This window comes from Nelumbo lutea, chromosome 2, assembly GCF_056320005.1.
Source record: "Nelumbo lutea isolate HS-2025 chromosome 2, American lotus-T2T, whole genome shotgun sequence".
NCBI lineage: Eukaryota > Viridiplantae > Streptophyta > Magnoliopsida > Proteales > Nelumbonaceae > Nelumbo > Nelumbo lutea.
This window is the reverse complement of record NC_142685.1, coordinates 47,835,320-47,979,498: the sequence shown is the minus strand read 5'-3', so window position 1 is coordinate 47,979,498 and position 144,179 is coordinate 47,835,320. Positions and strand designations below refer to the sequence as shown.

At 40.1% G+C, this 144,179-nt stretch overlaps 6 protein-coding genes, 1 long non-coding RNA gene and 2 pseudogenes across 10 annotated transcripts; 6 read left to right on the top strand and 3 right to left on the bottom strand.

Annotated features, from left to right (window-relative positions):
• Positions 1-11,717: 11,717 nt before the first annotated feature.
• EMB3147 (Acyl-carrier-protein S-malonyltransferase) lies at positions 11,718-29,334 on the top strand. Its single transcript, XM_088970209.1, has 10 exons — positions 11,718-12,398; positions 26,570-26,655; positions 26,808-26,874; positions 27,191-27,333; positions 27,718-27,766; positions 27,853-27,990; positions 28,091-28,171; positions 28,411-28,587; positions 28,668-28,754; positions 28,872-29,334. Exons 1-10 carry the CDS (start codon positions 12,075-12,077, stop codon positions 28,932-28,934), a joined length of 1,215 nt encoding a protein of 404 aa, XP_088826335.1. The 5' UTR covers positions 11,718-12,074; the 3' UTR covers positions 28,935-29,334.
• Positions 29,335-31,543: 2,209 nt separating this feature from the next.
• On the top strand, positions 31,544-41,693 carry LOC148870460 (uncharacterized protein At5g01610-like). The gene is made up of 3 exons (XM_088970673.1): positions 31,544-32,017; positions 37,258-37,312; positions 41,160-41,693. Exons 1-3 carry the CDS (start codon positions 31,931-31,933, stop codon positions 41,528-41,530), a joined length of 513 nt encoding a protein of 170 aa, XP_088826799.1. The 5' UTR covers positions 31,544-31,930; the 3' UTR covers positions 41,531-41,693.
• A 2,140-nt stretch (positions 41,694-43,833) lies between these two features.
• On the top strand, positions 43,834-48,370 carry PBCP (Protein phosphatase 2C family protein). The gene is made up of 11 exons (XM_088970672.1): positions 43,834-44,096; positions 45,383-45,434; positions 45,596-45,675; positions 45,762-45,843; positions 45,957-46,027; positions 46,194-46,273; positions 46,381-46,478; positions 47,499-47,622; positions 47,715-47,797; positions 47,946-47,995; positions 48,080-48,370. The coding sequence occupies exons 1-11, from the start codon at positions 43,951-43,953 to the stop codon at positions 48,147-48,149; spliced, it is 936 nt and encodes a 311-aa protein (XP_088826798.1). The 5' UTR covers positions 43,834-43,950; the 3' UTR covers positions 48,150-48,370.
• A 3,064-nt stretch (positions 48,371-51,434) lies between these two features.
• Positions 51,435-56,208, bottom strand: LOC148870458 (uncharacterized). 4 transcript variants are annotated; one of them, XM_088972772.1, is made up of 2 exons: positions 54,570-56,208; positions 51,435-51,965 (listed from the first exon to the last, which is right to left on the bottom strand). In XM_088972772.1, the coding sequence occupies exons 1-2, from the start codon at positions 55,344-55,346 to the stop codon at positions 51,756-51,758; spliced, it is 987 nt and encodes a 328-aa protein (XP_088828898.1). In that variant the 5' UTR covers positions 55,347-56,208; the 3' UTR covers positions 51,435-51,755. The 4 variants fall into 4 exon arrangements, with proteins under 4 accessions (XP_088828898.1, XP_088828901.1, XP_088828899.1 ...); XM_088972775.1 differs by lacking the exon at positions 51,435-51,965 and adding an exon at positions 52,085-52,422; XM_088972773.1 differs by lacking the exon at positions 51,435-51,965 and adding an exon at positions 52,085-52,414.
• An 11,663-nt stretch (positions 56,209-67,871) lies between these two features.
• LOC148870457 (uncharacterized) lies at positions 67,872-69,111 on the bottom strand (annotated as a pseudogene).
• A 5,705-nt stretch (positions 69,112-74,816) lies between these two features.
• Positions 74,817-76,070, top strand: LOC148870456 (F-box protein AUF2-like; annotated as a pseudogene).
• Positions 76,071-79,838: 3,768 nt separating this feature from the next.
• LOC148870455 (F-box/kelch-repeat protein At1g57790-like) lies at positions 79,839-81,332 on the top strand. The gene is made up of 2 exons (XM_088970556.1): positions 79,839-80,096; positions 80,170-81,332. Exons 1-2 carry the CDS (start codon positions 80,071-80,073, stop codon positions 81,263-81,265), a joined length of 1,122 nt encoding a protein of 373 aa, XP_088826682.1. The 5' UTR covers positions 79,839-80,070; the 3' UTR covers positions 81,266-81,332.
• Positions 81,333-81,960: 628 nt separating this feature from the next.
• Positions 81,961-126,467, bottom strand: LOC148870454 (autophagy-like protein). Its single transcript, XM_088970557.1, has 11 exons — positions 126,169-126,467; positions 125,020-125,062; positions 124,520-124,573; positions 121,400-121,463; positions 99,111-99,167; positions 97,158-97,264; positions 97,006-97,044; positions 89,401-89,489; positions 89,221-89,299; positions 88,429-88,476; positions 81,961-82,406 (listed from the first exon to the last, which is right to left on the bottom strand). Exons 1-11 carry the CDS (start codon positions 126,348-126,350, stop codon positions 82,326-82,328), a joined length of 843 nt encoding a protein of 280 aa, XP_088826683.1. The 5' UTR covers positions 126,351-126,467; the 3' UTR covers positions 81,961-82,325.
• Positions 126,468-127,219: 752 nt separating this feature from the next.
• On the top strand, positions 127,220-128,454 carry LOC148870453 (uncharacterized). The gene is made up of 2 exons (XR_016107387.1): positions 127,220-128,087; positions 128,181-128,454. It is a non-coding gene; the product is annotated as an uncharacterized LOC148870453 (long non-coding RNA).
• Positions 128,455-144,179: the final 15,725 nt, after the last annotated feature.

The following is a 144,179-nucleotide window of genomic DNA, read 5'->3' as shown; positions in this document are numbered from 1 at the left end:
AAATTGGTGTCCAAATTAATCAAATGGCCAATATGCAGAGAGAACTTCTTTCAATATCCAAAAAAAGAATAAAAAATACAAAATAAGGCTAAACTTAATGAAAATAATGGCTACCATATTACAAGTTGAAACAAAGTTGATACCAAATGGGCAGAACCACAACATGTCCATTACGGAGGGAGATTTGAGAAGGTAAAGTACTATGGTTCTCACCGCCTACACCGATCTCTGATTAGAGTAGGTCTAATCATCCTTTAGTCAAGACGTGAGACCTAAGAACTCTAAAGAACAAAACAAAAAAAAATATATATCAATACGGCTAGATCGAAGGGAAAACATCAACATGTCTAAGATGGCACTCGAAACTCGAAACAGAGTTCCGTCAATGCACAGTTGCTTTATCCTTGGAAGAGGGTGTTTGAGACCCCTTGCAAGTTGCAACTCTCAAACTGCATTTGTCATCCCCATCAGTTGTTTTATTGTTGACTGGTTCCATTGTTGGTCGAATGCCTCCACTGGTGGCTCTCATGGCCTCATGCTACAATTGATCAATTGTCTTTAGGGATATCAAAGATTGTTATTACTAACGCCACAGCTTACGAAGCTGAAAAAAAAAACAAACAAACAAACAAACTTCCACTTGGACAGGAGACACAGCTGTACAAGGGCCAAGCAACAAGGAGTTCACAAGCATCTAGATCCAAAGTTAGCGCTTCACAGATGCATTCAGGAGTCGTCCAATGCAATGAGTCTTGACCCGTCAAACCCAAATTAGCTAGAAGATGAGCTGGCTTGTTAGCCTCTCTTACAAACTGAAAAGTGATAGAGTTTCCACATAAGCTATAAATATCTTTTAAAATAGGGATTATAGCTGATAAGGGCAAATTTTATGTCCTAATATCAATAAAAATAATTTTTTTAATATAACTTCTAAAATAGGTTAATTTTTTTAAAAATATATCAAATAAGGGTAAAAATACTTTTCATCTTCTTCTTCTGGTTCTTCAACATCTTGCTTCCGCCCCAGCCCCACAAACCTCAATGACCACCATCCACCAGTGTTGCCACTGTCACTCTGCCTACCTCCGACAATGCCAATTCGACGAAGAAGAAGAAGAAGAAGGTTGAAATCTATTGGGATCTCACCATAGCCAAGTTCGTCACCTCCAGCCCTGAACCCCAATATGGGTTCTAAGTCACCGCCGTCGTTGACGGTGTGATGACCCTTCTTGTCGGAAATTCTCAGAGGGAAGCATACAGAAGAACCAAAACAGGGAAGCCCAACCAGGTGTTGTCGGCGATTGCAGCGTGAGTGGCGATGAACCCAAGCTTTGTTTCAGTGTCGATCAGAAAAGGGTATTGCAGATTAAGCGATTGAAGTGGAAGTTCAGAGGAAATGAGAGGATTGAAGCGGATGGGGTCCCGATTCAGGTGTCCTGGAATGCATATATTGGTTGAGAGAAATTTATTCGGTGATTTGGAGACGAAGAAGATGAACAATGTTTTTGCCTTTATTTGATATATTTAAAAAAAAAAACTAACCTATTTTAAAAATTATATTAAAAAGATTATTTTTATTGATATTAGGGCACAAAAGTTGTCTTTATCAACTATAATCCCTTCAAAATATGCCAAACATCAACAAAGACAATCAAAAGAACGAGAAGAGACATTTCTGAATTGAAATCACTTTCAATAATTACGTTTGGCATACACAACATAGGAATAAAGGAACAACATTCACGGATTGCATACAGAGGAGAAATAGCTTTGCAGGGCGTCTATCATTGCTCTAAAGTTAGGCATGTCAAAAGCCTATAACCACCTTAAATGGAATTTTCTTTTAAAAATCCTTTCTCTTTTAGGTTTTTCAGAGGATTTTTCTTGGTGTCCTATTCAGTACTAATTAATAGTACCCCAAAATGATACTTTTGCCCCTCTAGAGGTCTAAGGCAAGGAGATCCTTTATCGCCTTATTTATTTTTCCTAGAAATGGAAGGTTTAAGTCGTCTCCTTTCTCAAGCTGAACATGAAGGAAATGTACAAGGTATATCTTTAACTTCTACTTCCCCAAAATTTTCTCATTTGTTCTTTGCTGATGATGTTATGCTGTTCCTGAAAGCCCACAGGGAAGACTTAGATAATTTACTCCAAATTCTTACTAAGTTTCAACAAGCTTTTGGTCAAATGATTAATTTTGAAAAATCTATAGTTTTTTTTGCAGCAAAAATATACACCCACGACACCAACATATGATTAAAAGGCAATTACATATAGTCCCTCTAAACAAAATTCCAAATATTTAGGCCTTCCTCTTTTTTGGTCCCATAATAGATATTCTCAACTTAACTTTATTCTAGAAAATATGAAGACAAAATTAAACAATTGGAGAGCCTCTGCAATCAGCCAGGCTGGAAATAAAATTCTGATGTACTTCAAGCCTTACCTATTCATGGTAGGAGTATTATTCAATTTCCCCAAAAAACTATAGATCAAATGAATAAAATAATAAAGAATTTCTGGTGGGATGCTTCGTCTTCTTGTAAATACCCTTATTATTGGTGTTCTTGGAATGTTCTCATGTTACCCAAGGCTTATGGTGGTCTAGGATTTAAGAATCTTAATTTGGTCAATCATGCTCTTCTCAAAAAGTAGCATGAAAATACTTAAATGAACAACACAAATTATGGGCTTAGATTTGGAAATCAAAATATCTTAAAAAGTATAATATTATTCCTTACACCACAACTTCTACTGGTCCTATCTATTGGAAGTTTGTATGTCCAAAAATAATAGAACTAGCTTCTAAAGTGGGCCATCTTGTCAATGAAAATTCGAACTTTCTAGCTCATCAGTTTCCCTGGATTCCTTACACCTTCTACTGATGTAATTCAATTTCTTTTTTCAAGAGAGGAATTAAGAAATATCTTACAAACTCCTATTTTTTCCTCTAACAATGAAATTAACTGGATCTGGACCTCTCATCACTCCGGAAAATATACTGTCAATGAGGAATATAAGATTCAACAAGAGACTACTCTTCCAAATCTTTCAGAAGATTTTAAATTCTGTTTGTCCAAGATTTGGCACCTGACTACTACTCTTCATTATCAACTCTTTTTCTGGAGAATTCTTAACAATTTTATTCTAGTTAAAACTTCTCTTTTGTAGATCCTATAGACAAAATGTGTACTCTGTGCGATAAAACAGAAGAAACGATTACTCACCCTTTTATTAATTGCCAATTCTCTTAAGTTGTTTTATTTGGGAATCCCTGGAATTTAAATTTGCACAATATCTTTCAAGATACTTGTATCTCATGTCTCAAGGATCTTTATAACCAATTAGGAGATAATCATCTTTTCCTCCAATGTTTGAACTGGATAGCTATTGCTTGTTATTACATCTGATATGCCCGGAATGAGAAAATTTTCAAGAAAAATCAACTTTTGCCACATCAGATAATTATTATTGTTAATAAAATCTTCCAACAATCCATGGAATCAAGGCCTGAGTTAAATTTAAATCGCTCCTTGTCTGAAAGTTGAAGGATGTACTTATCTATCTCTAACACTACTGAGTTAATTGTCTTCATTGATGCAGGGAAAATTTCAGACTCTATATAGTTTTGATATACAAATCTACACTATATAAAAATTATTGGGGGAAGAAATCACATCCTACTTCTACCGATCAAACTGAATTATATGCCATCATGCAGGTGATGATAGAATTACAAAATTGGAGTAAAAAAGAAGTATATATTGTTCAAATGCAAAGCAGATAGTCCAAGCATTATAGAAGATATCCACACTTCCTTGGTTCTGCCACTAGTTTTTTTGTGAGAACCAAGAACTTAATTTCTACTTTGAACCTTAATATTTCTTTCAAATTTGTAAATAAAATGTTTAATGTATCAGCACATAAGGTCTCCCAACAGGCAAAAACTCATCTTTTATCTTATTTTGAATATTACGATAACCTGATGGGATTCTTAGACTTAAGAACTTTGTAGAAGTTTATTATATCTAATATATATTTTGTTTATATTCCAAAAAAAAAAAAACTATGTAGGAATTTGCATCATTACTCCATAGGCCCCACATAATAAAATGCTGACATGTCTTCCCACACGAGCTCCACCCTTAACGCATGTGGAGCTAAAGAGACGTTAATTTCAAAATCCACTCAAAAGAAAAGGTCCCTACAACGTTCCATAGCACATCTCCATTGTGTATTGGGAACATCTCCCGATGATGACATCAGCATTTCTAATACTATTATTGGAAGATGTTTCCAAATAGGAAATGTGTTGTGGGACGTTGTGGGGATACACTCCTGTATACCCTGACCCTTGTTCACTCTCCTTCATCCAAGCTCGAAATCCACGAGTTCTTTGATGTTGACGATCGTTCCAGCTGTCCATAGATACTTTCCCTCTCTCTAATCTCATCTTTCTCTCACACATACAAATATCCATTACAGGTGTATTATTTTCTTTTTCAATACAAAACAGACAATGGGAGATTACCCACCACCAGCCATCACCCAACGATCACCGATGACGTTGGGGTTTTCTCTTCCTTCTTCTACGCATCATTGACGTTGTCAGTTGTCACCAATGTAGTACAGGTAGACCTGTTCATGGGTCGGGTAGCCCGATGGCCCGGCCCAGCCTGATCCATTATTTTTTGAGTTTTGACAAAACTTCAGGTCCGTAAGTTTGGGCTTGGGTTTTAAATACTAAGTTCGGTCATTTTTTAGGCTGGGCTCGGGCTTTCTCAAATAAGCCTGGCCTGATACTATTACATATAATAAAAAAACATTTATATTATATATAATATATATTTATTTCTTAAATTATTACTAAATATTAATTTATTATTAAGAAATATAAATTAGTTTATTAATTTATTAAATTATTAGTGAATTAATATAATATTAGTTTATAAAAGTACACTGAAAATAAGACATTTTGTGTACAGGTCAAGCTTCGGCTTCGAGCTTTAACTCAGACTCGGGCCTACACATTTTCTGTTGATAAAGAAGCAAAGCCCGGTCGGCCCATCTTACACATGTTATCAACATAATATATTGAGACCCGGGCACAAGCCTAGTCCAGTCCAACCATTGGGCCTAGATCTAGGGCCTGAACCCAAGCCCGAAGCCCGACATAAATTAGGAATGGAAATGCCAGAGTGTAGCTCTAGTTACCGGAGAGAGAGAGAGATAGAGTTGTTTGTGGTTGTCGTATTGCCGTTGTAGATGCTGTCGGAGCTGTTGCAAGGGAGAAACCTTGAATTGCTTGTGGTTGCCGAAATGTCGTTATAGATGCTGTCGAAGTTGTTGCGAAATGGGGACTAGGGACGCTGCCTTTGATTTGAATAGATAGAGATTAGGGAGAATCAAAGAGACAAAATGAGACCTTGCCATTCACTAGTCACCAGTCACCAGTCGCCGCTTGTGGAAGGAGATGATCCAAAAGGTACCGCTGGCGCTGATAAGAGAATAAACTTCTAAGTTCTTACAGGTTCGAACAAGTTGAGGGAGGGAGATTATTGAAGGAGAAGAATTAGGGTTAGGAAATAATATGTATACTATTATATTTTTGATAATATATATTATTAAATATTATATATATTAATATATATATATAAATATTGTTTGGCCGGGCTTTTATGTAAAATCCCGAGCTGGCCCAAAATTGAATCGAGCTTAGATAATAGAGCTTGGGCCTGGGACCACAGGCCTAGTAATATTGTCCAAGCCGACTGCAGCCATGAATAGGTCTACATACAGGAGCTATGGGTCCGACGGAAAATGCATGTCTATTCCTTTAGGCGGCAACAAGCACCTTCGCTATTTGTGTCAATGGACTCCCGACGAGATTCTTGAGTCGGTAACGTCTAGTACCGCAAAGAAAGATAATGAGGCCCAACAAGGCAACAAGATGGTCGTAGCGTAGATACCGTATCCTCATTGCCTCCCTAAGTTATCTTGTATGTAAACGAGGATGGTCACCGCTGCTAGCGATCCGATGCTTATGAAGAAGAACAACCAATTGAAGAAGTTCGTCATCTCCTTTTTGTCTGATTCGTCGAACTGGTCCAACCCAAACCCCGACATGCTCGATTTCAGACCTCCGTGCCGAGTGCCATTAGGTACAGTGCCAGATATAATACCAGTAGTTATAACCTACTCGTCGAACTAGTCCAACCCAAACCCCGACATGCTCGATTTCAGACCTCCGTGCTGAGTGCCGTTACGTACAATGCCAGATATAATACCAGTAGTTATAACCTGCTTGATGGCATACAGGGTTCTCCAATGGTCGTAGCTCGGAACTACGGTGGATATTGTCAAGAGCGTCACACCCTAACCACAATTCAACAAGTAGAAATTAATTATGTCAAGAAGGAAGGATAAACAGTATATAAACGTTTAACGTGCGTGGCAGAACACCAACGCAAGAATCTTGGCTCCGGGAGATTGGGACTGATCTGTGTCTAGATCTGTTCATGGGTCAGGCGGGGCCGGGTTGGGCCAGGCTTTTGCTCTTCATTAACAAAAATTTTTCAGGCCCGAGCCCGAGCCCAGTCCAACCAACGGGCCTATAACTTGGGCCCAAGCCCAGTCCTCATAAAAAGCCCGAAGCCCAATTTGGAGTCTGAGCACCACCGATGCCCTTTGAGATTGAGAGAATGGTACCTAGGCTGAGTCCGTCAATTCCTGGGAGTTCGAGAATGAGAATAGAAATTAAGAAAGTGAGAAGAAAGATGAAAATAGTGATGGTTAGAGAGAGAGAGAGAGAGAAAGAGAGAGCTCACCGCCGAAGAGAGAGACAACCTAGATTTGGTCGCACTAGCCACCGGTGCTTGAGTTCGTAGAGTGAAAACAGTGCACCTGGGTTCTGGTGGCACCGATTGGAGAGAGAACTGAGAAGATAGAAGACTTAGTTCTAAGAAGAGAGAGAACTGAGAATGAGATGATAGAAGATGAAAATGGTGCCGACTGGGGAGAGAGAGAGAGAGAGAGAGAGAGAGAGAGAGAGAGAGAGAGCGACCTAGTTCTAGTGGCGCTAGTCGCCGGTGCCTAAGTTCGCAGGTGCAACTAGGTTTGCAAGTTGTGAGAGTCTAAGAGGGAGAAATGAGAGCCAATTGAGAGTGTAAGAATGAGAAATGATAATGAAAAGAAAAGACTTAAGAATTTAGGGTTAGGGTTAGACAGTTTGGGAATTTAGGTTAACTTATACAAAGGTCAGGCCGGGCTTTTTTAACAAATCCCGAGCCCGACCCGCAAAATAGTCGGGCTCAGGCTTTTAGGCCTGAGGTCAAGCCCGCGGGCTTAATGCATGCTCAAGCCCATCTGGGGGCCGGGCCAGCCCATCGAGCTACCCAACCCATGAATAGGTCTATCTGTGTCCCAACAAATGATTGACCATATCCCGTTGCTACGTGCATGTTAGGCTTGTTAGCAAACTCAAAACCACAAAGGCTAGGTTTGGTTTGAGGGAAAAGGTGCATGGGAAAGGAAAGGAAAGATAGAGAAACCCATATTGTCATACATGGTTTGTAAAAGACTTCCTACCTTTCTTTTCCTTTTCCTACTATTTTCCTTCAAACCAAACACAACCAAAGGGAAAAGCGTCAAAGACAAAATAGATCATCTTACTGGACCTTGAACTGAGGCAAAAATGATTACGGTAAGGTATCAAGAAAAGAGAAGGAGTAGGTGCAGCTATTTAATGTTGGGAAAAATATAAAAAAAAAAGAACATGTTTAAAATGTTATCGGTGGTGGGTAGACTTGTTCATGGGTCGGGCCGGGCTTTTGCTCTTCATTAATAGAAATTTTTTAGGCCCGAACCCGAGCCAGGCCCTACTAGTGAACCTACAACTTGGGCCTGAGCCCAGCCCTCATAAAAAGCCCGAAGCCCAACCTGAGAGTCTGAGCGGTGCTTGAGTTTGCCTTTGATGAGTTTGCCAGTTCCTAAGAGTCTGAGAGTGAGAATGGAAATTGAGAAAGTGAGAAGATAGAAGATGAAGATGGTGTCGATCGAAGAGAGAGAGAGAGAGAGAGAGAGATACCTATTTCTGGTGGCGCCAACCGCCGATGCCTAAATTCGCAGAGTGAAAACGACGCACTGGGTTCGCCAATTCTGAGAGTCTGAGAGTGAGAAGAAAAGTGAGAACTAAGAAGATAGAAGATGAAAAGGAGAGGGAGGAGAGAGAGAGATGTTAGAAAGTGTATGCCCTTAGTTCCAATCAAAATGATGTACATTATGACATTTATTATAAATGAATAAAGTACATATTTGATTCATGTTATTGTGGTATGTTTCTGTGTAATACTCTTAAACTGGATACATATGTGACTCGTGTTAGTTTAGAATATTCACAGCCGTTTGATAGATCTGGGGAGATTTATCCTACCAAGGCTGACACTGATGTGCCGCCAAGTTGGTTGGGGTAACTTGTCTCAGTTGTCAGGGTGAGACCTAAGGTACATGTAGTGTGGGTTTTCTTGAAACCCTGAACCGGACCAGAATTCCAGTATTGCCCTGGACCTTGGAGATAGATGAGCAAAACTGGAATGTTACACCTGACCCCTAGACTCGATTATGATACTGCACTAGGTGTCAGATTGGGCTGTCTTTGATATGCCAATCAGTGAGATCCTTAGAGGGAGTCAAAACCTGGGTATGTTGGGATAGTCCGAGAATTCATCTGAGTGGGTGATCATAGTGATAGGATCAGCCCCTTTGTCAGACAAAGTGAATGATCAGGGATGCACTCTCTCTGATGGAAACCAAAGCTGTCGGCAACCGATTTCAATCGTTGAAATTTGTTTTGCAATATATATATATATATATATATATTATGGTTTCAAAATGTTTGCAAAAGGTTTTAATTCCTATGATCCATGTGAATAGAGAGTGCAACACTGTTCATTGCAGCTGAGGGAGAGGTCATTTCTTGTCGAGTAGTGTTTGATCATTATGGGCTGAGAGGTTAAGTGTAAGACCATTGAGGGTAATATCTGATAGGCTAATCTTGCATCTGCCCACAGTCCTTGAGTTTTTATAAGGTGGCTTGACCCAGGGACCATTTAGTATAAATGTTGGGCCCATTAAGAGCCCATGGTGATGGACTTAGGGCTTCACTGTCTCCTATAGTGTATTTGGCCAGGCCTTGTAACAGAGGTTGGGCTGAACCCATGTGGTTGATGTGTAGATCAATATTTGGGTCCCACGCCATACAATGATACCTAACTGGGCAACAGTTTGAAGGAAAAGTGAGCACATGGACTTAATAGGCCTAAAGCCCAATTCGAACTAGTATAATATGATTATTTAAAGATGGGCGGTTCTGGGATTTAGATTAGGAGGGTTGATCTTTATCTGTAGATAAGATAAGGATTTATCCTTATCTCTTAAAGAGAGTCCAAATCCAAATAAGATTTGGATTAGGAAACTCCTAATGGGATTAGGAGAAGTTATCTTCAAGGCTATAAATAGAGGAGGAGGGCGAACCCTATTGCACCCAATCAGATTACAGATTCAAGAGAGAAGACAACTCCAGTTAGACTAATGCCATCTTTTGCTCTTGCCTCCTCCTATTACTGCCGCCATTGCCAGTTCGATCTCCACCTGTACGAGTGATCAAGAAGCGTTTTTGATATCAGTTTTGGGTGAAAATTTGATTTGAAGTCGTGCTCACTCACCCTCCATCGAATTCTTGCTGAAGAGTTCGGTTCTTGCTAAAGAACCACTTGCTGATTCTGCTCCAACCTACATTGTGTCATCTTCAGTGGGAGTAGTCTTTGGCGTTTTCCTTGGGCGTGAACACCTTCGTTGGGAGTTACTGTTACTCCGTATCAGGTACATCCCTCTTTTACCTTTTGGTTTCAAATCTGATCCAGTTTAGGTTCAAGATTGATCCTTGAAAATGTAGTTTTCTAAAATAGGGAATATGATTCCCATATGGGAGAGAGATAAATTTTTGAAATTTTGCCCTACCTACTTGCAGGGTTCGGCTATCCATATGATGGATCTCTCATCCCTTCAAGAGAGAGAGAGAGAGAGAGAGAGGAGCTCATAGTTAAAGAGAGACATGACCTAGTTCTAGTGGCACCGACTGCCAGTGCCTGAGTTCGAAGAGTGAAAACGGTGCACCTAGGTTCGTCGGTTTTGAGAGTTTGAGAGTAAGAAACAAGAATGAGAAGAAAAGTGAGAAGAAGTTAGGGTTAGCGTTAGACAGTTTAGGAATTCAGGGTTTAAATTATATAAAAGTTGGGTCTGGTCGGGCTCAGGTCGGGTTTTTTTGACAAATCCCGAGCCCCACCCAGAAAAAATCAAGTCAGGCTTTTAGGCCCTAGGTCAAGCCCATGGGCTAAAATTCATGCTCAAGCTTGTCTAGGGGCCGGGCTAGCCCGTTGAGCTACCCGGCCCATGAACAGGTCTAGTGGCGGGTAGTCTTCCATTGGCTTGACTTTTGGGTAGGGGTGAAACTTGGGCAAGCCCAACCCAAGCCTGAACTGGTCTCAACCAGTAATTTTATATGGGTTGGGCTTGGATTTTCAATCCTCAGGTTGGGCTTAAACCCAAGAAATTGGTTGTTTTATTTTTATTTTTATTTTTTAGGCTAGGCTCGGACCTAGCCCTTAGGTAGCCCAATCGCAGCCCAACTATACACATATGTATAAATATCTTAATTTTGCATACATATTTACACACATTTATATACATATATATTTACTTATTTACATACATATTTGCATAAATACATATATACGTATAATTTTAGAGTGGGATCATTGACCAATTCGAGCTCGACTCGGGCTCGAGCCCAACTCGAGTGCATCAAATTATAGTGTGGGTTGGGCTCAGGTTGGGAAAGTTGGGCTTAACCTTGGGCTCAGTCCAAGCTCAGGCCTTAAGCCCAAATTTTAGGGCCAAGCTAGGGTTGACCATAAACCTGGCCCAACCCACCTGACTTGCACCCATACTTTTGGGTGAATTTTGGATATAATGGGGTGCTCGGCTGTGGGGCACTAATGTGAACTACTATCTAGGAGATGAGATCTTCTGCCAACAAAACATGTTTCAACCCTTTACCAATTTGGAGCCCAAATCTCTTGCCCACGCCTATCATAGCCACACATGGAGAACATCTCATCCTCTGCATAGTATTATGTAGGGAGAGATGTCCCCAATTCACGGGGGGCGGTGTGTTGTGGGTAGGCGTGGGCAGGAGATCCAGAGTCACCAATTTGATCTAACACCGCATATCTCATTATAAGACTGGGACCCACCACAAAAGTGGGACTCGTCATATATGAGATGCATGGTGTTAGATTATGTTGGTAGAGGGTTGGAACATGTTTTGTTGGTAGGTGATCCAAACTCACTCCCTATCTAGGGCCAACAGGTCCCTGAATTTAGCAGTGGAGGGATCTTTAATTTCTGCCCTTTGTTCATAAAGCCCACACAAACTTTGCCTACATTTACTCACATAACATCACAGCCACATATAGAGAACATCTCATCCTCATGCATAATATTATGCTGGGAGAGATATAGAGAACATCTCATCTTCGTGCATAGTATTATGCTGGGAGAGATGTTCCCAATTTCACTGGGTAGTGTATTATGGGTAGACGTGGGCAGGAGATCCGGAGTCGATAAAACCAGTGATGCCCAACTAGCCATACTCATTCGGCCATATCCCTGGGTTTGATCCCGCGTCTCCTAAATGGAACGAGGGCTATTCGCCTATGCGATGCGAGTATGGAACCATCTCGACTCGTCTACAGACTACTGCATAACACTGGGCTGAGTTTAAACCTAGGCCCCGCCAACTTGGCCCTTGGGCCAGGTTGATTCCAGCCTGGTATAGCTCGGTCCGATGTCATCCCCAAACACAGCACAATTAAACCCTACTGGCCGTTGGCCGGTTTCTTTGATTTTCTTTGTATGTAGCTTTGGCCATTGGCCAACTCTAGTCGTCCATCGAACAGCTTCGTTAACTCCGCTGGCGCTAACTGAAGATTTGCCTACACAACAAGCTTAAATGCATGCGTTCTCTCTGTACTAATATTATAACCTGCGCACCCCACCGTTACATCCGCGGTCTTTCACTCTCTCCGATCTCCACAATGTCTTCACTTCTTCTTCCATCGATTTCTCTGCAGAAGCTATCTCTCAATGCTTCGGAATCCTCCAAGAGCTGTAGCTCGTTGGGTTTTTCCTGTTCCAAACATGGAATTCGAAGCTTTAGTCCTAAAAATCTGGAAAAATCTAGAGTCTTCATGAGCGCTTCCGTTGGATCTCAAACGGCTGTTGATGACACCCAGTTTCTGGATTATAAGCCCTTGTGTGCATTTCTATTTCCTGGTCAGGTGGGTGAGATATGATTCTTTATATTTTTTACTTAATTTATTACTTATTGGTGTAATCAAATGTAATTGATAGATTGTGGAGAATCCAATTGCGAGAATTTGAACTGAATGGTTTCTTAATATGAAATGCATACTGTTGCTAATGGGATTTTATGGAGAAAAAACTGTTCTTTTTCTTTCTTCTGGGTTCTTATAAACTTATTGTAACTCAGTTTGATCAGCATTGTTTTTTTCTTTTCCTTTAAACATTGCTCTTCCGAGTTCCGAAGAGGTGTAAACAATTTTCTTGAAAGAAAAAAAAGAATCTATATTTCCTAGGCTAATGGTACTCGAAGCAAATTGTAGCTTTTTACCTTGTTTAGCGCTTTTACTTCTGTAGTTATTATAGAAACACAACAAACAAGCGGGACCATAGAAGAAAAACAAAGCAAATACACTATAACTAAAAATAGCTATGCGCAAAACACACAAAGATACAAACATAAACACACAATATATCTCTTAAACCACACACGCTCTACTTAACTTAGAATTACACACACTGACCTTACTTACGACCGTATACTTGTTTTCCACCGCTTTCAGAGGTGGTTTTAATGTTTTATGGTTTTTATGTGGACCACGTGGGCCCTTTTTAATCCATGAATAAGGTCGGTTTCTAAACCTACTTAAGGAAGTCGGTTGCTGACTTCTTTCATCTGTCCCCTTCAGCAACGACTTCTTTCCTGTTAATCATCCAAAGTCTTCTTTTTGCTTTAAGCCTTGAATCTCTTTTCTTGCCTTTTGCCATCTAAGTTGCTGACTTTTTCAGCAAGTGCAACATTTATATACTTAGGGTTAGGGCGTCTAACCCTAGTTGACCTTTGTAATTCTTGTCTTGGTTGTTCCTATAGCTCCTCCATTTGATTTGGTCTAATATCTTCAGCTGTCTTTTGCTCACGAACACCAATGCTCCATGGTCTTGGAGATTTTTGAGTATCAGTTGAGCTAGGTTGGGGCTCTAGATCTTCTTTCTCATTTATCTTCTCTTGCAAATTCTCTTCTATAATTTCAAAATTGGGTAGTATGATTCTCTCAGATGACCACCAAGACGTAGCTTCATTGAATGCCACATTTCGAAATGTATAGCAACGATTTGTATTTGGATCACAACACCTCCATATCCCTTTCTTTAATTATCATAGCCGATGAATATATACCCAATAGCTTTTATTGAACTTGCTGCATAGATGGTTTGGCACAAATGCATAACATACACAACCAAATACGCAAAAGTCACTTACTATGGGTCAATGATTTCATAACTTCTCATATGGTGAGAGAAAGCCAAGTGATGCTTGCGGTAGTAGATTGATAACATATGCTGCTGTCTTGAGAAATCATCAATAAATGTTATCATATACCACATCCCGATGTTTGATTCTTGCTTCACTCATCCAAGTATATAAGAGTGAATGAGCTCCAAAGGTGGTTTAGCTCGAAACTTTGATTCAGTATATGATAATTGGTGTGCCTTACCATATTTTTGATGAATAATAGTAAGTTTATTGATCCAGAAGCAAATTAGAGTGAATTCATACATCATCCCAGTGAGAGGCGCGAGCTGCAGCCCCTCCTTGAAACTTACAAGTAAACTAGGAAAGAAAAATAAGAATCACAACTGAGCCCAAAATAATTCTTCCCTATTTACCCCTTGCTTAGCTAACACATCTGATAAGGTATTTGCTGATCTCCCCACCCATTGTACAGTGACCAACATATTCCTTGTCAACCAACTAAATTTCTTCATTTCATTCTTGTATTGCCACATAGCCTCTTTAGAAATTTTCAACCAACCCACCACCACTTTGGAATCCCCCTCGATTATTAGTTGTTGTACCCCCAGCTGGTTTGCAAATTGGATCCCTTATGCAACAACTAAAAGTTCTGCCCTAATGGAATTCCCAATTCCCAAAGGACCTAAGTAGAGCAACAAAATCTCTCCCTTCTCATTTCTCAAAGCACCCCCCATTCCGGATAATCCTGGATTATCCATGCTGCTTCCATCAAAGTTCAACTTAATTGAGCCTTCGGGTGGAGGTGACCAACTTGTAATTGATTTGGCATTTAAAGATGAGCACCTTGCCACTGATAACCAATTTCTCCAAATGTCATTAAAGGAGAATTGACGAAAGATTTCCAAGGTCTTCAGCCAATGTATTGCCCTGTTTAACACACAGTCTTTCAAATCTTGGCTGTTCCTTTCCTTATCTTGAAAAATTCTGAGATTCCTTTCTTTCCAAAGAGTCCAAGTCAAGGCAGCACGAGCACATCTCCACATAATTCTCCCTATTTTTGTAGGCCAATAAAAGGTAAAATGGTTGAAGAGCATGTGAACTTCTGCTGGTAGACTCCAATTGCTCCCAAACAACGAAAGTAGTCAAGCCCAAAGGTCTACAGAAAATGGACAAGATACTAATAGATGGTAACAATCCTCACCATGAGCTCTACAGAGGATACACCAATTAGGAGAAATACAGAGAAAAGGTCTTCTTTTTTGTAGGTTGTCTAAAGTGTTTACTTTCCCATGGAAAACTTCCCAACAAAAAGCCATAATTTTTGGGTGGACTGGCCTACACCAAATTTCTTTTGACGGAAAGGGTTGGTGAGTAGAAAGTTGAGAGATGGACTTGAAAAAAGAAGCACAAGTGAAGGTTCCATTGGGTCTAGGAGTCCAAACCCTCTTATCTGGCTTGGAGGGATCCAAACAAACCTGATTAAGACACCCAACAAAAAAGAAAGAGACTCAATTTCAGCATCCCTAAGTCCTCTACGAAAACCAAAATCCCAAGTAGGATCTAAGGGTGTTCCCAAGGGTGAGACAAATTTTGAGACCACCTATTTTTTGTACAAAGAAATAGAAAAAAGCGAGGGGAACAAATCCTTTAACGGTGAGTCTCCTACTCAAATATCCTCCCAAAAAAGGATAGAGTTGCCAGAACAGACTTCATGCCTGATAAAATTGAGGAATTGAGGAAGGGTGTTGTGAATAGCCTTCCAAGGTGCTGCTAGGTTAGCTTGCCTCGATACACCAGCATCCTATCTATTCTCTGACCTCCCATGAATGCTTCCCACCACCTCATGCCACAATCTCTCTCTTTCCAAAGGCCATCTCCACAACCATTTCCCTAACAGAGCTTGATTCTTTCTAATTACCCTCCCAATTTCCAAACCCCCCTCTTCTTTACTTCTGCACACAATTTCCCAATTAACCAAGTGATCATTTTTCTCTTGTCCCGGCTCCCATAAGAAGTCTCTCATCAACTTCTCCAGCTTCCTAGCTTTCCTAGCTTCCTCCTAAAGAGATATAGTTCCTCTTCCAAGAGACTAATCTCTTCTCAAATTTTTCTAACACTGGGGTCCAAAATTTACTCTCCCTAGGATTTGCCCCTAAAGGAAGCCCTAAATATGACATAGGCCAAGCAGAGGTGGAACACTCAAGACACTCCGCAATAGCCTCGACCTTCCCTACCTCCAAATTTATACCTGCTACGCAACTCTTTTTCTAGATTTATTCTCAAATTAGAGACACTTTCAAATCCTTATATTAGCTCCTTTAGGTTTGCTACCTTTTCACTAAGACCTCCTTCACAAAAAATCATTAGGTCGTCTGCAAACTGAAGGTGGGTGACGGGGACTTGGTGTCTCCCTATTCTCCAACCCCTGATGGCATCTTCGCTGTCAGCCTTAGTAATGATCCTACTAATCACATCAGCTACTAAGGTAAAAAGGAATGGTGAAAGTGGATCCCCTTGCCTAACACCTCTGCACGCTAGAAAAAAATCCCTCACCGTACCATTTACCAGAATAGAGTAGTGACAAGTACTGATACACCCAAAGATCCAACTACACCACTTGTCCCCAAAACCACCATTCCGCATAACCTCTAATAGAAACTCCCAATCCACCAAATCATAGGCCTTTTCAAGATCCAATTTACAAATGAATCCTTTCCTACTAGACCTTTTCATTTCCTCCATACACTCATTCGCAATTAAGATTTGATCTGTTATTTGTCGCCCTTGAATGAAAGCCCCCTGAGTTTCACTAATGATGGTAGGGAGGACTGTTTTGATTCTCAATGAGAGCACTTCAGCCAGAATTTTATAGATGCTTGTCACCAGACTAATAGGCCTATAATCTTTTGGGTGATTGGCATCATTCTTCTTAGGTATCAAGGCCAAAAAGGTGGCATTAATTCCAGGGCTTATAGTGTGATTGTCTGCAAATTCCTTAAAGACTTCAGTTAGATCCTCTTTCAACACCTCCCAACAGTCTTGATAAAAACCCATTGTAAAGCCATCTGGACCCGGAGCCTTGGATCTATCCATTAGAAAGACAACTTTCTTAATCTCTTCTTCCTCGAAATCCCTTTCTAGCCACCTTGCCACTCCATCAATCCTTGGCCAATCCACCCTTTCCATGACTGTTCTCTCACTCAAAGGCCTTTTATAAATCGATTTGAAGTGGTCCACAAATTTTCTGGCTATATCATCCTGGTTGGTAATCACCTCCTCTCCTATCTCTAGCTTGGTCACAAAATTCTTTCTTCGTCTCCCATTGGCCAAATCATGGAAGAATCTAGTGTTCCCATCGCCTTCCTTAATCCACTTATGTCTAGATTTTTGTCTCCAATTGATTTCTTCCCTCAATAACACTTCTTCCAACTTCTTTTTTAATTGTCTCCTTAACACTCTGTCATCCTCGGTCAGCCCATTGTGAGATTCCTTTACATCCAAATTCTCTATTCGAGAGATTAGGCCCAATTTTTGCTCCTCAATTCTACCAAACTGATCTCTATTCCACTCTTTTATTTTGGCTCTCAACCTTTTTAATTTCTTGTGGAACTTGATCCCCTTCCATCTTACCCCCCTCTCCTCCTCACCCCACCACTCCTTCACTTTTTTCACAAAATCTTGATGGGTAAGCCACATATTTTCGAATCTAAAAGGTTTGGGTCCTATAGGAAAAGACTCAGTTCCTATTTGGATAGGACAGTGATCGGAGGTGACCCTAGGTAATGCCCTAGCAACCAAGTTTTCCAAACTATTCTCCCAAGCAAGGTTAAAAAGGAATCTATCCAACTTTGAGCACAAAGGGGTTTCCTGAAGGTTGGACCAAGTGTAACTGGCTTGCAGCAGAGGTATTTCCTTCAGTTCACAATCTTCAATAAAACCATTAAATTTCCTCATGCTTGTTGAGATTACCTGTTGGGGATTACTGGTTTCATCAGAGAACCTAATGACGTTAGAATCCCCGTCCAGGCACCAAAGACCATCCCATAGCCCCTTAATTGCATATAGTTCCTCCCACATCTCATTCCTCTCTCTATAGGAATTAGGGCCATAAACATTGGTTAAGACCCATACACACCCATTTTCTACATTCTTGCACTTAATGGAAACTGAGAATCTGCCTATCAATTCTTCCACTACTTCCACCACATCCTCCCTCCATAGTGTTACAATCCCCCCCCGAGGCTCCCCAAGAAGGAGACAAGCTCCAACCTAAACCTCTAGACCTCAAAAAACTCCTCACCCATCTCCCATATAATTCCATCAGTTTGGATTCTTGTAACAACACAATATCAGGTTTTTCCCTTCGGAGTAGGTCTTTGATCGCCCTTCTCTTCCTTGCACTCCCTAACCCTCTTACATTCTAGCTAATAATTTTCATCGATACAAAATAGCAAAGGACCCAATAAGAGGCCATATTCTCCTCATTTTAGGCCCTTCCTCCTATCCCCTCTACCACTGAATTCTAAATCCCCCTCAATGTCTGAGATTAGCCTTTCCACTTCAGATCTTTTTTTCTTATTTGTTCCTCTTTTCCCCCCCTTCCCAATTTCTCCATCATTTCCAGTCAATGTTTGAGAAGGAATTTTACCCTTCTCGCACTTATTTTTGCTACAACATCTTTCTACGAGTCCTTCCTTTTTATTTTGTTCCTCCATCATTGTACAGATCAACTCCCAAATTCTATCCGCCCCCCCCTTACTACTTCCTTCCAACACCCTCTCTCCTCCTTCCACTATCACCCTCTCTCTTGCATCAGAAACTCCTGGATGGGAAGCTGGGATATCTGTTACAGGCATAGCAAACAAGTCAATACCTAAAACAGAATTGACACCCATACCTAATAGGACGGTGGTAGGACTAGAATCACTGAAAATGACTTGCTGACAGGCGGCACATGGTTTTAAGGCCTTTCCCCTTTTTGGACAAGGTTGGGAAGTAGACATGGTAAAAGAATCACTTCCTGACGACCTACCCACTTGGAAAACCTTTCTCTGTGTTTCCGACACTGGAATACCCGCATCCATCCTCACGGCCGATTCTTGTCCCTCTCCACCAACATCCTGTAATTCATTAGACTCAGGGTCAACTCCCTCGACAAAGGGAGGAGGAGTTTTCATAGCTTTAGAACCAATTTCTTCACCATTCCTAGTCTTCCCGCCACCTGCCTCTTCAGTCTCTTCCTCTAAGAACAACTCTGTATGCAAACTTTATGTTTCAAGAAGATCATTGTTGCTTTTCGGAGACAAACTCCCCAGACTTGGCGTTTCGTCTCTATCAGAATCGTCGTTACTGTTTTGTTCACTCAACCAATCTTCAAGCCCTATTATGTTCTCATCACTAGGCTTCATGTATCTCGGGTTGCGCCTATCTGGTGAGAGATGGTCGCCAGGTTGGATGGGACCCAATGTAGAGAGCCTCAAGATTGCGAGTCTTGAGACTTTTTTGCGCCTGAACTGTTCAGTCGAGAGGAAGGGTACGGGGTTGAAGAAGATAAACGCTTTATCTCGTCTATCAGCTCATCCCTCCTCCCAGTCATGTGCTTACTTAACAAGTCCCTCGGCTCACCTGTTTTATAATGGGCCTTGGGCTCAAGACTATAGGAGCCCAACTTTAAGTCCTTTATTTGAAAAGCCTTCTCCGGCCCACCATAATAGGGATCCACTTGATTGGTCCCTTCTTTTCGTCCCACGTGACCAATTAAAGAGTCACGCCCCTGTCTGAGATTGCTGGTTCAGCCTTCTCCCTTTCGACAGTAGAAGCTTTTTGTCTTTTTCCCCTGACACCATGTGTGCAAAGGATCTGCCATTTGTCATACCCTCTTCTTGCTTTCTCCAAGTTTGACCTTCCAACTGCCCCAAAGCTTTTTGGCTTCCCAGAATATGTTGGCCCTTTTTAGTGAAACATCCCTTCCCATTTGAACTACCCATCTCACTAGTCCACGTAGTGCTTCTTCTTCCTCCTTCTCCCCTCCTACCAACCGAGCCTCCTTCCACAGCCCTGCTTCAATGGAGGAAGCTAACCACACAGAGACAAAGCTCCCCTCTGTTTGTACCTCTACCTTTCGTGGAATTTCTTTTGGCTTCACACCACTTAGCAGGATTGCTACTGAATAGAGATCGCCCCAGAAAGCACCTTTCAAGATTCCTCCACACAACACAGCTATAGACTCTGCTATTTCTTGTTTCCATAGATGGAATGGCAAGCCTATTACACGCACCACCACACCATCTTCAACAAAAAAATCCTTGGAGTTGGATGTTGGATTCCATTTGAAGACTGTGAATGATCCGAACTCAGCCTGAACATTGATAGCTAATATTTCCAAATCATTCTCTAATGGATCTAGGATGGCTTTACAGTTATCGAAGGCGGTTACTATGAAGACACTCTTCAACTTCAACCTGGTTGCCAGTAAGTCAGTTACCCTCCTCCAATCAATAACCTTTTCCTTAGCTTGTATCACAAACTTACTATCCCACTCCTCTCTCTCTAGACCTCCCACCATTCTGCAATGGCCTTTTGTTTTTTCCATGACCACTGGCCCTTGTTGTACCCTGCTGTTACTGAAATAAGCCTTCTCCTCTCTTATGGAGGCTTTTTTCTCATTTGCTACTCTTTGAACTAAGAACTCTTTGAGCAGCCAGTCTACTTCCCCCCAGCCTTGGTTCTGTTTTCCTGCTGGTAGACACACCAGTTGCCTCTGTCCCTTCCCAAAAAATTCAGTCAAAGCTATGAAGAACCCCTTTCTATTCCTCTTACATTCAACAACATATCTTCTCCCTTCTAGTGTACTAAAATCCTGCCAGTTTATCTGCTTACCTTTTGAATAGGCTCCAGCTATGAACTTTCTTAGCCACTCGATCACTTCTAATCCTTCCAGCAATATTGTACCTTTTTTCGCTTCCCTTACCTTCCCCTTGATTCTCATCTCTTCGAACAGGAGATTTTTTGCTTCTATCTTCAAGGATCTCCTCCACTGACCTGCCTGCACGAACTCCATCCCCTCCATTTTCCCTCCCATCTTAGTTCCTCACCCTTTGGCTACAGGAGATTGACATCTAGCACATACTGTGTCAATTCGTACTTCCAATCGAGGGAGGCCTTTCAACATTGACTTTGCCATCATTACTTTGAGCCTATTGTATCCAACATGGCCAAGTCTTGCATGTTAGAGACCAGCAGTTTCATTGCGTCGAGTCTTTTCTACATAAGCTGATTCAGCAGACATTACATAGATAGACTCTAATTTTCGTCCTTCCATAAGTGGTGCCTTCGGTCTATGTATTCTCTGATATTCTTTAACATCATTCGGACCAAACACTACAAAATTACCAGATGCAGTTAATTGAGATACTGATAGTAAATTCTTTTTCATACCCAACACATGGTAGACATTTTGGAGTTGTGCTTCTTCTTTGTTGAATCATGAGATGCATAATGCTTGACCAATATGGGTGGTTGGAAGTCTTGAATTATTAGTTGTAACAACAACTCGCTTGCCTTTATATTTTGACGTAGATTGAAACTTCTGTTTATCTCCTGTCATATGATTTGAGCATCTGGAGTCAACAATCCAGTCTCAGCTATAGTCAACTGCTACAGGATTTGGCAAGACAGTAAGTGCTGATACTGTTGAATAATCTTCAACAGAGCAACCATGCTCATCTGGCTCTATAATACAATAGGAAGCTTCAACTTCCCATTCTTCTTCACTTCCTTTATCTTCTTGTTGACTAGTTGACGTTGCTGAATTTCCTTAGACTGGTTTCCTTTTGTTGTACCAGCATTCACGTGCATAATGGCCTTTCTTGAAACAACAGTAACATATTATCTCGTGTTGATAACTCTTATACTGCTGAGTGCTATCAGCACGTGTTTAAGAAGATCCCCTTTGTTGATAACTTTCCTTCTGCTGATAAAACTTAGCAGGCTTCTGCTGCTTAGGCCTTCTACTTGGTCCCTTCTTTCGAGTGAGAAGTGCTTCTTATGTTTCTTTGATTGAGACACTAGCCATCTGCTTATTTAGTGTCTCTTGGTTGGTCAACATGTTTTCTAATTCAACAAGCGATGGTTGTGTTGACCAGCCTCTAATAGTTGTCGTAAACCCGTTATACTCGGGTCTCAACCCTTGTATAATTATTCGTCTCACTTAGGTTTCACTAATTGCAGATTCTTTATCTAAATGAGAGATTTCATCACAAAGGCTCTTTACCTTTGTAAAATACTGGTTAATTGTCATCGATCCTTGACTGATCGATGTAAGCTCATTTTCCAACATCTGAAGCCGAACTTCATTTGTTTTGGAAAATGGTTTAGATAAAATATCCCAGGCTTCACTTGGAGCCTGCCTTTTTTATATGCTCTAAAAATTCTTTCTCAATAGTAATTTCGATAGCGTAAAGAGCCTTACCTGCCTTGCTTTTCCATTTCTTTTTAGCATTCTCGTCAATGGGAGCAGTAGTTTCACCTCCAATTGTTACTTCCAGCAAATCTTCACCTTGTAAATATGACTCTATGCATGTGCACCAACTATCATAGTTATAGTGGTTTAGCTTCTCCATTCCCGCAAGTATGCTGGCTAAACCCGCCATTATGATTGGTGAAATTCTCCTCTGTTGCCCTTCACCAAGAAGCTTAGTCCCAGACTAATCGGCTTCACAACATTACACTGCTCACAGTGGATGGCTCTAATCTGATAGAGTAATGGCTAGATCTTCATTACTCAAACGTCAATGTGACAGAGTGGTGACTTCGGTCAACCTGCTTTGATACCAAATATAGAAACACAACAAACAAGCGGGATCACACAATAAAAGCAAATGCACTATAGCTAAAAATAGCTATGCATATCACTAATGCAAAACACACAAAGATACAAACATAAACACACAATATATCTCTTAAACCACACACACACTGACCTTACAACCGTAGGGGGTTAACCCCTATTTATACTTGTGTTGCACCGCTTTCAAGAGGCAGTTTTAATGTTTTATGGTTTTTATATGGACCACGTGGGTCCATTTTAATCCATGAGTTAGGTCGGTTTCTAAACTGACTTAAAGATGTCGATTACTGACTTCTTTTAGTTATGTCGAATTGAAGGGCTTCTAGTCAATGTTTTGAAAATCATAATGGTATCGTAAATTTTAGAGAAAGTTGAATCGAATCGAATAGAATCGTGAATCTTATCGTAAATCGTAAGATTATTTCTATTTTTTATAAACTTGTCAAAAATTAAATATAGATATATTAAAAGGCTAAATATATATATAGGAAAGTGACTTTACCCAATTTTTAATCTATATATATCATATATGTACCTAAAATAATCAAGTTTGACTTGAAGGTCAAACAAATGCACATACAATGGCTCTTTAATCTACAGATGATGGAAGGTGAACTCAATTTATAGTCTTAATTAATGTAAATAAATCATTTTCTAGTAAGGGCTTAAAAGAAAATCTCCCTTGACAAAACTAAATATAAACAAAAACATAACAAAGTAGATAACTAATTCTTAATTGAATTTATTTGAATCGTAGAAATCGTAAGATTTATGATTCGAATCATGGGATTCTGTTAGAGAATAAAACCTATTCAAGGAATTCACTTGACAGCTTAAGCTTTTAGGTTGAATGGTTCTTTGAGATAGTATTAGAGCCACTTTGACCAAGTGGTCCATTGTTCGATCCTCATTACCCCCATTATAATTAATTAAGTTTCAGCACAATGTATGGGTGGGCCTGTGCTGTCCACACTTCAAGTCCAATGGGCTTTCGTGTGAGGGGGGCATGTTAGAGAATAAAACCTATTCAAGGACTTCGCTCAACAGCTTAAGCTTTTAGGTTGGATGGTTTTTTGAGAGATTCAAACAAAACTCGTAAGATTTTTGCATTAAAGGATTCGGACATAAGATTCAAATCGAAACCCTTTGGGATTCACAATTCAAATCATGAATCGTATCGTAAATCAAGAGATTTTGACAACATTGCTCTAGTGGCAACATTTCAATTATTATGATTGATGTTATTAAACTGATTTTTACTTCAAATTTGTCTTCTTGAACTTTAGTCTGGAGAGTTGGAGATTGTGTTTCTTATATTATAAGAAAATTGTGATTTTGAGTTCAAGAACCGGGAGTTAACTTGTTCGATGAATCTCAATGAGTCAGCTTGGGGAGTGGATATCCCTTTTTTCTTAAATATAGTATCTGAAAAAATGAAAAAAAAAAATTAAAGCAATTAACAATGAATATTTGAAGGTGAAAAAACATGGGGGGCTTCTCCCAGACTAAATGACCCTCTGTACTTACCTTGTATGTGTATGTACCTAAGTGGATTTGTTTTCCCATGGTGGATTATATGGATCAGGCTCACTCTATTGAGAATAGGCTTGATAATATGTACTTTTCACCGCCTCTTTATTTCTATAAAAATGAAGGTTGGAAAATTGTAGTTGGAATCTTTTGGCCTCACCATGTAGCAAATGAAAGCCCTCTTTTATGGGCATTCTTTTCAATTATTATGTCTGAATGATTGAAATTTCAGCTGTTGGTGTTACTTCTGCACAGTCTAATACATGGTGGCTAATTAGCTGATATGGAATAGTAACAAAATGTATTGCCACCAATCCATAGGGTCATTCATATTATAGTGTTCTAACCATTACTAACTAACTTAATAAACCTGTAACAAACTTGGTAATTTATTAACTTGATAGTTCTTTTATTTTTGAGGAACAAAAGAAAAGGACAAAAACAAAACAAGATGTGGAAACAAACTGAATAGACAGTAAATTTGGAAGTTGAGCGAAAGTGCAGAACAAAGGAAAATTGTTGATTAACTTTAGAAACCACGATAGCTTCATTATCATGCATTTATCATGGAAGGTAGGGAAAGGGAACTCTCTAAGAGTGAAGTTCTTAGCCCTCATACAAGTCCTATAATTGGCCTTTTCTTCAGGATGGAATGGCTTTTTATTAGAAGTGGGCTGTAAAGTGGCATATTCAAATAAAAGCCCTTGGTCCCTGATATTCCTTGTTAGAGAGGCAAAAACTCTAACATCCTCCTTGAACACCTTATTCAGTTGGGTGCCTAGATTAGCTAATGTCTTTGCCAACTTACTTGCTAGAGGAGTGGAGTGAAATAATCTTGTATTTTTCTGCATGCACCAGGCCCAGGGGTGGAGGCAGTATATCTGTTTTTTTCCCTATTGTTTATTGTTTTGTCATTAGGTCGGCCTGTGATATACTACATATCTGTATTCTTATGGTTTCGTCACTTGTAGAAGAGTTCATACTTCAGTTTAACTCTTTTTCATCAATGAATTCTTCTCTAATTATTTTTTATAAAAAAAAAGACAGAAAGAAGAAGAAAGAATGGATGGGGAGAAAGAGGTCCTGTAATTGAAAAGTTGAAATCTTGTGAACATTTTGTCATAGGCATTTGGAGGCCATAACTTTTATTGGATTGAAGATCCATAAACTGCATTTGGAAGTTCATTCGCTTTCTGTTCGGTGAACCCCTTTTCACTATTGGGCAAAATTTTAGGGTTGTATAACTGGAGAATCATCATTCTACTGTTCTTTTACTATTGAAGCAGATGAGTTTCGGTTTTGTTTTGGATTTGTGCTGCTTATGGTTGTTCCGAGTATGCTTTAATCATGCAGGTCTGGAGCAGTTTGATCTTAGAGTTGTCCTAACAGATCAAAAAATTTATGATCGTGTAGGAATTTAGAGTTTATTTCACTCTGAGTCTTCTTCTCTTAGGCTATATAGATAATTGGTACAGTGGAAATGTAGAACAGGGTTCACATAGTTCACGTCAAATAGTTTGGTTTGGTCGAGTTGCTAATGGTTTGAGTTTATATACATACATAAATGCATATAATTCAATTCTCATATTTGAAGAATTTACTAGAATGGAATTTTAGTTTCTTCTCTTTTCTCCTTTTCCTTTTCTGAGAAGAGACCAAGAGGGAGTCTTCATACAAAGAAGATATGGTTATAATTTTGGGGCCCACAAGATTTTCAAAGACATTGTATATTTTCTTCATTTTATTTTCCTTTTATTGGTTTCTCTATTTTACATGTCAGTGTTTCTTTCCCTGAAAGAAACCTAAATTTCTCTATTTCCAAATAATGATACAATTATAGAATCATTTACCTATTCCCTAGCACCATGATTGTCCTGAGGGGAGACTCCTCTATTTACTGGGGTGGAAATAATGACTCTGCTCATATCTTTTCCATCTTCTTTTAAGTTCACTTTTGCTCCAACAGGCCAACCAAGAGACAGCCATGTGTTCCCTGTTTCAGAGAATCTTACTTCACTTGATAAAAGTGTGGAAACATGGGTTTTTCAGCTTCTTCAAGTATGCAAATGCAGTACTTCCTTTCCATTTGGAGACTGTCCTGCACCATACATTTTTATTTAATTATATTAGTTGTTTTTCATTGGTTGAACTATGGTGAATTTGGGGTCATATATCAAAAAGAATAAGTTGTAGCAATCCTTTTATCCCAGAAATATTTATTTTCTGGGCAAAAAGGTTTTGATTTTTTGTTTTCATCCTGAGCTCAACTATTCAAGTAAATTCTAGGGGGCGACAAGTAATATGACTTGGATCATCATACCAGTTAGCAATTACATCAGTGGATCAAAAACTAATTCCATGCCTGCTGAAACGTGCAGGACATTTCATCTAGTCAATTCAGCTAGCCTGGGTGAATGGGGCTCATTTGGGAGTCAGTTTTGGATGATTATGTCATGTGATGGTTCTGTTTGCTATTTTAGGGGCCTTTCTGATAATCTATGGTTTTCATGTTTCAGGGTGCACAGGCTGTTGGAATGGGTAAGGAGGCTCAAAATGTACCAGCTGCTGCTAACTTGTACAAGAAAGCAAATGACATACTTGGGTGAAGTGAACCAAAATAAAATATGATCTTTTCGATACTTTTTCTATAACTTGCATTTCTTACTGTTAAATACTTGCTCTTTTGCTTTAGCATGCTCTCTCTATATAAAAATCATTATTATGAGTATTCATGTAGATATTTTTTTAATGCAGTTTTGATCTTCTGGATATCTGCACAAATGGACCAAAGGAAAAGCTGGATTCAACTGTTATAAGCCAGGTCTAATTCTTTTATGTCTTCATACCCACGGTTAATTCAGTGTCGTTTGCAGTGGAAAAGCGATATGTTATTTTAATGCTTTATATTCTACTTCAAATTTTACCATTGTAGCACATGCATGTAAATCGAACTCATGTTCTCCACCTGAATATGCAGTCTTAATGCTTAATGATCTTAAACAATGCCCAATAAGTTATGTATAGAAGAATCACTCTTCCACAATAAATTACATTGAATTGAATTGTTCTATTGCTGGTTCTAAAGAATTTTAGTTTTTCTTAGTTTGTCATGGTTTCACATTTCATTGTCTTTCCAGCCAGCCATCTATGTCACAAGCCTAGCTGCAGTTGAGGTATTGCGTGCTCGTGATGGAGGCCAGCAGATAATTGATTCTATAGATGTCACTTGTGGTCTGAGTTTGGGAGAATACACTGCTCTTGCATTTGCTGGGGCATTCAGGTAAGCACATATATGTCAATTAAGAAATTAAATTGTGAGTGATATTTTCTTTAGATCCACTTCATGCTTCAGAACTTTCATTAGGCAGTTTAGAATAAGGTGTGTTTGTGGCCTTGCATGCAGTTCAAATCAAGAAGCTCTAGGTTGTGAACTGCAAAGAGCCCTCTCTGTCTCTGGCATTAATCACCGCGTCATAATACCCACCCACATACCCACAAAAACCCATTAACAAGTGTGTCTTATCTAATGTTGGTGCATGTTTATATTCTATTGGTCTCCTTTTCTTTTATTTTTTTATTTGATTTTTTTTCCTCTTTTGGTCTCATTTGTTAATGCTGACTCTAATGCTTCTCCCACCCTCCAAAAAAAAAAACCACTTGTAAGCTTTGAGGATGGATTGAAGCTGGTCAAATTACGAGGAGAAGCAATGCAGGTACCTATCTAAAGTTAATGTTTTACTTATTCATAGTGGTTTCAGGAATCCTTTTAGTGATCATGCCTTTAAATGGCTTTTGCTAGGAAGCAGCTGATGCTGCTAAAAGTGCCATGGTCAGTGTCATAGGACTGGATTCAGAAAAGGTGCAACTATTATGTGAAGCAGCCAATGCAGAAGTAGATGAGGAAAACAAAGTTCAGATTGCAAATTTCCTATGTCCTGTAAGACTTATATTTGGTCTTTTCTAATTGATTGACAAACCCTGCTGTTTGACTTGGTTGGACTTTGAGATGGACTAGGCTTCATAAATTATAATTTCAGGGCAATTATGCTGTCTCTGGAGGTGTGAAAGGAGTGGAAGCAGTTGAAGCCAAGGCCAAGTCATTCAAGGCTCGGATGACGGTAAGTTTTCTCAACCAGTTATTTTCTATTTGATTGCTCGTTTCTTTATTGGCATTTTGGTAAAAACTTGAAGGTGTAAACTGCTGCTGTTGCCAAACTTGACGTCTCAACCATGTAGCAGACATGATATGCTAGTGTGGACTAGTTTCAGAAAATTATGCTGGCTTATGCCATCCAAAGCTGAAAGGCTTGCATATTTGAAAGGCAAGTTCCTTATAGCAACTTCTCTCTTATCCCAGGTACGATTATCTGTTGCCGGTGCTTTTCATACTAGTTTTATGGAACCAGCTGTTTCAAGATTGGAAGCTGCTTTGGCAATGACAGAAATCAGAACCCCAAGAATACCAGTCATATCAAATGTAGATGCACAGCCACATGCAAATCCTGATACAATTAAGAGGATATTGGCATGCCAGGTGGACCTCTTCAAATTTGATTATTTCCTCATCTTTTGTTTGTTGTGGCAATTGATTAGACTTCTAACCTTGAAGTGCAGGTTACTTCTCCAGTTCAGTGGGAGACAACAGTGAAGAATCTCTTAGCCAAAGGGCTCAAGAAGAGCTATGAGTTAGGACCAGGAAAAGTAAGCAATCTGACGGGAAACTGTTCCAGTGTTTAGCTTATGGTCAAAGCAGCAATAAATATGCCTCTAATAAAGGCTTTTTGGATAATGATTAATTTTTGCTGAATCATTTATCAGGTTATTGCTGGCATCGTGAAAAGGATGGACAAAGGTGCTGATATTGAGAACATTGGTGCTTGAGGGGCAACAACCTTCCCATCTGATGAGGCTTCAGGCCTTCTTTAGTGAATCATATTCAAATCATTTAGGCCTTGAAGATTTTTGGCACAAAGGTTTCCTGATTTCTCAACTGTTGGGCCTGGGTTTGCATTGCAGATGAAAATACCAAACTAACATAGAGCACATGATGCAAAGACCGAACTTTGATCTTGAACTTTCGGGTTGGATTGCTTGGGATTTGCTTTCCAGTCTTGAGATATTCAGATGTAATGGGTGATTGAACAAAACTTAATGTATATTGGCCATCTGCAGATTATTCACTGTGTGAGTATCAGAAGCCGATTCAGACATTTAACATTTTGAGACTTTAACCTTTGGAATGGTACTTTATTATTTATGTATGTTGCTTATTGACTTTCAATGATCTTTGACATAATTTGCTTGATCACTGGTGGGCTCAATATATGTTACCGCTCACCGCTCGGTGAAAACTAGAAAGCATAAGGCGAAGTTCTACATTGAAGTTCATCCGACACTAGAGATGTCACTTGCATAAATAGATGCTGAGCTTTTGATCGAAAACAATCTGATCATTTTTTCAGTCGGTTCATTCCTGTACGCTTCCCCCTCCCCCCATTTGAAAGAAGATATTTTTGCTTATTAGAAGATTAATCTCTCTCTCTCTCTCTCACACACACACACAGCATTCTATAGGGATAGATCATTATTCAGGTCTTTTACGTTTTTTACCATAAACTAAAGGTTCTTTAGACATTAATGTCACGGCTGAAGTGGTTGGAGTGGATGAGTTACTGTTTTGCCATTTTTGTTATTTAGTGGACAAAAATAATTAAACAATAAACCATTCAAAGATATAACGATCAACCTAAATTCAGCTTCAGCTTGGAAGGAGCTTATAATCTTCTTAATAACTAATTCACTAAAAACAAAATCCTTTTAAGTCGTTTAGGGCCTATTTGTTTTCTCTTAATTTTTATCTCTTAAGAGGAATCTTTTAACTTTAAGAGAAAAATGGTTGTTGGTTTTCTCTTTCAATTTTTTTTTGTTTTTCAATGATACTCTAAAAAAGACAAACAAAAACTCTCATATATAGGGTCAAAACGGATTTTTTTGTTTTTCAATGATACTCTAAAAAAGACAAACAAAAACTCTCATATATAGGGTCAAAACGGATATTTGATCATTTATAGAGTTCAAAATTCAAAACAACATTCTTTACATTCAGAGTTCAAAAGAAAAAAAAGTTCACCAAAACCAATATATTTCTTAATGTAATTATTGTACTTACAGATGTCAGACTTCAAAGCAAATGAATAGGCCCTTGGTTAAGCCACTTAAGCTATTATCAAAGCATCCCTATCCAGCAGCCACAATTGAGCTATGTTGGGATATTATTGGTAGTGTTCGATTTGCAGTAGATCCTTATTCCCTACTTCCCGCAATCTCCCTATGTGTTCCAAAAGACCCCTATGAAACATCTACATTTGCTCCCAACAACATGGTTCCAAACAATGTTGCAACAAGCTATTGCAGCTGTACATTGGGGACATCTTGCCATGAAGGAAAAGAGAGATGTTTACAGCTGCAATGGCTTGTTGGGACTGTGTTAGGAGCAGATCTAAATCCACATGAGACAGCTCTAAAACCCTTGCAAATCGGATTTTGGTCCTCATAAGACCATGGTCACATCATTCATAAAGCATTAGGAATATCTCCTTGTATGGTTTTTTTTAATGGGGGGTGGGGGGGAAATGCAAGGCCGTAATCTCTTTATTCATCTTATAAAAAAAAAAAAAAGAAACAGCACTGCACAAAAATAGGGCTGCAAAAGTATCTAATCAAATCCAAATTTGACTCGTATATATTTGAGTTCCAATAGTATTTTATCTATGGGATTGGAATGCATATGAATTGCAACGAGATATTGAATAGCGTTAATAAATTAAACTAAAAATAATTAGAAGATTATACGTTAATAAAATGGATTAAAAATGACTTCAACATTATATTGCATTAGCGAAATGCATTGAAAATAAACTTAAATTTACGACAATCTTGTAAAAATGAAGAATTTGAACTTATTCCACTGATACAATATAAAATTTAAGTATGTATGAGTGTATATATTTAAATGAAATAGAATTAAATTTGGATATTGTTATATCGGATAAGGGTGGATGCATATTCGATCCAGTTATAAACATATCACTTTTTTTTTATATCTACACAATTGTGGTAGTCCACCCTCCATCCCATAACCCGCAACCCGAATTTAATATAAACATATCAAACTCGGGTCACCCTAATGGGATCGGCTTCAAATCTGAATTTGGATAAAAGGATATCGTTTGCAGCCCTAAACGGAAGGGTCTGGCCTAATTAATTGTTTATTCTGCTACATAGCTCTATTACTTAATACCCAAAAAATAAATAAATTACTAAATGTATATCTACGTAGAAATGTGCTTGATCTAATCATGAAGATATACTGGGTCTGGGCTCCGCTAAATTTGAAAATCATCTACTGGCTCAGTGTCTCTGTCCATGAAAATCAATTGGGCAGTAGTCCATAGATTAACGGCCCGGGGCTCTGTTTGTTCAATCCCGCCAAAGTCTGAAGTCCAAACCACCTTGTAGAGCAGTAGTTGTAGGAATTCCTAAATCCTAAGCAATAGCGGGCAACCAGAAGTTCGTACTTCTAAGTTTTATCATCGCATTCACATTATCTTCCATTTTAAGCATTTAACCGCATTAACAAGAAAATAAGAAATGAATTAAAATAAGAGCGAAGTCAGATGACCGGACCGGACCGGACATGTACAAAGAAAAGTCGCAGGGAAGACCCGACGCCCTTTTTCTCTGCAGATTGCGGGGACGATTTTCGGAGAAAAGGAAACCAGTTTCGGAAGTGATTGCTTCTTTCGCTTCCTGAGAGATAGTCTAGTAATCTATTTAATCCTCTGAGAGAGAGAGAGAGAGAGAGAGAGAGCACGTTAATGGATCAGATCCTGAACAAGGTGGGGTCCTACTGGTTCAGCAGGAGAGCCAGCAAGGAATTCGATTCCGTCGGCGATGATCTCAACGTATGGTCCTCTTTATCTGTATCTTCACCTACAAAACTAGGATTTCAAATATTTTCTGTTCGTGAGCAGTGTTTTTTACTTTTTTATTCTTTTTTTCTTTTTGTTAACTCTATGTTTAATCTCTTAACTCAATTGATTTTGGTTTATCAGATCATTTTGATGTTTCTTTTCTTTTAGTTGTTGGGTAACCTAGAAGAGGACCGGAATTTCAGCTTTCATAGCTAGGTTGTATTTAATTGTCGTTATTTATTCCTTAAACGCATAGTTTAAACCTGGAGATAATTAACGTTTAATGTTAAAAAAAAGTAACTTCTGGTTGAAGCCTCCGTCAATCACTGTGGGAATTCTCTTTTCAGTTTTATAAGGCATGTTGGTTTGCTTCTTGTTAATGCATGTAGTATTTTGTCAGTGGCGAAGGTCATAAACCACTGAATACTGATGATCTGCCTAAGAGGGAGATTTGGAAACCTTATCGATTTAAATGAAATCAATGATGTCTTAAACCGCAAATAGGATTATAGGAAGTGGGTTATTATTACTTTATGCTTTAAATAAAACCGATGTAAAAGTTTCATTAAATCAACATGCTTTACAATCTGAGATATACAATTTGCACTTCGCCACTTTGTACGAAATGGTTAAGGTTGGGAGAAAAGTGACCCATCTGAATTCAAAGACTGGAAATGTGAAGGAGGTTTGGGCCATGTGTCTGTATACCGAATCAAGGGACTGAGATCAATATGAAAATGAGAATTTGCTAATACTGATTGGTGTTGAGAGTTATCCAGAACAGGCTTTGGCTGATTAGCAAGCATAAATAAATACTTTTCCAAATCACTTTATATATAGCCTCCAGTGTCTTCAACTGTCCACAAAAGTGATGGTGATACCTCTCCTGCCACACATTATAAGCAGCACTGCAGAGAACAACATGACCAATATTATCAATGATAAAATCTCCTATGAAGATTCTTTTCATCTATATGATCTCACAGCACCACCTAAGCATTCTTCTTCTATTAGATTAAAGCAACTAAGGTACAAGTCAGATTTTATCTGAAAAGCTGCATCCAAAGAATAAAACGATCCACATTCTTTGTGCTTGTACTACCAAAATAGACACAGTTCAATGAGGGCTCTCCAAGTTGTGAAGCAATGTCTAGGAACATTGGGTAAGAACCAAACTAATTTCCAATCAACTTGTCTGCCATCTTCACAGATCAGGTTCCAAACTGAAGAAATAGTAAAGTCATCTATGACTGTTGAGTCCACACGACAGCATCAGCTTCTTTGTAGTTTATTTAGCAACAGCATTAAGCTGATTCCATGATTCAAGAAGCTGAGGTTAGGAAGAAGGACTATGCACCTAATCCCATTCCATTAGTAATAGTACTAACAATATCCATCCTGTCTAGTTGGCCTATTATTGTTCTTTGGCCTTTCATTATATTATATTATATATTATATATATATATATATATATAAGTGAAGAATTGTATTATTTATTATATTCATCACAAGAGAACAGACCATCACCAATCTGTAGTTGTATATGGTAGGATCTCGTCTTTCTTTGTATTGTCTTGTGCTTTCTGTTAAATGAATATAATTTCAGTTTCTGACTCAAAGAAAGGGTTTCAGTAGGTTCACAATAAGTGCCTATTGTACATATTGATATATGTTAATAATGAGAGCACGTTGTTACAAAACAGCAGATCTTAATTATGATTATGGTATAGTAGGGAAAGTTTTCAAATTTGCTGGTATGTAGTTTTATCTCTTCAACCAGTTAAGTCAATGAACGAAAACATCCCCAAAATTAACATTTGAGAGCCTGCTGCAGTTCATTATTTGACCATAGATGCATTGATAGAACAAACTACTAAGAATGTTGGCTTCCATATTTAGTATTGCAATCATAAAGATATATCATTCATGACATTTGTCCGTCCTTGACAATATTCTAGTGATTCTAAATCATTTCTGTGGTGATTGAACTGAACTTCAACCATAATGAGAAAGTTCTAAATCATTCTAAATCATTTGTTGTGAGCAAGTTCTTTATAAGTTTTACATTCTTTTTAGTCATCCATAGTTGGCATGAAAGGAGTATTTAGATTTTTCAGCTACTAGGAGTGTAGAATCTGTCAGATAATAAGTTTAATTATCACAATCCATCAAAAAGTTTATACTCTGATTAGAAAATCAGGAAGGAAGAACTTTTCCATGAAGGACTCCCTTCATAAATCAATTGTCTATAACTCTAATGGTTTTCCATCCATAGGAATATAGGATTGATATGACAGTTCATCAAGGAAGGAGATGTTCTGGGCAAGGTTCAAAGTATCGATACGCCCGTGTATCGGCAGAGGCGTATTGGTACTAAAAATTATGAGCGTTATGTTTTTTTAGTTTTTTTTTTTCAAAACTTGATTTTTGGGGAGGCTTTTTAGTGTTTTCTTATTAAGATAAGGGGGGGGGGGGGGGTCCCGAAACACCTGTGAACAGGTGTATCAGGACCCAAAAGATACAATAAAATATGCCCGATACAGGGCGTATTGTATCGATACTTTGAACCTTGGTTCTAGGGCATCCATCCATGTGATTTTTTAGTTAAGGAGTATTTCAAAAGGGTGGATCTGTGGATATGCACTTGGGGAAGGGTTATCATACTGAAAACCTTCTATAATGAAGTAGAACCAAGAAACACATCCTCAGATGATTACAGAGGGTGAAACAAGATAAAAAATAACTACATGTTGAAATTCATTATATATTTATAATTAAGGAACCTATACAACATTTTTACTAATGAAACATCATACGACCAAGTTGACATATTGTCTCATATCTATAGTCCTTGTAGATTAAAGAAACTGATTTCATCTTGTATTGGTTTATTAAGTCCAAAGGCAACAATTAATTGTGATTAGCAAGTTACCTTCTAAAGCAATTAATAGAGATACATGATTGTATTGGTTTTTGAACAATATGTGAGGTTTGTAGTCCAGTGGTACTTCCACTATAACGAAATTGTGGCAGAGCTTAAATTCCAGATAATATGTCTTGCCTATTGTGATTTTAAGACATTATTAATCAATCACCCAACAGGTTAAAGAATGGTTCAAGTTGGTGATCAACTCTAAGATGAAATGCTGCATAGATGATCTTGTCAGGTTGCTTCTTTTGTTCTTTTACAGAGATTCTTGGTTGGGTAGGATAAGTGGGGAATGGGTAGAAAGCACATTTAACCATGGTGGGGGTGGGAAATGTTGCATGGAGGGGGATATGGGAACCAGAACCTAAGGCATGTCCACGATTCTGACTCAGCAAGATGAGAAAACATGAACTCATAGACACCTCTGTGGAAAAGCATTATACCATTAAAATAGTTGATGTTTTTTGAAGCTCACATCAAATACCTGCAGAAGGGGGGTCTCAAATGTAGCCTTTGTTATCAATTAACAGTTGATACAAAAAATGACGTTCACCTTGTAAATTAGCTGTTTATTTTAAAAAGGAATGTTATATACACGTCTCCTCAAGAATCCATGGAGTGCTGAACTTTCATGCATGTCTAAAGTGGACGTGTCTATTTAGGAGAGTCCATGCAACATTAGTTCTGACAGCAAACACTGGATTTCCTGGCTTCATTCAAGATAGTTGTCAAGGCGACACCTAGGTGACAAAGGCGCCCTTTGAGGCTCGCCTCGCCTAATCGCCTAGCAATTTTCTACTTCCTACTATAAAATACTTTTTTATTCATTCTTTTTGAGATTATAATTATAAAATAGACATTATTAAACTAAAATAATTATTTTGTGTGTTTATATACTAATTTCTTTTTATGATTTTCTTATTTATTAGGGTTTAATCAACACAAACATTGCTAAATGCTGTATTGAACCCTCAAAGACTTAAAAACCTGAACCAATAAGGAAGAACTAAAAATTTTATCTAATCAGCACATTTTCCTCTTCCATATATTATTCTTCTACTACTACTACTACCAATATTTTTTATTTTTTTCTTTTCCTATAACAAAAATAAGGGTTCAGCCCCTATATTTTTTGAATTTTATTTTCCTTCTTCCTTTTCTTCTCATGAATTTGTTGATTTTCTATATTTTAATATGAAATTTATACTTTTCTTATGAAAATCATGAATAATTATTAAAGAAATATGGTTATGGTACCTAGGGAACTACCCTAGGATTTATGTTTTTAACATAAAAAATCCATCGCCTAGGCGATGCCTAGGTGACTAGGCGACAAGACGCCCCCCAGTCGCTTAGCCTCGCCTTGGCGCCTTGAAAACTATATCAAGTTGTCCTATACAAGATATGTTTTTTTACCAAATTAAATTGGTGAGAAAAATTACCTGCAATCTTTGAGATTCTCTAAAACCTAGAAGGAAAGGCATACACAAACAGGGAAGATAAAGTTCATTCAGATTCTCTTTGATGTTAAACCAGGCCATTCCATTCCACCAAAACTAACTACCATGATTGATATCTTCAGTTCTTCTTCTATGTGCACATTCCATTCATCTAGCATAATTATTCCCTAGGTTGATTGTGGATTTATTTGCATATGGCCTGCTGTTTACCATTGCGGTCTCCTCATAAGGAATTCTCAGCAAGCCAGGCTGCACTGACCTATGCCTGACTCGGTTTGGGTTCATGAATATTGATGTTTATTGTATTTGGTTTATCCATTGCATTAAATAATTAAAAAATATATAATTACTTGTTTAATTGAGTTCTCCTTAACTGACTTAGCTTGGCTTTTGAGATGAAACGATTGAATTCAGGTTTGTTCCATGACTAACCTATCATTTTTCTATATGACTTTCTGCTTTTATTAGGTTAACTTATTGCTTATTTGTGTATTAAGGCAACAACTCCATTCTTTTTTCCTTTTCTTTTTCTTTTTGTTGATCATCTAACTTCATTCATTATTTACCTAAATTTAACAAGGCTGATTGTCATTTATTAGGTTAACTTATTGCTTATTTGTGTGTTAAGGCAACAACTCCATTCTTTTTTCCTTTTCTTTTTCTTTTTGTTGATCATCTAACTTCATTCATTATTTACCTAAATTTAACAAGGCTGATTGTCATTTTCATGCTATAATGTGAGTCATCTTCTGCTTTGTTTTAGATTTTTAATTTTGTCTAGTATTAGCTAATAACTGTAATTGTTTTAGTTCCATACTGACATTAGCTTCTTAAATATTCAGTCATTGTCAAGCAGCATTGAAGGTGGAGCGAAATGGTTAGTTAATAAAATTAAAGGTACATTTCTTTCTCCCTACTTCTGGTTCCTTTCCTCTTTTTGTGTCCATTTTCATGATTCTTAAATGCTTTAATTTGAATTAGTATTTGAAATATTCTGTTTGGTTTGGTTCGGCTTGGTTTCTTGCCTGAAATTCAAATTATTGTGCATATATGCAATATTTGTGAATAGGCTTTGCTTCATTTTTTTTTTGGATCTCCAGAACATCTTACAAAGCTATTGTTGTTGCTCCTGAAATATGCCCTTGAAATAAATGAACTATTTGTAGAAAAATCAGTCCATGGGATGTAATAGTATTGTCGTTATAAATTTATAAAGCCAATAGGCCCAATATGTTGGCACTTTGAATATCTTCTGATGTAACCGTTTCTGGTCACGTACCAATTTTTTGTGATGTATCAATCTTTTTGGCTAAGTATCACGTCATTTGACCTAGTGGTGAAGTGCCTGGTGACGAACTGCCTGGTGGCGAGCTCCCTACTAGGCGGCCTGTGACTCAGAGAATGGTGGAGCTCCTTGGTGCAGTGCAACCCGACTACCCTCTGCATGAGGTGATCTTCTTTCCTTTGTAGGCAGTGGGAGCTGAGGAACCTGCGAGAACTCCATCTTTTCCTCCTCTTTGTAGGTGGTGGGAGCTGAGGGACCTGCGAGAACTCCACATTTTCCTCCTCTTTGTAGGCGGCGGGAGCTGAGGGACCTACGAGAACTGAATCAAAGGACCCGGGGGTATTTTCTTGACGAGGAATCTCCGATGCTTACATTAGCACTCTGATTGTAGAGAGCTTTGAAGATGATATTGGAGAAACGAGAGAGCTAGAGAGTAGGGATTACCTCAATTTTTTCCATCCTCCCCCCCCCCCCCCCTTGGGGGGTGAGGTCTTTACATACCGAAGTCCTCGCGGGTTAAGTGGGTGAAAAGCCTCCAAACGGTAAGACTCATCACATCCTGTCAGAACCGGGGTACGGTGGTGAACTCCTCGAGGTCGTTAGGCTGGCGCTTGTGTCAGGCGGCCAGGTTGGTGCCTGGGTCAGGTTGTCAGGTCGGCGCCTGTGTCAGTCGGCGGGTCGGTGTCTAGGCCAGGTTGTCAGGTAGGAGAACTTCCTGCGATACGCCAAACTACTCCTGTGTCTAGTCCAGGTTGTCAGGTAGGAGATCTTCCTACAAGTGGCGAGCTGCCCAGGGGAGCTATGCCGAGCTGCTTGTGGCGAGCTCCTGCCGAGCTGCCTGGCTCCTTGGCGAGCTCTTTGGTGAGCTACCGAGCTCCTTGGCGAGCTCCTTGGTGAGCTACCGAGCTCGTGGGGTATGGGCGTCTTATGGGTGGCTATGTTGGTCAGGTCGGATCATGTGCCAGGCTGATCTAGGTCGGCTAGGTCACGCAGGCCGTGCCAGGCCACGCTAGGCAGCGCGCAGGCCGCGTGCAGACTGCCCGTAGGCCTCGTGCAGGTCGCGCCAGGCCACGCCAGGCCGGCCAGACCGGTGCCCGGGTGGGACACCAACTTGGTAAGTTGTTGCCTGGGTGTTTTCCTAGTTGTCACGAGGTGCCACGTGTCGTAATTTCACTGGAGGGCCAAATCTGCCCTCATCATCTGCCCCCACACCCGAGCTAAGAGTAACTCAACAAAGGGAGTAGATTTCTTTTGGCCCGTAAGTCGAGCTAGTAAGTGCTGATCCAATTCCTTAGGCTTTGGGAGCTGCCTGTATGTGGCGAGCTGCCAATAAGTCAAGGGGGTCTCCGCCAGTTCAGTAGTGTAGCCCTTAGGCTCTAGGGCGACTTATAGTTCACTTTTGCTGATTTTGCTTCTGTTGAGGAAGAGATTGGATATTTAGCAATAGTGTGGTCCGTAGGCTTTGGGAGTGACTCGTAGCCTACTCTTCTTTGACTTTTGCCCGTGCTGGAGAGGCGACCGAGTCTTAAGTAGTAATGTGGCCCGTAGGCTTTGGGAGTGACTCGTAGTCTACTCTTTTATGACTTTGCCCGTGCCGGAGAGGCGACCAGTTCTTAAGTAGTAATGTGGCCCGTAGGCTTTGGGAGTGACTCGTAGTCTACTCTTTTTTGACTTTGCCTGTGCCGGAGAGGCAACCGGGTCTTAAGCAGTAACGTGGCCCGTAGGCTTTGCCTGTGAGGTGTCGAGCTACGATTGTGCTGCATCAGCTTCGTAATGCCGGTCACCCACTCCTACAAGAAGCTACTAGGAGCTTGACCTTCGGGGGCAGCACTACTAACTTTAGGTCGCCAGCTTACGTGGGAGCCTTGGAAGGCTCAACCGGTAAGGGCGCCTATGTAGTCTATTGGCCACCAACTCCCGCGGAAGCCACAAAGAGCTCATCTTTGTAGGGGGGACCTTGCGGAGAGGACTGATGAGGCATTATCTGAATTGAAAGTAAGGTTGGTAGAGCTATTTAGTCTGTTAGCTTCCTGCATAGTCTTTGAGTTCATAAAAAATGTAAACTATAAAGCAATAGCTTTAATTTCTAAAAAGTGAGGACTTAGCTTTGGTAAGATGAGAACTTAGCTTTTGTAGGATGAGAACTTAGCTTTTTGTAGCGTTTTCCACAGACGACGCCAATTGATGTAACCGTTTCTGGTCACGTACCAATTTTTTGTGATGTGTCAATTTTTTTGGCTAAGTACCTCGTCATTTGACCTAGTGGTGAAGTGCCTGGTGGCGAGCTCCCTACTAGGCGGCCTGTGACTCAGAGAATGGTGGAGCTCCCTGGTGCAGCGCAACCCGATTGCCCTCTGCATGAGGTGATCTTCTTTCCTATGTAGGCAGTGGGAGTTGAAGGACCTGTGAGAACTCCATCTTTTCCTCCTCTTTGTAGGCAGCGAGAGCTGAGGGATCTGCGAGAACTCCACCTTTTCCTCCTCTTTGTAGGCGGCGGGAGCTGAAGGACATGCGAGAACTGAATCAGAGGACCCGGGGGTATTTTCCCGGCGGGGACTCTCTAACGCTTAAGTTAGCACTCTGATTGTAGAGAGCTTTGAAGATGATATTGGAGAAACAAGAGAGTTAGAAAGCAGGGATTACCTCCATTTTTTCCATCCTCCGCCCCTTTGGGGGGTGAGATCTTTATATACCGGAGTCCTTGCGGATTAGGTGGGTGAAAAGCCTCCAAACGGTAAGACTCGTCACATTTCGTCAGAACCGGGGTACGGTGGTGAATTCCTCGAGGTCGTCAGGCTGGCGCTTGTGTCAGGCGGCCAGGTCGGCACCTGGGCCAGGTTGTTAGGGCGGCACCTACGTCAGTCGGCAGGTTGGTGTCTGGGCCAGGTTGTCAGGTCGGCAGGTCGGTGTCTAGGCTAGGTTGTACCGAGCTACCCTACAAGTGGCGAGCTGCCCGGGGGAGCTATGCCGAGCTGCCTGGCTCCTTGGCGAGCTCTTTGGTGAGCTACCGAGCTCTTTGGCGAGCTCCTTGGTGAGCTATCGAGCTTGTGGGGTATGGGCGTCTTATGGGCGGCTAGGTTGGCCAGGTCAAATCATGTGCCAAGCTGATCCAGGCCGGCCAAGTCCCGTAGGCCGCACCAGGCAGTGCGTAGGCCGCATGCAGGTTGCGCCAGGCCACGCCAGGCCAGCTAGACTGGTGCCCGGGTGGGATACCAACTTGGTTAGTTGTTGCCTGGGTGTTTGCCTAATTGTCACGAGGTGCCACGTGTCGCAATTCACTGGAGGGCCAAATCTGCCCTCATCATCTTCCAAGAAGAATTCGATTGATGTGGGGCAATCGGTTATCATGCATTATCTTTGTTCTTATGGTATTTATGGTAAGAATTCATATATATATTTTTCCTTTTCTGAATGAAAATCTGCAATATTTTCAATTAAGTGATCTTTTGATTTTTGCAGGAAAAATGCAAAAGCCATTGCCAGAGCTGTTGCGGGAGTATGACATGGCAGTAGGCATCCTCCCTCGTGACGCTACAAACTATGAGTTTAACGAAGAGACCGGGAAGTTAACTGTGTTCATACCATCCGTGTGTGAGGTTGGGTACAGAGACTCATCAGTCTTGCGTTTTGCCACAACTGTGACTGGGTACCTGGAGAAAGGAAAGCTAACTGATGTTGAAGGAATTAAGACCAAGGTGATGATTTGGGTGAAGGTGACCAGCATTTCCACCCAAGGATCAAAGATCCATTTCATGGCCGGGATGAAGAAATCCAGGAAGAGGGAGGCTTATGAGGTCCTTAGAGATGGAATCATTGTATATAAATTTTAAATTTTGGCTTTGTTTGAACGTATGTAGGGGTGCTTCATAGTCTTCTCATACGTGATACGTCGGTCTAGAAGTAGAATTATGTTTCTTGTTTGAAAAGCCTCTGTGTGTTTATTTGATGACTCTCACCTTTTAATGTATCGTCTAATTATCATCATTTAGGAAATTTGTTGCCTAATTCACGTAGGGATTAGTTAGCGATAGAATAGAAATATTCTACTAACATAATGAAAGAAGAGAAAAAAAAAAAAGAAAATTGCAATTTACATCTCAATTCCTCAAATTCTTCAAAATTATTTTCTTTCATTTTTTTTTCCTTTGGAATTGTAGTAGTAGGCTTGTAGCTTTTTTTTTTTTTAATTCGAAATTATCCTATAAATTGTATTTAATTTTGGATTTTAGTAGTGGTGGGTTATCAGGTTATGGCGACCTTGGTTTCCTCCTAAGTTGATCAATCCGAAATATTTAATGAACTCGATTTACTCAATCGGGCATCAAACTTCGTAAGAGACCCGCCCATCTCATCATCCATGATCTTAGATGCATAACGCGTAAAAGAGCGTTTTGACGGTTTTTGTCATGAATCATGATCCAGGAATCCCTTTTTTTAAATTGTCTAAAACTAATTATAAGTTTTCAGCATTTTTCTTAAATTCATTACAATTTTTTAAAAATGTTTAAAATTCACCACGGCACTAACTTGACATTAAACAGATTAACAGGTGTTAAACAGATTAACAGATTAGTATTTTTTAAAAATGTTTAAAATTCACCATGTCACTAACTTGACGTTAAACAGATTAAACAGATTAACAGGTGTTAATATATTATCATTTTAACTTTTATAACAAAATATAAACTATATACAAAATAAATTAATGGGTGTTAATATATTACCTTTTAATATTTAGACATGAAAAAAGGAAAAAAGTTCAAAAAATATTTTCAAATATAAAATACATAAAAATATAGAAATTACAAAAAATATAAAAAATTATAAAAATTGCAAACAAAATAAAAATATATATTTTCAAATTATAGAAACTAGAAATTAAAAAACAAAGTCAGAAAATAAAAATTGTAGAAAAAAACAAAAAATTCTAGAAAACATAAAAATTGTAAATAAATAACAAAAATATAGGGAAACTTATAAATTGTAGAAAATAGAAAAATGTGAAAAAAAACATATATTATAAAAAACATTGAAAATTATAACAAAACACTAAAAATGCAAAATAAAAAAAAAAAAGAAAATTGAAAACTGAAAAAACCATTTTTCCTCTAATTCACCATTCAGGCATTCAAGGGTAATTTGGTCATAAAAATTGTTATTTATGCTAATGGACACCTCTATTAAGAATCACTAATGCTGGTGCACTAACTGAAGGTAAGTTTTAGACATTTTAAAAAGTTGTAATGAATTTAAGAGAAATGTTGTTTTTAGACAATTTCCCCTTTTTTAAATCTCCAACAGACTTCTCTTAGTCCCAGTCTTATATCTGAGACTGAGATTCTCTGCCCATGGGCCCATGGTGGACTGGTGGCGAGAAACGAGGAGAGAGATGGATGGGAATTGAACTCAATGAGGGATTGGGAGATGAAAAGGGTGAAAACAACAGTTTTTTACATCCTGATATGCCAATAAGGATGTATTGATATGTATTGGGGTGTATCGATACTTTGAACTTTAGTCATTCCTTCTTTTAGTTTTATTTTCAAAAATAGGTTAGGGGGATAGATCTTCAATTCCAATCAAGGTTCAAAGCAGTGATACACCCGCCAATACACTGAAGGATATATCGATGCGTATTGGGGTGCATCAATACTTTCAACCTTAGGCATCTTTTCATTCATTCGTTTTTTTAATGCATAGGGGGATAAGTCTTGAGGCCTTGCGTGCCTATTGCCTTAAATGGATCAAAACCTCAAAAACACTAGGGATTCATTTGGCTTGTAATTAGAATTGAAATCAAATTCGAAATTAAAATTAAAATCGGAATAGTCTTTTCCTATAGTCTAGTTTTCACGGGAATCAAAATAAGAATTAGAATAAGTTGGAATAAGATTTCATTCCCAAGGGAATGGGAGGGAATGGTCATTCCCTCAAATTGGAGAATGTCATTCCATCAGGAATAAAAATGAGATTCCAATTCTAATTCTGTACAACCAAACAGTTGGAATTGAAATAATTCGATTCTAGACTTTCATTCCTGCAAACCAAACAGACCCTAGTATTTCATGCCATATGGTGCCTTTATTATTTAAAAGAGGATTAAGGAGCCAATTGTAAATATCGGTCTCTCGGGGCTGGTGGTAGCGGGAACCAACATCTCTCCGACGTGGCGCACTTTTTCAACACCCACCGAATCCTGCCCAATAGAGACGCACTCCTGAGAACGCGAGAGCGAGTGAGCTCCCCGGGAATGGCGATTCCCATTTTCCGGTCTTTGTTTTCTCATTATCAGAGGCTCTCACTTTCTTTCTCTCACAACCCTTTTAAATATGATTCACATCCAAGGGCGAGGAGACCGCTTTCTCTCTCATGCGCTCCACCAGAGGGTCCAGTTGGGTAAGTGATTCTCCGCATTTCACTTGAATTTCTAGAGCTATTGCCATTCTAATGGTCTCCTTTGGAGGCTTCTGATCTTCTGTCGAGCATTTCCATGGTTTAGTCTGGTTTTGCAGCATTATTTTCTAAATTGGGAAAATAGGTTCCTACATTTGCAACGTGTGGTGCAAGAATTGTGATTCTTGGACTGAAGTTAATGAACTAAAAGCTAACCTGAAAACTGAAAAGGGTTAACAGAACTCTGATTAGAAGGGGAATTCAAATGCCTCACTTGGATTCAAACTTACGGAGGACAAACCTGTTTAAATGTAGGAAAAATCAAGGAAATAAACGGTACAGAAAGCATCAATTATTCTTCTCAAGTAAAGCTTCCATGTTCCGGTCTTGACTGATTATAGAGTATAGCTAATCTAATGCCTAATAGGTTTCCCCATATTCTGCCTACGACTTATAGTGAAGCATCGGACCCATACATCACCCACATCTGAAACAATTACTAGCTTAGCATGATCAACCGGAGCAGTTAATCCGCCTTGTTCAGCTGTCCTTGACTATCTCTGGACCTACCTCTCCAATCAACCGTTAAAGAAGGAAAGGGTCCCTTTAATCTAGTATTTGGAAAGAGAAAATTCAAAAGATTTAGATACTCTTAGATTAAAAAGGAAGTGCACAATGTAAGTATTAGTGCTGGTCAGACGGATCCTAACATTCCATTGATTGTTAAGGAACATTTAAGCGTAGTATTTTCATTTCCTTTGTTATTTGACATAAATGAATAGCTAATCTACACAATGAATATCGATTTTCTTTTTTAAAACGTTAAACACTATAAGGTAACAAAGATAGACTGTCAGATTTCTTTTATAGCTATGTTAGAAGTTAGAACTCAACAAAAAATGAGCTGCTTTAATAGTTTATACTTCTTTATAGACTATTCCAGCTTTTCTTGGTCTTGCCAAATTGGAATCCCAGGCACACGTTAGATTCTGGTTTTCCTGTCCATGTCCATGCAAAATTGATTTTGACAGAACAGGATCTAATCAATACCAACCAAAGTGAGGTAGTGGGTCATTCTATTAATCTTTGCATATTTATGTAAGTCAATTTACCATAACCTGAATCATAAGAAATGGACATCTTGCAATATTTAATACATCTAAAATGTTCCAGCTAGATGCCGATATTGAACTATTGTAAGCAAACAGCTTCTTTTCTTTCTTATAGGCCTTGAGATTTGTCAAAAAGAAATTTAACAATCACATTGATCTATTTTCTCATGGACATAGGTCGGAGGTGTCTTTCTGTGTTGGAACTCACCTAATTCCACACCCTAACAAGGTAGTACAAGCCTTGTAAAGCTCTAGTTTTCTCCTAACTTCTGAAAAATATCATTCTTTACCTCTATTTTTCTTTCACATAGTATGTTCTAGTGTAATGCTCACTTGAAAAGTACCAATTTTGTGCCAATGCACCTCACTTTTAAATCTTGCTGTTTTAAGGTTGATAGAGGAGGAGAAGATGCCTTTTTCGTGAGCAGTTACAATGGAGGAGTTCTTGCAGTTGCGGATGGTGTCTCTGCGTAAGTTATTCAAATACATTTCCTTCAATTTGAAGCACTAGATTTTTTTTTCTCTCATTTTTTTTTTCTAACTGCTTGAGTGACAGATGGGCTGAGCAGAACATAGATCCTGCATTATTCCCCCAAGAGCTGATGGCTAATGCTTTGTGTTTAGTTGATGATGATGAGGTGATGTACAATTTAGATTTTTCTCCACACTATAATACACATACACACATGTAATAAAGGGCCTTGCTGTTGTATTTGCCAATAACATTGGATAAATGTTACTTATTTGGCAGGTCAATTATGACCCTCAGATCCTGTTGGGGAAAGCACATGCTGCTACCTCTTCCATTGGTTCAGCTACTGTGTAGGTTAAGTTATTCAAATACATTTCCTCCAATTTATTATAAATATTTTTTAGCTACATATGCCTTGTTATGTGTATGCGTGCATATATACACACATAAGGTTTGTTTGTGCATGTGTGTGTGTGGTCAAGACTCATAAACATTCTCTTCCATTTGACTAAGTAGAATTGTTGCCATGCTGGAGCGTAATGGAATTCTGAAAATTGCAAATGTTGGGGATTGTGGATTAAAGGTTGTTCGGCAAGGTAGGATCATCTTACATCCTGTTCTTTCTACAGTTTGGTTTTCTTATGCTAAGTTAGTCTAACATCTCCACAGTAAGAGTTCCTTCACTGTCCTTGTTCTTTTTCAGGCCAGATTGCTTTCTCATCATCTCCACAAGAGCATTACTTTGACTGTCCTTACCAGTTGAGCTCTGAAGCAGCTGGGCAGACATACCTAGATGCTGTGGTAAATTATATCAAGCATTAATTATATCTGTAGTGAAATATATACATACTTAAGTTGGCTTTATTTCCTTATGACATGTTAAATGTCAAGTAGTCAGAGATTTCAATACCCTAAGAATTGCAGTTATCTCATATTTCATCATATAAATACACACTTCTATCTTGTTAATGATCTAAAAACAGAAGTACTTCCTAGACAGAACAAAAGTAACAGTAGTTCATGCTTAGATAGGGCATGTACCAAATAACAATGTGAATTTTAGATCTCTCTTTTTCATGAGCCATGTGTTTGCATGTGTGCACAGTGCACACATGTTTCTTTCGAATGGTGCATAGGTTAACTGCTTTTCTCTGGATGAAAATTTCTCTCCACACCAAGTAAACCTCTCAAAGTAAAGAAATTCATAATTAGTAAGTGGTGTTATATCTGATACTACCTTGTTTTGGATTGGCTAAGTCCTAAGTCCACCTCTGAGCTTATATCTGAAGCCTTTGGACTCAATGTTCTCAAGATACCTTGGAAATAAAGATGTGAAGACAAGCAGAAGCAATCAGTTACCGTTATCCTTTTTATTTTAATGATTTTTTGTTTACTATAAAAAAGCTTAATTCTTTGACTTTAACATTTCATTGTTATAGTTGGATTGTGTGCCTGGTTTGAACTTTAAATTCTTTTCCTCTGAAATGGAAATTAAGGGGTAGTTGAATGAGAATGTTCTGATGGTGATGATCAAAGTGAAAGGCCAAAAAGGGATAACAAAGGATGTCCTTAGACGTTAGCTTCCCTTGTCACTGTTGAAAATATCATGACAATTTCTTTTCTCTCCCCTACTCACTCCTTGTAGTACAAAAAGAGAAAACTTTCAATTTTTCACCTAGAACTAGTCCTGTGTTGACAAAAGCAAAATATTCATCACCACCTCTTCCTCTCCCAACATTTTCATCTATGCACCTATGCTTGGCAAACTGACACCGATTACCTCTTTCCTGATGGTGTACCTCCTATATCTTTTGGAAACAGGTTAGCACTGTGGAATTAATAGAGGGAGACACAATAGTTATGGGATCTGATGGACTATTTGACAATGTTTATGACCATGAAATTGTCTCAACAATCTCTAAATTCAGCAATGTTTCAGAGGCTGGTAGGTGTTTGTTTCTTTAATTTGTCTATCCACTCCAGAAGTTGCTCATTCCCCTCGTGAGTTTCTGACTGTGGTTTCAACTTCAACCATAGCCAAGGCATTGGCTAACCTAGCTAGCAATCATTCAAGGGACACCGACTTTGATTCACCCTACTCATTGGAAGCCAGGAATAAGGTAAGTTATTAGAAGAAATTAATTATAACTAACAAGTATGATTGCTTTTAAATAATCAATATATATGATTTTTACAAAAGAAAGTCTTTTTGGTAATAGAAAAGTCAATAATAACATTGCATACTTATCATGGCGCCAATGCTTGCAGGGCTTTGATGTTCCATTTTGGAAGAAAATCCTTGGGATGAAGCTGACAGGAAAGCCTCATTTTAAATCACTTACACAGTTACTGCCCATGTCTGTCTCTCAATGTCAAGGCTAACTACTCTCTCATTATGCAGGTGGAAAGCTGGATGATATCACAGTTATCGTGGGCCAGGTTGTAGCTCATGATACATTTTCATCTTCTTAGATAAATTAAGAAGTATGAATGTAATTATTGAAGGCCCTAAAGCGATTTTCAGGGAAGCTGTTTGCTTATTTATTCATGATGAATCATGACACCAATGTCCAGAATGGAAAGATGCCAAACTGCACAGAGCTATTAATTTTTTTAGTTGATAAATGGTGTATATATATATTAATAAAATTTAAATAGCAAAAGAAGAGCCATCCCTAGATGCAACTTAACATGGTTAATGAGCTAGAATCATATCCAAAATTTACAGATTTTCACCCAATATTATATCCCTAACTGAAGATTAGCTCCCCAAAATGATTTCAGAAATGCTCAATGAGCAACCAATGAAACTCCAGTAATCATGAGTCTCTCTGGCTCAGTTCGGAAGGAGTACAAGTACAAATATGTACAGTACAATTACATACAAAGTATAAAAGTAATATAAAATACAAGGTTTTACACTTTATGTATTTGCATTCGTACTCCTTCCAAACTGAGTTCCTGCTTTCCCAAAGCATTAATCATGACTCTCTCTCTGTGTTTGGTTTGAAAGGGAAGGTAGTAGGAGAGAAAAAAAAACCGATCAAAACCAAACTAAAAAATCGGTTAATCGAACCAGTTGGTTCAGTTTTGGTTTGGTGTTTTTAAAAAACTGAAGGTACCGTTCGGTTTTGGTTAATTAATATAAAAAATTAGTGGTTAATCGAATCGACCGGTACACATGTTTTTCTATATATTTATGTATATTATATATATTTTATATATTTATAATTTTTTATTATATATTTATATAATTTTTATAATATATATTATAAAAACTAAAAACCAAAAAACTGGCAAATTGAACCGACGGTTAACCAAACCGGTCAACTGGTTAATTGATTGATTTCAGTTTGGTTCTGATTTCTAGTTTTCCAAAAACTGGTACTACTGCTTTGGTTAAAAAAAAGGCCCACGGTTTGGTTACCTGAACCGTGAACACCCCTAGAAGGTAGCCCTTCCTTTCCTTAACTTTTCTTTCAAGCCAAACACAGTCTAAGGGGTGCATTCATGTAAAAAATCCGGCTACTTCCTCCCCATGCACCTATTGTTGCGCAGTACAAAGGTCAAAAGAAAGGAGGCTTCGTAGTATTACTTATAATCGCTAGAACACTTTCATAAACTAGGAGGACGAGCATAAATAGATCTCAGTGAATCGCCACGTTCTTTTGAATAACGCAATGAAAGGGTACCAAGTGTGAGGGATTCTGCTTCTGACTAACAAAGTAGGTATTTGGCATCGGTGCTAGGAATATCGCGGTGCTGGGCATGTGGAGTATTTTTTGTTTGGAACTGGTGCTGTTACATAGACATTTTTTGAGAAAACAGCATTGGTTTTATTTGGTACCAGTGCTGGCAGAAATGTTTTCAACATTTATCTTATTATCCAACGTTCAAGATGATGTCATATTGATGCCATGTCATTGTATTATTGGTAGCAATGCACTGTTTTTCCGGAACGGGATCTGCTTCTCACACTTGGGTGACCCACGTGCACATCCACCGTGTATTGGGAACATTTCCCGTGAAAAATAACTTACAAGTATGGGAGATGTTCCCAATGCATGGTGGGATGTGCGTGTGAGGCGCCCTATGTGAGGAACAGATCCGATCTCCGTTTTTTCAAAAAATATCAAATTTGACATTGCTCCATACCACACTTTCCCGGTTTCCAAGGCGTAGTCTGAAGTAACATTTTTTCTGAGAAAATGGTACCCAATAAGAGGGCATTACTTCCAGCACCCTTTTCTCTGAAGTGGCACCTACAGGGCACCATTTTTTCAAAAAACGGCACCGATACCAAACACCACCAAAGACAACACGTTTTCCAGCACCCAACCCCTTGACATCAAGTGTTTGATTGTGAGAATTTTGCCTAGCACTGCAGTCTATGTTAAAAAAAAAAATGCTCCTTCAGATGGAAAATGAACACAGCCTTCCAGAGTTCCAGGGAAAGGAATCCTGATTTGGACTTTATAAGGATTCAAGGGAGGAGCTTAACACTTAACACAAGGACTGTCCTCTTCAAGCTTCCATATTCTTGTATCGTCCCTTGTCCTAGTTAGCCACCACTTATTACATTCTTTAACTATGACTGACATCTTCGCTGCTGCTACGTGAAACAGATCAGGATAGACGGTGGAGTGGACCATCAGAACATGAGATCCTTCTATCTTTGACCATGATGAACCAGAACATGAGATCCTTCTCTAGGTTTATATGCAACATTTTTAAGCAACTCTTCCTCGATGCCTGTATGATTCGTTTCCAGACAGGGATAGGAAGTAGAAACTAGGCAAGGATCAAAATTAAGGTGGCTCAGTTGGTATGTAAATAAATTTGTCGCAGAACAGATGTGCATCCGAGTTGAGACTTTGAAGAAGAATATTTAGATTTTTGTAAAAAGAAAAATAAAAGCATTGTGCTATCCATATGTCCGAGAAAAATGAATTACGGATTTACGGCCCCTATGGCGTGTGATTCAATAGAAAAAAAAAAAAAAAAGTCAAGGTTAAAGCAGTCACACTTACAACCACTGATCTTCCTCCAAGTGTTCCCTTTAAGAGCCAAATTGTCACAGCAATTTACAAAGTAAAAGCCTTGTTAATCTACTGGAGGGATCGAAGACCAATCCCACTTCTATCTTTGACCATGATGAACCAGGTGGTCTTTATCACCAGGACCATTCCACAAGAAATCATGCCCCATCTTCCCTAAAAGTTTGCCACTAAGGATGGAAATGTAACCTTCGAATCCTCTCCGATCCGGCTAGGAGAGAATTCTCTACTGGCCAATAACATTATGTCATCTCAATCAGTGAATTTTGGATCTTTGGTGGGTTTAAGACCCAATGCCAACCAGTGACTATCATTTAAAGCGTTTGAAAAATTATAAATTAATTAATTGAAAGCAAAACATAGACAAACAAAGATCCAACAACGCCCTCAAATTTCCCTCTTTATTTAGGCTCTATTGCCACTTGGGTATACTTGGAGCCTTTGAAAGGTAGAATCAGGGGCCACTGGTAGAAAGTTTTCAAGGTTTTTCTGGAGGCCTCATCAGTCATCACCTATGGTAGATGGCGACTTTCATTGCCGATTAGGTCCCATTGAAAAAAAGGTCTAAAACAGACAAAGGAGACCGACTATGACACCCTTCCCATCTGACATCATGATATTGTCCCAAAGAAATTTCTGTAAGCAATAAAATTAAACAATTTCCCCTATATCCCTAAATTCTTAGAAAACAAAGTTAAAATTTTCAGATACTAACCAATTTGCATTGAACTAAATGCCACAAATGGGCAACAATTAGTAAAAATTCCATAGTGCATGACCAATTCAGACAGGTGAACTCAACCACCTTTACTGATCATTAACATTATTAAATCTGAAAGCAACCAATTTATATGGTACAAACAAATTCAATCCGATTGCTTAACTAACACCTTTTAATGGTCATTTCTAAGAGATGTATATGTGGTTTCAATCTGACATTGCCGCGGTGAAATGCATCCCTTTATCATCAGCCGGGTTGAGGTATCTGTAGTACAACACAAAAAATGCTGGTCCCTTATGTTCACTTGCTTTTGCCACTGTCACCATTGAGTTCTTGGAAGAATGCTTTTGATGCTTCGTAAGTAGACCAGCAGATTGCTGCAGCAGGTGCATGGAACAACATCCTAGGCATCCAACCTCTCATTAGTCCAGTATATCCATCCTTTCTCACTATGGTTCGTATGACACCCGCAATAGACGCGTTGGCAAATCTATCACATCCACATACGCCCTAAGCAGCCAAATATCAAAAAGAAGCTATATAAAAAAACTACTAGAAAAACAGAGTAAAAGAATACAAACAAGAGAAATGGATGACATTGACTAGAAAAACTAGCCTATGGTTAGCACTTTTTTCATCAATAACAAGTAACTTTATTAAAATTTAAGAAACTTTAAGTACAGAAAGGGAGGTAAACTGTCTTAATACCCCCACCAGCAAATTACAAGGGAAAACAAAACTAGAAATGAGCCCAAAACAAACAATCCCTATTCACCCATTGCTTGACTAACCAGTCAGCAAGTGAATTAGCAGTTCTGTTCACCCAACTGTATTTCATCTCAATGTCCCTAGTCAGCCATTTAAATTTTTTCCTTTCATTGTTGTAGTTTCCACACACCAATGTTGTCTTCCTTTAGCCATCTCACCACCACCACCGAGTTGGTTGTGCTTCCACCAAACTAAGCAACTAGGCGTCAAATGGTGGCAAACAAGATTACCATTGCTAACCATTAAATACATAATGAAAAAAAGCATAACTAAAAGCTAGTGATATACCATATAAAATGCATAGACCACAATACAGAGATCACCTAAGTGGAACACTGCTTAGGGATTTACAAAAATAATATTTTGCTTGCATGTCTACACTAAACTCAAACTTAATAATGTGTTACAATGTAGTAGTTGTATAATTACCTTTTCTATCATTAAAAGAAAATAAAAATATTCAGCTTCAAGTAGCAAAATGAACAACATTATAAGACCAGATCCTCTTAAGAATATAATATATTACATGTGTATAGCTCCAAACATCTTCTCAATGGAAATTATTCATCTCATCTCCCCTTTCTTGAATTCATGGTATGAACGAATCATGATGTCCCAGTTGGCAAAACATTAGCATTCTGTCCTGCAACCAGGTAGGCTTATCTAGTCATCCAAAGTAGACTAGGAATACCATAAATGTGCATCTCATGGAGCAATGATACATCATACACGATCCAGTATGATGACCCTACATAGTACAGATGGAGCATTAACCTAGACATACAAGGTTCAAGTCATGGAGAACAAATGCCTTTGACTAGCTTGCAATAGCTGGTAAAATATCAGTTTCCAGACCGTATAAATGGATTCAGACCCAATCTCCACTTGCTAACAACAGTCTTTTACTTTCTTTAAATGATACTCGGGCTCCAATTTCTTCCTTTCAAAAGATGCAGGAGTTTACTTCCAATGTTAACATAATTATAGGTTTTTAAATTACCTAATTTTTTTTGATAGATATAAATTACCTAAAAAATTCTCAAAGCAATCTTTTCACTCCAAAAACTTCGCCATGCCCTGCAAGTTAATCTAAGATTTTCTTACTAAAATACACACACATAAATCCTATTAATGGCGTGTCCCATGTAGTTCAACTGCCGCACCCCTGACCTGAACTTTTTACCTGTATACATAAGAAGGTTTGTTTGTAATTTCAGTTGCAATACATTCTATTTTAGAGTCGGATCAGAGATTGGTTGTATTTTTGTCACTTCTTTAGTGGAAATTTTGCTATTTGAGATTCTATCAACAACAACTAGGATTTCAAGTATTCAAAAAGTCTTTTTTTTGTTTCTTTGAAAAGTTACTAAACCATTGCTGGTGCATAAGCACCAACCAAAGGTAGTTTAGAAGTTAGTACATCACTAGTCACTATAAAGGTGTAAAACAATATAAAAAGTAACAAAAAAAGGAAACATATAGAAGGCACATCTTGGGCTGCTTTTAGAAGGAGCAACCAAGCAACATGAGGTACATGCCTTACAATGCGTCCTAATGTGCACCTAGACACTCCTTTTGAAACACTGTTCGACATCTTAATTTTTGAAAGAACAATCACCAATATAGTTTTAAAGCTTCTTTTTAACAATAATAACAGTAATTATAACATATATGTTGTGACAAATTATTAGTAAATGATTTAATAAAAATCTACATAACATACCATACATTATTTACTAATTCCAATTAACAAGTATTATAAGGCATGTTAAAAATTATTCCAGTGATGATTTCTTGTTCTTATATATAGTAAGCTTATACATAAACAATCTATGAACAAAAAATAATTACTTATTGTTATGTACATTAACAGTTTTTAATCAATAGTTCTGTTTTCCCTATGTCTATTGGCAAAGAAAACTGAAGCAATGGATGAATTAGTGTAAAGAAGAGGGAAATGTAAAAATGGATATAACACTATAATAGCCTAAGTCAGACTACATATCATATAGTATCCAGTCCAAGCAGGGATAATTAATCAAGTGCCTACATGAGAGTACAAAACCTGATGTGGAAATGTGGAATTTATGCCAGAGATAATTGCAACTTCCTGTAAATTTAATAATGTAGAAAAGCATTACATGCAAACCAGAAAGTAACAAGATGGAGTTGCTTGGTCATTAAGAGTAGAAAATGTTAAGCCCCAAATCCCAAAACACTTCCATATTGCAATAAATTCGACCGCATTCTGAAATCTGATTAACAGAGGCGTATGTGCAGAACCATAAGCCCAACAAAGTGCAAAACGAAAGCGCTAAACAACATATTCTAAGTTTTTCGTTTTACCTGGCACTGCAATTGGGTCTTAACAACATCCAGCGGCGTTGTTATAGCAGCAGCCAAAGCCCCTGCAGCGGCCCCAGCCGTGGCATGGACTACCAACCGCTCATCACTCGCACTCTCCGGTGATATCTCCACCAACCCCCTCTTCGCGGCCTCGTATGTTGCGAAGTGAACAGCCGTATACGGGGCATTCATCAAGATAGTAGTCCGATAAGAGGCGTAAAAAGCTCCAAATCCCTCTTCCGTCAATACCCTCTTAACGCAGTCCATCACACCTTTGTAAGGACTACTCCGCAATTGTAATCTCTGCTTCACCATATCCATGGGCGTTAATACGGCATCACTAGCAATAGTAGCAAAAACTCCCGAAACGGCGTGGGCAGCCGAATTGTTCGGATTCCCACCTGAGAAAAACTCCTTGCAAACCTCGTAGATAGAAAAATAGACTGCGTGGGCAGGAGCGGCACCGAGAGCCATGGCTCCAATCCCACGGTAGAGACCTATGGCGCCCTCATGTTGCAAAACTGATCTAAGGGCTTGCCGGAGGCTGACGGACCGAGCAGGGCAGGAGCCGAGAGCCTGCATACGGGTTTTGAGGGTATCGACAGGGAACATCGCCATGTGTTCGACGCAACCAGCGATGGAGCCTGCGATCATGAACTGCCAGAATTCAAGGCCGTCGTGGGAAGCAACAGTTACCTCAGGGTGGAAATCGGGGGGTTGAGGGACCGTGCGAAAGTCGGAATTTTGATGGAATTTGGGAGAGGCGTCCGTGGCCATGTGGAGAAAGGATTTGGAGGGTGCAGAAAGAGAGAGATTGAAGTAGGGCTGGTGTTTGAAAGGGAGTTGGAAGAATTAGGGTTTGGATATCGCTTTTGGATTTGGTTGAATCGGGTTCTCGCCATACACAAATATATTTTCTGGAAGAGGAGATAGAATGGAGGGAACAGGTTGAGTCACATCTGAAAAAGGAGAGATTATGCAGAGAAGAACGATGTAGCTATGGTTGCTCTTTTGCGCCTAGAGAGATAGATAGAGTGCTGAGAGAAGAAGAAGAACAGGAAAAAGAACCGCCTTGCAGATTAGGGTTTGAGAAAACAGAAAAGAACAGAGTCAGTTTATTCAGAATGGGGTAGTTCTACCAAGATCCTTCCAAGTTCCTTTCCTTTCACCCAGGCCATATAAATTTTTTTATTTTTTCATGTGCGAAAATTAATTAAAAAAGAAATTCCTGTACGCTAATTCCAATTTCCAACTCCAACTTAATTGGAGAAAGCACGGGCCCACGGGCCGCACCCGCACGGCGATGTTTGGTTACGGTTGCAACTTGCAAATCGATTTTCGATTCCGATTAACTCAACGTTTCTGGTTTCCCATTTCCAACGGACGAGCAACGACGAAATGGGGCACACAACGGGGGTAGCCGTCCCTGAGGAGAGAAGCTTATCAAACCCAAACGCAACAGAGAGATCAGAGAAGGAAGCCAGGATCTATTCCCCAAACCCATAAAGTTCTAGCCCATCCTGTTTGGGTTATTTGAATGCCATAACTTTTAGATTTTATTGAAAATTTGTAAAGATTGGCATTATATCAAAACATTCTGATTTAATTTCTACGCAAATATCCTGAAGATAAAAGATGCTGTATGCTAATAAGAATTTTCTTTTCTTGGTAATATCCTGTGTGAAGGAATATCTTATACGTGGTTTGGAATATCTCCCTGAGGAGAGAAACTTATCAAACGATGACTTGAAATTGCTTCTATCCAATAAGAAAATGACATTCCCTCTTTAATCTATCCATTTCAGCTCGTTTATTTTTATTATTAATTATGGATTTGAAAAAAGTATAAATATAAATATATACATTATTATAAGTACATACAAAATACAAGATTTTACACTACATTTTTTAATTTAATTTGTAATCTTTCGAAACTGAATTAAAACAAAAAACAATAAATTAAGTAATTTGGTAAGGCCTCTTACTAGTTACAGGGGAGCAAAAAAAAAGACATAGGAGAGAACATGTCCACGGCATTCTCGTACACACAGTCTCTCTTATTCTTTAAAAGCACAGGGTTTTTTTTGGGGGGGAAGCCATTAAAAGCAGGGTACTCACTATATATCAGTCTCATTGCTTTTACCATTCTAGCATAGAACCAAATTAATGCATTCTTGGCCAATTGACAACGTTTTGCATCCTTTCGAAATGAATCTATAAATCCAAGGGTCCCCCACTCTGGAATATCCGTGGATGAGACAAATGAAGTTTTGTCTTTTCTCTTAGTCTTTCAATGAAATGGATTTTTCTCCATGGAAGTAATGGGCAATAATCAAGTTTTAGACAAATGAAGTTTTGCCCATTACTTCCATGGGTTTTGCTCCACCGTGCTAAACGGCTGTAAGTTAATTTCAGACATTAATTCATGTGTTTATTATTCTAGCTAATGTTGGATGCATCAGTAAATAATGTATTAATATGAAGTTGGGTTCGTTAAAGAATAAAAACCTATTCAGGCAATTCATCTAACAATTTAAGATTTTAGGTTAAACAATTCTTTGAAATAATATGAAAATTTACTTGATCATAATGTTACATCATTACCTCTATCATAATTAATTAAATTTTAGCATAAGGGAAATTGTCAAAAACTCACCATTTCTCTTAAACTCATCACAACTTTTCAAAATGTCTAAAACTCACCATGTCATTAACTTGACATTAAAGAGACTAATGACTGCTAATATATTACTGATGGAGCGCAATCCGGCTGGTCTTAGCTGTCCGTTGCCTTGCTTCCGAACAGGGTAGTAGGGAACCTGAAACGGAGGAGATGGGAAAGCTTCGGGGGGAACCCGGTGTAGAGGCTCCGAAGCTCAAGTTAGAATCCTTCAAAAGCAAGGTAGTACCAGATAGCGCAAAGTTTGCATATCTCCGTTGTCGAGGGGCAGGGGGCTCTTATAGTCACTTCGTGTACTCGTCCCGAGGCCCTTGTCAGATCGGGTATGATTATCCTTGTGCTTGTCAATTCGGCCGTCGTCCTTTCTGCTGAGACAGAACCGTCACTGCCTAACCGTCTAACTGGAGATGGCGGTGGCAGGTGGCTGTTTAGATCGCTGCTGCCAAACGTCAGATCCCAAGTCAGTCAGGCGTGGCGCCCTCGGGCACGGACTTCCCTAGTGTCAGGCATGGTACGACTTGTTTGGTTTTGGTGCCCAGAAGGTGATGCGAAGTGCTGAGCGAGGCGGTCTTGAGCTCGGAGGTATCTATAGGGCAGGTCAATTTCGGCGAGGTGTATCCCGAACTGTTACAAGGCGGGTCAGTTCGGCGAAGTGTATACCGAGCTGTTACAAGGTGGCAGTTTCGGCGAAGTGTATCCCGAGCTGTTACAAGGTGGGTCAGTTCGGCGAAGTGTATCCCGAGCTGTTACAAGGTGGGTCAGTTCGGTGAAGTGTATCCCAAGCTGTTACAAGGTGGGTCAGTTCGGCGAAGTGTATCCCGAGCTGTTACAAGGGTCAGTTCGGGAAGTGTGTCCCCTTGTTCCCACCTAGGCTTGGCCCCTTTTGCCGAGCTGTTGTTTCTGCCACGTGTCACATAATAGAGAGGTCGGGCCAAATCTTCCTTCATCAATTGCCCCCCCTCCTTGCGCCGGTGGTCTTGCCATGGTGCGGGGAGTTTTCGCGAGGTAGATGGTGGATTTGTCTCGTCCTTCAAACATTCACTGTATGAGACGCTTTTGCTAGGGTTCTTTCAGTTTCCGAGAAGGCTGGAAACGTGCTTACTCAAGAACGCTGGTGGTTGTGACCGCGCATTTTAAATTTCAAACCAATTCGCGCCGCTGGGACGTGCCAGCGGGTCATTTCAAAAAGGCACGCCACTGCTGTACGTGCGCGGTCGACTGTCAGGGAGACGTGCGGCGCGTCAGTTTCGAAAAGACGCGTGTCGAAGCGACGTCGGTTTCAAAAAGACGCACTGACGTTTCGCTTTTTTCGGAAAGACGCGCGCCAATCACGTCTCGACCTTAAGGGTTGTGCGGTCGGTAAGAACGTGGGCCGTTGGATCGTCTTCGGTCTGCACGGTCGATTCTTGGTTACTATAGATATAAATAGTGGGGGACCCCGGTTGTTGTCACTTCTGCGGTTTGTCTACTAAGTTCGCGTCCAACCCTTCAGCTCGCGTCCAAGTCTTTTCCAGCTCGCGTCAAGGCTGGTTATACAGTTCACGGTTCTTTGGTATTTCTTCAAACTTTCCGGTGAGTACTTTCTTGAATTCGTCTTTTCCCCAATGTCTAGCTTTGATAGCTCAGACGATTCTTCGAGTAGGGCCGATGTAGGTTCCACCAACCGAGCCATGTCCCCAGACTGCCTCAGTGATCCTGAGGTGGAGTTTGAGGACTACGAACCAGTAGGTCGAGTCGCTTCAGGCAGTTTGGCGTCTACCTCCCGCCGAGGTCGGATGCTAGACCGGTTTGGCCCTTCAACCATGACGCCTGAGGGGCTTCAATCCATACTTCTGTCTTACAATCTTCCTGGGGGGTACACATATTTTATTCCTTCGGGTAGCTTTCCTTGGGAACACGGTCCCGACGAGATCGTGATTTTTCGAGAGCAGCTTGCTGCAGGGTTGCGACTTCCTTTCCATCCCCTTCTCATCGAAGTCATAAACCACTTCGGTGTCACCATTGGCCAGTTTCATCCGAACTCTATTCGAAACCTGGTGGGGACAATTTCCCTTTTTTGCGAGCAGAACTTTCCCTTAGACTTAGAGATATTCTCCTCTATCTTGATGCTCAAGAGACAGGCGGGTTCTCTTCCTGGGGGGAGATGGGCGTATTACCTTTCTCCTCGCCAGGGTTTCAAGCTTCTGCATGATCTTCCTAATAAGGTCCCGGCTTGGAAGCGGGACTACATCGGCATGCGAAGTGCACAAGGATGGCCCTTTCAGACCGGGTGGGGTGAGGCCGCTCCCGATTTTGGCGTAACTCTTGATAAAGAGACGGTGAAGGGTCTCCGGCAATGGGCACGGCAAGGCTTAAAGTGCCACCACTACTTAACGGAGGCCAAGCTTATTGTAGCCGGCCTGAGTTCGGGTAGGTTTCTAGCTATGCGGTTTCTTGCTTGCTTTGTTCTTTTTTTTTTTTTTGATGTCGAACTCGTTTCTGTAGGTGTGATGGATGCGGAGAGAACTCGTGGGGGGCGCTTGTTCCAAGGTATGAAGAGGAGGAAGAGGGTTGCCAAGCGAACTCGTACCGAGTTGCCCCTGGATGAGGAGCCCCAAGCCCCAGACCATACGCCAGAGGATCTGCCCAGGGAGCCCGAAGAGACTCCACCGGTGCACGAGACTGCCGGGGCGCCTTACGCTGAAACCACTCATACGGGCGCTCCTGCGTACTCAAGTGCTTCTGCTCACTCCGGGTCTGCTCATACGCAGGCTGGGCCCTCAGGCCCGGGAGCTCAAGGGGAGTTTAGGAGCGTGTTGACGCCGAACTACGCTCTTCAGAAGAGTAGGGACGCTACTTTCCCCGAGGAGGTCGCGGCGTGGACCGATCTTCCATTGAATCAAGTCGCTTGCCGCGCCGTAACACATGTCATGGTGGTAAGTTAGATTCTGTCTTCCTTTTTTATTCTGTTGCTTCTGCTGTCATTTGCTCACTTGTTTCTTTTGGTAGGTGAATTCTTCGATTCATGCCTTGGCGGCCCAAGTGGAGAGGAGCTCACGACAGGCGCGAGCTGTGGAGGCTGCCACTCATGCTGCTGAAGAAGCCTTCCGTACTGCAGAGGCAAATACTCAGGCTGCTGAGGCGGATGCTTATGCTGCTGAAGAGGCTGCTCGCATCGCGATGGCCAGACAGGTGAGGTCTCAGCGTGACGTCGAGGCCATGGGGGTAGTTGTCAAGCATATGGCGGACTTGAAGTTGGATTTGTAGCATCAAGTCGAGTATCTTCAGGAGGACATCAGGGAGAGAACACAGATTTTTTCCCAAGGCATTGAAGACGCCAAGAAGAAGGCAGTTGAAGACTACATTGCCTCCCCGCGTTTTGACGATCTGATGGTGGACTCTTACAGGAGGGGGTTCAAGTTGAGCCGGTGGATGATCCAGAATACATACCCCGACCTCGATGTAAGTGCCATAACCACTTCGCGTATAACTCAGGAGATGGCCAATGTTGCCGATGGCGAGCCGGACTCTGAAGGAGAGGCAGGGCCTTCGGGTGTTGTTGAAGTGCCTTTCGATGGCGAAGAAGTGGCTCCGGGCATGTAAATTTTTTTTTTGCCAATGTATTGTTTCTTGCAATGGAGTGTTTTTTTCCCCTTGCTCATCTTCCCCGAGTTGTTTCTTTGCCGGGTTTTTAAATTTCCGTGGTCTTTTATGCCGCGAACTGATTTTTTGCCGAGCTGATAATGTGATGTCTACGCCGAAGTTCCTCGGCTTGCCTTGTGGCACATAGGGCCTGATTTCGTCCACTTCGCTAGGTGGTTTATAGGTAGTATCGCCTCAAGTTCACAATGTTCCACGTTCAGGGTACTCGTTTGCCTTCCAAGGTTTCGAGTTCGTATGCGCCCCCGAGCGCTGTTTTTACTTTATAAGGCCCTTCCCAATTAGGTCCAAGCTTGCCGATGCCGGGTTCGGGCACCATAATCTTATGGAGGACCAGGTTGCCGATTCGGAAGCTTCATTGCTTTACTCTGCTATTGTAGTAGTGAGCTACCTGCTGTTGATATGCCGCTGTTCGGATGTGCGCAAGGTCCCTTACCTCGTCCAGTAGGTCGAGGTTGGTGCGTAACTCATCTCCGTTCGTCTGATCGTCATATGTTTCTAATCGCAACGTTGGTATTTTGATTTCCGCCGGGATCACTGCTTTAGTGCCATAGGTGAGGTTGAAGGGGGTTTCTCTCGTAGCTGCTTTTTCGGTAGTTCGGTGAGCCCATAAGACACTTGGTAGCTCTTTGGCCCACAATCCCTTAGCTCGATCCAGACGTGCTTTCAGTCCGCGCAGGATGGCTCTATTCATTACTTCCGTCTGACTGTTTGCCTGCGGGTGCGCGACTGACGTGAAATTTTGCCGAATCCCCATGCTCTGGCACCACTCTTGGAACTTGATATCCTCAAACTGTTTGCCGTTGTCGGAGATTAGAACCCGAGGTAACCTGAACCGACATACTATGTTCTTCCAAAAGAAGTTCTGTATGTTTCGAGCCGTGACAGTTGCCAGAGGTTCGGCTTCTATCCACTTCATAAAATAATCTACCGCAACAACTAAGAATTTTCTTAAGCCTGTTGCTGGTGGGAACGGCCCTAGGAGGTCGATGCCCCATTGTGCAAAGGGCCACGGGCTGGCGAGGTATTTGAGTTCGGATGTAGGTTGATGGTGGATGTTAGCGTGCTTCTGACATTTGTCGCATTTTCTGACGAACTAGACAGCTTCTGCCTTCATCGTTGGCTAGTAGTATCCTTGTCGAAGTGCCTTTTGAGCCCGCACAGGCCTTCATGAGTGTCGCGGAGTACGAACTCGGCTTCGGTAGGTCGCAGGCACCGCAAATAGGGGAGCGTGTACGACCGTCGGTATAACCGTTCGTCTATTATGACGTATTTGGCCGCCTGGCGCTGCACCCTCTTGGCCGCATTGCGTTCTGCAGGGAGGGTTCTGTCTATCAGGAAGCTCGCGAGTGGATCGATCCAGCTCGGCTCTGCTTCTAAGATGGGAGGGACCTCCTCTGTCCCCCCGAGAATACTAGGCCGAGGTAAGTCCTCTATGTACACAGTTCTCATATTGTTGTGACTCGTACTGGCTAACCGGGACAGGGCATCGACCTCAGTGTTTTCTGACCTCGGGATTTGCCTGATGATGTGTGACCGGAAGATGAGCAGGGCTTCTTTTACTTTGGCCAAATATGCGATCATGGAGAGATCGCGTGCTTCGTATTCGCCGGTAACTTGGTTTACCACGAGCTGAGAATCGTTGCAGATGACCAAGTGTTTTGCCTTAACCTTTCGCGCTAGGTCCAGCCCGGCGATCAGTGCTTCATACTCTGCCTCATTGTTGGATGCCACGAACTCAAAGCGTAGTGCGTATTCTACTTTTGTGCCGCTCGGGCCACACAAGACTATTCCAGCTCCGCTGCCTTGCCGATTCGAGGAACCATCCACGTGAAGGATCCAGGGCTCCTCATCCCAATTTGCTCTTTGCCTGACCAGGAGAGATGCCACACTAGCTGCTACTTCACGGGGTTCGGACTCTATGGGCTCAGGAGCTCCGGGTTCACTGCAACTGGGGACCTCGGGCTCGACCTGTGGGGCTTCGTGGCTGAAAGTGCACTCGGCAATAAAATCTGCCAAAGCTTGGGCCTTGATAGCGGTTCTCGATTTTTACTGGAGGTCGTACTCGCTGAGTTCGATGGCCCATTTCGTCAGTCGACCAAAGACTTCGGGTTTGAGTAAAACTTGTCTAAGAGGTTTGTCAGTTAGGACGATGACGGTGTGAGCCTGGAAGTACAGGCGGAGTTTACGAACTGCTATTACTAGGGCGTATGCTAGTTTTTCTATCTCCGGGTAACTTGCCTCTGCTCCCTGACTTCCTCTCCACTGAAACCTACCAGAGGAGTGTTCGCGGGCTTCATCTCGCTCCTCTGTAACTGCAGCTGGTCAAATGCTGATTTGAAGAGGATGTCCGCTGAGCTGCCCGAATCTACGAGTACGTGCCTGACCTCGAAGTCGCTGATCCTTAGCTTAATGACAAGCGCGTCATCATGGGGGTAGTGGACTCCTCGCGCGTCGTCCTCCGTAAACTGTTCTTCAAGGGCCGCTTCGCGAACTGAAGTCCGGGCTGCTGCCGAGGTACACCCTGCTACCACTGAACCTCCCACTATTACATGGATGGTTCCCCGAACTGGCCTCTCTTCCGGAGGCTGCTTCTGCAACGGTTTGGCAGGTCTATTGCTAGACTCGGGGGCATCCTTTTCGTGCTCCCTTTGCCGACATGCTTTATTGTTATTGCTGTGCTGTACAAAGTTTCTCAAGTATCCGCGATGGATGAGTCCCTCTATCTCGTCCCGGAGGTTATTACATTGTTCGGTGCTATGACCATGGTCTCTATGGAAACTACAATACAAATTCTTGTTTCTCTCGTTCGGATTTCCTTTTAGGCGAGGTGGCCACTTAACGTACGGAGCGTCTTTGATCGTCATTAAGATCTCTGTCCGCCTTGTGTTTAACGGCGTATAGTCCGTCCGAACTGCTAGGGGGGCCCGGAAGGACTGGTTCGGCTTCGGCTCCCGGGTCGGGTTTTTTCTATTCACTGGGTTGGAGAGCTCGCCTTCTCTCTTTCTTTTCTCGTTTCCGCCTTCGTTTCGTTGGTTGATTTCTTCCTCTGTCCTCATGAACTTATCTGCGAGTGTGAGGAATTCGGCCACGGTTGCGGGCTGGTTGGCCACCATGTGCCATTTGAACTCTTTGTGCGTCACCCCTCTTTTGGCCGCCGCGAGCTGCACTGCGGGTTCCAACTGCGGTATTTGCAAGCATGCTTCGTTGAACCGCTTGATGTAGCCCCGAATAGATTCTCCTTCTCTTTGGACCACTCCCAAGATGCTTTCCTCTGTTATGGGGCATCGTCGGCTGGTGACGAAGTGTGTGGTGAAGACTTACACGAACTGGGCCCATCACTTTATCGACCCGGGGGCCAGGTTCCTATACCAAGTGCGGGCTACCCCGTGAGGATGGTGGTAAAGTTCACGCACATGCACGATTCGCTAGCCCTGGCGAGGTGCATTTGCGACTGAAAGGCGTCAACGTGGTCGTTGGGGTCGAAGGACCCGTTGTACTTGTCCAGAGGTGGGAGCTTGAAGTCTCTGGGTAAGGGGACCGCCAGGAGTTCCGATGCGAGGGGGGAAGGAACGGAGAGAGCCGGGGCAGCCCCTACCTCGTCCGAGCTCGTGTCTTTGCCTCTGAATTTCGACAAGGCGCGGGTGGCGGTTTGGCGACTTCGCCGGCGCCTTCGCCGTTGAGCGGGCCTTGTGCTGGCACTGCTGGCCTCCGTGTTACCAAGCTTGATGGGCCTGGAGTGATGGTAGTCTGCCGCTAGGGCGCTGAATCGGTTTTCGGTGAGCGGGAGCTCGGGCTTGGAGCACCGGGATGCCGACCTCACGGGCGAGGTTCCCGACCCGCCTGCGGGTTGCGAGGCGGGGATGACATTTTTCTCTCTTCGGCCTGGGGACGAGGCCTGGCTGTTGGGGTGGTTCAGGGGCCGGGAGGCCTTCGCCTGGCGGGGGCGCCCATCCTGCGGGGAGACCTTGACCGGCCTCGGAGCGGGGTGGCGAGGTGGAAGTAGTGGTTGGTTCAATGGCAGCATGGAGAACTGCTGTTGATAGTGATACTGGGAGATGTTGTGCAGCACTTGGTGCTGGTGAAGCTGGTGTTGCTGGAACTGTTGCATTTGGGCTTGCATTGCCCGCATGCACTGCATCAGGTCCTCCAATGGGTTTTGGCTAGCTGCCAGGGGGACGGCAGTTGGTTCAGTGAAGGTTGTCTCAATGGGGAGAGGAAAGGGGACGTTTGTGGTAGGAGGGTTTACGGGTGCCACTGCTTGTGGCGTGTTCAAGATGGGGATTCCATCCGCCGAAAGGGGGAAGGTGAACTGTCCAACGCACACTACGGGGACCTGAAGTTGCTCCCCGGTGGCGTTTGTCTCCGTGCCACGTCCGGTGTTGCTGGAGGAGGCCATGAGTGTTGGGTTTTTTGAAGAAAAAAGGGGGTATCGAAGTTTGGAGGGAGGCTTTTTGAAGCGTTTCCCACAGACGGCACCAATTGATGGAGCGCAATCCGGCTGGTCTTAGCTGTTCGCTGCCTTGCTTCCGAACGGGGTAGTAGGGAACCTGAAACGAAGGAGATGGGAAAGCTTCAGGGGGAACCCGGTGTAGAGGCTCCGAAGCTCAAGTTAGAATCCTTCAAAAGCAAGGTAGTACCAGATAGTGCAAAGTTTGCATACCTCCGTTGTCGGGGGGCAGGGGGCTCTTATAGTCACTTCGTGTACTCGTCCCGAGGCCCTTGTCAGATCGGGTATGATTACCCTTGTGCTTGTCAATTCAGCCGTCGTCCTTTCTGTTGAGACAGAACCGTCACCGCCTAACTGTCTAACTGGAGATGGCGGTGTCAGTGGCGGTGGCAGGTGGCCGTTTAGATCGCTGCTGCCAAACGTCAGATCCCAAGCCAGTCAGGCGTGGCGCCCTCGGGCACGGACTTCCCTAGTGTCAGGCATGGTACGACTTGTTTGGTTTTGGTGCCCAGAAGGTGATGCGAAGTGCTGAGCGAGGCGGTCTTGAGCTCGGAGGTATCTATAGGGCAGGTCAGTTTTGGCGAGGTGCATCCCGAACTGTTACAAGGCGGGTCAGTTCGGCGAAGTGTATCCCGAGCTGTTACAAGGTGGCAGTTTCGGCGAAGTGTATCCCGAGCTGTTACAAGGGTCAATTCGGCGAAGTGTATCCCGAGCTGTTACAAGGTGGGTCAGTTCGGCGAAGTGTATCCCGAGTTGTTACAAGGCGGGTCAGTTCGGCGAAGTGTATCCCGAGCTGTTACAAGGGTCAGTTCGGCGAAGTGTGTCCCCTTGTTCTCGCCTAGGCTTGGCCCCTTTTGCCGAGCTGTTGTTTCTGCCACGTGTCACATAATAGAGAGGTCGGGCCAAATCTTCCTTCATCAATTACCATTTTAACTTTCATAGAAAATATAAAATATATACATATGTTTTAATATTTAGACATAAAAAAAAGGAAAAAGTTCAAAAAAATATTTTTAAATATAAAATATATAAAACACAGAAATTACAAAATAATATAAAAAATATAGAAAATGCACACAAAATAAAAAATTATTTTCAAATTATAGAAATTGAAAAATAAAATCAGAAATAGAAAAATGTAAAAAAAACAGAAATTATAAAAAATAGTAGAAATTATGACAAAACACTAAAATGTAAAAAAAAAAATGAAAATTGGAAAATGAAAAAGACCCTTTTTCCTCTAACTCACCATTCAAGGGTGATTTGGTCATAAAAATTATTATTTATGCTGACATGGGTACCTCTGTTAAGAAACATTAAAGTGCACTAATGGAAGGTGAGTTTTGAAAAATAAAAAGTTACTAACTTGGTGAGTTTTAGACATTTTAAAAAGTTGTAATGAGTTTAAGAGAAATGATGAAAACTCATGGTGAGTTTTTGACAATTTCCCTTAGCATAAGGTATGGATCCATACTTCTAACTGATATTCACAATGAATTAAAGGACCTCACCTTAAAAGCTTAATAAAAAAAAAAGTCAGAAACAATGAGAAAGCCTCTCAACTACATATAAATAGTAGAAACTAGCTATATTGTAAATGCAAACAGCAAATGAAATTGAAGGTGTGTTTCTTTTATAATGCTGTTAGGTTTCCTTAATTGATGATCATAATCATGCATGGCTAGGAGCCAACTAGCAGAACAGAACTTAAAAATAGTTGGTTTGAGACTCTTAGGATTGTGGCTGGACAGGACAGATGTAGAGGTGTAAAGTGGGCCGGCATGGCATGGCCCGTGCGCGGCCCATGCAAAGTGTGGGTCATGCCGTGTTGGCCCATGGGCTGTCACGGGCCGTGTCACCCTCCCCGATGAAAATTTTGGGGGTTGGCTTGGCATGGCCCACGGCCCAGGCCCGTGCGGGCCCATGCCATGCCACAGGTCGGGCTGGCCCATAGGCCAAGCCTTGGGCCAAGTTGGGCCAAAGCTATTTATTTAAAAAAATGACAAAAAACATAAAATTTTAATTTTATATGAATTTTGTGTATAAAATAGCTTATACATACAATAATTAAATAAATTAGTGTAATAAAATTTAAAAATATTTATTTTATTAATATATTATATACTATATATTATTATATAATTATAATTTATATAAAATATATATAATATATATAAATAATATATATAGGATGGGCTACGGGTTGGGCCATGCCACCCATGGACCTAAAACCCCCGGCCCAGCACAGCCCGTAGACCGTTGTGCCAGGCCGGTCCAAATTTGTATCGGGCTACGAATAACACGACCCGATTTACACCTCTAGACAGATGGAGGTTTCACTTGAGAAGGTTGACACGGCCCCACTAAAATAAGAAATGATACTCATAAAATGGTTTATGAATCAATACATATCTGCAATGTAGAACCCAATCAAAAGAACCTCATCAATAAGGTGTTCTATTGTAGATGCTTATCTCATTTTTTTTTTAAATTATCTCATTTGCTTTGGGAACACGTTAAAAAGACCCCTCTACACTTTGTTTTGCGACAAATACCTCGTGTACTATAGACGAAGACCCTCTTCTGATAGCTTTCCATCCAAAAAAAGGCCATTGTAATATTTTTAATTCCCATATTACCCTTGTGATAATTATTTAGACGAGAAAACACTATTCATCATCCCCGTGATTCCTTTACATTTTCTCTCTCTCTACTCTCTCTCTCTCCCCCCGATCTCTCTTCTTTTCCTTCCCTTTAACAGCGTTGGGATTGAACCCATTTTCACGAGTTTGGTGTGGTTGCTCTGAACAATTGAGAGGTGATACAAAGATAGCGCTGAGTCGTGCTGAACCCGCTCGCACTCGGACTGGAGTAGATGCAGAAGCGGCGGCAACACCCCTATCACCATTTTGTTGTCATCATCAAGCGCCAGGCTGAAGAGGGCACTGGCCAGTGATGTACAGAGGGGGTAAAGTAGTTATTTGGGTTCATGCATGTAATAGGGTTGTGGTGCCAAAATCTCAGTGTCGAATGTTAATCTGTTGTCGACCCATTTGTTAGCTCTGGATTTTAGCTTCAGTATCGCTTCTCTATTGAAATGAAAGATCCTCTCACTTAGAGGGGCATCGGTAGAAAACAACACCTGGGGACTGCCCTCAGGGAATCGAAGCACCGCAAAATAACCGTTGACAAAATTGCAGTGAAAATCCGGTGGCCTCGTGAGTTTGTTGACACCCCTGCATACCTCGGAAAAGGCATTGAAGAAGCTCTTGAAGGACGTACCATCAACCACCGCGTGGTTGGCGGTGCACCAGATGAAGATTCCATCAGCGAGCTCAGTCACTTTGAGGGTGGCTATGGGCTTGAAATGGCCGTTGTAGATGATGGTGCGGTCAAAGGCGAAGAACTCCTTAACGGAGTCTGGCACGTGGAAGGGAGAGAGAATGTCACGAATGAGGAGGTGAGCAGCATTGGCATGGAGAAAGTCGATGCCAACATCATTGCAGACAATGTAAACGTAACCGTCATCGTTAGTTGTGAGACGGCCAGCGAGGGCAAGAAAATATATCAGTTTTGGAAAGGCCGCGTTTAAGAAGAGAGAGAAGAGAATCGATGGGAAGAGGAGGATGAGTGTAAAAAAGGCCCTTCTGTATATAATGGTAGGGGAGCATAGGGAGATTAGAGACGGAAAGGTTGAGTAATCCAAGCGAGGATTCCTATTATAGGAACACAATGCATTTGGAGATTATCGTAATAGAAGATGAGGAAATCATTTTGTTCTTCTCTCAATGTCTCACCCACACACATACTCTCTGTCACTGCTTTCTACCTTTAGCTCAGAAGCCCCAAAAGCACTAGGGAACGATAAGGGAGGGGTGGGGGTATATAAAAGGGAGGATGAACACACTTGGGTTCATGCACTTTGTACAGCCTGGCGCATGGGTTCATGCACTTACACCGGCTGGTGCCCTCTTCAGCCTGGCGCTTGACGATGACAACAAAATGGCAATATGGGTGTTAGGGGTGTTGTCGCTGCTTCTACACCTGCTCTAGTCCAATAGCAAGTGGGCTCGATATGACTCGGTGCTAGCTTTGTATCACCTCTCACTCGTTCAGAGCAATCGCACCATAGTCGTGAAAATGGGTTCAATCCCGACATTGTTAAGGGAAGGGGAAGAAGAGAGATTGGGGGAAAGAGAGAGGAGAGAGAAGAGAGAGAAATGCGAAGGAATCATGTGGAAGATGAAATAATTATTACAAGGGTAGTATGGGGATTAAAAAATATTGCAATGGCCTTTTTGGACGGAAGGCTAACGAAAGGGGGTCTTTGTCGCAAAACAAAGTCCGGGGTTCTTTGTCATAGACCCCATAGTACAGGGGGGTCTTTGTAATTTACCCTATTATTTTTTAGAGTAAAATATAAAAACCTCCCTTAAAGCTTCTAACAATAATAAAAACTTCTCATTTACTTTTACTTTAATAACAACCTTCTTTAAATTTTTAAAGAATTGAACAAAAATATCTCTTCCCTTATAGCTTCTAACAATAATAAAAACTTCTCATTTACTTTTACTTTAATAAAAACCTTCTTTAAATTTTTAAAGAATTGAACAAAAATATATCTTCTGTCACTTACCCAAATGGAAAATGTTAGACTAATAAATTAAAAATTTTCAAATATCCATTTTACCCTTTTATTTAGGAAGAGCAAGGTTCAAAGTGTCAACACGTATCGGCCCATATCGACCGATACGTATCGTTCTGGGACCCCTCCGATATGCCCCTACAATGGATGTATTGGGGGTCTGATCGGTTTAGGGGGTGGAGGAGACCTAAACCGTCCCCCTAAACTGGTTGTAAAAAAATAAAAAAAAGCATAAAAATGCAGTATTGATTCGCCCAATACGCCATATGCCCCTAATGGCATACCAGGCGTATCGATATTTTGAACCTTGCTCATATAAAGGTAACTCCTCGCTCCAATCCAGAAACCTCTAGCCAAAGAGCTGAAGAAGACTGACGAGAACAAAAAAAATCCTAAACTAGATATTTTGAACCTTTCTGTTTTGATCTAAAGCATTTCTTTTTTCTTTCTCCATATATTTCATTATTCACTTTTGTTTCAATGTCATTTCTAAGTTGTTTTGAGTTTTTGTTGTTTTTAATTTTTTTGTAGCAAGTTATTATAGTGTTAAAAGTCCACATGCATTGTGAAGTTTGCACGTAGGAAATCAGGAAACGTATTCAAAGAATGTGTCACGGATCTCTTTTCGTTGCCGAGAAGACAGGCTAGGGTTACCCCGAGCTATGGTGACGACACCGCTCAAGGAAGAAATGTAGGTAATGATAGCTTGATTTCTTATTCCATCTGGCCCCCCTTTATACAGAGAATGAGTTCATACAAACCTTGCCACGTCAGCATTCGAAACAACCTCGTAACAACCAAATGATGGTAATCGCAACGATAGGATTGCCTTCTAACGTCCTGTAACAGAAAATATTTTGCTTCAGAGGGGCACACGTAGGGAACATGGCACTCCCCCTCCTTGATCATCGACTCGTCCTTGAGTCGGACATTAGGAAGCACTAATGGAGGTGGTCATCGAGCTCCCAAGTAGCGTCCACCTACGACAAACCTTCCCAATGAACTAGCACTTCCATGGCAGCCCGGTTACCTCACCGAACCATCCTTCTATCCAGTATTTTCTTCGGGTAAGGAAGAAGATACCCGTTGGGCGCTGTGGGCGGTAGGGTGGTCTGGATCCGGGTCGGGTCCTTGACAGCCTGTTTTAACCATGAGACATGCACGACCGAGTGGATCGTACAGTTATCAGGCAAATTTGTATGTAACCTCCCCAATTCAGGCCAGGATCTGGAACGGTCCGTAGTAGCATGTAGCAAGTTTTTGGGAGAGCCGAACAGCCACCGACATCTGTCTATACGGTTGCAGCCAGAGGTACACCCAATCTCCTACTTGGAAGCTTCTTTCGGACCTCTTTCAATCTACATATCGTTTCATCCTATTTTGTACTCGGCTGAGATTCTCCTTGAGAATACGAAGAGCATGGTCCCTCTGTTTTTAGCTCTTCTTCCACCGCCTGGACACGGGTAGTGCCAGGCACGTAGGTGAGGAGGGTCGGCAGTGGCTGTCCATACACTGCTTCATAGGGGGTGGTGTTGGTGGAGGAATGGTGTGAAGTGTTGTAGCACCATTCCACCAAAGGCAACCAACGGGCCCAATGTTGAGGCCGCTCACCTGCAAAACACCTAAGGTAAGTCTCGATCATTTTGTTGACAATTTCAGTCTGGTCATCCGTCTGTGGATAGTAAGAGTAACTCATACTGACTTTAGTTCCTTGCAACCGGAACAATTCTTGCCAAAAGGGCCCTATGAACACCGGGACCCTATCACTAACGATTATGGCCGGTATCCCATGGAGTTTAAAAACTTCAGAGAGAGAAATTCGGGCCACCTCTTGTGCAGTGAGGCCAAATGGTGAGGGGGCATTAGTGAGGCCAAACGGCATCACTAAGAACTCATAATGTCCTTGATGAGTCCTAAAAGCTGTTTTGTGAATGTCTTCTTCTCTGACCCGCACCTGGTGGTAGCCGGACCTAAGGTCTAGTTTCAAGAAGATGGTGGCTCCATATAATTCATCTATGATAGGCATGGGGTATTTATCCTTGACTGTAAGGTCATTGATTTCTCTATAGTCTATACATAACTTCCAACCCCGTCCTTCTTCTTGATTAATAGAATAGGGGAAGCAACGGGCTGTGACTGGGTCGGATCATACCTTTGGTTAGAAGTTCTTGGATAACCTTCTCAATTTCTCCCTTCATGAAGTGTGGATGCCGATAAGGCTGCTGACAGAGAAGGTTGGGCTCCTTTGATTAGCGGGATAGCATGGTTGATTGGGCGGTGTGGGGGTAACCCAGTCGGCTCTTTAAATACATCAGCATACTCTTCCAACAGTTGTACCAGGGAGGGTTGTTCACAGATTGGAACTGGGTCTGCCTTCCTCGGGTTGAGCTGCACAAGGTACACTGAGCAAGCTCTATTCAGTTCCCTCCGAACTCTCTTCTCATCCACCACCTCCGATTCTTTCTTTTGTAACTCACGCAGCACTCTCAGTTCGCCTTGTCAAGGAAGCTCATTGTCAACTTGGAGAAGTTCCAAGTGGCATCCCCCAATGTCTGCAACCACTGAGCCCCCAATATGGCATCAAACTCGGGGAGGTCAAGTAAGTAAAAATTGGCCTGTAGCAAGACGCCTTGAGACTTAATATTGATTCCCTCACACTTACCTCTCCCGGTGAGCTTTTCTCCACTGGCAACAGTCACAGAAAATAGGGTGTCCTCCAATACTGGGGCCTGAACCTTGTGTGCCACTCTGGAATCCAGAAAATTGTGAGATGAACTGCTGTCCATGAGCACAATGACTGGGTAGGAATTGATCGTCCCTTGGATCCGCATAGTCTGGGGACTGTCTATACTGTTGATGGCATGCAGAGAGATCTCTGCCTCTGTCTCCAGTCCTTCTTCATCGTCCTCTCCTTTAGTGTCCTCCGGGTCAGCCACGATCCAGAACAACTTATGTTGTTTACAGCGATGCCCTGGCACATACCTTTCATCACAATTGAAACACAACCCCTTTTCCCTTCATTCCTTGGCTTCGGCAGGGCTAAGTCTCTGAATTTCCGGTGGAATGGGCTTCTTTCCCTTAGTGAGAGACCTCGGTGTTGAAGTTCTAAGGGGTGGTCGGCTCTGGGGTAACTCCGCCTGCACCGCTTTCCTGCGTGTGTTCCATTCTTCCTCCTCCAGTAAGGCCAGCCGGAAAGCCTTGCTTAGGGTCTTGGGTTCCAGCTTCTCCACTCCAGCTCGTATCTCTGTTTTCAGCCCCGACACGAAGCATCCCACCAAGTAATCTTCGGTTAGCCCCTTTACTCGACTAGACAACCTTTGAAATTCCTCCATGTAGTCTTGAACTGCTGTTGTTTGATTTAACTTAGATAGCCTCCCACCATAGTTACTCCCCTGTAGGCCAATAAAACGAGCTTCCATGGCCGCCACCAGCTGTGTCCAAGAAAGATTTGGCTGGTACTCCTTGAACTAGCTATACCATTCTACCACCTTGCCTTCAAAACCCAAGCTCGCCACTGTCACCCACCTTTCCTCCGGAATCTCCTGAATCTCCAAGTACTGCCCCACCAGTAGTAGCCAGCCTTCTAAGCCGGTTCCACTGAATTTTGGCAAGTTCACCTTCCAAAACTTCTAGTGTCCCCCCACTCCACTTCCGGTCTGAGATGATCCTTCTCCTTGTCTCCCTAGCTGTGCACCCATCCCACGAGCATTAGAGTCCTCAGGGGAATCAGCATGAAAGCCCAGCGATTCAGTCATTCGGTGATCTCCGCCAGCTACTTGAGAATGGCCTCCTGGGTGCGTTGCAGAGCCTCTTGAGTGCGTTGCATGATCTCCTGCATCCTCTCTAGCCCGCTGAGACGTTCATCCACGCCGGCCATCTGATCGTCCCGAGCTACTAGCTCTGATACTAAGATGTCTCGGATCTCTTCTTGTTGCCGAGAAGACAATATAGGGTTACCCCGAGCTATGGTGACGACACCGCTCGAAGGGAAGACTAGAGGAAGAAAAAAAAAACAAAGACAAATGTAGGTAATAATAGCTTGCTTTCTTATTCCATTTGGCCTCCCTTTATAACAGAGAATGAGTTCATATAAGCCTTGCCACGTCAGCATTCGAAACAACCTCATAACAACCAATGATGGTAATCACAACAGACAAGATTGCCTTCTAACGACCTGTAACAGAAAATATTTTGCTTCAGAGGGGCACACGTAGGGAACGTGACAGAATGAAGGGTAGGCTACTGCGATGGACTAGACTTCTCCAGCCTTTATTTCGCTTCTGCATTCCAGTTCTTTTATTCATAGTTCCCTGTGTTTTATTGTAATGAGAACCAAGCATTCACCATGTTTAATTATTTTTCCCCGTCGCTTTAAAAGGTTATGTTTGGTTTGAAGGAAAAAGTAGGGAAAGGAAAGGAAGGGAAACCTTTACAAATCTTGTATTGGTTTTTCTGTCTTTCCCTTTCGTTTCCTACCTTTTCCTTCAAACCAAACAAAGCTTAAAGGTCCCAAAATTCTCCAAGTTCCAACTATTATTTTTTATAAAGAAATTCTTTTGAATGTTCAACACCTTTCTGGCCTTTGTTATAACTTGGGATTATAGCTGATAAGAGCAACTTTTGAGTCTTATTAAGTGATTATCAATAAAAATAATCTTTTTAACATAATTTGTAGAATAGAATAATTTAAAAAAATATATTAAAAAAAGGTAGAAACACTATTATCTCCTTCTGCTTTCAGACCACCAAACAAATCTCTCCACCTAGGACTTTCTCTTTCCTCCTCCTCCTCCTCTTCTTCTTCTCTGCATCTTAGTTTGGAGAACAGCTGCTATGAATTCTTCTTCTGAAACGGTTAGAAGAACAGTCCATTCTCAAACCAGCGTTGCAAGCTCTGAAATCACTTTCCGCTTATCTCAGTTGTAAAGTTTACGTCCCACTCCTACGGTCCCACCATCTTTCCTGTTTTTAAAATTATAAGACTAACAACTAATCCCACTCCACCAGGCAAACTAATCCCCTCAATTTCAGCTCTATCATCTCTCTGCCAAATTTAGAAGAAAATAGATGCATCTTCTGACCTCAGAAACCGATATCAATCTCCCCACCGCTCAATTTCCTGTTCAAAAGAGTGATTGTTCTTGTGAAACACCCAGAGTAGCTAACAATAGTATCGCAAGAATTTTAAGGAGGATTGGAGAAGCGGATGCCGTAACTCTCTAATTGCCTTCTTCCCCTCACTCGAGCCTTTTTCTCTTTATTTTGGCAATTGTACATGGTGCTAGGATAGCCAAATTTATAGGCAAAAAAAGTATCATTTGAATGAATATTCCACAAAGTTGTAGGCTTGTAGCAGTATGCAAAGTATTCCACAAACAACACTGTTCATCTTCTCATCTTCAACTCCCTCGTACCGCAGGCCGACAACCTAGTGGTGAAGGTTGATCGCGTCATCTCCAACGAAACTGGTGAGTGGAGCTTCCTTCTACACCTCCTCAGGTCTATACTCCAATCCTTGCAAGACTTGATATCCCTGATACGACTTCCAATCCAGCCCAAAACAGAAACTCTCCCACTGAAAACCTTCGCGGATTCGAGAGTACCAGACGGCTTGAGATCGAACTTCCCGCTGGGGATCTCCGTTCAGAGAAGGATGCGGTTGTGAGATGGAAGGCGGAGTTCGGGAAAACATTGAAGAGCTGCGTAATTTTTGCGGTCCGGACCATCGGAAAAGCGACTGACGATGAGGGAGGCAATGGAGGAGACGGGGATGACATGGACTTCAACAGTGAAGACGGAGAGGGAAGACTGAAGTTGAGAGTAGTGTCGCTCTGATTGCGGCTTCGGCGAGGCATTATTTGTTGAGAGATGTGATCAGAGAGCACAAAGAGATGGGAAGCTTGGTATTGAAGGACAGAGAAGAGGAGGGGACGATGGTGATGGATAAGAAAGAGACCGGTGGGGAGATTTTTTCGATGGTCTGAAGGAGAAAGGAGTATTTCTAACTTATTTTGATATAATTTTTTAAAACTATCCTATTCTAAAATTTATATTAAAAAGTATTTCTATTGATAATAAGATCAAAAAGTTGTCTTTAACAATCATAATCCTTTATAATTTTTGAAGTTGTTCTTTTCGGTTAAAGAAAAGGGTTATAGCAAAGAAGCGTAATTTTTGGGGTTTAATATCAATAAAAGTAATATATTTAAAAAAAGAATCAAAAGTGAGTTAACTTAAAAAGAAATATATTAATAAAGGGCAAAAATATTGTTCATCTTCTTCCTCTTGCCATTTATTCACCAGAGCTGTCACCCACCACTGTCCACTATTGCCCGCTGTTGCCTCCTTTTCCGGCAACGTTGTTGGAGGTGTCCAAAGGCAGAGGTGGCAACGGCGGCATTGGTGATCATTCCTCTGCCTACCGCTGCCACCACCTCTGTCTCCACCCATTTCTGACAATGTTACTGGAGTTAGAGGCAGAGGTGGGCGGCGTTGGACAGAGAAACCACTAGCATCACCGCCGACATCTCTGCCCCTGGTCACCTACGGCAACGTTATCGGAGGAAGCGGCGGTCGGCTCTAGTGAATAAATGGCAAGAAGAAGATGAATACTGTTTTTACTCTTTATTAATATTATCTTTAAAAAGATAATCTATTTTTTAATTTATTTAAATATATTATTTTAATTGATATTAAACTCCAAAAATTGCCCTTATATACGAAACCACTTTTTTTCACCCCTAGCTTGAAAAGAAAAATAAATTCACTAGATCCTCGCAATCCTAAAAAATAAATGTAGAATTAATTGGCAGTGGTAATTCTAGTAAATTTCGTTTGAATGACCTAAACTTTCCAATAAAAAGGGAACAAAATAAAAAATTTTACAGTACAGGTGTCCAATTTTCATGAGGACATGATGCTGAATCAGATCTAAAGAACTCTCACAAGCGACGGTGAAAGGCGTATTCGATTTGGAGTAGGTGTACAAGAGAACAAGGAAACATGGAGCGATCATGAAGCAAGAGCCGGAGAAGGAGGAGAAGAGCAATGAAGAGAAAGAAGAAAAGAGAGAGGTTTGTGGAGAGAAAGAGAAAGGAGGGGAAGGAGGAACACGGGAGAAGGGGAGAAGAAAGAAGAAGGTGAAAAAGCGAACCGGGGTAAGGGTGTCAATGGACCGACTTTGGATTTAACCCTGTCCAGTCCAAAATCAATTTGGACGGATTGGACCGATCAACAAAATATATTAGATTGGACCAATTTGATCCAAAATATTTATTACATTGGATTGGACCTGATCAGTTGGTAAAAAATTTATATTAGATTGAGTGGGATTAAGCCAATATCTGATCCATTGATATAAGATAAGAATATATGTGTTAATGGACTGGGTTTGGGTTGAAACTAATCTAAATCAAAATAAATTTGAATAGATTGGGTAGTCCAGACATTAAATTGGAACGGTCCAAATTAGTCCAAAATATTCATTAGATTGGATTGGACCTGATCTATTTATAATAGGCTCACATTGAACTGAACCGAATTGGACAAAATCCAGTCCAATTGACACCCTTAAACCGGGGACAGAAGAGGAAACGAAAGTGATTAAACTAACGTTTATATGTAAACTAATTTATAAAAGAGTAAAATGGGTATTTGAAAATTTTGATTAATCGATCTAATGTTTTTCGCATCTGCGCGTGAAAAATTTAAAAACTTATGGGAGATTTTTGTTAAAGCAAAACTAAGGTTTTATGATTGTCAGAAGGTGAAGCTTTTATATTTTACCCTATTTTTTAAGTTATGAAGTGTTCTAGAAATGATTGAATTTAATTGTGGAACAAAGAATATGTCAAATCTTGGAATTCTTGAACACAGCGTACCTTCAGAAATCCAATAAACATTTTTTTTTTGTTTCCAAAAATTCAATAAACAATTAAACATTGATCTAATATATTTTATTTTTTGTGGTAAGACATTGATATAATATATAGATAGATAAACATTGATCTAATATATTTTGACATGTCAAAGGTGTCATGGACTTTAGAATCTACCATTTTAAACGCATCATAGTGGTTAATTAAAACGCACTAGGCCAAAGTAATGAATTCACATGTCCCTTTGGTATAGAAAATTTTCTATCCAAAAGGCATTAGGTGTGGCAGATTGTTATTGGCTTGGGACGGAAAATTTTGTCCCCAGGGACATTTTTGTATTAAAAATATACTTTTTTGGCCCTTCTGTACTATGAGAAAAGATCATTAATGCACTTATTTTCTAGATACAATTTTGTGTTATCTTGATAATTAACTTTTTTGATTAAAGTTAAGACATTGGAGTATAAGATACTTGGAGCATGTAATAATGCACCCACATTTTGCACTGATTTCAAACAAACAAGATGAGTGCAAAAATGATTTAAAATGTGAATCATGTTTGCATTCATGAATCGAAAAAAAAGGGTAAATACATATTTGGGTTTGCATTGTAACCAATCACAGTCTTATGGATGAATAAATACAATAGCCTTCCCTTTCAATCACGTGTGCCCAATGTATAGAATATGAGACCCACTGTTTGATAGGTTTAATTGACCCAGTCCAATATAAACCCACTACAGATGGATTTGTCCAATCGATCCTATAAATACTTTGGACCATTAAATCTGAATGGTTCTAATTCAATATGTTTTATTGGACTGTTTAACCCATTCAAATTAGTTTTATTTTGAAGGGTCCAACCCAAACCTGATCCATTGACAACCCTACGTCTCACCTAAAGAAACACCACCTGTATTAAAAATCAGAAAGACTAAAAATCTGTATATATGCAAGGGTAAGGCTATGTACATCTATCCCTCCACCCAGTTAGTGGGCCAGTCCTCAAATCAGAAACATTAAGGCTGTGTTTGATTTGAAGAAAAAAATAGGGAAAAAAAAGAAAAGGTGGAGAAACCTATTTCCTTCCTTTCCCTACATTTTCCTTCAAACCAAACATAGCCTTAAAAATCTGTGTGTAAGGCTGCATATATCCCTCCCTCCCTAGGACTTGTATTGGTAGGAATCTCATGAGAAATCGGATTTGCTTATGCCAAACACCAAAACTTCATGTTTTCTGCATCCAATATTGGGAAAAGAGTAGTTTCATGCATTGCAAGTAAAACTGCGAAAGCTGCAAAAACCTTATAATTTAGGGAACCACTTGAGTTGTTATGAAATAGTTCCATGGTCAACCCCTCGATGAATCGTTGGAGTCATGAGAACCAGCAAAATTGAAAACCAGAAAAGTTGAAAAGGAAATAAGTAGCAAAAGAAAAAACAAAAAAATAAAATAAAGGGTTGGTAAGCTATTTCATGCCACATCGACCAATTAATTAAAGTCGGGAGTAACTAGCTATCTTGCTTCTATAAGGAAAATGAAGACTACCACTACGGAAAGTCGGATACTGTGTGGTACTGGTACGTAACGTGACGGGTCTCCGGAAAAAAAAAAAAAAAAAAAAAAAAAGAACCATGCGAACTCTATAGGGAACACACATGGGGAACATCTCTAGTACGGTCGGTATTCCCGATGTGCGGTTTGATGCTGTACTCCCAGAGTTTTTGTTTTCCTGTTTCTGTTTACGCTTTTCCTCCTAATTCTTAGTTAGGTTAGGAGGATTAGTAGAATATATTGCAACTCAGATCGATTTCTCGAAAGAATCGTCGAGGTAGAGATTAAAATGGTTACGGCATCTAATCCTAATACCGGCATTAATCTATCCTCCTTGAAAAAAGGATCGAATGCCACTCTCTCAGACACGTATCATATATATAAGAATTATCCTTCCTAGTTTTCCAAAACTTTCTCTTTCTTCATCTTCCCCCTTAATGTTCATACTTCCGATGGCAACAAAAAACAAGATGAAGAAGATTGTCTATTTTTTTTTTAACTTTCTTTTTGTTATTCTTTTTCTGTTTTTTATTTTTTTATTCTTTTCAAAACAATGACGTAAAGAGTTCTATCGTTTCTTCCTCTTGTTCGTGACGAACAGTTGCCGCCTTGGGTTTGTGTAGACCCTTGCCCTAGTTTGTGTATAAGGTTGTCAATGGAGGACGTAGCTACTTCTAGCTTGTAAGTTTCGACTTTTCACGTTTATTGAAGGCAAAAAGCTTGCGTGGCTGATAAAGTTTGTTTTAATTTGCAGATTGTCCGTTCAAGAAAAAGAACAACAAGGAGCAGAGATGACTCGATCTTGGGCTGATCTACCGAAAGACCTTCTCGAGCGGATTGTATCGCAATTCTCACTTGACGGCAATATCCTTTTCTCTGCTGTTTGCAAGAGGTGGCAGTCCGTCGCGCTTCCCCTCCGACGCCTGCAATCTCCGTTGCTCATGTCCTTCTCGAGAATATCCCTTGGCAAATGCACCTTCTTCGACCCATCAGATGGCAACTCTTACGAAAGATGCATCCCGTACTTGAAAACCAAAACAATACGTTATTCGAAACATGGTTGGCTGCTAGTATGCAACTCTGCTTCCGGTGAAAACTCTTTATTTAATCCCTTCAGTTGTGAAAGAGTAGAGCTCCCCTTTTCTTACTTGGATGCTAGGATCGTGGCTTTCTCTTCCGACCCAACTTCTCCCTCCTGCATAGTCATCGGCGTCAAGACTTTCGTAGAAGGATATATTATCGTCATGACTTGCCGCCCGGGAGCAAAGGAGTGGAGGTCTCATTTCTTCCGGGACAAAGTGCAGTTCCGGATGGCATGGATAAGTCCAGTATTCTGCGATGGCCTATTCTACTGCTTGGATGAGAATGGACGGTTGGGGGTTTATGATCCAAAACTAAATACTTGGACGGTTATCTCTCCCCCAGTAAATGATCGACCCGAGGAAGTCATGCCGAAATATTGTTGGAGCTTCCAGTACTTGGTTGAGTCAAGGGGAAAGCTTCTAATGGTGGTTCTGTTTTATCCTGACGAGCCCATTATTCTCGAGCTCGATCGATCAAAGAATGTGTGGACCAGCGTGAAAAGCTTGGACAATCGGACACTTTTTCTCAGCCCGTCGGCTTCCATTTCAACGTCTTGTGTTCCAGGAATTAAGCCAGATTGTGTATACTCGCACAGGATTACAAATTTTAGCGACGAAGTTTACATGAAAGGCTGTTTGCACTACTCCCTGGATCAGGGTCGGTACCATCCTGGGGACAATTGTTATGGTCGAGTAGATCCTCATAATATGTGGATCCAACCACCCCATGAAGCTCCACCACCCTGGTTGGCAGGCAAATCGTATTGACCTGTAGAGTTTATTTATTTATTTGTTTGTTTTAAGGAATATATTACTGGTTTGCACTTTTGCTTCATCAAGTCAGATCAAATCTCCCATTACAGCTTTCAGCTGGAAGCTTAAATGATCAATGATCAAGCCCCATAGGAGAGTCCTCTTGCTAAAGCGCCATGGCCCAATGTTGGTCAGATCCGAACTTATGCTTATGCTTGACCCAGTTTCAGTTTATGCTGCATTTAGCATTCTTTATTTTAAGGATTTATCTCCTTTTTTTCCTGTTAAAATGTAAAAGGAGATAAGCTAGTCCTTAAAAGGAATGCCAAATGCAGCCTTTGTCTGTTTAAACATTAGAGGTCAAAATCCAGGCATGCAGCTCCCATGGCTAGCTTTATCAGGTAACTGTCTGCTCAACACATTATATCTATATTTGTTTAGCTTTCATACGACTATAAAAGTGTATAAGAGTGTAGCTTACGAGCAGAGTATTTCCATGAAAATGGGTTCTAAATCTAATCACTTGCATGTCGTATGTGCACTTTGCAGTCTATGTTTATGGCACCAAATATCGCCATATACTCTTGCAGTTGTTAGTCCACCATGTAGAGGATTCACATTAGCAGCAGAATTACAAAATCGAGTCTAAGTTGTGTACCATCGAACATAAACATAAATACGACACATCTGGATCTGGTAAAGAACGAATGTTGCCCAGTGAAGATCAAAATTTATCATTCCGTTTAAGCTTTTACAAGATACTACAATCAATTGGATACCGTTCATATAGAAATGCACATTGTGCTGACACCCATCAAAGAAGAAAGAAAGAAAAGAATGATATAGCTAACCTTCTAAGGATTTTTCTTTTTTTTTTTTTTTTCCTTTTTGACAAATAACAGAAACCTTTAAAGAATTTCCCAACTGTTTTCTGAAAGAGTAAGCGTGCTGATAGACAGACCTTAAGAAAATGTGGTCCTCTAATCGTCTCCTTTCCCGCTTTGTGCAGGATGTTCATCTTATGAAATCAATATGAACTTCACCAGTGATTTTTTTCATGAAAAAAAATCCTTGCTCAGAAGTTGACTGGAGAATAGGAACTTCGATAACCTCGACTAGGTCCTCTAAATTTCCTTACTAATGATCCAAGCAAACTCTACAGGACAAGAGCAGAAAAACAATATCACGTCAATCAAGAGATACAACAAACCAGACCAGAATAGATGCATGTCCTTGTGCACATATGATCCATGTAGACTGAATTTGGAGCTAATATACTTCAAATTTCTTTATGCCCCTAGAATTCTTATATTAGCAAGGGTAGAATTTTTCACTTTTTATCTGCCAAAAGTAACATCGATGTGCTTCACCACTTTCACCAACCCCTTAGCTAAAAACCATAGAAAAAATGCAATCTCCAATAGAATGTCATCCTCTACAAGGCAAACTGAACTAGAAGGGTCATTAGTGGTCTCTCTGGAAACATCCAATAAATGGAACTAGAAAAGTCTTGGCGTACCTGCATATGTACAGGCCCAGGCAAAAGGACCAAAGAGATACAAGTATATAATTGTTCTTTATTCTAGCCTTTTAGGCAAGGACAAGACATCAAAATCAAAAGTTACATTAGATGATATTGTCTTATCTCACACCAACCCATCAGATATAAATTACGGTCTCATGACTATTTTTTACTCTAGCTTTTTTAAAAAAAAAAAAAAAAAACTGCTTTTTTACTCTAGCTTTCCACATCAAAAGATCCTTAAATGCGTTATCGGAAAGACATAACAATGAAAAACAAGAACAAGGGAATTATAAAAAAAAGCATCACTTTCTAATAACCATGCTATTTTAGTGATTAATATTTAAGGGAGAGGGTGGGCCTTGGCGCAACAGTTGGGTTGCTCCATGGTCATTCTCTGTGCTTTTAAAAATTGGAAGGAACATTTCAGGTCCTAATGGTCCATATGCAATATACTTCTAGTTAAGGCAGAACAGAAAACAAGTAATGTGTGCCAGTCTCATAAAATGCATATAGTTACAGGTTTTGAGTATTTATGATTCTTTGACTGATAAAATAGCTAAAACAGGAGTGACAAGACTGGGGGTGTATGGTGACACTCGGTGTCCATGACAATGGCATATAAGGAAAATATGGAACTAAGTGTGGGACAATCAAGAAACATGTCCAGTAAATGTTTAACTGAGATGAGGATTCTAAGATAGATTAATGACAACTGACAAGACTAGATAGGACTACAAACAGATTGGATTGAATTGGATATACCAAGATCCAAATTTGATTTGAATTAAATCTTATCCATCGGGTTTAGATTAACTTCAGACTGATACCAGATATTGAATATCATTAATAAATCAAATTAAAAATGATCAAAATATTATACATTGTTGGGAGAATGAGCTAAAAATGACTGATATTTTATATCATGAATAAAATAAATTGGAAATAACTCCTATGAGACTTGGATTATGACTCTATAGTTAGCATAAAAATTTAAACCAACCTATCTAACACATACAATATGAATTTTATGTAGATATAAGCATGTCTTTACTTTTGTTACTTGACTTGGCTAAGGAGCTAATTCCATGGCAATATAGGAACATCATGAAGGAGATTTAAGAGCTTAAAGATGAGAGGACAATTAATGTCAAATAGGTTCAAAGAGAAGCAAACAGGATGGCTGAAGAGTTGGCAAAGCAAGGTGTAAATTATGATCAGTTATTTTTGGGCCAGATGGAAAATTAGAATACAAAAAGCTATCATACCGTAATACTTCCATAAGGTAGCCTCCTTAGCTTCCTAATCTTTAAGATGTGATGAAATATGTAATATATGCCGCAGAAGGGCATTTTGGTCTTTTTATTTTTTCATTTTGTCTTGTTTGCCCTAACATTTAAATAACATTGCTGGGTGCCGCCAGCACTAGGATTTTTGGCTCTCACATCATTCTTCCTCTTCTTATTCCTCTTCTACTCTTCTTCTTGCTGAAAACATGGTATCAGAGCAGGTTGGTGCTCTGTAAAATCTCCTCAACTGCATCGGCTGAGTGTTCTGTGACTTCTGGACAGAGAACAAAGGAAGCACACTGATGCTCTGGACCTGAGAACTGTTCGACTGCATCTCCTTCGTCTGTTCTGGGCTTAAACTCGACTAAAGCAATTCCAGGAGTTGTTGATGATTGGCTGAATCTTCCTAAAAGGTCGGCTGTTCTTTCTTTCTCTGTTGTTCCCTACTGTGCTACTAGAAAACCCAGAATTCTCTCAGACTGATCAGGGACACATTGAATTTTTTTTTTTGGTTCTTGGTGCTGATACCAAAAACAGGTTAAGGTTCTTTTGCCTTGACCGAATGATATAAGGTGGGTTTAATCCCTTTGTGGGTCAGATGATTCAGAAAACCCTTTTTTCTTTGTGAAGAAATCTGTAGGTCATGAGTGACCTGGTTTGGCTGACTGGTACAGCAGCTGATTACTGATGTTTGTGGCTAATATTAGCCTTGGAGGACCTATTACACCTGTGAGAGTGTTCAGGTGACCAGTATCGCAGCAGAAGTTGGTCCTTTGATTGTTATTTAATCAGAGTGAGGGCTGTGTCTTCTCTTGTGGTGTGTATAGACTGAAAACATGAACACTGAAGAGTCTGCAACTTCGGGAACCACCATGAATCACAGTGGAATGAGTAATGTTCATGACTCCATGAATTTCCCAATGACTATCACCCCGTTGGATGGTAGGAATTACCTGGCGTGGTCTAAGGAGATGTGGCTGTATATCACAGCCAGGGGTAAGGCAGGATATATTAATGGGAAAATAAAGGAACCTAGGGCTGGTACTGCAGAATACGATAAGTGGGACCAAGAAAATTGCATGATTATGTCCTGGCTTTTGACATCCATGCTACCATCTATCAAACAGAATTTTATGTGGGCCGAGACAGCAAAAGAAATATGGGACCAAGCACAAGCAACTTACTCAGAGCAAAGACATTATGCTAGAATTTACCAGCTACAAGCAGAATCTTCAACATGTAAGCAGGGAGATAGGAACCTATCAACATATTATTCTGCCCTCACTTCAGTTTGGAAAGAACTTGACTATTACCAGAACATTGAGTGGGAAAGCGAAAAGGATGCTAAAGCATATAAAAGGTTAGTTTCACAACAAAGGGTGTTTGCTTTCCTTTTAGGTTTGAATCCCGTATATGAATCTATTTGTGCTCAGATTCTGGGCAGCAAGGATCTTCCATCTGTCCAAGAGGTTTACGCACTTGTTCAGTTTGAAGAAAGTAGGAAGTCTGCCATGAATCCTCCTGAGGGGAAGACCACATTGCCCTTGCTGTAAGGGGTAACACCGGGGCACCGAGAAAACAAGAAAATCAGAAAAAGACAGATGATAAAGACAAAAATGTGGTGTACTCATTGTCAAAAACCTAAGCACACCCATGAAACCTGTTGGGAATTGAATGGGAAATCGAAATGGGCACAGGAATTGGATAAGAAGTCAGCGCAAGAACCAAGCAAGAAGCCATACCAGAAGAAGCTTACTTCAGCTCACTTAGCATCTCATGAACATCAGAGTACTTCTCAGGGCTGCCCCCCTTGTTCTGACCCAAAGGAAGATATTATCAATTCCTACAGTGACCACCTAGAGCAATATGGTAGGGCTCTCCGCAATGCTGATTCTGGACCCACACCTTCTACTTATTTTGCCTCCTCAGGTAATTCTACCTTAGCTTTCCATGTGTCTACTGATAACCCAGAATCCCCATGGATCATTGATTCCGGTGCATCCAACCACATGACTGGTAAGTCAACCTTGTTTTAAACATATTCTCTTCTCTCTGGCAGAGATAAAGTGAGGCTAGCAAATGGATCCTTCTCCTCCATTGCTGGTCAAGGATCTATATCTTTGCCCTTTGGCCTTTCCTTATCTAATGTCCTACATGTTCCAAAATTACCTATTAATTTGTTATCCATTTGTAGTACTACTCATACTTTGAATTGCTCAGTAACATTTCTTCCACATTCTTGTGTTTTTTAGGATTTGGCTACCAGGAGGACGATTGGTAGAGGGAACATGGTGGATGGTCTCTACGTGTTGGAGAACAAAGTTGATCTTACAGTTTCAAAGTCTTTGAGTCCATCGAATAAGAGTCAGATTATTTTGTGGAACCATCGTTTGGGCCATGTTTCTTTTGAGTCTTTGAAGTTTTGTTTCTAGAGTTGTTTAAGTCTTTGTCTGTTAGTGACTTCCAATGTCAAGTGTGCCAACTGAGTAAACATTGTAGAATATAGAACTATTTCCTTGATTTGGCTAGTGTTAGTTTGGATAGCTCCTGAGCACATTATTGAGTTCCTTTGGCAATGGCATGGTAAATGTTTTGGAAAAAGGGGAAAATTTACTGATACCCCATTGCTCATGCAGTGATGTGGAGAGTGTGAAAGGTGAGGAACGATCACATCTTCAACAACAGGATCAGAATCTAATGGAGAATTGATTAGTTATATGTGCAACTCCTGGGTCGTAAGCTCTCCTGAGTTCAGGGGAATATCCTTAAATGATTTCCAAAGAAACCTGTCTAAGATCTAATATTTTTTCCGCTCATTCTTTACCCCCTCCCCCCCCCCCCCCTCAGTTGGGTCCACTTGTGTGAGGTGGAGAGGGGATGAGGTTAAACTTAGATGGAAGTTGCTTGGGAAATCCTGGAAAAGTTGGTATTGGAGGAGTAAAACGGGGCAAGGAGGGCAACATCTGTTGAGTTTCTAGTAGACTAATCAGGGAAGCTGACTCAGCTAAGACTAAAGTACTAGCTACCCTAACTGGCCTCTGTATTGCAATGAAGCTGGGAATTTCTCTTCTTACCTTAGAAGGAGATTCAGCAAATACTGTAAATGGTTGGGAGAAAAAGACGGTGGTCCTTGGAGGCTGGCTCACTTCTTGTCAGAAGCTAGAGATATTGTGAACTCAATGGCTGTAAAATTATTCTGGGTCTCTAGGGAACCGAACTCTATTGCTGACAGGTTAGCTAAATCAGGAGTTCATTTGGATGTAATGTATTCAAGAGTTTATTTGCTTCAGAGGGAGGGATTTTCTTCATCCTTCTGAGAATAGACTTTTTTGGGGGTCCCTAAGATGTATATAATGTACAGAATCTCTTTTGTACAGAGGACCATGTATACTTTTTGCTAATTAATGCATTACATTGATACTTTACCTTTTTCAAAAAAAAAAAAAGGTATAGTAATAATTCTCTACCATTTTAGTTTTTGCAGGATCCACCTGCACCTTGGAGTTGTGCATTTTCTCATGTACCCCTCCCTTTCTTTTTAATATAATCAGTTACACCTATACATGATAAAAGAGGTTATAACTTCGTACCCAGCAAGAACACCTCATTTAAATGGATACCAAGATCTGCAAACTCTTTAGTAGATTCTTTGGAAAGACAGAGCTAATACAGTAGATTTTTACTGGGACTCTACCCATAGGGCAGGCATTTGTGAAATTTAATCGTTTTCTTCAGCTTTAATTCTAGAAAGGTATGTGTGTAAGGTTCATTTTGATCCAAATAACTTTCAGTCTTAGTATCTAATATTTTTTATAGTTACAATCAAATCACTTTACTATGTGTCTAAGAGAATAGTAGCACTGGGTTTACTGTGTTGGAGAGGTGGCACCTCATGCCTCTCCAAGGGACTGTATCTTTCTCTTGATCTTAATGAAATGTGATATTATTTATCAAAAAAAAATATATATCCTAACTACCACATGATTGATTATTGATAATGCTTTAGCTTTTGTTTAATAATCTCTCATCGATCCATTATCAATAAAAAAAAAATTATTGCATATCTATATCTATCTCCAATCACTTCATTGTTGGTTTTTCCCTTTTATTTATTTATTTCCGGGGGGGGGGGGGGGGTAAAGAAGAGGGAGGAAAAAGATAAAAGCTCCAGTATATCTATATTTGATCTCTAAATCCACATTCCCTGTTCCTAACCCACCATAATCCTTTCATAAGAAACCAGTTAAACCCATTGCTAGGCCAAGTGAGTGTGAAGGCTGACACAAGCAGTAGCTCCTTCCAATGGTGTTTCGTAGCACAATACCAAAGAGAAAAAAAAAAGACCACAAATGTCATCTTAAGGTTACCTTTGTTCTTTGTGGTAAACTAAGCCAAAACTCCAAGTTCGGAATGACCTGGAAAAAGAGGATAACAAAATTCACGTAAGTAATTGTATATATTTCCAAACAGAACCAGAAAAGATGGAAATTTACTCTCCAAGCATTTCCTAATATAAAATGTAGCCACAAGCTTTGAATTTTGTTGTCTCATCAAGTCTAAAATGCTCGTTACAAGCTAGAGGTGACAAAACAATGGATGGTAATATAACATTTAGTTTGAAGTTCTGTAGCTATGGTTTAAAGACACCAGGATATATAAGTGCAGTAGACAAGGAGTAGAGCCCACCATTTGAATGGCCCCCACCTAGGAGATCTCACAGGGAAACCAACAACCAGTTTCGATGGCCAAAGATCCCAATCTATTTGACCTTTAGACTTTATGGACATACTTTATATTATTCAACCATCCAAAAGAGTTTTATACATCAAATTGATACAACCATCATATTGGTTGCTGATGTAGATGTCCAGGTTCAGCCTCACTAACCAGTGCATGTATGTCATTGTGCAACATGCAGCTATCATGATGGTCCTCAAGAACCATGACTTAAAGTAAAAAGCATGTTTAATTTCATGCACCAGATTGATCAAATTCAGTTACCATCAATAGTGATCCAGGTCATGGAAACACAAGGCCTAAGAACAAATTGATGCAAATTAGCAGTATTACGGAGGCCCCATTAACAAAGGAAACTACATACATGTTAGACTGGAAGAAGACCAAAAGAAAAAAGGGAACCAAAGTGAAAGAAAACTTACTTCTATTCCACGAATACCCAGGAAGAAAAATCGATAAACTGCACCGACCAGCAAATACCCTCCTAGAAGGCATAAAATTCTGAAAATAGGAGCAACATTTGTTAACTATTGTTCTTACGAATACATACTACATGCATTTTGAAGCAATTCATAACACTTGGAATTAATTGAAAAACTTACATTGTTATTATAGTACCTAGCCAGCCCCACCCCCTTCGGTGAACAGATATAATCTTGGCACAACCAGCAGGATGTTTTAGAATTGTGGCCTGTAGAGGGCCACAAAAAGATTTTTTTCAGTAACATGAGAAATTTTGTTGATGAGAAAAAGAAATATACAGCAACAATGTAAAATAAAAAATTATACATTCATAGCAAAGCTTTTATGGAGCTAGCCCCATGCTGTTCCCTCCGCAATATATCCAAGTGGTCCAATTAAGTTACATAATGGATGTCCTCCACATTTCAGGCTGTCTATTAACACCTGAAGGTTTTAAAGTGGGTTCAGAGGGGCCATATATTTCTCTTCTGCAGTACGCTGATGACATTTTTTAGGATGCCACAGTGGATCAAGTGCTGAGTTTGAGAGACATTTTTTGACTAACTTTGAAATGTTAACTAGGCTGAAAGTTAACTTGGCAAAAGTCTTTTAATTGGAGTGGGGGAAGTTTGGAGAGAAGAGCTAGAGCAGTTTGCATCTGTTTTTGAATGTCAGACCAGGGAGCTGCCTTTTTTATATCTGGGTCTCCCGGTAGGTTCTAAGGCATCTGCTGTTGACGTTTGGAGGCCAATTGTAGAAAGGGTGGAAAGGAGGCTGGAGAAATGGAATTCAAAATATCTCTCTTTGAGGTGTAGAATCACACTCATCAGAAGTGTACTTTCAAGTTTATCGACTTATTACCTTTCACTGCTGAAGATTCCAGCTGATGTGGTTGGTAAGATAGAGAAATTACAGAGGGATTTTCTCTGAGAAGGAGCTGAGGATCCTAAGAAGTTCCATTTGGTAAAGTTGGGCAAGGTGTGTAGACCAAAGGAAGGAGGGCTGGGATTCAGAAGGATAAGATTATTAAATAAGGTCCTTTTGAGTAAATGGTTGTGGAGGTTTGGGCTGGAGAGGTAGAGGGAGTCTCTTTGGAGGAGGGTAGTGGTTGGAAGATAATGGGGTGGTGAGGTTTGGGTGGGAATCAAGGGAGGTGTCAAATTGTTATGGGGTGAGTGTTTGGAAAGGAATTATGAAATTTAACCAAGAATTCAAGTCCTTGGTTAGTTTTAAAGTGGGAGATGGATCTAGGCTGAGATTTTGGGAGGATGAATGGTGTGGAGTTGGGAAATTGTGTGAGCTGTGCCCTAGGCTCTACAGGTTGTCTGAACATCAAGTGAGGGTTGATCAGTCCTATGAGATGGGGGGGAGGTGGTGTGGGTTGTGGCATCCTAAGTTTAGAAGACCTTTGCTGGACTGGGAACTGGAAGAATGTTTAGTGTTACTGGACAGACACGAGCAAACAAAGGTTTCAGTTTCTTCAAGGGATGGGTTATGGTGGAAGGAGTGCGAGGATGAAAAGTTTTCTGTGAAATCTTTCTACTTGAAGCTGGTTAGAGATCATTTGGATTCAGACCAAGTACAAGGTGTTTGGGGGAATCCAGTTCCTCCTAGAATGAAAGCCTTCACATGGCTAGTTGCTTTGGACTAGAGTAGGGGCTTTAACATGGTGAGCTACTGTTACTTATGCCATTCAGATGAGGAGACAGTCTGCCATTTGCTCCTCTTGCAAGATTGCAAATTTCATCTAGAAATTTTATTCATTCCTATTTGGGGTTAGAGGAAGGTGGGCCTTGGTGCAACAGTTGGGTTGCTTCATTGTGACCTGGGTGACCAGGGTTCAGCCTCTCTGTATGCAGCTATGCACAGAGGTGTAAGGCTGCACATATCTGTCCCTCCCCAGGCCCGGCATTGGCGAAAGCCTCATGCACTGGGCTGCCCTGTTTGGGGTCAGCATTTCAGCCAAGATCCACAACAGAATTTTTCTCTAGCTGGCCATAGCTCAGAGGTAGCAAGAAAGCAAGGATAGTTTGGAGCTACAACCCATTTGCAGTATGTTGGGTCATCTGGAATGAAAGGAATAGAAGGCTATTTGAAAATAAGTCCAAGACCATTGAGATGTTGGTGGCTTCGGTTGGAAAACTAGTGTTGGGTTGGGTTTTGGTGCTCCCAGATTTTGCTCAAATTAATTGGGCAGATCTAGGGGGAGAGTTTCTGGAATGTACTTGAAATCCAATTGACACCTCTTAGATTGTAATATCCTTTTTTTGGTTTAATGAAATCTGTTACTTTTTCTCTTCAAAAAAAAAATTAACACCTTCCTGAGCTAATAAGTCTGCAAGGGAATTGGCAGGCTTTGCGATCCACAAAAACTCAGCCTGCAATCTTCTAGCCAGGAATCTTGTCTTCCTAAGCTGATGTCTGAAGCTCCAAGGTCCCACCTCACCTCTCAACCATCCTATAAAGTTCAGCACCCCCTTCAACAATCAAATTGCTATCCTCATGCCATGTCAGCATATAACTCTATCCTTACTGAGTTGCTAATACCTAATGGTCCCAAAAAAGCCATGACAATGTCTCCTCCATGTCCCTGAAAACACCCTAAAGTCTGACTTCCCTGGGTTTCCAAGGATGCATCCATCAAAATTCATCTTAATCCTACGTAGGAGAAGGGGTCCATGGTATAATGCATAAATCCCTCTGCATAGATGTAGAAATGACTATTGACCATCATCTAATGGTATCCACTGCTGGAAAACAAGAAAATCCTTCCATTGTCTTCACCCAATGAATACTTTTTTGGCACACTCAATGAATACTTGAACCTCAATTACAGCAATAACTCACTAGTTACTTGATTGTTGTTTATCTAAGAAACCAGAAATGATGAATTTCATATAACAGAAGTAATGACATGCAAACTAGATGAGCTATTAATTGTTGAAATAAAGACACCAGAAAAATGAGAGCATTATTGTATCTGCCTTGTATTATTGCAGGGGGAGAGAGGGAGGGAATACTGGTATTTGAATTGTTATTTATATTCTTAATTGGGACACAATAGTTTTAACTGCTTAAAGAGATAAGGCAGAAGGGAACCCCGATATTTATGAATCTCTTTTCCCAAAGCAGTTAGGATTTGTTCCATAGATGTATTCCTACTTTTGAATCATACAAGTTTTTTTTGTCTATTTTTCTTTTCTGATCTTTTCTTTTCTTTTCCTTTTCCTTTTCCTTTTCCTTTTCCTTTTTTTATAGTAAAATAAAATTTCCATTAAAATCGAAAAAGAGAATACAAGAGAAATGTGATAAGACATCATCTGAGAGAAGAAACTAAAGAACTCCCAAAACAGCTACCAACTCACAGCATAACATTACAGCAGAGACTGAACAAAAAAGCATGACTCAAAGACTAAATATGAAACACGTCCCAAGAACCAACCAAAAGCAATGGCAAACCCTGTTTAAAATTCAAGCAATCCAACCAACCCCATTAGACTAACTAAATGGAGATCTCAGCTCCCCTCTCTAAACTCAAAGAAGCCAAGCTCCACAAAACCTCCCATCAATCAAAATTAGTCCTCCCCATCTAATGCATGTTCATGTACTTTTCCCTTGGCCCATGCCTCTCCTCCTCCCCCTGAGGTGGATTTCTTCAGCCTCTCCTCCTTTTCCTTTTCTGAATTCTTCAAAAGCCCTTCTGGTCTCACTGCCCCACAAAAATAGACCCAAATCTTGCCAACCTCCACGTCCCTATCAACAATTTTCCATAAATCCCCACTCTACCAATCTTCCTTTCCTCAACTTCTGTAATCAGGTTGTCATCTTTCCCTAAGACTTCAATTTTTTACTTCTCTTTTTGTTTCCTTTCAGCAAGTTTGACCTAGAATTTACAGAGAGAAATATATCTAAACAATCCAAGATCACACCATGATTAATGTTTTCAAATCCATTATGCCAAATCCCTGTGGACGAAAGATAGTGTTTTACTTTATCCAAAGTTCTTCAACACAGATAACCCGTTTTAACTCAGTTCCTCTTGCTCTGTTCTTTCACAAAAACAAGCCATACGTGCAAGTTCATGCAGTAAACCCCAATGTAAAGAAAGAAAGAAATGCAAAACCTGTGCAATCTGTGGGTGCTGAATTCGGAGAATTTTAAAGAAAGCACTTTAAATATGCTTCAGCAGAATGTGGTGGAGTTGTTGTTCTCTTCACCCAGTCCTATAAGAGTTACAAGCCTCCCTCAGCCAAGAGAAGAGGAGGAGGTGACTGAACTTTGATGAAAGTGCTCTCTGAAATCTGGAAACCCGGAAACAGCAGGAATTGGTGGTGTGTTTAAGAGAAGGGATGGAAGCCTTTTGTGGGTCTTTAGTGGACCAATTGAGACTGCTGATTCTACAAAGGATGAAATCTTATCTGTGCTAACTGCTAACTGGTCTCTGTATCACAAGAGATCTAGGTTTGACTATTGTAGTAATCAAAGGTGATTCTATTAAACATCATAAAGTGGCCAGGGAAGAAGGAAGGCGGGCCTTGGAGATTTTCTCACTACTTGGACAAGGCAAGAGATCTGTTGGAGTCCTTGAATGTAAAGCTAATCTGGATTCCTAGGGTGTTAAATTCTGTAGCAGATAGCTTGGCTAAATCTGGTGTTCACAGGGAAAGCTTCTACAGTGACAGAATTATGCCTTGGTAACCTGTGTGGCTTCCTTTGTACATTTTCTCATGTACTCTGTTTTTTAATACATTACAATCAGTTACTCTTTCTCTCAAAAATAAATGCAAAACCTAACCCCATCCCCCAAAGGTGGGGGTCAAAAACCTAACTTCTGCTTGTTTTGGCCTTTCTTTTATGGATTTGGATAAAATATAACTTAGGCTGACCCTTTTTTCCCGTTTTCTCCCTTTTATTTAGGATAGGTAATATCCTATACAATGCATTGTATTCTACTTGGTTTTTTATTAATAAATCTCTGATCAGTTGCTAATTATGTGCATTGAACAAACGAGAGAGAGAGAGAAAGAGAGCCTAACTCCAGCCCCAAAAGCCATCTCTAGAACCAAGTAGATTCCAATAGGTAATGATAAATTACTAATTACAGATGATGACTCAGCAATAAAACATCATCGTCATCATCTAAGCCTTGTCCAAAGTCCAAACCATTTGGGGCCAGCTACATAAGCCTGTTTTGTCATTCCTTTCTGTTTAGTAACATAAATTATTGCTCACCACTTAGTCCAAGTCCTTTTTGGTGTGCCCCTAGCTCTTCTAGTGCCTTCAACTTGTAACATCACTTGTGCTGTAAATGATCTTCTCTACATGTGCCCAAACCATCTTAGTCTACTACGTTCCCTCATTTTATCATCTATTGGAGTTACCCCTAGGTTTCTTTGAAAAATTAATTTATGATCCTATCCTTTATAGCTTTCAAACTCATCTGTCTCAGCATTCACATTTCTGCCACACTCATTTTTTGGACATGTTTCTTAGTTGCCCAACACTCTGCTCCATATAACATTTCTGGTCTTATAGTTGTTTTAAAAGTTTTTCCCTTTAGCTAAATGGTATTCTCCCATCACATGAGATTCCATATGCACCCCTCCATTTTGCTCATCTTGCTCAAATTTTATGAGTAGCATCCTCCTTTATCTCTCCTTTGTTATTTATTATCAAACCAAGGTAATGAAAGAGGTCACATTGAGATATCTCTTGCCTCCAATTTTAAGCATACCTTGATTTTTTTTGGTGGTAAATAAAAAAGAAAAAAAAAGAAAGTGTATCCTGATTTCTGCTCCTAATATTATTAAATTTACATTCCATTAATCTAATTTTGCATTTAATCTACTCTAGTTTTATCAATTAATACTGTCATCAGCAAACAGCGTACACCATGGAACCTCTTAAATATATTTAGTCGGTTCATCCATGATTAGTGCAAATAAATAAAGGCTAAGTCCTGACCCTTGGTGAAATCCCATTGTAAAGCCCTCAAAACAAAAAGCTCTAAATTTTGGTGGCAAGGACCTTTCCAAAAAATCTTATTATGAAAAAGTTTTGATTGTTTCAATAAAAAATTACACCTATAGCACAAAAATACATGACTTGACATGAAAATAATGCCAACAAAAAATCTAAAAGAATAATAGAGAAAACGGTATTTGCTTCAACAATACTAAAAGGGTCAAGTTTTTTCTAAAACTTTGTGGCTGTTTGATAACAGCTAAAGCAGTTGAACAGAATGACTTATTGCTTGGTCTTTTAGTGCATAATATAATTATACAATAAAATATTTGAGGGCATACTAATCAACTCAACTTCAGCTTCAGAAATTAAGGAGGTAAAAACCTATTTAATAACTTATTCACCAGAGAGAAAGCAACAAGTCATTCAATTCAGCCATTTCAGCTGTTCTCAAATGGCCCCTTAGAAACCAATAAACGAAAACAGAAATATTTAAAAACCACAAGTGAGAATAACTGTATATTAGTTGTATTTTCTTCCACGAAAGATGCATACTTATTACAATGACTATGAATTATTTATTTATATTCGGTCTAGATGTTATAAGAATATCATACACAATGATGTAAACCACTTTCTACATTTCATTTCCTATTTTAAATAGTTATTTTGGTTATATAGTGAATCTTAAGTGTGTTTGATATTTACTGTATCTTTTTCAAACTTTTATTGTAATTTGTAAATTTCCAGCATTTTGTGGTTTCCATAATTTTAAAATGTTTCTATAAGCTTCCATGGATTTAATAATGATGTTTACATGAATTTAAATGTATTTATTAGTTTTGAGCAAAAGAAAAAAAAATTCCACTTCCACATGGGCCCAAGTCTATACCAAACCCAAAGTTTACTTGCATCTTACTCAGCTATGTAGAATTTTTTTTTATGAATAACTGTTCTGATTTTATATATATGAATAAAGTACAAGGAGTTGTTATGTTTCCCCACAAGGTGGCTAGCCTCAGCCACCTATCCCAGATTATCTTGGGGGATCAGTCCCCCAGGACATCTCATTTCTTAATGCCCCCTTCTTTTGCCAAACTTTCTACTAGTCCATTGACTGAAGGTGGTATCCAAGTAGCTATGGCTGTCAACTCTCTCATTAGTTTTTCCTATCTCTCTTATAACATGCTTGTACCTCCAAGAGTCCTCCTTGTTTTCCTTTAACCATCCAACTACAATACAAGAATCTCCTTCAATATAAGATTTCTCAAATTCAACCCTTTTGCCCTTCTTAGTCCTTCTACCACCGCCCACAATTCAGCCCTTGTTGAGTCTCCAATTCCAACTGGCACAGAAATTCATCCTTATGATATCCATCAAAGGTGGATACCATCTAGGTGATACTGCATCTCTAGCCATTGGTCTTTGAAGACAATATTGCAAGACATGAAAAATCTATAGAACTGTACAGATACCATGCATAGAATTAAGGCACATGCCATGACTCATGATTATACATCCAACTCTGAATCCTAGAAGGCCAATATCTGTTGAAGTACTTAAGTTACTTCTACCAACTTCTCTTGGAACCTAGCATTATCAGAGAGTTGTGTAATTATAGGATGAACTAGGATAAAGAAAAGATGAAAAACAGAATAACAAACATTTGCACAGATCAGTTCCATGTGTACACAACCCAAAAATAGAATCTACAAATGAAAATTCCACAAAATAATAAAACATAAACACTCAAGGAACATAAAAGATTTGTATTCACATACATAGTCACATGTCCCTGATTTCTCCAATGAGTATGGTCCCTGTCATCAAAAAGGAGGGAAAAAATAATTTTTTTTCAGGAAATCTTAGGCCGTAAGGCATATGCATAAACTTCTTTAAAAGATAAATATGTGTAATGGATTACTTCACTTACTTCAACTCCATTTGAATCACAGAAAACGGATACTGTCAATGAACAGTTACCCTTAGAGCCACTACTTGACATCCTAACATTAACACCCTTTTGGGGATCTTCTCTATCTGTCAAATTAATTAGAAATGAAAGAAAAAAGACCAATCACACATGGGCCACATTAAGAAACATTGAAAGAGAATAATTGAACAGACTATGAATTGAAACAAGTATATCAAAGAACCAATTTTGGCTTTATGCTAGGGAGATCAACCATGGAAGCTATATTTCTTTTGAGACGATTGATAGAAAAGTTCAGAGAGAAGAAGAAATATCTTCATATGATGTCCATTAATCTAGAAAAAGCTTATGATAGAGTTCCTAGAGAGATAAAATGGTGGATCTTGGAAAAGGGGTTCAAAATAGGTATGCAGATAGGATATGTATGAGGGGGCAACAACCAATGTTTTTTTTTTTTTTATCAGTGAGGGCAACAACTAATGTTAGAACACTAGTGGTAGAGACTTCAGATTTTACAATTGCATGGATCTTCACCAAGGTTCAGCACTTAGCCCTCATTTATTTGCTCTGGTCATAGATGAATTGACTAAACATATTTAGGAAGAAGTTCCATGGTGCATGTTGTTTGCAAATGACATTGTTTTAATTGCTGAAACTAATGAAGGATTATATGCAAAATTAAGCTAATGGACAAATGCCCTAGAAACAAAAGGTTTTAAAATAAGTAGGACTAAAGTAGAGTATATGACATGTAAATTTAGTAATAATAGAAGTGTAAATCAAGATACACTTAGGATTGGAGACCAACAGATAACTCAATGTGACCATTTTCAGTACCTTGGTTCAATAATTCATAACAAGGGAGAGATTGAGGAGAATGTCACCCCAAGAAGGTTAGGAAAAATGGACGGGTGCATCTAGACTTTCGTGTGATTGGAAAATACCACTTAGATTACAAGGAAAAATCTACAAAACAATTGTAAGGCTAGCTATGCTGTATGGAGCAAGGTGTTGGGCAGTCAACAAATAACATATTCAGAAAATGAGTGTGGCAGAAATGCAAATGCAAAGATGGATGAGTGGAGAAACTAGAAAAGATAGGATCAAGAATGAAGCCATCCATAGAAACCTAGGAGTAGCTCCAATAAGTAATAAAATGAGAGAGAGAGTGTAGACTCAGATGGTTAAGCCACGTGTATAGAAGACCACCAACAGCTCCAGTTAGAAGTAGTTTGTTACAAGTGGAAGGGGCTAGAAGAGTTAGGGGCAGACCAAAAAGGATATGGGTAGAAATAGTAAGAAATGATTTAAGCACTAATAGTTTAGCAGTGACTATGGCTTTAAATAGAATGGATTGGTGAAACAGGATTCGTGTAGCCAAACCCATATAGTTGGGATGAGGCATGGATGATGATGATGATGTAAAGGACAATAAACAGAACATGCTTATCCAAGTAGTTGGGTATTTGATTGAACCTATTATCAGATAATAATTGGATATATAGTCCCATATATTTATCATGAGTCTTTATTGATCTATACTGAAATACAAATACCAACACAAAATGAATATAAATACACAGTGAAAATACAAACACCAATAGTGTATATAAGTAGGAAGATGCCAACTTTCTGAAGTCCATGGATGTTGACACAATATTTGAATTCAATAACAATATTTACCAACTCTTCCTATTTTCAGTGATTAATAAATTTCTTCGTTTATCAAAAAAAAACAGTATTTACCAACTCTTAACCACCAAGTCAATTGCCCTCCAAGAAGGGAAAAGACAGATGATATCTGATATAACCAGACTAAATAGACTTTCCATTGCATGGTGACATAACAAAAGCGAAGTTATCATGCTAAGAAAACTTTATATTCTATTTCCACTGGTAGAAAGAGGGAATAGAAAAAGGAGAAATGGCTAGAGGATGAGGAAATTATGTTACCAATGAGATTAACATTAACACTTGAAGTTTTCCCAATAGTTGTGCATACATGATACCCTGCATACACCAACCAGATTTAGTTAGCAAGTTTTGAACGATCACCTCTCATGGTCATCTTAAGTTTGGCAGTAGTTTTTATCATGACTTATGGAAAAAAAGAGGGTATAAGCTCCAAATATTTTATATATTATTTTAGTTTCATAAAAGCAACAAAGACTTTATTATGAAATAAAAGATAATGATATACATGCATACATACAGAAACCAGACAAGGTCAAGAATAGGTAAGCAAAGGGATAGCAATAAAAACAGACTGCCTTGAGTACCTTCTTTATTTTTTATGAATAGCCATAACTATACCTTAAAACTACAAGTTTTCAACTTCCATCTATAAGCAAGTTTCCCTCCCCCACTATCTTTACAATTAAATATTTTGTCCATATGAATGCACAATTTCACAAAAATATTACTTAAAAGCTAACGCAAGCCAATATAAGTGGTATGCAAATAAGAAATAGTTAATTTATATTTAAAAGTGTCACAATATGTTTGGCATGACAAAAGTACAGAATATGGCATACCATTGTTAGATTGATAGAAACCCATGCAAGGATGGCATGTGACAAGTTGAATCAATTACGTTCTTATCTCATTTTCTTTTCCAAGTTAGATAACATGTTCACATGGAGTATAAGAAAGTAGCTGATGGTTAGAACATTACAATATTCAGTCAACTTTTGCAATTTCTTTACTCTAAACTTCCAAAGAATTTTATTAAATTGATGGTAAAAAAATGAATATATATGTAGTTCAACAGTAATAAAAGAGAGAAAAAAGAAGGGAAAGAGAAGAAAGAGAGTTCTATTCTGTTGTGAGGCTGGCAGCACCCTAAGTTATATTTATACTTAGGGCGACAGCTTATAACAAATAACATAGGAAAAAACAAAAATGCCCTTACTAGGCCACCACATATTAAAACATTCCCCCTCAAGTTGGAGCATATATGTCAATCATGCCCAACTTGTCACACAATTCATTATGTTGCAAATAGTGAAGACCCTTTGTAAGGACATCAGGTAAATGTTCCTTGGAACTGATGTAAGAAGTAGAAACTTCCCCCTTTTCAAGTTTTTCCCTTATTAAATGCTTGTCAACTTCGATATGCTTGGTCCTGTCATGAAGAACTGGATTGGTTGTAGTATTAATGGCCGCCTTGTTGTCACAGTAGAGAGACATTGGACCATCAACAAAGAAGCCCAACTCTCCAATCAAATTTTTTACCCATAGCACTTCAGCAATTCCAAGTGCCATGGCCCTATACTCAGCCTCAACACTAGATCTAGCCACTACACTTTGTTTTTTGCTTCTCCAAGTGACCAAGTTTCCACCAACAAAGGTACAATATCCACTAGTTCATTTCCTATCATCAACTACTCCAGCCCAATCTGCATTTGTGTAGACTTCCACTTTCATATGACCATGTTTCTTGAAAAGTAACCCAGTTCCTAGATATTTATTTAGATATCAAAGTACTCTCTCAACTACCTCTAAATGGGAGGATGTTGGTGCATGCATAAACTAACTAAGGACACCAACAGCATAAGCTATATCTAGCCAAGTCATTGATAGGTAAAAAAGTCTTCCTACCAACCTTTGAAACTTCTTGACATCTGTCACTGGTTCTCCAGTACAATCACCAAGCCGATGGTTTTCCTCAATAAAGGAATCTACAGGCTTTGCTCCTAACTTTCCCATGTCCTACAAGAGATCTAGGACATAATTCCTTTGGGAAATGAAGATGCCCTTTTTTGAGCAGCCAATTTCAATACCAAAGAAATAATGTAGTTGTCCCAGATCTTTCACCTCAAACTGCATAGCGAGGGAGTCTTTAACCTTTTGAGTCTCAGAGTCCCAATTCCTATTAATCACAATGTCATCAACGTAGACAACCAATACCACAACATTCTTCTAGTTTCTTTTAACAAACAGAGTATGGTCAGATTGGCACTGCTTCAACCCAATTTGTTGAAGAGCCAAGTGAAATCTGCTGAACCAGGCCCTTGAGGATTGTTCCAAACCATATAAGGATTTTTTTTAGTTTGCAAACTTTCCCTTCACACCTATGTGCTACAAACCCAGGAGGATGAATCATGTAAACTTCTTCCAGATCCCCATTCAAAAACGCATTTTTGATGTCCAATAGGTGGAGTTCCCAATCAAAGTTAACAGTCAATGATAGTATAATCCAAATAGTGTTCATTTTAGCAACTGGGGCAAATGTTTCTACATAATCGACCCCATACACCTATGTATACCCTTTTGCAACTAACCTGGCCTTATATCTCTCAACCGACCAATCTGCTCTGTGCTTTACTTTGAATACCCATTTGCACCCCATTGGCTCCTTGCCTTCAAGAAGATTCACCAACTCACAGGTGTTGTTTTTGTATAAAGCACCAATTTCTTCCTTCATTGCCTCTGTCCATTCAGGTATAGATAAGGCCTCTGCAACACTTTTGGGAATGGAGACACAATCAATGACAGTCAAAAAGGCACAAAATGAGGGTGTAATGTTTTCATAAGACAAGAACTAAGCAAATAGGATGCTTAGTAGTACATGATCTAACTCCTTTCCTATGAGCAATCGGGACATCAAGATCATTAGTAGAATCATCAATAGCAATAGGTTCAGTAATATCAAAGGGAACAAGGGTACCTGGGTTTTCCTTCAAGGAGTGAAATGGTGCTAGATGTATAGTCTCAAGCTGCTCCACAACCTTTGAATTCAGCTGTCCTTAATGGTGCCTCAAGAAGACACGGAATGGAGAGGAGTCAGGAATAAAGGGAAGAGGAACTTGAGGAGCTTGCCTCTCCTCTTTCACATTGTTCTCCCCCTGAGGAGAGACATAGAAGAAGGATTCATATTCAAAAAATGGCACATCCATTGATACAAAGTATTTATGTTTGATAGGATTGAAGCATCTGTATCCCTTCTGGGAAGATGGATAACCCAAGAAAACACATGGAACAGATTTAGGATCCAATTTACCCTGATTTGGAGATAGATCATGAACAAAATACTTACAACCAAACACACGTAGGGGAATAGAGAATAAAGGGGATTGAGGGAAAAGAAGTTGATGTGAGGCCTTGTATTGCAAGAGATGTGATGGCATACAATTGATAACATAAGCTGCGGCCATCACAACATCAACCCAAAAACGTTTTGGAACATGCATGTGAAGCATCATACTGCAGTCAACTTCAAGAAGATATTGGTTCTTCCTTTCGACAACGCTATTCTGTTGGGGTGTTCTAGCACACGAGCTTCTATGAAGAGATCCATGAGTGGAGAAAAACTCAGCTAAGTCATGATGGAAATATTCCTTCGCATTATCCGATTGGAAAATTTGGACTTAACATGAAATTGAGTAAAAACCATGCGGTGGAAATCTTGCACAATCTTGGGTACTTCTCTGAAATGCATAGGATATATCCAAGTGTATCTCGAATAATCATCAATAAAGCTAATAAAATACTTGTACCCACCCTTAGTAAGTATGTTAGGCCCCAAACATCAGAAAAGACAACATGGAAAGGTAAAGTAGATCTTTTATTATTTGATGGAAAAGTTGTTCTACAATGCTTACTCAACTGACATGCTTGACAATGCAAACTAATGATAGACACAAACTTGAACAATTCAGGGAACACAACTTTCAAATACTCAAAGGACAAATGACCAAGGCGATTATGCCACAGCCACAATTGATTTTTTGTAGACTGACTCATAAGACTCATAGGAGCCGATGTCGCAAGAATAGCTTTATTCTCCAAGATGTAGAGGCCATCAATCATATCTCCTTTACCAATCGTCATCCCTGAGGTTAAATCTTGGAAAACACAAGAATGAGGAAAAAAAGTTACACAACAATTTAAGGATTGATTGAATAATTGGTTCCGGTATGAAACATTGTAGATCTGGTATGAAAGAAGAGAAGACAAGGGAGAAAAATCTCACAAAAAATGGAGAACCAAGGAAAAGAAGCAGGAAGTTGGATGGAGGAGAAGTTTGTGGAAGCCAACCGATGGAGGAAGTATCTCAAGGTGGAGGCGAAGAACTTTTTACTGGAAGAACTAAAAATTAGAGGGCAGACTAGCTTGAAAAACAAGGAATCTAAGCTAGCTGTGGTGTTGTTGGTAGGACTAAACATGGTAGAATGGTTCCTAAACTTTGTAGATGCAGCCAGTGCAAAGGGAAAGGAGAGATGTTGGAAAGAATCCATAACAGAGATGGGACGGAGGTATGAGGTGGAATGCAGGAAAAATCATAAGGGTTGATTCATAGCACTTACAGAGCATTTTGGTAACAATAGGAAGCAAATGGTCTATGTACCAGAAGGAAGAAAGAGCCAAGGGTGGACTGAAATCGTCAGTCTTGAGAGAGTTTCTACCAAGAACGAAAATGGAAAAGGAGAAAGGTTTGGATCAGGTGGAAAAAAAGGTTCACTCGAAAACAGTAGTGAATTCTGAACCCCCTATGGTTCCTACCTTGGCGCAGGATGGAAATAGAGCGGCCATACTTGTATCGAAGGAAAAAGGAGATTGGGCGAACAAACTGATTGTTGAAGTTGACAAACCAGGGAGAAGCTGGGAGGAGATTGCTAATTTGGTGACAAAACAACTGAAGATGAAGACTACATATGTATTAACCCCGTTTAATGAGCGCAAAGCGGTACTTGATCCTTTGGATAACAAGCCAAATCTTGAGGCTGTATGTCTGCAAGATAAACTGGGGTCTGTGAATATATTCAGATGGTCTCCCTCGTCAAACTCAAAGGAATCCATGATAATGGATGGAGTAACAGTGCGTGTGGTTGGGCTACCTTTCCATCTTTGGAAGGTTGGAGTTGCAAAAGCTATTGTAGTATTGTGCGAAGCAAGACTAGCGCAAGACTAGCCGGTGCCTTTTGGGGAGACCTCAGGTCTGCAGCTATATTATTAAATGGAGTAAAGCCGGAGGAAATTCCCAGGAAGGTAAATTTGAGAGTGGAAGGAGCCTTCATGGAGGTCTGGTTGGCTTCCTCCATTGAAGCTGGAATGTGGAGGGAAGATCGAAGGGAGGAAGATGGGGAGGTCGAGGAAGAAGCATTATGTGGCAGGAGGGGATTGGTAGATCTGCAAGGGTTAGACGCTTTCACAAAAAAGGGAGAGCAAGCTTTTGGAAATTCAAAAGCTTTGCTGAAGAAGGAAAATCGGAGACGTGCTTCACAAGACTTTAGCTGGAGGTCTGACAGATCTTATGTTTTAGCAGTTACTAATGGTGGTAAAGGTTCTGCATTAAGCACACCTGGTCGCAGGACAGATGGTGACAAGGGGCAAATAAAACTTCTTGAATCAAAGGAAAAAGGGAGTAGGGGAATTGAAAAGTCGGGCATCACCAATAGGGCCCAGTCTTTCCCCAATCTTGTCCAGGTAGGAGTGGGCCTTTTCGAAGAGGTGCGCCCAAGAAAATCGGGCCAACTTATAGAAGAGTGGGGAAAACTCATAGTGGGCCGCCCATTGTGGGCCTATCTAAGGTGGGACAGGGGGAGTCTCATATTAAAATGAGATTTGGGCCAAAATTAAAAGCCCATCTAAGGGACCCAATGCACCTTTAAGTTGGCACACGAGGGGGAGAGTGGCGTCGATAGATGGTAACCATCTATCATCATCTTCGTTGAGTTCCACAAGCCGAAACCAGCAGTCTTCGAATCTCCCTGTACCTGGGAACTCACTACAATGGGTCGCGCTGGAGAAGACGAACACGATGTCACCAGAAAAAAGAAACCCTAGGTGTATCAAACAAAGGGATTTAGAGAGGCTGGAGTTGTTTTCTCATTCTGAGGAGGAAGATTTCAGTGCCATTGATTCAGATGACACACTAAGTTTAGGGAGTATTGACCTAAGCAGCTCAAGGAATGTGTTTGATGAAGACAGTCTGGGAACAGAGGTACTTTTTCAAGAGAACAAGAAAGAAGACGAGGCACCAAAATTCAAGGAAGACATCGTGAAGGCTAAAGATCAGTTGCCTAAGGCTACGGTTCAGGTGCTGCTTGTACCTGCAAAGGAAGTTAGTCCATTAGTGCAGGAAGAGCAGGATATGATGCTGGTAGGAAACTATTCCCACGCTCCAACCTGCAATGTAACACTAGAAGGACAGAAATGGAAGAGTCTTTCACCTATTAAAACAGCCAGGGTTTTGATTCACAGTGTAAACTCTCTCACACAAGCTCAGTCACAGGGAACAGCTTTAGGCCCATCTCCTTACTAGAATCCCTCTCCCTTGGAAGTCATCCCCTCAGTCCCAAACATTACAGGTACTATTGTCCAATCGGTTTTGGTTACTAATGTGCCTTCTGTGCTTGAAACAAATACACCAGAATCCCGAGCGGAAGCTCCAGTGGGGGGGATGAGAAGAGAGACTGGCAGCTCTTAGTGTGAACCGAGAGAAGGTGAGATGGCAGTGGAAGAGGGATAAAAGGAGGAACTAGAGAGAATTTGGGAGAGAATATGCGCGTTGTTGGAGTATAAAGAGGGAGGATAAATTAGATCAAAATGAGAGAGTAACAACTTTTAAAGAAAAGGACTATTACAGGAGCTCTAATCTGGGGAGGGAGATAAATGAAGCTAGTGCCTTAATGAGGAAGACAAAGGGTAACAATAGGAGAAAAAACAAAAAGAGATATGAAGTGGAGAGATTGATTTCAGATATTGAGGGTGATATTGAATTTAGTGGGAGAGAGGAAAGAAGAAAGACTTTACTGTAAGGTGGAGTCTTTGAGAAGCGGTTTTTTTGAAAAATTGCTTGATGAAGATCATTAGCTGGAATGTGAGAGACTTGGAAAGTGAAAGAAAGAGAAGGGCAATTAAAGATTTGTTGAGGAGAGAGAAACCGGACATAGTCTTGATGCAGGAAACCAAGCTGGCAGAATTGGATAGAAGATGGATCAGAAGTGTATGGAGATCAAAAGGAGTTTGTTTGACTTCAGCGTCGTCCCATGGAGCCTCTGGAGGTCTAGTAACCTTAGGGAGGGAAGATGCTGTAGAATCAGTGGAGGAGCTAATAGGAAGATTTTGTGTCCTTAAAGGTTAGGAATGTGGGGGATGGCTTCACCTGGGTCTTAACCAATGTCTATGGGCCAAACTCGTATAGAGAGAGAGGAATGACATGTGGGAAGAGTTGTATGCCATACGAGGTCTGTGGGAGGATCTTTGGTGTCTTGGGGGGAACTTTAATGTAATTAGGCTTTGTACCGAATCTAATAACCCCCAAAGGACAATTACTTAATTGTGGTCTAAAGGAGTTACCCCTTTTACAAGCCAATTTTACATGGTCGAATTTCCAAGAAAACCCCCTTTGCTCAAAATTAGATAGATTCCTCTTTACTAAAGAGTGGGAGAACCATTGGACGAACTTGATGGCTAGAGACTTACCTAGGGTCGCCTCTGATCATTGCCCTATCCAGCTAAGTCCTGAAACCTTAACTTCTGGTCCTTGGCCTTTTAGATTTGAGAATATGTGGTTAACTCATCTGGATTTTGTGCACTTGATTGGGGAATGGTGGAGAGAAGAATTAAGAGGAGTGAATTGGAAGGGAGTAAGATTCCACAAAAATTTGAAAAGGTTGAGATCCAAAATTAAGGAGTGGAATAGGGAACACTTTGGAAGGATAGAGGAGCAAAAAATTGACTTGATGTCCAGGATTGAGGAACTTGATTCCAAGGAAGCTCAAAGGATGATGAGTGAGCAAGAACGGGTTTTGAGAGGAAACCTAAAGAATGACCTAGAAGAGGTCCTTTTGAGAGAGGAAATCCCGTGGAGGCAAAATTCGCGACATTAATGCATTAAGGGGATGGAAATACTAAATTTTTCCATGCATTGGCTAATGGAAGGAGAAGAAAAAATTTTGTGGCTAAGTTAGAGGTGAATGGGGAGGAACTCACAAATCAAGATGAGATAGCTAGATGTTTTGTGGATCATTTCAAATCAATCTATAGGAAACCGTTGAATAATAGGCCAACCTTGGAAGACTTGGAGTGGACTAGAATGTCTGAAGAACAAGCAAATTGGTTCCAAAGGAACTTTAGTGAAGAAGAGATCAGACAGGCAGTGTTTTCAATGGATAGATCCAAAGCACCTGGTCCAGATGGCTTTACAATGGCTTTCTATCAGGATTGTTGGGATGTGGTCAAAGAAGACCTTGTTGGGGTGTTTCAGGAATTTGCAAATAAAAAAACGGTGAGCCCTGGAGTCAATGCTACTTTCCTAGCCCTAATCCTAAAGAAGGCAGATGCAAAGAACCCTAAGGACTATAAGCCAATCAGTCTAGTGACAAGCATCTATAAAATCCTGGCTAAAGTGTTGTCATTGAGAATCGAGTAGTTCTACTCTCCATCATCAGTCAAGAACAAGGTGCTTTCGTGCAGGGAAGGCAAATAACGGATCAGATCCTAATAGAAAATGAGTGCATGGAGGACATGTGAAAGTCAGGAACCCGAGGTTTCGTTTTTCTTGACAGTATGACCGGCCAAAAATAGGAGGAAGAGAAGAGAAGAGAAGAAGAAGAGAGAAGGGAGAAGAGAAGGGATTTTGCCATGTAATAGTGCTGGCGGCGCCAACTTTATTATAATATATATATATATAAGGGCAGCAGAAATAAGAAGGGAAAAGACCCATGTGCCCCTGCTATAAGTGAGTACAATAATAGATATAACGGAAGTGAAAAATTAGAAATAAAAAACACTTTAACTAGCCAAACAAACCCTAACACCAACAACTAAATTATTTCAACACTCCCCCTCAAGTTGGAGCGTAGATGTCAATCATGCCCAACTTGTCACACAAATCTTTGTGCCGCACATGATGAAGACCTTTGGTGAAGATATCTGCAAGTTGTTCTTCTGAGCTGACATATGGAGTACACACTTCTCCATTTTCAAGTTTCTCTCTAATAAAATGCTTGTCCACTTCAATGTGTTTCGTCCTATCATGCAGGACTAGATTAGCAGCAATATTGATGGCAACTTTATTGTCACAGTAGAGTGACATAGGATTGCTCACTGCAAAACCTAATTCACCTAACAGATTTCTTATCCACATGATTTCAGCAACCCCATGAGCCATCGCTTTATATTCTGCTTCAGCACTAGATCTAGCCACCACATTTTGTTTTTTACTTCTCCATGTGACCAGGTTTCCTCCAATAAAGGCACAATACCCACTGGTAGACTTTCGGTCATTGACTGCTCCTACCCAATCTGCATCAGTATATACTTATACCTTTAAGTGACCATGTTTCTAGAACAACAAACCAGCTCCGAGAAACTTCTTGAGATATCTCAAGATCCTCTCTACAACTTCAAAGTGATTTGTCCTAGGATTGTGCATGAATTGACTAAGGACACCCACTGCATAAGCAATATCAGGCCTGGTCATAGACAAATACAAAAGTCTCACCACGAGTCTCTGGAACTTCTTCACATCTTTCAAAAACTCTCCCTAACTGTCTCCCAGATGATGATTAGATTCAATTGGTTTTATCCTCAACTTGCCTGTATCTTCTAGTAGATCTAATACATATTTCCGCTGAGAAATAAAGATGCCCTTGTGAGAGCGGGCAACTTCAATTCCAAGGAAATAGCATAAGGGGCCTAGATCTTTCACCTCAAATTGAGTAGCTAAGAATTTTTTTAGTCTCCGTACTTCAGTCCCCCAATCTCCTGTGGTCACTATGTCATCCACATACACAATAAAAGCTACAATTTTCCCTTCACCTCTTTTCACAAATAGAGTGTGATCTGACTGGCATTGTTTGAACCCCATCTGTTGAACAGCTAAATGGAACTTACTAAACCAAGCCCGATGTGATTGTTTCAACCCATAAAAAGATTTTTTTAACCTGCACACCTTTTGTTCACTGCCTTTGGCACAAAACCCTGGAGGTTGGGTCATGTACACTTCCTCTTCCAAGTCACCATTCAAGAAAGCATTTTTTATGTCCAATTGGTGAAGTTCCCAGTCAAGATTTGCTGCCAATGAAAGAAGAATCCTGATAGAGTTCATCTTGGCTACTAGAGCAAAAGTCTTTGCATAGTCCACTCCATATACCTGTGTAAAGCCTCTTGCCACCAATCTAGCCTTGTACCTTTCAACAGTTCCATCAGCCTTGTGTTTCACTGTGAACACTTGCAACCCACTGGTTCCTTCCCTTCAGGAAGGTCCACCAACTCCCAAGTGTCATTTTTGTGTAAAGCATTAATTTCTTCCTGCATTGCATCTGTCTATTCAAGCTTAGACAAAGCTTCTGCCACATTCTTAAGAACGGGGACACTGTCCACAGAAGAGAGGAATGCACGGTATGAAGGTGAAACATGATCATAGGACACAAAATTGGAGATAGGATGATTAGTGGTACAAGACCTAGCACCCTTTCTCTTAGCAATAGGAATATTAAGATCATTGATGACAGATGAATCAACATTTAGAGGAACAGACATATCAATAGGAGAAAGTGTACCTGGCTGATGAGACGGATCTGCCTCGGGTGAATCCGATGATGTTGGTTGCATAGTGTCAGGTTCCACGGTTCTTGAACTCTGTTGGCTTTTATGGCGATGATGAAAAACCCGGAATGGAGGAGGATCGGGTAAAGGAGGTAGTTGAGTTTGAGTCGCATGTTTCTCCTGAACCCTACTCTCCCCCTAAGGAGAAACCGAGAAAAAATGTTGATTCTCAAAGAATGATACATCAATGGAGACATAGTACTTGTGAGAGGTAGGATCATAGCAGTGATACCCCTTTTGAGATAAAGAGTAACCAAGAAAAACACAAGGAATAGCCCGAGGATCAAGCTTACCTCGAGTAGGGGACAGGTTATGGACAAAGCAACGAGACCCAAAAACACGCATCGGAATGGTGGACAACGGCGCTGTAGGAAACAAAAGCTGATGTGGGGCCTTATACTCTAGTAGCCGAGAGGGCATGCGATTGATGATAAATGTAGCACACAAGACTGCATCCATCCAAAAATGTTTTGGCACATTCATATGAATTAATAAGCCACGAGCTACTTCGAGAAGGTGGCGGTTCTTCCGTTCAACCACACCATTTTGTTGGGGTGTCCTGGCACAAAAGCTTCGCTGAAGTGACCCACTCGAAGCAAAAAACTACGTGAGATCACTATGGAAGTATTCCTTTGCATTGTCTGACTGAAAGATATGGATTTCCATTTGAAACTGAGTAAACACCATGCGTTGAAAATCTTTCACAATTTTTGGCACTTCATCTCGAGATCGCATAGGGTAAACCCAGGTGTATCTAGAATAATCATCAATCAAGGTAATGAAGTACTTATAGCCAGTCTCAGTAGGTTGAGAAACGGGCCCCAAACATCAGAATAAACAATATGAAATGGAAATTCAGATCTTTTATTTCGCAAAGGTAAAAAGCTTCTACAATGCTTACTCAATTGACATGTCTGACACTATAACTAACTCACTGACAAGGACTCAAACAACTTTGGAAACATAACTTTTAATGACTCAAAAGAAATATGACCTAGACGACTATGCCATAGATAGGCTTAACTCTCACTTAACGAACTCATGAACTCTGTAGCCACAAGACCAGTTTTATTCTCCAACACGTAGAGACCATCCACCTTGCTTCCTCTACCAATCGTCTTCCCCGAGGCCAAATCTTGAAACACAAATGAAGACGGAAAAAAAGTGACTGAGCAGTTCAATGAGTGATTTAGACTACTAATGGATAGCAAATTAATAGGTAATTTCGAAACATGCAGTACATTAGGAAGGGTAAGGCCAAGTGGGAAAGGAATGGTACATCGGCCAACTATGGTAGAAAAAAGAACCATCAGCTAATCTTACCTTATCTCTCCCAGAGAAAAGGTTATATGTCTGAAACAAATTTGACTTACCGGTCATGTGGTTTGAGGCTCCAGAGTCAATAATCCAAGGAGAATCAGTGGTATGAGATGACACATGGAAGGTTGTCGCAGCATTACCTGATGTAGACACAAACGAGGTAGAGGGAGTAGGACCAGAATCCATCTGGCGGAGAGTCCTACCATACAATTCCAAATGTTCACAAAAGGAGTTGATAATATCTTCCTTAGGGTCAGAACTGGGATGCCTCTCCTGAGTTACCAAAGGACTCGTCTCTGTCGACACCATATTAGCTAAGTTATACTTTTTCTGATTCTGCTGACCTGGTTTCTTGCCTTGATCAGGTGTTGACTTCTTACCCAAATCCTATGCCCATTTTGGTTTTCCATGGAGATCCCAACATGTATCTCTCGTGTGTCGTGTCTTCTAGCAGTGAGTGCACCAAAGTTTGCTCTTCTCATATGTTTTTTTTTTCCGAGTCACCTTTTTTAAAACCACCTCCGACATTTGTATCTGAATTTCCCCGGACAATTAGGGCAACTAACTCCCCTTCTACACCATTCATCACACTTCTTCTACTCTCTTCTGACTGCACCAAGGCATACACCTCCTGAACTGATGGCAAGTCTTTACTACCCAAGACCTGCACCCTGATGGACTCATACGAAGGATTCAGCCCTAAGAGGAAGGCAAAGATTCGTTGTTGAGATACAAGTGACTTATATGCCTTTGCATCTTCATCATACTTTCCAATTCACATTCTGATAGTGATCAAGTTCTTTCCATATCGATGTCAAATCAGAATAGTACATCGAGAGACTCCTCTCCCCTTGCTTGCAAGTAGAGGATTCAGCTTGCAGTTAATATATCTTGGCATAGTGTCTCTACTCTGAATAGGTGGACTTCGCTTGTTCCCATATCTCACAAGCAATTTCAGCCCATATCTCCAAGAGCCAAGACATCACCATACTATTCTCTTGGTTCCACCTATCATATTCAGCACTTCCGTACTTCGGTTCCTTCACTCTCCCATTGATGTATCCTATTTTCCCCCTAGCAGTGATGTAGAGTTTTATTCCCCTAGACCACTCAAGGTAGTTCAGACCATAAAAGGGAATAACAGCCATGGGAAAACTCATATCCATTCCCTCACTCACTCCATCGTGGCTCCCTGAAATCTCTGAAGTAGCAGAATTCTCAGACATGGTCAAAACAAATAATCAGTCCCAAACACCGAACATAGGACCCCTCCTTACTCCACAAAAAATGCTTCACTCAGTCCACACCCACACACTTGGGTTTGAAAACAAGTTGAGCACAAACAGTACCAATTCTAGGACAAAACAGAGGCAATATTCGGCAGATTTCAGACCTGTATGGTTTTAACAGTCCCAACCTACCAGCCTTCCAGAATGTCTAAAACCATTAATCAGCAGGAGAGATCCTTATCACTTATAATCAAGTCAAATTATTGAGATGACAGGTCATCCTTGACCTACAGTCGTCTTAACACATGAACAGAGGATCACACGATCCAATAAAAAAGAGGTATACAGATCCGACAACATTCAGCAGCCCAGATTCATTTGGTTTTTTACTTGGTACACGATCAAGGAAGGTAAAGAAGAGAAAACGGAAGAACTGTACCAGTTGTAGAACTGTTTTCCTTAGTCCAGATTCAGATCTCTATTCCACCCAGACTCAACAAGTCTGTTCGATCTACTCTCTCAATGAAGTTGGTTGATCTGCTCTCTTTAGTCAGTATTCCTGCTCTGATACCATCTTGGCAGTATGGCCGACAAGAAATAGGAGGAAGAGAAGAGAAGAGAAGAAGAAGAGAGAAGGGAGAAGAGAAAAGAAGGGCTTTTGCCATGTAACAGTGCTGGCAGCGCCAACTTTATTATAATATATATATATAGGGCGGTAGAAATAAGAAGGGAAAAGACCCTTGTGCCCCTGCTATAAGTGAGTACAATAACAGACATAACGGAAGTGAAAAAATAGAAATAAAAAACACTTTAACTAGCCAAACAAACCCTAACATCAACAACTAAATTATTTCAACAGTTTGTAAACTAGATTTGAAGAAGGCTTATGATCTTGTGGATTGGAGTTTTTTACTAGAGGTCCTAGGGTGTTGTGGGTTTGGAGCTAGATGGTGCAATTGGGTCAAGGGCTGTATTAGTTCCTACCATTACTCCGTTTTGGTTAATGGGGTGGTGAAAGACTTTTTCCCGGCTTGTAGAGGCCTTAGACAAGGTGATCCTCTCTCCCCTTTTCTTTTTACCCTAGTTGCAGATGTCTTCAATAGATTAATCTCTAAAGCAAATAAGGAAGAGGAAGTTAGAGGCTGGAGGATTGGAAGGAACAATGTCCGAGTAACCCACCTGTAGTTTGCCGATGATATCATAATTTTTTGTGAAGGGGGCGACAGGCGGGAAGTGAGAAATCTCAAAGCATTGTTACAACACTTTGAGAATGTCTCCAATTTGAAGATAAACCTGGATAAGAGTTGTGTGGTAGGGGTTAATGTGAATGAGAGGACTTTGCAATCTGTAGTTGATTGTTTAGGTTGTCCAATTTCTTCTTGGCCCTTGCAGTATCTAGGTCTCCCTCTAGGGGCTAACCCAAAGGAGAGTAGATTTTGGACCCCAATTCTGGAAAAGTTTGAGAGAAGATTAGCTTCTTGGAAAAAGAACTACGTTTCCATAGGGGGTCGAGTGACTTATTGAGAGCTACCCTAGCAAATTTACCAGTTTATTTTCTCTCTATCTTTAGGATTCCTATTAGGGAAGCTAAGAAGTTGGAGAGGATAATGAGATCTTTTCTGTGGAAGCCTGGGGAGGAAAAGAAAGATCATATAATCAATTGGGAAATAGTTTGTAGGAGTAAAGAGGAGGGTGGATTGGGAATAGGAAGGTTAGCTCAAAGGAATAAAGCTCTCTTAAGGAAGTGGTTGTGGAGATGGCCGAGAGAAAGGGAGAGATTGTGGCATGAAGTGATAGCTAGTATACATGGCTAACGGGAAAAATGGTCGGGATGTGGGTGTATCACGTCAAGCTACGTTGGCATCTCCTTGGAAAGCAATTCAAAGTGTCCTCCCTCAGTTTCTCAACTTGGTCAAGTATGATGTCAACTCTAGTGTGACTGTTTTATTTTGGGAAGATACTTGGGTGGGTACCGTTGCCCTTAAGGACAAATTCCCGTCTCTCTATTCTCTTTCCCTTTACAAGGAAAAATTTGTTTCTCATTTTCTTCCTTTTATTACTTCACCCTCTTCCTTATAAGGAGATTTGGTTCAGACCTGTTCCTCCTAAAATTATAATATTCTATTGGGAGATATTCTATAGAAAGATCAATACTCTGGATTGCTTGCAGAAGAAAAGGCCTTTCATGTGCTTGTCCCCTAACTGGTGTGTACTTTGCAGGGCTAGTGATGATGATTGCTCCCACTTATTTGTATCTTGTTCCTTTTCTAGTACTATTTGGAGTTGGATCTTTTCTTTGTTTGGATGCAGGTAGAATCTGTCCTCAGAATTAAGTCAGTTGTTCGATCCTTCTTGTTTTTGTGTGGCCTACAAAAAAGGAAAAACGATGTGGAGATGTATTAGAGCAGAAGCCTTGTGGACAATTTGGAAAGAAAGGAATGCTAGGGTGTTCAAAGAAAAGGAAATAAGCTTACAAACTGTTGAGGATTGTATATTGACTAGAGCCATTCATTAGCTAAGAACTTTAGACTTCTTTCATACGTTTTCCTTTGATGACATTTGGAGTAACTGGAAGGCGGTAGCCACTAGTCATACGAGGAGGGACAAGGCAACTGCAGTGTGGAAGCCTCCACCTGAAGGTTGGGCAAAGCTGAATTTTGATGGTAGTAGCCAACGAAACCTAGGCCCTTCGGGGATAGGAGGGGTGCTGAGAGATAGAGAGAGCAACATCCCAGCTTTGTTTTCAGGCCCTGTGGGAATAGGAGACTCAAATAGAGCAGAGATCTTAGTGGTTGTACAAGGCATCCAGGTTGCTGAACAATTAGGAGTTCAACACTTGATAGTTGAAGGAGACTCTAAAATTGTTGTGGAATGGCTGACAAAACCAGCTTCAGCTATGTGGCGATATAGAGATTTATTGAGGAAAGTCAATTGGCTCACAAGAAATATGACAGTTACCTCTCTTTGGATAGAAAGATTAGAAAATTCCTTAGCAGATGGACTAGCTAAGCAAGGGGTTTCAAGTGATCATTTGTTTTGGGCTGCTATGTAATTTTATTTCTGTTAATTTCTGCTTATCCAATTCTTAATTGATGTAATACTTTGTTAGAAGAGGTAACAGCTCGTGCCTCTTCATGGGTTTCCTGTATTGCCTTATATTCTAATTTAATAAAATATTTTCATTCATAAAAAAAAAAAAAAAAACAGTTTAAGGATTGAGCAATACTGCTTATTGATAACAAATTAATAAGAAGTTTGGGAACATGAAGGGTGTGGGGTGAAACAAGGCCATCAAGTAGGGATACAGATCCCTGACCAACAATAGTGGAAAGAGACCCATCAGCAAGTCTCACTTTATCCCTTCCAGAGAGGAGTGTATTTCGGAAATAAATTTGACTTACCAATCATATGGTTTGATGCCCCTGAGTCAATGATCCAATGTGACTCGGGAGCAAAGGTAGACACATGAAATGCAAAAGCACCTTTACCTGATATAGAAGCAAATGAAGTATAAGGGGTAGGAACCAACCTATCAATCTGCCCGAGAGTCCTACCCTACAGTTCCAAATGATCTCTGAAGGAGTTAATGATGTCTTTCTTGGGATCAGAACCACTAGATGCTCTTGGGATAATCCAGTAGCCAAATTATATGGTTGGTAATCCTGTACAACTAGATTTGCATAAATAAATTTCTTCTGAGGAGGCTTCTTTGAAGTGTCTTGATTCTTGGTTATCCACTTGGGCTTCCCCACTAACTCCCAATAGGTTTCTCGAGTGTGTCTAGGCTTTTGGCAGTGCGTGCACCACAGTTTGTCCTTGTCCTCACTTTTCCTTGATTCTCCATTTTTCATTCCAATGTTACCCCCTCTTGCAGTTAGGGCAACAGGTTGCTCTCCCTCTGAAACATTCATTAGATTTTTTCTACTCTCTTCAGATTGGACTAGGGCATATACTTCCTGAATTAAAGGAAGTTCCTTGCTTCCTAAAATCTACACCCGAAGAGACTCATAAGCAGGATTCAGCCCATGCAAGAAAGCAAATACTCGATGTTGGGAGACAAGTTTTTTGTATGCCTGTGCATCCTCATCATTCTTCCACTCAATCGTCTGATAATAATCCAGCTCCTTCCAGATGTGTCAGCCCATATGAAATTTTTCTTTACATGAGGCGGCATGGAACCTAACAGCCATGACATAACCATGTTGTTTTCTTGATCCCATCGATCATGTTCAGCAGTACCAGACTTTGGTTATTTTATTTTTCCACCTATGTAACCAGCCTTCCCCCTAGTTGTGATATACAGCTTGATGCCTTTGGACCATTCCAGATAATTTAGGTCATCAAAGGGGGGAATAAACATAGAGAAATTCATGTTGTCCATTCCCCCGTTTAGGTTTCCTTGATGGGAAGTAATACCAGAGGTTGTTGAATCCTTAGTAGCCATTTTTCTCAAAAAACTTTCCCGCTGATTTTTCAAAACAGACTGAGATAGAAGGTTTGTACTTCTGTAGTTTAAGAAGGCTCCAAATATAGGTTTAGCCGGACTGTAGATCAATAAACCTTAGCTGAAACACTTCAGCTTATAAGAGAAGGAGACAACCAGCCCCTACAACCTCAAAACTGTGACATTGGTTACAGTACATAACTGGCTTCCACGACAGTCCATAGGAAAACCTTAGGTCCCGTTTGGTTTACGGGAAGATTTGGATGGGATGGGAAAGGGTGGGATGAGAAAGTGTGAAAATTTCACTTTCCATCATTTGGTTATACAAGGGAAAAACGTGGGAAAATTATTTTTCGCATGTTTGTTTTGTGGGAAAATCATGCAAAGGAAAATCACTTTCCAAACCAACAATTTTTACAAAATCACATTTATTTTTAGTCAAAAAAATTGTATATACCTAATGCTACAGCTCCAAATATTAACAAATGATATGTAGCATCATGCTCCAATACACTGCTAGATGGCAACCATTAAAGAATGTACAATAGATCAAAAGTTCAAAACTCATAATGTGTTGAGAAGTGGGGCCGATTGAGTTATTGGGCGCATTATTTGTCCTAGTCCTTTTAACATCAGTTAACACAACCGTATAAGCAATAGAGTAGGGCACACACACCTGAAGGAAGTATTCTCCCTCTCATTCATTTTTATTTCTTTTTTTAAAGCCAATTCTCTTCTCTTTCTACTGATTTACTTGTTTGAATCTTCATATTTCACATTTGTTTGCAATTATTTTTCTTGACTAAACAAAGCAAAGCCTCCACATCTAAGCCTTGAAGTGCAAGTATTCTCTTTAAATCTTCCTAAGGTAACTATGAAAGGAATCATTATTCATCCATCCCAAGTCACTCTAGAACCAAAAGATCTGGATTTTCTGTGAATGGCAGAGTCAAGCATCCAGCCAATGATGGTCTATGAATTATCTTAACATGATGGTAACTCAAAGCGCTCATCAGCTTCAAACCATGAACAAGCTAGTATATACAGCATAAACCATGTTTCTATATCATATTAGATTTGAATACAAAGGAGGGCATTGGCACTGTGGTTTCTGAAGTCCCCCTCCCTCCCTCTTTACAAGTTGATAAACTACTCCCACTGTTACCCACATAGTCATCTGCCACAGGTGAACTAATCCCAGGAGAACCAATTGTAAAACCCAGATCAGATTTTGGCATTTCTCCAGATGTCACACTGACAAGCAAATCCACTCCAACATCATCACCTGCTGACGTGGTTGCTTAACCCCTGTTCAGCAGAACATGTATTAGGCCACCAAACCTGCAATACTGCATTATCCTTTTTTGTGTGTCTGTGTTTGTCTACACGGACACTTTGGGTTCATCTTATTACCAAAAACAAGTGTTATTTCATTTAATTATTAAGGTAGTTCTCTAGGATGCAGACGTCAATCCAGGTACACTGAACATCAAGAGCCATAGTTGCATTCTTAGTAAGCAACTATGGATGGGGGGAGGGCAGATGAACTTTGAAACAACAGCCTCTGCACTTTCCCTTCTGAATCAACCAAATGATCTTCAAAGTTCACATCCCAGAGACCCATAAAAGCTTTGTACATATTGCACTTTCCAGAGTAGCGTATATATTATTATGATGAATGTTTAGCTAAAAATCAAGTCGTTCTCACATTTCAGTATTCCAGAAAAATATTAATGCAAACTCTTGCATCCATAGCGAGTAAGCATATTAATGCAAACTCTGTTTTAATATACTACAGAGGTTTAAAATGGTAATGTGTTAAACATTGTCCTCTTGCTTCCTTAACGAGCAGGCATATGAATGCAAACTCTGTTTTAATAAACTACTGAGGTTCAAAATGACAATGTTTTAACATTGTCAATCTACATAAGCTCGTACAAACTAACCATTAAACGTGTGTTGCTTGCAAATGATAACGTTTTAATAAACTACTGAGGTTTAAAAAGCAAAGACAGAGGTCATAGAGGAGTGATTTAGGATCTGAAAATTTCAAAATAAGTTTAACTAAGAAAGAACATTTAAGTATCAGCAAGCCATACAATGGTATCAACAAGCATACATCGAAGAAACACGGGAAGAGGAAGAAAGAAAATTTGTTCCTAACCTTTATTCCTGTGATGTTGCAGAATGGATGCAGATGGACAGGAAATAATATTCAGCCTTGACAAGTGGAAGGGGAAGAAACACTAGCGACGTTGGAGAAATCACAAACATTGAAGCTTGTTTTGGCGATTTGAACAAACCCTAAACAGAGAGGAGAAGAGATATTTGAACAGACACCAGCATTCACACTGGTGCCAGTGACAAGCTTGTTTTGGCGGCGTTGAAGCTGGTCGCTGGCGATATTGCAGCAAATGAACCTTGGGAGAGTGACGATGAATGTTCAGATATCAGAGAGTGTGAGTGAGAAGCAGATCAGCACCAGTGTGGAGAATGGGGTTTATTTAGAAAAGGAGAATGGAGATTTATTCAGACCTAGAACACTAGAAAAAAAAAAAAAGCAAGTCTCGCCTACACAACGAGAATGGAGCTTCTCCTTGCCAAAAGTAGTGAAGAAGATGAAATGGGACCAACCATTGCAGAGACTGGCGCAACAATGGTAAAGACATTCTTATTCATGAAAATATATAAGAAAATAGAGGAAATGACTCGCCAATGCAAGAGGATTGTAGATCTGGTCTTACCTTTGCTCGGGATCACCAAAGAAGTCGTTGGAGATACGACCGTTGGGACATTTGGCTGAAGGAAGAAGAGACTCTCGAGTTCAGGCTTGACAAAGTCCGATAATTTTCTTAGACGCGTATCACGGTTTTCCTTTCTCACTGGGGTCGCACTATTTTGGTGGGATCCCATTCACTTATTTTTGGGATCCTGCTTCTCACTCTTTTCTCATCTCATACCATTGTATCCCAACAATCAAACATAGGAAAAAGGTATCATTTAGGAATATTCCTCTTTTCCCATCCCTTTTTTGCAAACCAAACAGAGCCTTAGGAAAAAACTCCTTACTGCATTTGGCTGCCACCACAAACCTAGGAAGACTCCTTACTGCATTCGGTTGCCACCACAAATCTAGAAAAAACCTTTACTACATTCGGCTGCCACAACAGATTTCTTCTTGGTACAGTGACCAAGAGAGAAGAGAAAAAAAACAAGGACTGAAGGTTGCACCCAGATGAAGAACACGATGGAGTCTTCACCTCCTCTTCCAATCAAAAAAGAATTTCAGATGAAGAACACAATCTGAAAAGGTTGCACCTAGATCAGTGCTCTGATACCATGTAGTTCAACAGTAATAAAAGAGAGAAAAAGAAGAAGGAAAAGAGAAGAAAGAGAGAAGAAAGAGAGTTCTATTCTGTTGTGAGGCTGGTGGCGCCCTAAGTTAATATTTATACTTGGGCGACAGCTTATAACAAATAACATAGGAAAAAACCAAAAAATGCCCTTACTAGGCTGCCACATGTTACAACAATATACAAGGCAAAATGTGCCTAGCAACCCTCAGGCTACCTTGAGTAGACAGTTCAGCAACTCATTTTTGAAACTTCAACTCCCAACTTGTTTCAAACTAGCTATTTTTCGTGCACAAACTATAACTTCATAACTAAATGCTCTTCCACTCTATGCCCACCTTGGTTGATCTCATCTTTCCTTCAGCAGTTTGGACTACAATTTCTGATTTCACATGCCAATCTATTTGATTCCCTTTCCTGGAATACAGCCCATCCCAAGCTCCCATTATTTTACCTTTCTAATTTATTTATTTATTTTTTGATTGGAAACGGTAACTTTCATTAAATAAGAGAATTCACAGTACAAATGTCAAACACCCCAGAAAGGATATTGACCCCAACAATAGTTGATGATTACAGCACAGCCCAAAACAAGTTATTCCTAGAGGTCCCTTGCTTTACCAATGTACCAAATCTTCTAGTCCAGTTGGAGAATACTTGATACTCCAATCTACCTTGCTATGCAAAAAATGTCCCTTACCAAAAGTCTATGTGCCCAGACCTCCAAGCTTCCTGACTGCATCCACCCAATAACTTAAGAGTCCCTTTCTGCCTCAATTTGATGATACCCGAACTGTTTAGCAAGCCTTACACATTGAAGTAAAGCCATCACTCCCACTCTCAGTGAGTCACCCACTCCTATTGGTCCTGAGTACAAAGCAATGACTCTACCCTCTCCACCCCTAAAGTCTCCCCCTATACCAGATTGACCCGGATTGCCTAAAGAACTTCCATCAAAATTCAGCTTCACTCTTTGTTGAATTAGCAGAGACCATATTTCCTGTGCAACAGTTTTTACAGTCGTAGTGTTTGCCACTGTACTCCACCCCCTTACAATGCCAACAACAGAGAAGTCCTTAAACAAATCAAGCAATTTTACTTTTCTAATTTATAAAAAACCTGGCAGGGGTTTCACTAAATTCCCTCACTAGGGAGGGTTTCTAAAAATAATAAACCAATGTCAACCCGTGATTTCAATCATGGTTTGCATCTCATACCCATTTCAAGCCTTCAACAGACATGAACTATAGGTTTGGCTGCTTTCTCCAGGTTTAACACCTAATTTAGCATGTAAGTTGCATACAAAAGAAAAATTACCAAAAAGATAAGTGCACATACCTCCTATATTATTGGCCACAAGTGCACTACATTTCATACCACAGCGTGATGGACCACCACAATCCTATAGTACCGAATGAGACACTTCAATTAGTAAAACAAATAATGGTATTTGTCACTGAGAGGGAATTTACTGTACATAGGACCCTAAGCATGGAATAGATTATACATTAAGCAGATCAAAATATACGTTGAAGAAGTAATGTTGCAGTAATGGAGTTGTTTTCATCCATAATATGCCACATTCCTCTCTAATGTTCATTGGATGTATCATTAGTTGCAAGTTACACATATAAGCAATGGCACCATCCAAGGGGTGGTGACCACAATTCAGTGGACTCGGAAGATCTCTCTGAGGTATGTAAGGTTGAAGAACCAGAGGTATGTAAAAATACTGCAGAATATGTTGCTCTATAAGATTCAGTGGAGGAAAATTTTGAAGGTTTCATGGTATCAAGATCATACTAAAGAAAAGCTCGAAGATATAATAATCCAAGATTATCTTGGAGTGATTACTAAGGAAAACTTTCCAAATCAGCTTTCTGCTAATGAAGGGAACATCCAACCAGAAGATTCTATTGATTTACAATACATGCTTCTGATGCCAGAATTTTTATAGAAGATTCAAAAAAGCAGATGGCAGTCTAGGCTGTATAGCATGAAACATTTTCTACAAAAGTGTCATTTTGAAGATCCTTCATATTGTACAGATGACTATAATACAGTTAAAAGTCGTTGATGCCAATGTTTTAAAAGCAAGAAGTGCAACTAAAGTGCAAGGGGTTCCTAGAGCTTGAGGTGCAAGATGTGAAGTGAGACGACACATGCCTAAACAAACTGAAGTCATTTAAAAAAATGGAAAATTCCCAATTAGTACCCTGTACTTTGGGCCTAGTGCCACTTTGGTCCCCAAACTTTAAAATGCTACAACTCAGTACCCGAACTTTCAAAATGTGTCAACCCAATACCTGCTGTAAATCAGCCGTTAAGTGGCATTTAAAAAAGACACAAATGCCCTTCAAGTGTCATCTAATTTTCTTTATCAACCATCCAAACGTTGACAAAAAATTAAAAGTCCCAAATCCTTGCCTTTTCAATTCAAGAATGTTGACAAAAAATTAACAGACCCCAACTTTCTTGAATAGAAGAGGCAAGGATTTGGGACTGTTAATTTTTGTCAACATTTGGATGGTTGATCAAGAAAATTAGATGACACTCAAAGGGCATTTGTGTCTTTTTCAAATTCCACTTAACAGCAGGTACTAGATTGACATGTTTTGAAAGTTCGGGTACTGAATTGTCGCATTTTAAAGTTCAGGGACCAAAATGGCACTAGGCTCAAAGTATAGAGTACTAATCAGAAATTTTCCCTTTAAAAAATAAAAACGTTAATATACAAATGCATGCAAAACTAATTTCTGAAGGAAATAAGATATTTCTTTGAAAAACCTATTATCTATTGGTTAGAGCAGTGTGTTATTAAACATGAAGGGCATAGTATCCTTTGTTTTAAGTCCTATTTAGACTAGACTGTTTAAACCCTAAACATCATAGGTGCAACCTACAATATAGTAAATTACCCATTCAACATCAAAATCAAGATTAATTCCTCAAAATATAGCAACAAGCCAGGTGAAATGCATCTGGATTCAGGCATTGTATACCTCACAAAATGAGCCCCACCTACAATATGGTAAAACACTGATTGAGGCATCTATAGGATTTATTTTTGATAAGCTGGCAAAAAGTATCATATTAATAGTATGAGAATGAGATGGGAGGGCAAGGCACCCTCCTCTGTACAAAAGAACCTGTATCAAAAACTATTCAAAAAGTATCACTATATCATTTACAGTGATGTCCAAAAACTATCTCATTATAATTGAGATCCAATCTATAGGATTTATTATGATTGTGAATTTGTGATCAATTCTTTGGAAGCCAAACTTTATCCTCAAGTATTTCAAAATTCAAAGAATTTCTTTTAACAAGGGAAGAATGATGTCGGTGTAAAAGATCTCAAATGCAAGGTTGTAAATGAGTGAGATGAGCTTCAACTCAAAACTGTAAATAAAGCATCTCAAGTCCATCATTCTAATTGCAGCCAAATCTTGGGCTATTAAAACTTACTCATTTCTTGATTTTGATGTCACTAGAAAGTTTATTCAATCCATCTAACAAGCCCAAGATCACACAATTTGGGCATGAATTGATCAGCTTATAGCCAATTTAAAGACACTCCACAAATTTACAACAGGATTTCTTTGTTCCTTTGTTTTGGTGGTTTTGAGTTTTGAGTTAGAGATTTAGTATTTTTAGAATTTATTTTTATTGATATTTTTTCAGACTTTTTTCTTATTAAAAATTTCTCAAATTTGCAATGACATCAAAAAACCAAAGGTATAAGTTGGACAGTGATTAAGAGTCTCTACATTAAGAAAACAAGGCCATATAAGGTCCATATTTTTTTTATCAGTAAAGAAGATTTTATTAAATATATAAAATAAGTTTAGTACAACAGGTTGGGATATTCCAACAGCCGGAAATACAAGAGATACACACTAAATCCATGTAATGTCCATATTATTGCTGTAAAGAGGGCAAGGACTGAAAAGAAGAAAATCCCTAGGTTCCAATGATATGGGGCAAATCTTTTTCAATTTTTTCCTTGCTATGTATTAACTAAGGTGGTGAAAGAGGTTATTTGGAGGTTCTCTTTCAGTGGTAACCACTCTTAACTGTACCCTCATTACTATCTAAATTTGCAACACAAGTATTTTATCTTAGTCTAATTATGGAAAAAATATATATATACGGACTAGATTTGCATTGGAATATATTAGTGGAGCAACATTCGGGCAGATAACCTCAAATATTTGGGATAATGTTTAGTCTAGTTGCATTCATTATGGAAGTTATTTTTAAAGAAAAGACTTTGAAGGGCTTCAGTTCAGAAGAATACTCTACATTCCTTTTTAGAGCCTAACCCCCTAGGTCATAGGTACAGTATACCTATCCAGAAATTCCAATGAAAATCCAAATGTAGAACCTTGTGAAGAAAATAACAATATCACCATTGTCAACAATGGAAATGATTTATTTAAACTAGGAAGCAGTTACCTGGCAGTCAAAACATCTAGGGGGATGATGATTGAATATCATTCTATTGCAAAGCTGTTCCATATCATATAAAAAAAGAGAGAATCAATTAGAAATCAACTCAAACTGATACTTCAAGAAAGTTACAAAATAAGAGGAGCCCAAGCACTGAAGCTGATCAAAAAAAAAAGGGAGGAGCCCAAGTACTGAAAATGGAATTATTAACACCATGAAGAAATAGTTTCCCAGTTCAGCACCATAGATCCTAAGGTGCCAACACTTTGCTGATTACAGAATAGACTTCATGGATTTCCAAACCAAAACAGATCCAACATATAACCATATAAGTACTGGTGGGATCATTCCACATCCGGTATAGTAAAGACATTTTTTGCTTCAGGCATTTATGTATAAGTATAAAAAGTTTGTGATCAAAATATTCACATATGAATAGAATATAGATGCTTAGGTGAGTAACTCAAGATAAACAAAGCCACAAAGTGTAACCTGATGAGGCCAACCTGAAACCAGAGAACAGTCTCATTTACTGCTACCTTGTAAAATCTGCGAAGAAATACAAGTGCATCATCTAATAAGAAATCAAAAATAATACCATGAAATCTCACAAACATCCCAATTTCTACAGAACAATAAATTAGAGATTCAATTGTCTAAGGTTAGCTATAATTTGAACTCAAGAAGGTAAAATTCCAATTCTTAAGTCTTAATGGACAAAGAAATAAATAATTCCTTTTTTCATCTTCTTGTTTGAAACTACCAAATATGAAATACACGCATAAAATGATCAGAAAAGCAATTGAGTCAACAATCAGCTCAATCTTTCTCTAAGGGGCCATTTGACAATAGTTGATGTAGTAGCTTATTGATTTGTCTTTTAGTGGATAAAATAGTCATATGATAAAATATTTAGGGTTTGTAGTAACCATTACAGACATGTAATTCAACCATGATGGAGATCACAACCTACTTAATAACTTGTTCACTAAAAGACAACACACTAAGTCAATCAGTTCAGCCACTTTAGCTGTTACCAAACAGTCCCTAATACCTATGCTTGATTAAATTGGCCAAAATAAATTTAGAATCCGGAAGACCAAACTCTCAAGGACATTTCATATCAACTATACGAAAGCATGGCATAGTCTTGGAATCTCTGGGTATCTAATTTTCTTTTCAATTGGTATAATATTTCAACCTCAGACACACAAGAACCTTGCATCATCTAAGGAAATTTTCAGCAACTTCACCGGTAACACTGAATGATATAAATAAATAAATGGATAATTGAAATATGTTTAACTCATAAATTAAAAAAAAAAAAAAAAGAAACAAAAGAACAAATTGAAGAACATATGCATCCAAGAATGCCCTTTAGCATCAACAGACCTCAAATTACGCTTTGACAACTAAAGGATAGTAACCATAAATTCACCCAAGCTAGAAAACAGGAATACAAATTATCTAATAGGGAAAAAAAGGACAGTGATAATTAGACTAAATGGAAAATGAATGTAGGCCACACACTTAACGCATTTTAGCCACAAGAGCTCGAATTTAATATAAAGAAGGAATAAAAAATACAAAATAAATAACAGAAAATCAAAGATGCTCAACTAAGAAATGGAAAATTTAAGGCAAAAGGGGGTTACCCATCTTCGCTGAGGACCCCGTGAGGGTATTCTTGAGTGGGAGAAGCCAAGCTAAAGTTATAGAGCCCGTCGCGGTGAACAACGCTGAGTTCACAAACAGCTGAGACATTGTTTAAAGAAACCCAGTAAAGAAATGTCATCATGAGAACCCATTTCTTCAGGAGATCGCCTCGAATCGCCATTCTCGAATGGTCTCATATCATATTTGCATAGATCATCCAAAGACTTCGGGAGAAGAAACGAAGTGAAGTCGAATGAATGAAATTGCAGGGTGTTTGGCAGGTATTTCCAGTTTTACCCGGCTCGTGAGCCGGTCCACTATTATGCTGTTCTTGCACCCTGGTAAGGGTAAAACCGTAAAATCATTTTAAGTTCCAACAGCCGTGAGTGCCAATTTAATACTCCAAATTTAAAATGCGATAATTCATATCAATCTAGTACCCGGTGTTAATCAGCCGTTATGTGATATACAAAAAGACAAAAATGCCCTTTGATTTGCCATTACGTCCACCTTCAACTTTAGAGGCTTATCTTCTCGCCTAACATATTCTCTGGCAAGATTCCCAATGTTATTTGATACTAATTCAGAAAAAGGGCTAAAACCAGGTTTGATAATATTAATCGTTGTTGTAGACGCCACTGGAGTTGTGGTTCAGATCTGCCATCCAAGTAGAAGTTGAGGAGGAGAAAGAGGGAGGTAGAAGAAACGATGGAGAAACCACCACGAATTCAGATGTATCATCGGAATTTGCAGTTAGAAATGGCAACGGGGCAGGTTTGGGGTGAGGCACCCCCTCTCTCTCCCCACTCCGAACTCATGATATCTTGCCCCGTCCCTGATGGTGGAACGGGCTTAGGGCGGGGCATCCATTTTCCATTGGAAATAGGGAATTTTTGAATTTTTTCAACTCCAATGCAATTATTTAAAAATTATTTATTTTATGGATAATTTATACATAAGATATAAGAATTTAGAAATATTTTATAATTGAATTATAATATTTTAAAGATAATTCAAAAATAAAATTATGAAAATGGGTGATTTGATGGTGGAAGAAGAAGAAATGAACTTGGTGATTTTGTCACCCCTACAACTCTATTCGAACGAAGGGGAAGAACTTTCTTGACCCCTCCTCCACTTCTGGCCACCTCCATTGAAACCGGAAGAGCAACCGTCTGAAACCCAAAACCCTTGGCATACGGTTGAAACCCCCAATGAAACCCAGAACTCTCTTGACCCCTCCTATCTCTAGACAGCAGCAGCGGCAGCATGGCTTCTCTCACAACCCAAACCTTTGACATATGCCCACAGTACTACAACCCAAAGCTCCCAGCCCACACGCTCTCTTGACCCCTCCTCTGCTTCTGTCCATCTCCATTTGAAACTGGAAGAGCAACCGTCTGAAGCCCAAAACCCTTGACATAAGATTGAAACCCAAAACTCTCTTGACCCCTCCTATCTCTCAGCAGCGGCAGCATGGCTGTACTCACAACCCAAACCCTTGTCATATGCCCACAGTACTACAACCCAAAGCTCCCAGCCCACATGCTCTCGTCCTCCAAGAAGTACGAGGGTTCTTCCGACCTCGTTCACCTTCGCTACCATATGGGCCCGGTCCTCTCCTCTCCGATTAACATTTACCTCATCTGGTACGGCAAGTGAAACCCATCTCAGAAGTTCATCATCAAGGATTTCCTCCTCTCCATCTCTGCCAACCATCGCGCAACCGCTTCACCTTCTGTCTCCGAGTGGTGGAGCACCACTTCTCTCTATACCAACCAGACCGGTGCCAACGTCTCCCGAATGGCGCTCATCGCAAAGGAGTACGTCGATCATCTTTACTCCCAAGGAACCCACCTCACCCGCCTCTGAGCCGGCCTACCATGAGAAGGGTGGTTGAGTCGCTCAAGGATCACAGGTCTGTTGGTTATTTCGGCCTACCGCCTCGTGTCAAATGATCATCTTGCTCATTATTAATCCTTCTTTATTTGATTTTTTGAGGGAGCAAAAGCAATTCCTTTAGATGTTGGGGTGGAACCGGGCATGGCCGGAGTATTGGATGCGGCGAAGAACGTATGACTGGTGGTGGATGGAGGCTGGATCTTTTTGAGAAAGAAGATGATCAATAGTGTTTAAGGGTAATTTTGACATTTTTAAAAGTCTGTCACATAAGTCATCTGATATGCATGATGGTCTATTAATGGTAGATACTAGATTGTCATGAAAGTTTGCGTAGGTACTAAATTGACACTCATCCTAAATACAGGTTCGGAGATTTTCTCAAACACCCTATACTTTGGGTCTAGTGTCATTTTTGTCACTTAATTTTAAAATACAAAAATTTAGTACCTAAACTTTCAATACATGACAATCTATACATGTTGTTAACTAGTTGTTAATCAGTTGTTAAGCCGTTAAGTGGCATTTGAAAAAGACACAAATGCCCTTTAAGTGTCATCTAATTTTCTTTATCAATCATTCAAACATTAACAAAAAATTAACAACCTCAAATCCTTGCATCTTCTATTCAATAAAGTTGGAGTCACCAAAATGCCCACTCAAATTTGACCCCAATTTTCTTGAATGGAAAAGGAAAGGATTTGGGACTACTAATTTTTTGTCAACATTTAGATGGTTGATAATAGACCTATTTATGGGTCGGGTCGGGTCGGGCCGGGCTTTTACTCTTCATTAACAGAAATATGTTAGGCCTGAGCCCAAGCCCAGCCTGACCAATGGGCCTATAACTTGGGCCCGAGCCCTCCGGGTTGGGCTTTTACTCCTCATTAACAGAAATATGTTAGGCTCGAGCTCGAGCCCAGCCCGACCAACGGGCCTACAACTTGGGTCCGAGCCCGAGCCTGAAGCCCAACCTAATAAAAAAAATTAGAAATTTTTCCTATTCAATAATCAATATAAATCATAATTTATTTACATTAAAAATATATATAAATTCAAAATTTATTTTTTATTAAAAAAGAATATAAAGAAGGGAAAGAGGATGTGGAGAAGAAGAATTCGATTGGAAAAAGAAGGGAAAGAGGTGAAAAAAATAGGGGTATTCAACTAGGGTTTTTAGGTTTAGTTATAGGTCGGGCCTGGCCGGGTTATTTTGACAAATCCCGAGCCCAACTTGAATTTATTGCGGGTCGGGTTTTTTGGCCTGAGGTTAAGCCCGCAGGCCTATATACCTATTCAAGCTCATCCGGGGGTCGGGTCGGGCTAGGCTGGCCCGTCGAGCCACCCGGCCCATGAACAGGTCTAATTGATAAAGAAAATTAAATAACACTTGAAGGGTATTTGTTTCTTTTTCAAATGCTACTTAGCGCTGGTTAAGAGCAGGTACTAGATTGTCATGTTTTAAAATTTTGGGTATTGAATTGTCGCATTTTAAAGTTCGGGGACCAAAATGGCACTAGGCCCAATGTACAAGGTATTAATCGGAAATTTTCCCAAAAAAAAAGGAAAAAAATGGAAAAGTACGGACAGGCCCAATGCAGATTTCTGAATTCTGCTACAGACTTGTAAACAATTAAAATGTCAAAAACCCCCCATTATATACCCCAACTATACTTTCGACCTAAAAATTCTGACCTTAGGTTGAACCGTCACTCTCCCAAAAAAATGGCATGGGATCAAAAGATCACGTTCAAAGGGCTAAAACTGAATCAAAGATCACGTTGGAAGGGCTAAAACTATACATGGTGTTTGGAAGCGTGGGCGCTTTTTGTGACCGATTTTCAAGAAAAAACGCCCATGCTTCCAAGACCTATTTTTCAAAAAAAAAAAAAACGCTTCTGCCACGTAAGTAGTGAGCAACACTATGCTGTTTGGTAAGATGATTTTCATCACCGTTTTTCATGTATTTGCTAACAAGTAAGCACCACATAGGGTACACATCAGTCAACCACTGGGGAAAATGGTTCACCGATGAGGTGTCAATTTTCGAGGCATGCCCGATTTTTTAATAATCAGCTAAACCAAACAATGAGATACATGAGCGTTTGTTGAATTGCCTATGTGGATCCAATGTAGCACCATTTTTGGAGTTGGATTGAGGTACAATGATAAAAGCAAAAATTGGCCAAAACAACTATCACGATAGCATAAATGTGGGCAGCCCTCCAAGCCCACAAAGTGGCCCACCATATAATCTCTCAAAACTTCTACCCATCAATCATAAGAGAAGATGATTCACTAATGGTCATCAACTTCTACAAGGGAAATTGAAAGCACTTTGGATGTGTTCATCTATTATGGACTGCATGCATGTGAGGATCACGTATGCTCATATTCATTAAGAGGGCAACGGAGCCGCAGATTGGTCGGTAAATAAATGAGTGTTTGGAGAGGAATTAGTGAATTAAACCTTATGACACAGTTTGGTAAGAGTACAAATACATATAGAGTGCAAAATCTCCTATTTTGTATTATTTTGTAAGGAGAATGATTGTTCAGCCCACCTCAGAATTCTTAGCCCCACGGTACAGGTGGGATGAATCCTAACTGTGAATTGATGCCAAATCTAAGAGCATGATGTGATTTATAGGGGGTTACTAGTAGACTATGGGAGCCTGTAATTTCAGAATTCTGTAGTGGACTTCAGTGTACTTCTCTGTATTTTGTATGTATTCAATTGGTATCATAAAAGTGGTAATCAATCAGGTGGGTTTTCATCAATATTCATAGGGATTTTTATTGGTCAAAGCCTTTCCAATATCACATCCAAACTTTGAAAACAAATGGTTATTAACAGAATTGTTAAGCTGAAAGACCAAGATGGGAATCGTGTGAAAGCTTTGAGGACTTCAAAAGTGACAACTGAGAATTTCAAAGGTCCAGTCCTCCAATCTCTAGGATTTTGACATAATTAATAGTGTTAACCATGTAAGGTCCAAAATCTTCAAGAAAGAATCTAGGGCTGAATCGTTTCCCTAACCTTTTCTTCCAAAGATAATGAAGGTGATTTAAGATGATGTCAATTATGTCATTCAAACTATTTTTAAATCTAACCACCTTCTAAAGGAACTTAAAGCTATTTATGTTGCCCTAATCGCAAAGATCAAGAACCTAAAGTGTGCCTCCCATTATAGGCCCATAAGTCTTTACAATACCATCTACAAGGTAATAGCAAAGATTTTGGTCAACAAATTAAAACTTCATCTAGATTCCCTAATAAGTAAAAAAATCAAGGTGCCTTCTTTCCTAAAAGATTGATTAATGATAATATTCGAATAGCTTATGAAATCAATCATTATATGAAAACCTCTAAGAGCCATAAAGGCTTGATGGCTTCAAAGTTGGATATGACCAAAGAACATGATAGAGTTGAGTGGAGGTTCCTTGAGAATGTCATGAGTAGTATGAACTTTGGGCAAAAGTAGATTAGGTGGACTATGGAGTGTGTGATGACAAGTCTTTTACCAAAGTTCTAGTAAATAGTACCCATCAAAGAAAATTGCGCCTAAAATGGAAAGGGGATCCTCTTTCCCCTTACCTTTTTTTTGCTTTGCTAATGCCTAAGAAGTGTTCTCCACTAGAATTAACCATCTAGTCAATACTACTATTACTGGTGTAAAGTTGAATACTCGTACCCTACCATCTCTCATCTAATTTTTGTAAATTATAACTACATTTTAATAAGGCATCTTTTTAGGAGAGAGTAGTTGTGGCGGATGCAATCAAAGACTATGAGAGAGCTTCAAGACAGAAGGCGAGGTTATCTAAATCTGAGGTCTTTTTAGTGCTAACCTTCATCCCAAATTGAAGAAGCTTTTGACCCCCAAAACTATAGATTGGTTTAAACCAGCTGACCAAAGTACATTGGACTGCCAACTAAATTTGAAATGTCTAAAGTCAATTTATTCTCCAATCTAGTTGAGGGAGTAACGAATAAGACTTCGCCTTAGTCTCAAAAATACCTATTCCTAGCTAGGGGTGTCAATGGGCCGGTTTCGGGTTGGACACCGTCCAAATTGGAAGTGTTATGGACGGACTGGACAGTCCTAAAAATGATATGAACTCGGACCGGTCCGAACATGAATCATCCATGCATAGAATGGACCAAAAGTGGACAAAGTCAATTAGTTTGAACAAGTCTGATGGTCCGTTCATTTTGTTTGAAGCTTGGAAATTTTCGAAGGCTAGGGCTCGGGCTCGGCGCCTCCATCACTTCATCCTTAGAGTCTAAAGATTGAACAAACTCCGGCAGTATTCTCCTAACTCCGGCAATAGTCTGTTTTACTCCGACAATATTCTCCTAACTCCGGTGGTAGTCTCAGTGGTATTTGTCTTTCTCCAGCAATTTATCATTGCTTATTTTCTCTTGTCCTCTCACTTTCTCCAACGACAACACTTCTCCTTCTCTCACCAATAGCACTCCCGTGGTAGTCTTGGTGGTATTTTGGTCCATTTTCTCTCTCTCACTCTCAAGCAATAGTCTCCTTAAACCTCTGACCTCTCTGATTGTGATGTTCATTAAGGTATTTTCTTTCTTGTTCATTTCTTTTTCTTTTAGCCTCTTACATTTAATTTTAATCTTGTTCATTAGGTTTATTTTGAATAATTCAATCTATAGTCATAGGGCTCTGCTTTAATCCCTATAAATATTTGACATTTTGATACCCGGCAAGTTATAGAGGTTCCAATGAAATTGGACAGTTAGATTCTTTACTTTAATATGAATTGATATTATGTTTTTTTTTTTTAATTATATTATTGTTTGGTTTCACAATAGATGAAATTTCCCATTTAGATTGCTTGTTAAAATCCTCGAAACCCTTAAAAATTGCAGACACCTCTTGGTCACTAAGTGTATGTTATGCATTACTGATTACATAAAGACAAATTGGTGCCCCCCATCAGTGTTCATCTAGAGGATAACAAATTGGTGGGCATTTGATAAATCTGAAATCTGAAGTCTGAAAAATTAAAAGATATTAAAACTGTCTGAAATCTGAAAAGAGGCATAGATGATTTTCTACTTTTTAGAGGCTCTGAATACATATATAAGGTTGCTTGTGTTGGATCAAACCTTCAAGATCTGAAATTCAATGATTTTATTATTTTACCCCTAAAACAAACAATTTGATAATTTTGAGTTCAATTTGCACTATTTCATAAAAATAAATTATTAAATTCAAAAATAATATTAAAAATATGAATAAATTATAAAATAAAAATAATTTATTAGAATAAGAATAAAATTGAAAAATACATATAAACTTATAAATTAAAAATAAATAATTAAAAGTTAAAATAATAATGAAAATAGTAATAAAGCCCATGAGGCAATGAGAAAATATTTAACAATTAGCAAATTAATATTTTAAAAATATTAAAATATTTAATAATTAATAAAAGTTAAAATAATTAATAATTAATACAAATAAAATTTAAAAAATAATAAATAATTTATTAAAATAAGAATAAATTTAGAAAGTATGTAAAAATTTATAAATTATTAAGAATTAAAATAATAATAAAAATAGTAATAAAGTCTATGAAACAATTTTAAAAATATTTAATAATTAGAAAATTAATATCCTAAAAAACTATTCAATTATTTTATAATTAATTAAAATTAAAATAATTAATAATTAATTTTACATATTCTGTCTTACATTAGTTGCAGAGTAGCGAATGGGGCGGAGATGATAGTTAGGAGTGGAGAAGAGATGGAAAGGGAAAGAGAGAGGGAGGAAGGGAGGGTGTTAACCACCACTGCTTAAATTTGCAGTAGCGGTGGCGGGATTTCACAGCGAGGCCTCTTGCATCAGAGATTGACAACGAACTCAAATCGATCTAGAGTGGAGAAGAGATGGAGAGAGAGAGAGAGAGAGAGAGGGAGAGAGAGAGAGAGAGGGATCAGCAGCGGCGGTGGCGGGATTTTATAGTGTGGCCTCTTGCATCAGACATCAACGGAGAACTCGAAGCTGAATTGGACGATCTGGAGTCCACGACGAGGCCATCAGAGTTGAATTTCCGCTAGAGATCGATGGCGAAGAACATGCCAACAGAGGCAGAGATCGGCGATTTTTTCTCTGCACGAAAGAAACTTAGAACAGAGACGGAAAGATTTCTTGCATCAAAGAAATTTGAACAAAGGCGGAGATTGAAGCTACTGGAAGGGTTTCTTCAAGTTCTCAGAGAGAGAGAGGGAAGAATGAGATTTGAGAGATTTTTTTTTTTTTTTCCGGTGACATCTCCATCATGGGGTTTCTTCAAGTTCTCCATCGTCGTCTCCCCTCTCGACCAGGTCTAGAACGCATCTGACCGCGTTCAGTGCTTGGCCTGAGTCTTAAAGTTTAAGATCTGAATTTAAGAAATGACCCGAAACGCCTATTACCTCTGGAAAATAAGTTTTTCAGAGATAAGAGGCAAATTCAGCGTTATCAAATGCCTCCTAAGTTTTGAGGGCAAGCCTTAATCTCTATTCAAGATGTGTAACTCTGAATTATAGAGCATACTTATCAAACAAACAACCAGCCTTCATTTTCTTTGCTTTAAAATGGGACCCACATCATTCTACTTCTCAAAAACAAAGAAGATGATGCAGTCATGAAAACAAGGAAAGCTTTTCTTCTTTTTCATGTAAATTCTTTATACATGCCTTAGTAGCAAACAGTTGGAAACTGCTAGTGTTTGAACTTGGTTGAAGATTTGATAGCAGCAAAAAGTTGCATTGCAGACTACAATCACTGTAATTTCCTAAGCTTCTTCTCAAAAACAAAGAAGATGATGCAATCATGAAAACAAGGAAAGCTTTTCTTCTTTTTCATGTAAATTCTTTATACATGCCTTAGTAGCAAACAGTTGGAAACTGCTAGTGTTTGAACTTGGTTGAAGATTTGATAGCGGCAAAAAGTTGCATTGCAGACTACAATCACTGTAAAGAATTTTCATGCCTTAGTAGCAAACAGTTGGAAACTGCTAGTGTTTGAACTTGGTTGAAGATTTGATAGCGGCAAAAAGTTGCATTGCAGACTACAATCACTGTAATTTCCCAAGCTTCAAATTCACTTTCCTGTGTTTCAAACTCAGGCTTTAACCAACAAGGCCACACAGATAAGGATTAACTATGAGTTCAAGGAGACTAAGCCCATGGATCAAAAAATGTTTAAAAATTACATGATATTATGAGTTGGCCAGATTTAAATTCCTGTCAACCAGCTTGGCAAGCCTGCCCCACCTATACCTCCTGGATGATGTGTTCACTGACTAGCCAACAATCACAAATGGGGCCTCGAATGTTGCTCCTACAGGTGATTACCTAGCCATTTTGTTTTGTCAACCTCTAATCTATGCATAGCATGCCAAGATTTTCTTGTTTCTTCCCTGTTGATTCTATGTTTAGGATCAAGAATAAGGATTTGTACGTCTTTGTACTGTTGCACCTTCATTTTACTTATGACATGCATGTTTTCATTGCTGATAGAAAATTACTTTGTGAATCTAATTGATAGAAATGTTTTCTGTTTCTTTGTACTGATTCCCTTTCTGTTTAGTATGTGGGGACTTGATATTCATAACAACAAGGGGGTTTTCCTTAATGTATCATATAGATTTTAATAAATATATGTGGTCCTATATTAGATTGAACTGAAATCCTAAAGATTTGTACAAATCTCTACAAAAATGTTTTGAATAAATACATATAATAAATATATGTATTTCCATAAAAGTAGCATTTATGGAAATGTTGGATTCTATAACACTATTATTGATAGAATTTACTTGATGCCTCCAACATTTTTGTAACATCTCTATTAAATATAACAAAAAAGGTAGGGTTAGGAGCTGCTCATGCTGTCATCCCAAAATAGAAAATACTGTAGCACCTGAACCCTTTCTTGAATTGAAGCACTCCTAAATCTTAGTTCAGATGTCACAATATTTCCTTTACATCTTCATTGAATTCTGTAACCTACTTCTTACATTCTAGTAGTGTAACCTAATTCTTACATGCTAGTAGTTGCTTGTGCAGAGAAACAGAGAAACGAAGTTCATTCGGAGTTCATTACTTTTGACAGAGAAATAGAAAACAACCTACATTTAGCATCCCTCATGTGACTGACTGACTGGTGAGAGCGACTAGTGACTGGTGAAGTGGTGAGAGGAGCTGCCTAGAACCAAAATGCTCTTTTGCATCAAATAATGGAAGCCCAGTAGCCCATTGGGAATCTGGTATTATAGACTATAAGCTTTTCATTTAAGATGAATTAAAACTTTTGCATAAAAAAAATGCTATTTTCAGCATGTTGTTTGAGCATGGATAATGGATTATCAGTAAGCTTGATGTTATGCTTATTGGTGACTAAAACTTGAAGTTGGGTTGAATCATATGTTTTATTAGATGTAAGTGTTGGCTATTTCTTGTAACTTTGTGGTTTAATTGGCTGATATAGTAGTCAATGTAGGATGAAGTAAACCTTTCTAAGGTTTAGAGTTTAGAATAAGCACCAAGAAGCAACGCTTTAATGTGAGGCTCGCGATAGGAATTTGTGGAGTTTGAGAGTCTCAGACGAGTTGATCAGTCTCACTTGTCAAGGTTTTTCCTGGTGCACTGAGATGGCCCAAGTCCAATTGCAGTAATGGGTCTATTCACAAACGGTCTAGTCCTAATTGGGAAAATTTTAGTATATTTCTACATTTTTTTATATTTTCAGGATTTTATGTAAATTTCAAACTTCATTTAGTTTGGACTGGATTGGGTCCAATCTGGTCCATTTGCATTTCAATTGGATTGGATCAAGTTTGTATACAGTTGGACCGGATTTGGTCCAGTCCATTTGTAAATGGACCAATGTTGGACTGGATCAGATTGGACCAAATCCAGTCCAATTGAGAGCCCTATTCCTAGCTAGTAAGGATGTCCTTATTAAGGCAACAACGATGGTTATTCTAACTTATTCTATGTCTTGTTTCCTCCTCCCTAAGTCAACTCTAATGAACTAGCTAAATTGTAGAAAAAAAAATTGGTGGGGTGTTAATTATGAAAACAAAAACAATAGTCCATTGGGTTTCTTGGAATCAAGTAACTAAAAACAAGCTTGCAAAAAGTATTGGCTTTCGAGATCATTATTGTTTTAATATGGTCCTTCTAACAAAATTAACTTGGAGATTGGCCACGGATGAAGAGAGTTTGTGGGCTTAGATTAATAGGGTAGATACTTCAAAAACAAAAACTTCCTTAGGGATAAACACTAGCACAAGGGGTCTTGGGGTTGGAAGAGAATTTTGGCTAGGAGGAAAATCATTAAAATGGATAGTTGTCGGTTAGTAAAAAAAGGTCAAGATATCTCAATTTCGGATAATGTGGTGGTTGCCTATGTTGAAGGGTACAAAGTCATGGGTCATAGGCCTAGTACTAATCAAACCACAGATTGTGTGTAACCTGAATAATCCAACCAATAGAACCTGGAATGAGATTGTTGTTAGAAACTTACTAGGTGATGACTTTTTCTAGACATGTTTTGAAAATAAACCTTGCAGCAAGTGGAATGACTTAATCCTTTGGATGTCGGATAGAAAAAAAAAAAGGTTTAGTGTTAGATCAACATATTTTGTAGCTAAGTCTTTGCTTTGTTTGAAAAAATGTTTCTTCTAATCCTTCTCTGACTTAAAGTTCTATGAAACAGTGGTATTCCCTTTGCAAATTTCCAATTAAGCCAAAAATCAAGATGTATTTGTGGAAGTGTTATAAGAATGATCTTTTTGTCCAATCTAATCTCTTTAGGAGGAAGATGGTAAATATTGATGCTTGCAGGTTATGTGGTAAAAGAATCGAAGACTATGCATGCTTTTTTGCCAATGTGAGCTTGTTTAGTGATCGATCATTTGGAGTGCCATCCAAGTAACCTTTCTTTTGACTCATGGTTCTTTAGCTAGCTAAAGGATACTCTAACCAAGAGGAAAATAAGGATGTCTTAATTCTAAATTCTGCTTACCTACTTTGGTATATTTGATAAGCACAAAATGTTGGAAGGGTTAGACACATGGCCAAAACTAGGTTTAGTAGTTGGTCAAAATTTTAAAATTTTCTAACATAGTATGCAAATCAATTTCGCGATGATTTTGAAATCCGAAATTTTGGGATCAATCTTGTACAAAAATAGACCAGATTTGGTATCTAAATTAAAGCTGAAATTTTCTAACATAGTATGCAAATCAATTTCGCGATGATTTTGAAATCCGAAATTTTGGGATCAATCTTGTACAAAAATAGACCAGATTTGGTATCTAAATTAAAGCTGATCATACCCGATACGGAGACCACAACGTGTAGCACATAGAGTGGTAGTTCACACCCAATATCAGTCCTGAAATTGGCCTCCAACTGAAAATGGCGTAGTGTGTACATGAAGCCGATTTAGCAACACTGTTTCAGCAAAATCAGTTCACAACTTGCTTGGATTAATATGGGTATGTGAACCTTATATCCTCTGATATTTTTCTTGCAAAAATACAATCGAGAACTTATGAGAATCCGTCCCTATCGCAGTTGGGTCAAATTAGGGTTTTTAGGAGGCAAATGAGAAGAGAAGAGAGCAAGAGATTGGAGAGAACGGATGAATTGGCCTCTCCCCTCTTAGTCCCTTATATAGAATATTCTCCCAATTTAATTAGAATCTAATCCAAATAAAATTTAGATTAGAACTTTATCTTTAATTGATAGGAACTATATTCTTAAGAGAATGGGTGCTCCATACCCAAATTCATGTGATTACTTAACTAATCATATTAGTAATGGGCCTTAAGCCAATTTCCTTTAATGGTTCACATCCCAAGGTATTGCATGGTCACTTTAAGCTTGAATATTGTATGATGTGAGACCTACAAAGGTCTCACACAAGGGTTTAACCCCACCTCTAGAAGAGATTGGGCCGAGTTCACTACTCAGAGGCAGTGAACGCCTAATCCAATCAACTTGGGTTCATTTTGGGCCCAATATTTACACAAATGATCATTGGATTCAGCCACCCTATGAAGACTCAAGGATAACGAACTTATATAAGATAAACTCTATTTGGTAATCAGCTCTGTAATGGTTTTTTACACATAACCTCCCGACCCATAATCATCAAAACACTGCCTATAGGGAAAGACTTCTTCCTTAACTGCAAAATGTAGTGTCACACTCTTTGCTCAGATGGATCCCAAGATTAACACATTTTTACAAACCTTTTAATGTAGCATATAAATACATTTTGCAAATCAAATTTTAAATATGGTTTTCATCAAAGAGAGTGTAAACCCTAATGTTCATTTTGTCTAACAAAATGGTCGATCCTATTACTATGATCACCCATTTAGGGAATTTTCTAAATTGCCTTAACATACTCAAATATTTGACCCTTGATGGATTTCACTAGTTGGCGTATCAAAGATAATTCAGTCCAAAACCTAATGTAGTATCATAATCAAGTATGAGGTTAAGTGCAATTTTCCAGTTTTCCCATCTACCTCCAAGGTCCATGGCATTATTGGAAATTGACATAGCTTCTATGTTTTTTTTAAACACCCACTACCTATGCTTAAGGTCTAACCCTAGCAATTGAGACAGGATACTCCACCAATTCGACAGCACACTAATGTTAGCCTTGTCAGATAAACTCTCCAAGTCAATCCAATGGTGAGAACATTCTAAACTAACACGAGTTTCTTAAGTGTCCAGTTTAAGGAGCAATTTACAAAAATATACCAATTTAAACATAAAACAACGTACTTTATTCATTTACTGATAAATGTTTATGTACATCAATATGATTGGAGCTAAGGGCATAAACTATCTAACGCAAAATGTTTTTTTTTTTGTGAAACTAATGCCATTGTTTTGGGGTCCTTCCTAATGTTAATAGGCAATTACATCTGATGATAGAAAATTTGAAGCATTGCTCAAGAGGTACAAGTGTATCTGATTTGCATAGGGGTTTGGTATCTTTTTGGCATCCTCTAAAGGTTGTGAATTACAAGGTCAACATTGATGGAGATAATAAAGAAAATAAAAGTAGCTTTGGAGTGATTATCAGAAACAATGAAGGGTTTTGTGTTGTTGCATGCTTTGGCTCAAATTTTGTCTCCTTAGTGCTTCAGGCAAAAGCCATTGCCATAAGACCAAGGAATTGATCTTGCTTGAATGGCTGAAATTACCAAATGCATTGTTGAACCTGATGAAGGCAGATTTGGCCTGACCTCGTAATTACGCAACACGTGGCAAAGGCAACAACTCGGCACAACAACACGCCCAAGGTGCGAGCACCAAAGGAAGGAACCAGCAGTCCGAACTCCCTACCAGTAGTCCGAACTCCCTACTAGGAGCCCGAACTCCCTACAAGGAGCCCGAACTCTCCCTTTGGCCCCGAGCCAAGCACAAAGGGCAATAACCCGAACTGGCTTGCCCCATGGCAGTTCGGGACACACCTCTATTCGAACTCAAGACTTCACCTCGCTCACCACTCCAGCGCTTCGCCTCCAGGACGCTGAACTGAATAGCCATACCATGCATGACACCGAGGAAGTTCATATCTAGGGGCAGCGCACCTGACTGACTTGAGATCTGACGCTTGACAGCCACACTTCAAAACGGCCACCTACCACCGCCATCTCCAGTTACAAAGACAGCTTCGACAAGGAGCAGTGGCGGTTCTGTCCCAGTAGAAGGGATGACACCCGAATTGGTAGAAGCACAAAAGTAATCATACCCGACCCGACAGAAGCCTCAGAGTGAGTGCACGAAGTGGTTATAAAAGCCCCTACCCTCAAGAACAAGGTATGTAAACTTTGCGCCATCTGGTTTTATCTTGCCTTTGAGAGAATACTAACTTGAGTTTCGGAGCAATCTCACCGGGTTTCCCCCGAAGTTCCCTTATCTTCTACATTTCAGGTTCCCTGTAGCTCCATTCAGAGGCAATGCCGTTGATAGTTAGGACCGATCGGATTGTGCACCATCAATTGGCGTCGTCTGTGGGAAACGCTTCTAAAAGCCTCCCTCTAAAACTCTCATAACCTCATCTTCTTCCAAAAAACTCCAACACCCATGGCTTCTTCCAGCAATGCCAGACGTGGCACAAAAATGAACACCACCGGGGAACAACTCCAAGTCCTTGTGGTGTGCATCGGACAGTTCACCATCCCTCTTCCGGTGGATGGGATCCCCAGCTTGAATGCGCCACAAGCAGTGGCGCCCCTAAACCTTCCTGACCTGAACATCCCTCTTCCACTCCCTATCGAAACAACTTTTGTTGAACCAACTATTGTCCCCCTAGCGACCCGCCAGAACCAGGTCGACGACCTGATCCAATGCATGTGGGCAATGCAAGCCCAAATGCAACAATTCCAGCAGCATCAACTCCAGCAGCACCAAGTACTACACCATCACTCTCAACATCACTATCAACAGCAGTTCCCTCAACTACCCTTGAAACCAGTCGTTGCTTCTACCTCGACGCCCTACTCTGAAGCCGGTTAAGGCCTCCCCTCAGGGTGGACGCCCTCACCGAGGAAAAGCCTCCCAACTCCAGAACCCCCCTAATAGTCAGGCCTCATCCCCAGGCTGAAAGGAAAGGAAAATCACCCCAGCCTCGCTGCTCGCAGGCGGGTCAGGAACCTCGCCCGCAAAGTCAGCACATCGACGCTCCAAGCCTAAGTTCCCACTCACAGAGAACCGTTTCAGCACCTTAGCAGCAGACTACCAACATTCTGGGCCCATCGAGCTCAGCAACACAAAGGCCAACAGCGCCAGTACCAGGCCCGCTCAACAACGAAGGCGCCGATGAAGTCGCCGAATTGCCACCCGTGTCCTTTCTGTGCTCAGAGATAAGGAAGAGATGAGCTCGGACGAGGTAAAATGTGCCCCAATTCTCTTAGTTCCTTCTCCCCTCGCATCAGAACTCCTAGCAGTCCCCATGCCCAAAGACTTCAAGCTCCCACCTTTGGACAAGCATGATGGGTCCTTTGACCCCAACGACCACGTCGATGCTTTCCAGTCACAAATGCACCTCGCTAGGGCCAGTGAATGATGCATGTGCGTCGCCTTCACCACCACCTTCAGGGGAGTGGCCCACACCAGGTACAGGAACCTAGCCCCCGGGTTAATAAGAAGCTAGACCTAGTTCGTGCAAGTCTTCACCACACACTTCGTTACCAGCAAGCGGTGCCCCAGAACCGAGGAAAGCATCTTCAGAGTGGTCTAGAGGGAAGGAGAATCCATCAGGGGCTACATCAAGCAGTTCAATGAAGCATGCTTGCAGATACCGCGATTAGACTCCGTAGTACAACTTGTGGTAGCCAAGAGAGGAGTAACGCACAAGGAGTTCAAATGGCACATCTTAGCCAACCAGCCCGTGACCGTGGCCGAATTCCTCAAACTTGCGGACAAGTTCATGAGAACAGAGGAAGAAATCAACCAAAGAACCGAAGGTGGGGTCAAGAAAAGAAAAAGAGAAGGTGGATCCCTCCAACCCAGGCGATAGAAGAAACCAGGCCCGGGAGACGAAGGCAAGCCAGTCGTCCCGAGCTCCCTTAGTAGTTCGGATGAATTATACGCCGTTAAGCACAAGGCGGACCGAGATCTTGATGACGATCAAAGACACCCCATACGTAAAGTGGCCACCTCGCCTAAAGAGTAATCCAAACGAGAGAAATAAAAATATGTATTGTAGTTTTCATAGACATCACGGTCATAGTACCGAACGGTGTAATAATCTCCGGGACGAGATAGAGGGACTCATCCGTCGCGAATACTTGAGAAATTCTATATAACATAATGATAATAATAATAAGGCAGGTCGGCAAGGGGAGCACGGAAAGGATACCCCCGAATCCAGTAGCAGACCGGCCGAAGCGTTGCAACGACAACCTCCAGAAGAGAGGCCAGTTCGGGGAACCATCCATGTGATAGTGGGAGGTTCGGTGGTAGCAGGGTGTACTTTGGTAGCAGCCCGGACGTCAGTTCGCGAGGTAGCCCGAGGAGAACAGAACCCTCCAAAGAGGCCGAAGACAGAAGAACCGATCTTTTTAATGGAAGACGACGTGCGAGGTGTCCACTACCCCCACGATGACGCGCTTGTTATAAAACTAAGGATCAACAACTTTGAAGTCAGGCACGTACTTGTGGATTCAGGTAGTTCGGCGTACATCCTCTTCAAGTCAGCATTTGACCATCTATAGTTGCAGAGAAGCGACCTGAAACCCGCAAACACCCCTTTGGTGGGCTTCGGTGGAGATGAAGTCAGGCCCCTCGGGAAGATAACAATACTTGTGGAAATCGGCACATGGCCTTGTGCGGTCAGACTCAACCACGATTTCCTAGTGGTCGCGACCCCCTCCCCATACAATGCCATAATAGGGCGACCAATTGCGCATATTCTGCGGGCAATGGTCTCCACCTACTATCTGACAATGAAGTTCCCCACAGACTTCGGTGTGGGGGTAGCGCGGGGCAACCAGTTTGAGTCCCGTAAGTGTTATGTTAACGCCCTAAAGGGAAAAATCAAGGCAGCCGACGACCTCGAACTAGAGCGACCTACGGAGCAGGGCGAGGAACGAGCTTCGTCCATGGATGAGACGTTCGCGATCCCAACCTCAGCTATGGATCCGGCTCGAACACTACAGATTGGTGCTTCTGTCAAGGAGCCTCTACGAACTGAACTGGTGAGTTTCTTACTTCAAAATTTAGATATTTTTGCATGGTCCGCGGCCGATATGCCCGGTATTGACCCTGGCCTTATAACTCACAAACTTAACACTGACCCTGTAGTCAGATCCATTAGACAGAAGAAATGCAACTTAACCCCGGAGCACTAGAGGGCGGTCGACGATGAGGTCAAAAAGCTCATCGCAGCGGACTTCATAAGGGAAGTTCATTACCCGAGTTGGATAGCCAACCCAGTACTGGTGAAAAAGGCAAATGGCAAATGGTGCATGGGCGTCGACTACATCGACCTGAACCGAGCTTGCCCAAAAGACTGCTTCCCCCTCCCCAGAATTGATCGCCTAGTGGATGCGACCT

Bases quoted from the DNA above. Each gene is read 5' to 3' on its own strand.
- LOC148870458 (XM_088972772.1), bottom strand. From the start codon at position 55,346: ATGGCCACGGACGCCTCTCCCAAATTCCATCAAAATTCCGACTTTCGC. The intron at 51,966-54,569 runs GTAAAACGAAAA...TTGGCTGCTTAG, and splicing joins AGACCCAATTGCAGTGCCAG to GGCGTATGTGGATGTGATAG.
- LOC148870454 (XM_088970557.1), bottom strand. From the start codon at position 126,350: ATGGCGATTCGAGGCGATCTCCTGAAGAAATGGGTTCTCATGATGACA. The intron at 89,490-97,005 runs GTATGTGAATAC...GGCCCTCTACAG, and splicing joins AATCAGGGACATGTGACTAT to GCCACAATTCTAAAACATCC. The intron at 89,300-89,400 runs GTAAGTTTTTCA...TCCTATTTTCAG, and splicing joins CTAGGTACTATAATAACAAT to AATTTTATGCCTTCTAGGAG.
- PBCP (XM_088970672.1), top strand. From the start codon at position 43,951: ATGGCGATTCCCATTTTCCGGTCTTTGTTTTCTCATTATCAGAGGCTC. The intron at 45,676-45,761 runs GTAAGTTATTCA...CTTGAGTGACAG, and splicing joins GTTGCGGATGGTGTCTCTGC to ATGGGCTGAGCAGAACATAG. The intron at 46,274-46,380 runs GTAGGATCATCT...GTTCTTTTTCAG, and splicing joins ATTAAAGGTTGTTCGGCAAG to GCCAGATTGCTTTCTCATCA.
- LOC148870455 (XM_088970556.1), top strand. From the start codon at position 80,071: ATGGAGGACGTAGCTACTTCTAGCTT. The intron at 80,097-80,169 runs GTAAGTTTCGAC...TTTAATTTGCAG, and splicing joins GACGTAGCTACTTCTAGCTT to ATTGTCCGTTCAAGAAAAAG.
- EMB3147 (XM_088970209.1), top strand. From the start codon at position 12,075: ATGCGTTCTCTCTGTACTAATATTATAACCTGCGCACCCCACCGTTAC. The intron at 12,399-26,569 runs GTGGGTGAGATA...TTCATGTTTCAG, and splicing joins CATTTCTATTTCCTGGTCAG to GGTGCACAGGCTGTTGGAAT. The intron at 27,767-27,852 runs GTACCTATCTAA...GGCTTTTGCTAG, and splicing joins TACGAGGAGAAGCAATGCAG to GAAGCAGCTGATGCTGCTAA.
- LOC148870460 (XM_088970673.1), top strand. From the start codon at position 31,931: ATGGATCAGATCCTGAACAAGGTGGGGTCCTACTGGTTCAGCAGGAGA. The intron at 32,018-37,257 runs GTATGGTCCTCT...TTAAATATTCAG, and splicing joins CCGTCGGCGATGATCTCAAC to TCATTGTCAAGCAGCATTGA. The intron at 37,313-41,159 runs GTACATTTCTTT...TGATTTTTGCAG, and splicing joins GTTAGTTAATAAAATTAAAG to GAAAAATGCAAAAGCCATTG.